Below are 144,179 nucleotides of genomic sequence, written 5' to 3'. Positions count from 1 at the left end.
ATTTCAATTCCATTTCTATTTTGATATTTCACAAAATCAACAACATTCCCCATTGCTCCATTCACTAAACCTTCTTCTACATTCAGATTACGCCTCAATATTACACGATAGTTTAAACATACATCTAAATTGTTTTCTAAGCCAGCAGTTTTTGATACCGACTTTTCCAGAGAATTCAATTTAGTCTGTAGTTTTTCTCAAAGAAGAATTGTTATTCCTTGACGCTCAATTTTTTCAATAGCTTCAATGTGAACTATTTCTTGATTTTCTAATTTCATAAACTCTCTATTAAATGTAAAGCACTCTTCCAAGGTAGGCATTAAGCAAACTACAGACTCTTTTCTTTCATTTTCTTGTACATTACTTCTGCTGCTGTGTTTTCATTTTTAAACGAGTTCTTTAGTAGACGACTTTGAAAAGATTCTTTACCATGTTTGCTTACAACACCAATTCTTACATCTTTTAGAATATTTGCATAATCTTCATCTCTTGCTTGTAGCATATTCTGAGTGAGTTCTTTATATTCAAAATTTAACCACAGATTCACATTTCCAATACTTCCCAGAGATTTCTTTGTGTCTTCATGTAGAAGAGTTTTAAACACTGGTTCTCCTTTTACAGGGGTTAGTTGTAGCAGATCTCCAAATACAATTAAATGTTTTCCTCCAAAGAGAACGTCGTAATCTGTTTTTAATACCTGTTGCAATCTTAAGTGTACAAAATCAAGCATTAAGTTTGAGACCATGCTCACCTCATCAATAATTAATAGTTTCATTTTCTTCAGCACTCTTGACACTTCATGAGAAGCTTCTCCAGACAACTTCTGATATTGTAATTTATTATCATGCTTAACTGGTAACATCAGTAATCTATGCAAAGTAACTCCTTTAACATTGTGTGCAGCTAATCCAGTTGGAGCTGTTACCACAGAACATAAATGTGAACCAGTAGTTTTTGGAAGATAACTGGTCAAAACTTTAATTAAAAAACTTTTACCTGTCCCAGCTTGACCACTTATGTACATCAGAAGAGGTTTAAAAGATGAACACACACATTCTTTTTTTCATGCAACAAACCACGTTCTATCTGTTCTCTCACTTGTACATATATTTCTTTCTCTTCAACATTTATGTGTTCTTCTAACTTTTCCAATGTAATATTCTCCTAGTGTGCTTGTTGCATTGCAATTTCGACTTCATGCATGGCAATCGCTGCTTCATTTTCCAGTATTGGTTGTCCAAGAGGATCTTGACTACATTGACCCCTACTTTGACTGTCTTGAGAACTTTCATTAGCTATTTCAGCTGTAATAGACTTTTCCAGTTCAACTTCATCATTCAACATTTTTAAATATGTAGGGAAAATTGTGCATGCAATGCTATCTTTACGTGCATTAAAAGAATCTTCGTAGCAGTCAAAGTCTCCAAGTAAATCACTTTCGCTACGCCATGGTTTAAAGAGTTGGAGAAGTGCTAAATAGTAAAATTCTCGCTTATCTGGAGTTTCACAACTGAGTTTCTTGTGGTTTATAAGATTACCCTTTGCATGTTTTACTAAACGACCATGACATCCAACTACTGCATATTTTCCTTCTTTTAAATTCAGTTTAACATTTCTTTTGAAGCTGTAATGTTGAAGTACTTCATACAGACATAGCTGTTCCATATGTTGACTCCTTTTCGGATAGTATGTGTCCAACCTATTCGTTTTAAGAATGTCTGTACTGTCTGGTTCATTTGCGCTAAGTATTCAATTCCTTCAAATGATTTCAACACTCTATTCCATGAGCAGGCAAGACCTAAACTTACCCAAATAATTCCTCATGACTTTGAATATAAACTTGAAGAGCACAAGCGGTTTGAACATTCATAGGATCCAATTTCTCGGCGGGAAATCATTTTCAAAGTAAAGGTGTACAATTTTTTGCTGTGGATTTTCTCTTGAGGCAATTTCTTCCCACATTTGTTTCATCTCTGTTTTTTCTGATTTTGTTATGTACGATGCAACATAACGTGCAACAGCAATTGAGTTATCTGCAACATACTGGATGTCCATGTTCGCATTCCACATTTTTAAAAGAAAGAAAAAAAAAAATTTACTCTTCCTTTACAAATGACTGGACGTGGAAAACCAACCCGACATTTGGTGTAAAATTTTCCTTTAGACTTCTATTTTCTTCTGAAGTACTTTCCACAATGGTGACTTTGGAAACGTAAAACTTGCTGTCTCAACCTTCTATCTCCTTCTTCTCTCGGAATGTCACATGTCACATACTGTTCGATGAAAGACAATACTGTTTCATCAGAATCAGTTCCAAATTTAGGTGTATCCTTGACCCATAGTAGCATATGTATATGAGGTGCACCTCTTGCTTGGTACTCCTTTCTCCAAAAGAAATCGGTAACTTCTCCAAGAGGTGGATTCCTTTTATTGCAGATAAAAGACATCATAGCTTGAAACCTATGATTAAAATATCTGCACACATTTACAGGATCCAATGAACACAGTTCATCAGGAGTCTTTATTTCAACATTTTTTATATTGGAATTCACTTCTCTTAGAAATTCAAGCAAATCTTCCCATGAATACTCTGCACAGCTAAGTGTGACAAACCATGTTGGTGTACCTAAGTTCTGTAACATACACTTGAGTTCTCCATGACGGCGATACCAATACTCATTTGTTCCACGTTGACATGCCATCAAATTGATTAAGTGTGCTTCTAAATTTTCATCTGTTTCTTGAGCTTTCTCCAGAAATTATTTCGCAGAAAGAAGTGATTGATGAACTCCAGTTTTAAGTATGTGGTTTACTGCATATGACAGAGAAGATAGATCACTTTCAAACAAAAGGTGAAATATGAATGGAATGCACTGTTGAAATCTAGGATCTTCAGAATATAATCTTGTTGACCGATATTCTGAAGCTGGAATCTGTACAGGTCAGTCATCATATCGTCCACCTTCTCCAGTAGGAAACAGCTGTGGGAAACAACGAGCATCCAAGCTCTTCTCCCATACACTCATTGGAGTTCCCTGTGCTTTTTTCATTTGAAATAACTCAATTCTGCTTCCTATTACTTCTTTTGAATACAAAGGACATATTGTGTAATGTTCATAAATCCCTTCAGTCCTTGACTTGTCCACTTTCTTTATTTGACCACTTGAAATTTCACATTTATCTTCTAAACTTATCACCTTTTCATCCACATTTACAGTTTTGTAAAAATAAGGTAGCCTTTTCAAATTTATTAACATCCACAAATTCTTGCCATATTTTCCGACTCTTTGTTGGTACGCCATTTACTAGAATGACTACTGCCTCATTTTCCTCTTTCTCTCCAGCAATAGTTTCAATTTTTTTCTTAAAATTCAAAGGTAAGTACACCACTCTTCCTTTCAGCCCTCTTTGCAAGTCTGTTGGTGGCAGTTTACCTGTTTTAGGCTCCATTCGAATTATAGTTTGAAAAGGATGAACAGATTGAATTAGAACCGACTCATATGTATTCAATTCTGCCAGTTCCTCCGGAATAGCTACTAATTCTAAGTTGTTATGTACTGCTCTAGCAGGCATTTTGTTCTCTTCTAATTTGTTGTAACAATATTTACATATACGTTGATCATTACCTAACTCAAATCGACCTTCCACCAACAAGTAAGTTACAAATTCTTCCCACTTACCATTGTTCTCCTTTTCACTTTTCAAATACACATCAACATTCCTAGTTTGACTTTTATAATGAGTACGTCGACAACGTACACAAACATAGTTTGGTATTTCAGAGCACACTACATTAAACTTTCCAATTTCTTCTTCAAACTGATCAGTGCTAATCACTTTCCCATCTCCTTCAACATCTGTAATTGTCAAACTTTTACTTTCTATGGACTGCTCTTGTGAACCAAAATATCGCATTTCAATATCATCACACTTTTTTTTTTATGAACATCTGATAAAGAACCATTTAAAAGACCTGTATTCAGTTCACTTAAACATACTGCAGGACTTTTTACATAGTACAGTTTCCTTACAAACTTCCGCATTTCTGAATGGTGTACTGCTAACATCCTCAAGTGATGAAAAACACTTCTACACACTTTTCTTGAAAGACAAGCCAGAGAATGCCCATGCTTTTCAGTATATTTTCTTACATTACATGGATCTAGTCCTTGTAACAACTTAATCTAATGTTTAATACTTTTCTGTGTATATTCTCGTAGCAAATTTCGCATTATATCAATAGATTCCTGTTGAAGACTACAAATACTGCTACAACCCCACTTATACACAGGAGCTTGTGTACGTTTTCCTTGCACTTCTTCACCTATTAACTCTTCTGCACTTTTACCAACCATTTACTCTTTTGGAAGGGGACAACCATCCTAAACTTCGTAGCAACGACCTCCAGTATCAACTGCAAATGGTAAACTATTTTCCTGGAAGTAACTTTCCTAATTAAGAAAAGGCTCACTAGTAATGTTTCCAATGTCCACTAAAGATTTTGCAAAAGTTGGTTCTGTTCACAAGTCTTTTTCTTCTACTTTTCTCTTTCAACACTTTGATTTTGATTATTTTATCCAACACTTTGATCCTCTTCAAAATCACAATGAATACCTTCTGTTTTAAAGTGAAAGCAGTATCCACTATACTTTCGAAACGCTGCTTATGTTTGAATTGCAGCTGTTTCTTTTTATATTTGCAGCATGTTTTCATTAAGTTCTGAATCACACAAGTTCGAAAAAGTCTCTGACGAATTTCTTGAAATTGTTTTTGTCTCCGGGTAACAGATACTGTTTCTCTTTCATGTTTTCTTTTCCTGGTATTTGAAATTGAAGTCTCCTTCTCCTTACTTGAAAAATTCTTCTTTTTCTTTTGTGTGATGTTATTTTCATTAAATGTTCGTAATATTTTTTTCAGAAATTATCTAGTGTTTTTTACCAGAATAAACTGTTTGTGTAGTACTCTCATTTTTTTCTAATTGAAAATGTTTCCTTTTCTTCAAATATATATTTTTTTCTCTTGTCTTTGTTTTCAGTTCTTCTAGGCATTTTCAAATTTTAATCCAAACGAAATAATTTTCTGAAAAAAGAAAAAATAGATTCAATTATTTTTTACATCCGTTCAATATAATAAAATAATAACATACAATTAAATAAATTCTACTGATGGCTTCCAGAGGCAGTGCTGCAATGTGATGGAGCAGGGCAGGGGAGCAGTAGGATGGCGGGTAGTGCCATAGAACATACAGCAAGTATTTATTTAACTATTTACATACACCTTTACAATTTACATGTAACTGCACTACCTTGTACTTTTCACCTCTCCACCGCACCCCACCACCCCACAGCACTCCCTCTGCAACCCACCGTAGACAACTTTATAGATAGTATTTTTAAAAATTGTAATCTATGTACTTAGGATGATATTATCAACCAAACGGCACACAGAAAAATTACCATTATTAGCCTAACAATTTTATCTACAACTTCGCAAACATAACACTGCACCCAAAGCTTTAAGTGGGGGGGGGGCTCTGTGGGGGTCTGAGCACCGGCAGTTTATTTTTGGGGGCCTCCAAACGGATCTCTATGGGACTCTATTTTCGGGCCTCGCAAAAGTAGTCAGTTGTTTTTTATTTTTTTATTGGACTGTAGTGAGACAGTGAGAGCATGCACATTGATCACTACTGAGAAGTGGAAACATCATGCCGGGTGAGTCGCGTTGTAGGAGAAAAGAAATCCTTTAAAGAGAGCCATTTTCTCTCACGATTTCCCTTCTCTTTTTGCAGCGCAGGAGCAACATCATTGTGGCGTGATTAGCAGTGAGACCACCGCCCATTGCCCCGGACTCCCTGAGACAGCTTCCCAATCGCACACACAGAGCCGCACCCGAGTACTTCACAGGTCTTCAAAAGACCATTTGCTTGTAAATGATGCTCTGTTCTTTTTCACCCCTTTTTAGAGCCCCTACATCCCCATTGCTGAAAGAATTAGCCTCCCCCAAAATTCGTCTGGTTGCGCCTTTGGAGACGACCACACACAGCCAACTCCAGCACAACCCTGCTCTCACCTTTCACAGTGTCTTGTTGTAGTACCACGAAAACACACACTTTGCCTGGCTAACTTAGGGGCATATTATCAAGAACGGCGTTAAAATTATCGCCGCTTTAGCGGCAGGAAACTGCCTCTAAAGCGGCGATAATGAGCTTGATAATATGCCCTTGTGAATTCCCATAGAAGCCCAGCTTCACACCAGAACCTGGGCTGCTATTGGAATTCACAAGGGCATATTATCAAATCCATTATCGCCGCGCCAGCGGCAGTTTCCTGCCGCTAAAGTGGCAATAATTTTAACACCGTTCTTGATAATATGCCCGTTATGTTTCTAAATTAACGTCTTACACTGAAAAGCTGCTTTACATTTCTTTCGCTGGATCAACCTTTGTTTAAAACACCACCAGAGAAGGGTGGTGAACTATGGTCCTCAAAGAGCAACTCAAAGCTTTCTTGTTCTTTATCAGAAACATCTGCCTGTCAATGATAATCGCAAGCCTTTTCGGCCCCTTAGTAGGCTGGGTGGATGAGTATAATACGCGGTATTTAGGATCGGGGGCGGAGGGTGCACGGAAATAAGGACGGTTAGTTGAATAAAATGCGAGTGGATGGATGGCCAGATGGATGAATGGATAGCTAGATGGATGGATGTTTGGATGTATGAATGAATGGAAGAATGAATGGATGCATGGACCAGTACTTAGCATAGACGGGTGGGCTGATAGATGCTTAGGATTGGTTCTGGGACAGATATATGTATGGATATATGGGCGTATAACTGGATGTATGGCACAGTGTTTACCATAGGCGAGTGGGCTGATAGATGCTTAGGATAAGTGCAGGGACAGATGTATCTATGTATGTAGGTAGGAATGTATGGATCAATTGAAAGAGGGTTGGATGGCGCAGTGCGTAGGATGGATGGATGCAGGGCTTTAAGTGGGCCGGGTCTGAGCACGGGCAGTTATTTTCAGGAGGCCTTGAAACGGGTCTCTATCGGGCTCTATTTTCGGCCCTCGCAAAGGTAGTCAGTTTTCTTTTTTTTTTATTGGACTGCAGTGAGAGCATGCACATCGATGTGCGCAAGCTCATTTTGCTCACTACTGAGAGGTGGAGTTATCACGCTAGCTGAGCCACTTTGTAGGAGGAAGGGAAATCCTTTAAAGAGCGTGTTTTCCGAACGTAGGATAATTGGAGGGGATTTTCTTAAGCACACAATACTAGTTATCTTGATGTAGACCATGCCCCTACATGGATAGCCCACACCCCTTTAACAGGTTTGCCCTGCCCCTTTTAGAGCACCCCCAGTTTATTTCCCACTTAAAGCCCTGACTGCACTATAGTAACAAAGAAATGGTCCAAACTTCCATTTAAATGTACAATGCCACCAAATTTCATAATTTGCCATCAACACTGGCAGCCTTCTACCACAGTTCAAGATTGTCTATCAGCACGAAGATTTGTTATCCACAGAAATGTTGTGTGATTTGCGTAGCTGTCTGCTGAAACACTCATCACCAAAAGGTATTAAAACATGCAAATTTGCGAGTAAAACATATACCATACCATAAAGCGGTTCATAAATGGACCCAGTGCCACTACACCACCCTCATCCCCATTCTTGCTTAACCTTACGAAATCAAAGAAAGAGCCCCAGCAAACCTGGTAGAGCCACTATACCAATACAGGGACTTAATTTCAACAAGTGTCTGCCGGAACACTCAGCAACAAAAGGTATTAAAACATGCAAATTTCCAGAAAAAACATATACAATGCCATAGAGCGCTTTATAAATGAACCCAGTGGTACCACATCACCTTTACTAGCTACACATGTGCACATTACAAATGTCTGTGTTATAATCAGCAACATACCCACCTCTCCCACCCCTACCCCTGCCCTTGCTTAACCTTACAAAATCAAACAACGAGCCCCAACACTCCAGTTAGTGCCACTATAGCCATACATAGATTTAATTTCAACAGGTGTCTGCAAGAACGCTCATCAGCAAAAGGTATTGAAACCTGCAATTTTGCAAGTAAAACATACACCATACCATAAGGCGGTTTATATAGTCCCAGTACCACTACACCACCTCCACACCCGCTCTACTTTAACTTTACGCAATAAAACAAAGAGCCCCAGCAAACCTGGAAGCGCCACTATAGCCATACAGAGGCTTAATTTCAACAGATGTCTCCCGAAACACTTATCAGCAAAACGTATTAAAACATGCAAATTTGCGTATAAAACATATACCATGCCATAGGGCGCTTTATAAATGGTCCCAGTGGTACTACATCACCTTTAGTAGCTAGACATCTGCACGTTACTAAAGTCTGTGTTTTAGTCACCAACATGCAGACCACCCCCGCCCCCGCCCTTGCTTAACCTTACGAAATCAAACAGAAACCCCCACCATTCCCAGTAGAGCCACTATACCCATACAGGGGCTTAATTTTAACAGGTGTCTTCTGGAACGCCTATCAGCAAAAAGTATTCAAACATGCAAATTGGCGGGTAAAACATAAACCATCCCATAGCACGGTTTATAAATGGGCCCAGTGGCACAACACCACCTTTACTAGCTAGACATCTGTATGTTAATAAAGTAATTTAAACACTCTGTAGAGCGTATAGCAGAGGATGGGGAGAGTACACAAAGTTCTAATTCCCAAACTTTTGATATACCGTGCCTTTACTGTATGTATATTAAGGACATTAAATGGAATGAAAAAATTGACGAGAGTCTCAAAAGGGATAGTGAAGCTGAGCACCGGTAAAAACCGGACCACTTAAACACCTGGGGCCATATGTAGGTAAATTACATTTACCGATTCTTAAATACCGATTCGGTATTTATGAATCGGTAAATGTAATGTAGGTAAAAGAATACCGAATCGGTAAGTGTCGGTATTTTAGAATCGGTATTTACCGATTCGGTAATGGCAACTGGCTTCCCATTCATTCCTATGGGCCTGGAGGCATTATCATGGGTGGCAGGGTGTCACATTGACACCCTGTTGCACCCCTGATTCGTCCATGTGTGCACATGTGGCGCACATACATGCCCTAAGGGCATGTATGTCTGCCACATTGCACACTTCAAAGTGCACAAAAATGCTTTTTTACACCTATTCGTCATTTACCACCAACTTTTAGTTGGTGGTAAATAACGAATCCCCACACCCACGACACACTCCCCCTACATCTCATTTCAGGATTCGGTATTTACCGAATCGGTAAAATTACCGATTCGGTAATTTTACCGATTCGGTAAATTACCGAATCCTGAAATGATCCCCCTACATAGCAAAAGCCTAAATACCGGTCGGTAACGGTATATTTACCGAAAATCGGCCGTTACCGACCGGTATTAGGCTACCTACATATGGCCCCTAGTTACATTCAGCACAGGGACACAGTGTGCCTGACAATTAGTATCACTTATAATCACATGTAGTTTACTAATCTCAAGAAAGTCATACAGAAAATATACCGAACATTTTCATTTCTTTTTTATCTCTCACACATTTATAAAACATCTCTTCTAAAGAAACACTCCCCAACCACTTCTATTTCATAAAAACAGACAATCATTAATACATTTACTACCATATATTTTAGTATATCTACTTTTTTATTATTCACTAGTCACAAACTACTAAAACTATTAACTATACCCAAATGCAAACCAGAAACCATGTTCATATTATATCTCAACCTATGATCAAATGATTCAAACTATGCGTACATATAAAAGGAATGTATCACTTTTACTATCTTCATCTCTTCTCCATGTAATCTCCAAACACTGGAGACGTCCTCACAGTACAACAACCTACCTATACTTATATTCAAATCTACCTCTCACTGTCAAAAATGAGACCACAACCTGTCCACATAACATTTCTGGGTTTGGTTTTATCGCTTTTAACTTAATAACACATACATCTCCTACCCCCCCTTCCCCACTACTTCCACAAAAAGTATAATTTGCAAACGTGGGAAATTTTGTTTATCTCGCCTCAATACATTAGCAAACCCAAATTAACGCTATACCTCATTTTCAAAACCATACAGTCCTTTAAAGATGACAAACTACATTTCTTCTTTGTGAAAAATTCCTAAACATATATAAAGTACTTATTTAACAACAGGTCAAACTTTATGCATATTTTATAACCAATATGAAACACCACACGTTACTAACAGTATATTATGTTGAAATAAAAAATACTTTCAAACTTAAAAATATCACCTCAAATAATTAATCACTACTACAGAACACATAACACACCTTGTTCATTTCTACCTCACCTGTGTAGTTGGTATGCAGATTTTAAATGTCACACACGCATGCAATTCTTTCTTTGCCACACAGTACATATAATGCACCGCTTTCATCAAGAATGGAACCAGTAATGGCACAATTTCTCTGTCGCTCCACATATAAATACATGTAAAGAACAAATCAGAATACTTCAGTCCTTCATCGACATTCCAAAACTTATCTCCATTGGTTATTTTTTAATTTTCCATATGAAAAGCTACTTAATATTCCGCGCCACATACAGGTCAGAAGTTCAACCTATTTTATCACCACACTTTCAGGAACATTCTACGACACCTGCAGGTTAAAAGTTCATGAGTTTTTTTAAACGTAACGTTTTTTTTCAGCATATTCTCGAACATTTAACAGCACCTGCGGGTTGAAAGTTCACCATTGTTTTAAGTTGCAAATTTACCTTCCAAATGCAAGTAGCACGTCTGGTTGAGCTGAGCACATTTCATACTATCGTATGGACTCCACGTTTAGACTGCACTTTATTAACCAATAACAAACATGCTTTTTTCACGCAACTAATATGCACCCTAGTTTTTAGTACCCAATGCTTCTTATTTTCCAATCAATTATCGTTTTCTGTGGGGCATTTTTCACCATCTTTAAACATATCTCTTACTCTACGAAGGAATTGCATGAGCTACAGACATCTTTCCATACCTTCCAGTCATACCTTCAAAATGCTAGTGTGGATGGTAGGACATAGCTAGGTTTTCTGGTGCAAGAGGTATGCAGAACAGAGACGTATTGACTTAGACCTAGGTTTCCAAAATGTGGACATTAAATGGTTTGCACAGAGAGGATTGAAGTGGCACCAATTGTTGCCTTTTGTTAAAACCTGTTTGCATCTCCAACACCCTGACCTCATTGCAGTGTGCATTGTGGTGGAAACGACCTAGGCACATTGACTGGGGTAAGTTTGGAAATGCTAATGAAGGACACCTTTCGACAATTGATGTTGCTTTTGCCTCAAACTGTATTTGTATATTCCAATATATGCCAAAGACAGAAGTGGAAATGGTGAAACCAATTTTGTCCTCAGATTGAAAAATCTAGGAAGAATGTCAACAAAGCTGTGTCTGCATACTTCAGAGACCATAGAATGGGGTCGATCTACAACAACAACATACGTTTTGATATGGCTGATAGCTACAGAAGTGATGGAGTACACTTCACAGAGCAGGGAAATCGAGTTTTTCTGAATAACCTTAAACTGTGCAGCCGCACTTAACTAATAAACACAAGGGCTCTTTTTAGAACCGCCTTATAACTGACAACTTAGGCCGGCTATTTTAGGGCCAGGTAACGGCAACTCCCGCACCCTCGCCAAAATGTTTTCTTCACACAGCTGTGGTGCAGCGGCCACTCCATCTGACTTTGGAGCACAGAGCTCTCGCTTTGATCACCTACTCTAGCAACAGATCAGCATAGCACAATGTGACTCAGAGCAATAGCTCACTTAATTTCCACGCCGTCCCCCAGCGCCTGCAGACCCAAACGAGTTAGAAGTTTGCAATTTACAAATACCACATTGATTGGAAAGGGCAGAATTGAACTTCACACTCCCTCTGTAGCACCCCCCAATCACCCTACAGACGTCACACTGTTTAAAACAAAAGTTCCTCCTAACACGTTTGCACACATGCTGACACTACTTGGACAGGTGTGCCGCAGCGGCCAGAAAACATGAGTTCAGAGCACAGGGCTCACGGTTTAATCCCCTGCTCCGGCAGCAGCTCAGCTCAGCACCATGTGACTCTGAGCAATAGCTCACTTAATAGCTCACATAATTTCCAAGCTGGCCTCCAGGGCCTTCAGACCCATAGGAGTGAGTAGTTTGCGCTTTACAAATACCGTATTGATTTACCTTCGCACTCCCTGTATAACACCACCTAAGCACCATATACAAGTTACTGTGTTCCAAACAAAACTTCCTCCTACTACGTATAAAATATTACTGACACTACTTGGACAGGTGTGGCACAGCGCCCAGAGCACATGACTTCACAGCATAGGACACACAGTTTGGGCTCACGGTTTCATCCCCGAGTCCGGCAGCAGCTCAGCTTAGCAGCAGGAGACACTAGACAATACCTCACATATTTTCCGTACACCAGCACTTTCAGGCCAGTAGAGGTCCGTAGTTATCCTTGTAGGTATAAACACATGCTGACACTACTTCCACAGGTGTGGTGCAACGGAGAGGGCACCTGACTTCACAACATAAGACACACAGTTTGGGCTCACGCTTTAATCCCCGAGTCCCGCAGCAGCTCACCTTAGCAGCATCAGACTCTACGCAATACCTCACTTAATTTCCGTACCCAGCACTTTCAGACCGGTAGGTATGAGTAGTTCGCTTCGCACTCCCTCTATAGCACACTCTAAACACCCCACAGAGGTTACACAGTGCTCCTACCCTCCTCTTTCCTACTTTTTTCGCCCTTTTTTCCCCTTACTCGCTTCGACAGAATCACAAAATGGCGGCCAACACTTCCTAGCTGCAACCGCTCGCAGCGCTCCCAACCAATAAGCAGCAAGCTTGTGCTCGTAACGCCTCAGCCAATCAGATGACAGAATTCCCAAATATCGATATCTGTAATTTTTGATATCTCTCAAAAACTACTGAACGGATTTACACCAAATAAACAAAAGCAGGCTTTATAGACCAAGGCCCTTCTCCCTGCCAAATTTGGGGTAATTCCGTTCACCTGTTCGACCTGTAGCCTTGTCTAAAGATTCCTATGGAGATTAACATGGAGAAAACACGTTGTGGGACCCCCTTTTTTCTTGGCCCCCCTTGACGAATCACCCCCAAACTTCCAAAATAGGAGCTGATATGAACAAAGAATTAGTTTGGGAAATTTCAGGAAGATTCATCAAAGGACGCCAAAGTTAAAGGCAAAACAAAAAATGCTCTTCCTATGGAAACTTGGTCCTAACTATAACTACCTACTGGTGACCACCAGTAGGTAATATATATATATATATATATATATATATATATATATATATGTATGTATGTATATATATATATATATATATATATATTACCTACTGACGGTCGCCAGTAGGTAGTTATAGTTAGGACCACGTTTCCATAGGAAAACCTCAACATTCTATTTTGAATAACTTTGGCGCCGGTCGACGAATCCTCGTGAATTTCTCAAAATAGGTGGGGCGCTACGCTCCGCTCCTACCCTGAAAGTCTCGGGGGGATTCGTCAAGCGGGGGCTGAGATAAAAGGGGGGTCCCAAAACGCGTTTTTCCCATGCATTTTTCCATAGGACCTTTAGAACGAGCTACAGCCCGAACGGCTGAACAGAATTACTAGAAATTTGGCAGAGAGGTAGTCCCTAGGTCAAGGAAGTGCCTTTTGTAGGTTTGGTGTAAATCTGTTCAGTAGATTCTGAGAAAATAGCCTTTAAATCAATATATATATCTGAGCCCGCTTACGGTACGCTTACCGTACGCTTACCGTACGCTTACCGTAAGCTTACGGTGGCGTGCGCGAGCGCGATTCTGATTGGCTCTTAGATCTTAGTAAACATTCGAATCGGCCGAAACCAGGAAGCGGCGTCCGCCATTTTGTCTCTCGCACTGAGTGTTGTTTATCAAACATGATGGCCAAAAACATGTTACGGGGCTGTTTTGACAACTCCCTCCCACATAGTCATGTTGAGGGAGTCCCCAAACATCCCCCAAGAGCAAAAACGGTTTTATTTTTTTTTCGGCAATTTCGCGGGGTACGCTTACCGTACGCTTACCGTACGCTTACCGTAAGCTTACCGTACGCTTACGGTAAAAAAATAAAAATAAAAAAAACACTATCCACACTTACCCCACCCCCTGTGCTTTTGGTGGCCGCAGGCCACCAAATGTGCAGGGCTTATTAATAGAGAAAAAAAACGTAATTTTGGCAACATGAAATTATAAAATCGAAATAAAAAAAACACTATCCACATTGACCTCACCCCCTGTGCTTTTGGTGGCCGAAGGCCACCAAATGTACAGGGCTTATTAAAGTTGATAAAAACCGTGCACGGAACGAACTGCGTTAAGTGGGCGCGCACGCCACAAATGGCGTAAAGTAACTTAGCATTTAAAAAACCGTACAAATTCACTGAAAAAACCATAGGTTTCACACACGTTATAGTTAGGAAATAGCATTTGAAAAACCTTGCTAATTCACTGAAAAAACCATAGGTTTCACACATGTTATAGTTAGCTGGACATTTTACTGATAAAAAACCAATGAAATTCCCCCGTTATAGTTACTGTAGGCAACTATAACTCACGCGACCGTAATCCTCTGCTGATGACATATGTGTCTTTATGAAAAAAAAATATTTTTAATATATGTATAGCTAAAATTTAATGGAAGAAGATATGGGCAAATAAGTGTCTAAATACAGTATTAGCATCAGCAGAGGATTGCGGTCGCGTGAGTTATAGTTGCCTACAGTAACTATAACGGGGGAATTTCATTGGTTTTTTATCAGTAAAATGTCCAGCTAACTATAACATGTGTGAAACCTATGGTTTTTTCAGTGAATATATATATATATATATATATATATTCACTGAAAAAACCATAGGTTTCACATACGTTATAGTTAGGAATTAGCATTTAAAAAACCTTAGAAATTCAATGAAAAAACCAAAGGTTTCACACATGTTATAGTTAGCTGGACAATTCACTCGTAAAAAACCAATGAAATTTCCCCGTTATAGTTAGTTCAGCTAACTATAACTCGCGCGCCCGCAATGCACTACTGATGACGTCACATATTACATCACTCATGACATGGTCACTGACATCACTCATGACATCACAAATGACATCTCAAATGACATCACTGATGACATCACTGATGACATCATCCAGTGAATGTGTGTTTTTCTGAAAATTAAATAGGTTTTATATAAGTATATCTCAAGCTCGATGGAAGATTAAATGGGTATATAAGTGTCTAAATGGATGATTTTTTTTGAAAAATGTATTGTGTAACTGATTGTTAAAATGTATCATAGTGAATCCATGGCTTAGTGAGTAATGTTTAAATATGTAAATATCTGTATCAGTCTCTCACTTTGTGTATAAGTGGCTGCATGGGTTGGTGAGTAGCTACATGGGAGTCAATGTAGGTTATTAGTTGGTTTTTTGAGTATCAGTCTGAGTGTCTGCATGGTTCGGTGGGGGGTATTACGTAGTGCATAGGTGCATGAATGAGTGACTCACTGTATGTGTTGAAGACAGCATGTGTGCATGACTATATGGGTGGATGAGTATGTGTAAAGGTGTGTTAGTGAGTGAAAGACTGTCTCAATAGTGTCTCCATGAGTAACTACATATGTTTTTAACTGTTATATGTGTCTTTTGGTGTATATAACTGAGTATATGTGAGAGTAAGAGATTGAAAGAGTTCCTGTATGAATAAGTATGTGTTTCTATAAGTGATTGTTTAAAAGACTAAGTATGTGTAAGTTTCTGTAGAAGTAGGTGTGGTGGTGTGTGTATAACTGTATATGCAAGTAAATGGATGTTTGATTCTTTATTAGCATGAGTGACTTTGTGTGTGAGTAACTCTATGGATGAGTGGCGTTGTGTAACAGGATGTACAGGTGTATGAATACATATGATGAGTGACTACATGTATGAGTGACTGTATAGGACTGTTGGTGAATGAGTGGATGTGTATGTGGTTCTTAGAATTACTGAATAGGTTGTTGTAACTGATATTGATATGTTCATTACTTCGAACATTTTAGTTTCATTTTTTTAAATGTGTGTATTAAAGGTTATATTAGGGGAAGAAGAGGTCTGCTACTATTTCACAAGGATGATGTCATCAGTGATGTCATCAGTGATGTCATTTGAGATGTCATCAGTGATGTCATGAGTGATGTCAGTGACCATGTCATGAGTGATGTAATATGTGACGTCATCAGTAGTGCATTGCGGGCGCGCGAGTTATAGTTAGCTGAACTAACTATAACGGGGAAATTTCATTGGTTTTTTACGAGTGAATTGTCCAGCTAACTATAACATGTGTGAAACCTTTGGTTTTTTCATTGAATTTCTAAGGTTTTTTAAATGCTAATTCCTAACTATAACGTGTGTGAAACCTATGGTTTTTTCAGTGAATTTGCAAGGTTTTTTTAAATGCTAATCCCTAACTATAACATGTGTGAAACCCATGGTTTTTTCAGTGAATTTTCAAGGTTTTTAAAATGCTAATTTCTAACTATAACGTGTGTGATACCCATGTTTTTTTCAGTGAATTTGTACGGTTTTTTAAATGCAAATTTTTTTTTGTCATTTTTTGTAACCCTTTGTATAAAATAATATATGTACTATATCCTGCATTATGGAAAGGTTTTTTTTTTTTATTTATGCATTTTTTTCCGTGCGCGTACGGTAAGCTGACGGTACACGCTTCGTACGTCATAAGTACGGTGCGCGTACGTGAGTGACGTACGCGTACACCCGGAAGCAACGTCGCGGGTACGCAGGGGCGTGTAATGCGCATGCGCGATACGCAATACGTGCGTGACGTACGCGTACACCCGGAAGCAACGTCGCGGGTACGCAGGGGCGTGTAATGCGCATGCGCGATACGCAATACGTGCGTGACGTACGCGTACACCCGGAAGCAACGTCGCGGTTACGCAGGGGCGTGTAATGCGCATGCGCGAGTGTGACATACGCGCTGCGTAAGCGCACCGTAAGCGTCACGTGCGCGCACGGCAGGTCATGTGACTTACAAAGAACACTTTTTATTGGTTGAAATTACTTTCACTTCCAGAAACTTCCCACACCACACCCATTCCCCTCATTACTGCTTGAAAGAACACTTTTCATTGGTTGAAACTACTTTCAGTTCCAGATTCTTCCCACACCACACCCATTCCCCTCATTTCTGCTTGTGATTCTCTAGGATCAGGAGCTGGATTGACATTGGGATACAATGGCAGAACAGCAGACCTCTTCTGAGAGTGAGGCCAGCAGCACCACCATGATCCAGAGAAGGAGGAAACAAAAGACTTCTTTTGTATGGGAGTATTTCACTTTTCCAGAGGGGGAGAAAAAGGTGAATGCTCCATTGGTCACTTGCAAACTTTGTGGTCGTGTTTTATCAAGAGGAAATCCAAGGAGGAAATACTCCTTTGGAAATCACTCTATGAAGAGACACCTCCAGGACAGACACCCAAGGACCTTTGCTCGACATGCTGAAGAAAACCCTTCAGTAAGTCACCAGAGCCCAGCCTCAGATGCTCAGCCGAGTACATCATCGGCAGCTCAGCTGAGCCCTTCCTCTGATGTGGGAGCATCACCTTCTTCTTTTCCTGTGGACATCAACCCTCGATTTGGGAGGGTTGAAATGAGGTGTACAAGATGTGGTGGTCTTATTGTTTTTGGGGAGATCAGTCTTCCCCTTATTAACAATAAGATAGACCAGCATGTTTGTAGACGCTCATAATACTCCCATTCTTTCTTTCCTCCATCCCTGTATGAACCCAACGGCTCTTATAAGAGCCAACCTTACCTCTCAACTTTTTTTTATTTTTTCTTTGAAACTTTTTTTTTATTTTTTTTTACCGTACGCGTACGGTAAGCGTATTTTTTTTTTTTTTTTTTTTTAAAACACTAAAAATCAATTACCACATCTCAAGATCCTTGAGAAATTAATAACTATTTTTTTTAAATCTTTTAGAGATAAAGTGGACCAGACCACAAAGTATGCAAGTGACCAATTGAGCATTCACCTTTTTCTCCCCCTCTGGAAAAGAAAAATACATTATGAATCCACTTTTCAGATTCTGAAAACAGCACATGTCCAAACTGCTTTTTCAGACCACCACCATGTGTAACCTGGGTGGCTGCCTACATTCCAGCAAGGGCAACCAGCCTTAGTGATGCTGAATGTATTTGCATTACTGGCTGAAACCTCAAACCCCACTCGCTTGTAAATACTGTGCATGATTCCACATGGTAAGCAGCTGGGTGTGTGCTAAGAGTCTGCTTCTGCACCAAAAAACGGCTCCCCCTTTCCATCTAATGCAACTGTGAAATCACCAGAGCAATACGCAATAAATCTCTGCCTATAATTCCTCTTTGCACACAGAGTCATGTTTTCACATTAGTCACAAAACGAAATTTCTTTGCCAATTTGAAAGCACACTTACTGCTCATTTTTTTGGCAAGTGATAATCACTTTTACAGACTGACACATTATGAATCCACTTTTCAGATTCTTAAAAAACCACATGTCCAAACTGCTTTTTCAGACCACCACCATGTGTATCATGGGTGACTGCCTACATACCAGCAAGGGCAACCAGCCTTAGTGATGCTGAATGTATTTGCATTACAGACTGAAACCTCAAACCCCACTCGCTTGTAAATACTGTGCATGATTCCACATGGTAAGCAGCTGGGTGTGTGCTAAGAGTCTGCTTCTGCACCAAAAAATGGCTCCCCCTTTTTCCTACTAATGCAACTATGAAATCACCAGAGCAGTACACAATAAATCTCTGCCTGTAATTCCTATATGCACACAGAGTCATGTTTTCACATTACTCACAAAACGAAATTTCTTTCCCAATTTGAAAGCACACTTACTGCTCTTTTTTTTGTCAAGTGACAATCACTTTTACAGACTGACACATTATGAATCCACTTTTCAGATTCTTAAAAAAGCACATGTCCAAACTGCTTTTTCAGACCACCACCATGTGTATCCTGGGTGACTGCCTACATACCAGCAAGGGCAACCAGCCTTAGTGATGCTGAATGTATTTGCATTACAGACTGAAACCTCAAACCCCACTCGCTTGTAAATACTGTGCATGATTCCACATGGAAAGCAGCTGGGTGTGTGCTAAGAGTCTGCTTCTGCACCAAAAAATGACTCCCCCTTTTTACTACTAATGAAACTATGAAATCACCAGAGCAGTACACAATAAATCTCTGCCTGTAATTCCTATATGCACACAGAGTCCTATTTTCACATTAGTCACAAAACGAAATTTCTTTGCCAATTTGAAAGCACACTTACTGCTTTTTTCTTTGACAAGTGATAATCACTTTTACAGACTGACACATTATGAATCCACTTTTCAGATTTTTTTAAAAGCACATGTCCAAACTGCTTTTTCAGACCACCACCATGTGTAACCTGGGTGACTGCCTACATTCCAGCAAGGGCAACCAGCCTTAGTGATGCTGAATGTATTTGCATTACTGACTGAAACCTCAAACCCCACTCGCTTGTAAATACTGTGCATGATTCAACATGGTAAGCAGCTGGGTGTGTGCTAAGAGTCTGCTTCTGCACCAAAAAATGGCTCCCCCTTTCCATGTAATGCAACTGTGAAATCACCAGAGCAATACGCAATAAATCTCTGCCTATAATTCCTCTTTGCACACAGAGTCATGTTTTCACATTAGTCACAAAACGAAATTTCTTTGCCAATTTGAAAGCACACTTACTGCTCTTTTTTTTGACAAGTGATAATCACTTTTACAGACTGACACATTATGAATCCACTTTTCAGATTTTTTTAATTGCACATGTCCAAACTGCTTTTTCAGACCACCACCATGTGTAACCTGGGTGACTGCCTACATTCCAGCAAGGGCAACCAGCCTTAGTGATGCTGAATGTATTTGCATTACTGACTGAAACCTCAAACCCCACTCGCTTGTAAATACTGTGCATGATTCAACATGGTAAGCAGCTGGGTGTGTGCTAAGAGTCTGCTTCTGCACCAAAAAATGGCTCCCCCTTTTTCCTACTAATCCAACTATGAAATCACCAGAGTAGTACACAATAAATCTCTGCCTGTAATTCCTATATGCACACAGAGTCATGTTTTCACATTACTCACAAAACGAAATTTCTTTCCCAATTTGAAAGCACACTTACTGCTCTTTTTTTTGTCAAGTGACAATCACTTTTACAGACTGACACATTATGAATCCACTTTTCAGATTCTTAAAAAAGCACATGTCCAAACTGCTTTTTCAGACCACCACCATGTGTATCCTGGGTGACTGCCTACACTCCAGCAAGGGCAAACAGCCTTAGTGATGCTGAATGTATTTGCATTACAGACTGAAACCTCAAGCCCCACTCGCTTGTAAATACTGTGCATGATTCCACATGGAAAGCAGCTGGGTGTGTGCTAAGAGTCTGCTTCTGCACCATAAAATGACTCCCCCTTTTTACTACTAATGCAACAATGAAATCACCAGAGCAGTACACAATAAATCTCTGCCTGTAATTCCTATATGCACACAGAGTCATATTTTCACATTAGTCACAAAACGAAATTTCTTTGCCAATTTGAAAGCACACTTACTGCTTTTTTCTTTGACAAGTGATAATCACTTTTACAGACTGACACATTATGAATCCACTTTTCAGGTTTTTTTAATTGCACATGTCCAAACTGCTTTTTCAGACCACCACCATGTGTAACCTGGGTGGCTGCCTACATTCCAGCAAGGGCAACCAGCCTTAGTGATGCTGAATGTATTTGCATTACTGAGTCCAACCTCAAACCCTTAAACTATTCTTTTTTTATACCAGTACACCTTAATTTATCGTGAAAACATAGTCCATATTATTTTACATGTTCCTCACATTTAAATTTCTCCCAAAACAGAAAATGATAAACACAACTTCAACAAAAGGAATTCCATTTCTATTATTCATTTCTTAATTTACCATATACATCCCCTCTCAAACTCTAAACTCACCTTTAAAATTAGTTAGCTGTGAAAGAAATGTGGCACTCAAACAGCAGATTATCAGAGCCAGGATCTCTTTTCTTTACACCTCTCACCTATTCTCTTTCTATTGGTTGAAAACCAACCCTTTTCCAAAAGTACCCTTCCCCCAACTTGACTTCTGCCTAGTACCCTTCCCCCAACTTGACTTCTGCCTGCTACCATAGCAACAGCTCATGGAACACTGCTGTGTGGAGTTAGGTCAGAAGTTCGCCATACAATGTTTCAATTCCACAGAGCAAGAGTGCTTGACTTTTCAAACCTAACAGCAAATCCAAAGTACTGTTCTTTGGTAACACATTTTTCTGTACCAATACAAAACATGCTTCTATTAATTTACACATGCAGCCTAGTTTTTATTCTAGAATGGTATGAAACAGCCAATCAGTTCTTTTTTTTATGAAAAAAATATGTATGCCTCCATTTCCAAACTGTCTTTCATTTCATTTTCCCATTCTACTGAATTACACCTCCTGAGTGCATCCAGATCTCCTTGGAAGATGTTCACAGTGTGGATTGTAGGGCACAGCTATGTCTTCTGGAGTGAAAAGTATGCAGAGAAAACAGGTATGGTGAGAGACCTTGCTTTGCCAAATGTAGACATTAAATGGATTGGTCAGAGAGGGTTAAAGTGGCACCAATTGATGCCATTGGTGAAATCCTTCATGCAAATCCAACACCCTGACCTCATAATAGTGCACTGTGGTGGCAATGACCTAGGCACTTTGACTGGGGTAGGTCTGGAAATGCTTATGAAGGACACCTTTGCACAACTGTTTTCACTTTTCCCTAAAACTGCCTTTGTGTTTTCTAACATATGCCAAAGGCAAAAATGGAACTGGTCCAATCATTTCTGTCCGCAGATTGACAAAGCAAGAAAGCACGTCAACAAATCTGTTTCTGCTTTCCTCCGTGACTATGGTATGGGTTCCATTTACCACAACAACTTGCGTTACGACATGCAAGACATTTATAGAGGAGATGGTGTACACTTCAATGATGAAGGGAACAGAGTCTTCCTCTTGAACCTTAGACTCTGCATCGGTACTTACTTGTAGGTACCACTAAAAAATCACTTCATAAACACAACGGCTCTTTTTAGAGCCCCCTAATATCTAAACACTTAAATCTGAATTTTATTTCTCTTTTTATTTTTTTTTTCTACCGTACGCGTACGGTAAGCTTACCGTAAGCTTACCGTACGCGTACCCCGCGATTTTTTTTTAAAAAATAATAAATGTTTTCTTTGAACTTTTCTGTCCTTCTTTGACCCCCTTACAAATGTTAGGGGGTCTGTATCTCTCCACCTTGCCCCCTTTTCAAGATATCACTCTTTTTTTTCTGAGTGAAAAACACGAAATGGCGGCCGCCGCTTCCTGGTTTCGACCGATTCGAATGTTTACTAAGATCTAAGGGCCAATCAGAATCGCGCTCGCGCACGCCACCGTACGCGTACGGTAAGCGCACCGTAAGCGCACGGTAAGCTGCCACAGATATATATATTGATTAAAAGGCTATTTTCTCAGATTCTACTGAACAGATTTACACCAAACCTACAAAAGGCACTTCCTTGACCTAGGGACTACCTCTCTGCCAAATTTCAAGTAATTCTGTTCAGCCGTTCGGGCTGTAGCCCTGTCTAAAGGTCCTATGGAAAAATGCATGGGAAAAACGCGTTTTGGGACCCCCCTTTTATCTCAGCCCCCGCTTGACGAATCCCCCCGAGACTTTCAAGGAAGGAGCGGAGCGTAGCGCCCCACCTATTTTGAAAAATTCGCGAGGATTCGTCCACCGGCGCCAAAGTTATTCAAAATAGAATGTTGCGGATTTCCTATGGAAACGTGGTCCTAACTATAACTACCTACTGGCGACCGCCAGTAGGTAATATATATATATATATATACAACCACGCCAGACTAGTTTGATTATGTTTGATGTACCAATCTTAGAGGACATGTGGTCATTGCAAAATGAAGACGGAGATGAAAGACATGGAGAAGATGAGCTTCCAATAGAAATAATTAATCTGACGTTGAAAGAAGATCATAACCCTTTTCATCCAAGGTCCTGTTTTAGACCTCAGATGATGAGTGATAACCTTGATATCTTCTCGGAGAATGTGATAATGGATCCTAAGAGATTGTATCAAAATATGGGGAATAAAAAAAAGAAGAGCAGACTCCAAAGAGGTCCAAATCCATTGAGTGATAAGTAAGATCCAAAAAGAGCAAGATGTACTAGTGAAACCCTCTGATAAGGGAGGACATGTTGCTTTATGGGGACGTGATCTATATAAAAATGAAGCATTGAGCCAACTAAACAATAGGGAATGCTACAAAAGAATAGAGATATCAGATTATGAAAAAGTAAAGGAACAATTCTTTGAAAGATTGAATGAGTGGTGATATCAAGAACTTTTGAGCAGGGATGAATACAGATTTGTAAAACGAGAGAATCCGATTATTCCAGTGATCTTCATGATACAGAAGGTTCATAAGAACATTATCAATCCACCAGGGGGACCCATAATTTAATTGTGCAATAGCTTATTTGAGAATGTTTCCACATATATTGATTATTTTTTTAATCCAATTGTGAGAACACTTCCTTTCCATATAAGAGATTCATCAGACTTTTTAAAGCATATATATGATGTGAGGTGGGATCAAAACATGATATCATTTACTCTTGATATTGCCACATTGTATACCAGTATATGACGTGTTGATGGATTAAGGACAACAGAGCATTTTTTTAAACAATACCAATGATATTTGTCAGCCAAAACAGAATGCTTATTGAAATGTTGGAGTGGTGCCTAACCAAAAACAATTTTATGTTTGGAAACAAATTGTTCCAGCAGGCGCAAGGACGGCCATGGGAACCTGCTTCCCCCCCTGTTATGCGAACTTACATCTTGGCTGGTGGGAGGAGCAGGTGCTCGGAGGGCCCCAGCTGGAACATTGGAAAACAAATGTTTTAGTTTGGTTAAGGTTCATAGATGATATTTTCGTGCTGCGGCAGGGTACGGAAGCAAGTATAGATTTGTTCATCAATGACCCTAATAGAAATTATCTTAATCTAACGTTTGTGGGGAATTACAGCAAAACACCCATAGATTTTTTGGGATGTGTAAATACTGGTAAGGGGTGTTAAACTAGAAACAACGATTTTCCGTAAACCTACAGCAGGAAATACAATTCTGCATGCAGATAGTTCTCAACCAACACATCTCAGCCAAAGTATATCTTTCAGTGAGTTCTATAGAGCAAGAAGAACATGCAGTACACAGCATGAGTACAAGGAGCTGGAAAAAAAATGACTAGTAGATTCATCTAAAGGGGATATTCCACAGTAATTCTTCAGAAAACATCAGAAAAAAGTTTTTAAAAATGAGCAGAAAGAAAGTGTTGTTTGAACTGTCAAAATCTGAGAAAAAAATGAAAAATAGAGTCGAGACAAACACATTGAGGGTTATAACAACCTACAATACAAAGCATGGAGAAGTGAGATCAATTTTTAGAAAGCATTGGCTCCTTATTAGTGGAGACCCCATTGTAGGCCCCTAAGTGAAAAAATATCCAGAAATCACATTTAGAAAATCAAAATCCTCGAGAGTCCATGTAGTCAGGAGTGAATATCAAGAAAATGTGGGTAACCAAACTTGGTTACACCAAAGAGAGGGACTTAGAAAATGTCTAAAATGCAAGGCGTGTCAACAAGGGGAAAAGCTTACAGAGTTGAGAACAGTTTTAATAAAACTATAAAAATAAAAGGTTGTCTAAATTGCAAATCGAGTTTTGTTGTATACATCCTAAAATGCCCCTGAGAGAAAGTATATATAGGAAGCATAACATTACCAGCCCATAAAAGAATTCTACAGCATAGGAGGGCAATAATCAATAAAGACAGAAGTTATCCTGTAGCCAGGCACTTTGAGAAAAATCACCAAAGTGACCCAAACTTGATGCGCTATAGGTGTATAGCAGAGATTCCAAGAAAAAAGAGGGGTGGTAACAGAGAAAAAGAACTGCGAAAACTGGAAACTTATGTCATCCTTGAATTTGATAGCAAAGAGCCTAATGTATTGAATATCGATGAAGATCTATTTGCATGCCTGTATTAATAACTGCTGTAGAGTTTGCAAATTCAAGAAAGACATTTTTATCAAGATTTTTAGGAGAAGGACAATGGAAAAATAGCACTTTATTATTATGCACTTTAAATACTTTATATATGCACTAGCATCAGCACTAGCACTTTAAAAAATAATGAGATATAAAAAAATAAATAGCACTAAGCACTTTATATGTAGAAGGCGGACATATAGAGGTATATATAGAAATCTATATGTAGAAAGGCAGCTAAGGAACAGTATGCATTGATGCATTTTACTTTTAAAAGGGATCTTTTCTTTTTACTGGTATATATATTAATCTGTTGTTTTTTAATTCCTCGAATATTTTGGAATTGTTGGTTTCAATTGTAATGAGGAAATGATGCATAAGCATTAGTAAATGACGGAGAAGTGTGTAGTACAAAAACCTGTCCCAAAATAGCGCCCTTATTTACCTAAAAGCAATGCCTTGGGTTGCAATGGGAATTAATATATATACCACACATTTGCAAAGTATGGTGGGTGTATAGGACAGAAGAGGTCCTCCCCATCTTCCTGCTCATGTCCACACATTTACTGAGATGCAATACGGTGGGGAGCCAAGTCCAACTCCACTAAAAGGTTTTCTACCAATGCCATTGTGTGCCAGCCAGAGCCACCATATGTTTGGAAACGTGCAAGGACATCTCCACTCCTGATCACCTTCTCGAAGGCCATGCACCAGTTCATCACCTGTGTCATATTTCAAATGTTGGGTATGCGGTTTCCCAATTCAGGAACTATAAACCTTGCTGCATTAACATGAGTCCTTTCAAGGCTATTTCTTGCTTATGTCTAGAGAGCTCCAAATCACAAAATACATTCAGTGTAGGAGTATGTGGTGCTAGAAGGATGTCTTTCTCAGAATTGTGGCCAATTCAGTGCCAACAAGTTCTTGATTTTGACACATTGCCAAACGGTGTGAAAGAAATGATGGTTCTGCTTGTTGCACCATTGGCCAGTCTGATCAAGTAGTATTCACAAGTGATGAAACCTGATTTGAATATAATAAGCACAGTGTTAAGCCGTAAGCTCAATTAACCAAAGGCTAGCCTGAATTGCGACTTCTCTCCAGTCTACCAAGTTCCTCAAGTTGTCTTCCCATTTCTGTATCGTATTTTCTAGAATGGCAGGTGTGCTGTTCATCAGCGAGATGCCAGCTTTGGAGGCGACCTCCATTGGAAATGCCTCGGTCACTCTCCAGCCCTTAGTACATGAAACCCATACATGAAATTAAGGCATCCGAATCAATGTAAATGTCAGTTACATGTATATCTGAGCTGGGCAAACAGCTGCTGCCTTCCTGCACTGTGAAGGGCCCCAGCTTAGAGATGCTGATTAGATGCCTTTGTCTAATTTCCACCAGACCTGGAATATCTCGTGGTCCCTCGCTGAATCACAAAGGACTTTCTTCTCCAGTCCCCACCAGCACAGCAATTTGGTCCCAGCCCTCCACATTCTCAGGAAGGAATCTGGTATGTCAGTTTCACGACGGCCGCTTTTCTCAGTAGGGTTTGTCAATAGGTTTTGTTGCCCATTGCTAGTCTATAAACACTGACCAAGGGTTTCTCCACCTTCACAAATGCCCCTGACAATCAGCAGTGGCTCCTCCACTAAAGCTTCTGAGCAATGCAACAAAGGAAACTAAGATGTTAATAACAGGATGTTATTATCATTGTATTTTTCTCTACAAAGCCTGGTTGGGCGGGCAGGGTTTCTGTCACAGTGCATGAGGAGGAGTGGTATATGCACTTTTAGTGTGTGAGGTGGTTTGGCCTGCTGTTTTAGGCTGGCCAAACAGTCATGCGCACTTAGCATGTTCTCCACCAGACTGTAACGCACAGCCTGGATGGAGGTCATGCACAGGCTTGCAGTCCTTGTCTGAGCATCTGAACCAGGGGTTCAGACCAACCACAACACTGCTGTCATGGTGACAGCAGCATCGTAATTGACTTAGGGGAGCCAGGGCGCTTCCTGCTTCCGGGAGCGAGGAAGAGGAGAGGACGATGAAAAGCGTGCAGCATGAACAGGTAAGTGATCTTTAGTTTTATTTTTCATCTTCCTCCCACTGCCCGTTCTGCAGCAGCCACCACTACCGACATTAACCATCACCATTTGAGATGCCCACTAGTAGTTTCTTCTTGGCAGACGGAATATGCTTTCTCTGTACAATGAAATCCATTACGCCATTTCCTCCACAACCAGGTTCTCAGTTCAGTCTCAGTCTTTTGAAGGTACACTTTAGGGACCTGACAGTGTCGCGAATCTTGCAAACCTTAGGGAAAGATATCATTTTGAATACTGCTGCACTCACAAGTAGGAAGAAGGGCAGCTTCTGCCTGTATTTGATATGATTCCTGAAATTATCAAATAATGTTTGCAGATCATACTCCAGGAATTCTGTCTAATTCATGGTTTCTCCTTTCCGAGATATTGGAACTTCTTTCTGCCTATGCTACTACACGGAGCAAAACACTTATGTAACTATGAACAGGAAATACAAACTTTGAGACTCCTCTTGTAATTTCACCCCCGGTCAATCTGCAAACAATTTTAAAATCAATCACAAGGCATGGAAATTCTTTTTTGTGCAGATTCGTTAATTAGAGCTAATATTATGGGCAAGTGAAACAGAATTATTTTAACGTGGTGCAGATATGCAGCTGAGACATAATTAGACTCACAAGCCTAGTTACAAGCCAGTGCTATATGTGGTAGGGCTCTACAAATAAGGTGGCAATGGAGATGGAAGCAGGGTAACACAGAATTAGCAGTACAGATTGAGTTGGGCAGTGGAGGGAGAACAGTTGGGCTCACAAGGAAAGGGCTGTCATATGTTAACTTTTTGTACCGTGAAATATTGACTGACATAAAAGTTGTGTTCTATGTATTATTTCCAAAAATATCGCCTCATGGGGTGTAGATTTTCTGCTATTGACTCCAATCCAGAAATTGTTTTGCAAACCAAAATAAGTAAACAATATTGGTGTGAGATGGTATTCTGGCAACGATGATGTGGTCCCATCCCAGAGGGGGGCTAGTTGGAGAAGCAGATCTGAAGGAGGGATTTCTTCATTGTATGTCCATTAACCCAATGATTGGACTATGAATAGGTGTTGCTTGTAGAGAGCGGTATTCAACTGTTAGATTTGGGGGTCTCTAGTTGGCATAGGTAGGTACCTGTGACAAATAGGGACCCTTGCGTCTAGTCAGGGTAAGGGGGTACACTCCTAAAATAACCCCTGCTCACCCCCTTGGTAGCTTGGCACGAGCTGACAGGCTTATCTCAGAGGCAGTGTGTAAAGCATTTGTGAACACATACAGTAATCAAGTGACAACACTACAGATGGACACCACACAAGTTTTATATAAAAAATAAGTATTCTTTATATAGACTTATCACAAGACCATAAACGACAAAAATCCACAATACTGTTACTTTAAAATGGTAGAATTTAGCTTAGTTCTCTTAAGATGGTAAATGTGACACTCAGAGTTCAATGTACCTCAGATGCGACACGCAGGGCAATGAAAGTGTTGCAAAGTCGGTGATGCGTTGAAGATCCGGTGCAAATAAACAAAGATGGCGCTTCCTTCTTGATGCAACACGCTTCCCGGTGATGCGGCGGCATCTGCCGCGACGTCAATCCTCTTCTCCGGCGATGCAAGATGCTTTACACGATGCGAGCAGCGACAGGCCCTGCAACACGCTTCCCAGTGATGCGGCAGCGTCTGCTGCGACGTCGATCCTCTCCCCTGGCGATGCGAATTGCTTCCACAACGATGCAAGCCATGACAGGCCCTGCAACACTCTTCCCGGTGATGTGGCGGCGTCTGCTGCGACGTCGATCCTCTTCTCCGGCGATGAGCCGCGACAGGCCCTGCGACAAGCTTCTCGGAGATGCGGTGGCGTCTGATGCGACGTCGATCCTCGTCTCCTGCGATGAGCCGCGACAGGCCCTGCGACACGCTTTCCAGTGATGCGGCGGCATCTGCTGCGACGTCGATCCTCTTCTCCTGGCGATGCGAGGCACTTCGGTGGACCTGCGTTGACTCAAAGATTCTTCTGCGACACGCTTCCCGGAGATGCGGCGGCGTCTTCTGCCACGACGATCCTCTTCTCCGGCGATGCGAGGTGCTCTGTGTTGTGAAGCGGCAGCGGCAGTTCGGCGACACACTTCTGGTTCTTGAGTCACACTTCCAGCTCCTTGCGACACGCAAGTCCTCAAAAAGTCCAGCACAACTGCAGGCACTTCAAGAGAACTCTTGGGGAGCTGGTGGGTGAAGTCTGTTGTCCCTGAGACTTCAGCAGGAGACAAGCTCTTTTCCAAGCCCTTGGAGATCCTTCACAAGTTGAATAAAAATGCACACAAAGTCCTTTCTCTGGCAGTCAGGCAACCACTGCAGGCCAATCCCCCAAGCAGCACTTCGGCTTAGGGATAGTCTCTCCTCAGTTTCTTCTGGTTCCACTCCTCAGCAAAGGTTTCTTCTTGTTTCCCAAAGTGATCTAAAGTTCTGGAGTTTGGGTCCCCCTTTTATACTCATATTCTCTTTGTTCTCAGAAGGCAGAGAGGCCTTTGCCTAGTCCAAACCAGTTCTGGTCAGTCCTGGAGCACTCTGTTTACATGACTCCTTCTTTCCTTTCACAGTGCAGGGCAGAGACATCAGACGCATCACAGGAGGTGGAGCCAGCATTGTGGAGGGAAGGCACGGCCCTATTCAGGTCCCAGGTGCAACTCCTCCCACCCATCTAGATGCAGATCTCTCTATTCAGCCCTTTGCTGACTCACCCTGTCTCCTGGAATTCCCCAGCCCCTGTCACTCAAACTCCAGACAAGGAATACACAGCCTAGCAGAGGCAGGTTTGGTTGGTTAGACAAGAAAATACCTACTTTCTAAAAGTGGTATTTTCAAACACAGAATGTTAAAACCAACTTCACTAAAATATGTATTAGGCATACTAAATTTGAATTTCTACCATGTTCCCTGAGTCAGTTAGGATTATAAGATGTAATAATCAAACTGCCCATTCTGGCCTATGGAGAACAGGTAGCCTTGCAATAGTGAAAAACGAAAATGACTGTAATTCACTATTAGAACATGCCACACACACCACGGCATGTCCTACCTTATACTTACAATGCACCCTGCCCTCGGGTCTACCATAGGGGAGTCTGATATGAAGAAAAGGGAAGGTTTAGGGACTGGCAAGTGGGTGCACTTGCCCAGTCAGCATGACAGTACCAGACTGCACGCAGGCTCTGCAATGACAAGCCTTAGACACACTTTTACAGGCTGCTTCTGTGGGTGGCACAACCAGTGCTGCAAGGCCACCAGCAGCATTTGGATTACCAGTCCTGGGCACTCCTGGTGCACTGTACTAGGGTCTGACAGGTAAACCAAACCAGCCAATCACGGAATCACTAATCCATCATCAATTTACAATAGGGAGAGAATATGCACTTTAGAAATGATCTGCAGTGGTAAAGTGCCCAGAGTCATAAAACAGCCAACAACAGGTCAGAAAAAATACAGGAGGAAGGCAAAAAGTTTAGGGATGACCCTGCAAAAAGGGCCAAGTCCAACATCAACAATTTATGGAAAATAGAGTGGTAATGGGGCCTGGCGAATGCGTAAGACGATGGACTTCCCGAAACTTGACATGCTGCAAGAGAATGGTTGACATTTCACTTTTTCATTCCTGAATTTCCTGATTTCCATTCTAGCAATGCTGTTACTGCCTGTTGTCGGTGTTCGACAGGGGTCTCAATAGTGGTCTTGAGGTGTAGATGAGTGTTAGAATTTACTACCTAATAGAAGATACAGGTGACCTTGGCTATATTGCTGAAAAGCAGATGGAGCTAGCACAGTTTTCTGAGGGTCGTGTCTTGCTTGGAAAGATCTCCAAAGAGGTAGACCCTTGCATGGAAGACACATGGAGTTAAGTACATTTTGGTGATGCGAGCCAGTGGGGAGTTGCCCATATCGAGGTGGAAGAGAACAAGGGCCTTAACACTGAGCGAAAGTTGGAAGGACTTCGGACATCAGAGGAGACCAAGTAGGTGCCAGGCAGTCTTTGTTTTGTGCACACAGTGAGTCTTGAGGATGAATTTGGTGCCAACATGGAAGGTCTGGCATTTGGAGTAGTCAAAACACTTGGGAAGTAAGCTGTCAGGATTCCACTCAGGAAAATAGGCTTGTACCTGTTGCAGTTTTGCCTTATTAGCAACTAGCACAGATTCCATTTTGGGCCGAATATTGACCTAAATATACAAAATGTTGTGGAATTTTGTTAGAACAATAATATATTAAAAAATGTTTGTGTGTCGTTGGAGTAAATAGTCACTATGCCAAATACTAGGGCTGAAGTAATGCCTAAGTAATGAAAATGATACCAACAGTGACTCACAAAAGTTTTGTTCATCCACAGGAAGTAGGTGTTGATCCCAGGCAGTTTGTGAGGCTTCCTCACCTCACAAATCCCCCGTGGAGCAACCGCATTTTCTGGTTTGTAAAAGTAGGTTTGAGTTGAGGCACCCAAATATTTGGCAGGGTGACTAGTTGTGAATAAAAGTCCTGAAGAATGCCTAGAAGCTCCTTGTAGGGTCACAAGCCAGGCAAAAACATGTTGCCCACTCTCCAGTTGGTTCAAAGCACACTCCCCTCTGGGTTTTAACCTATCCATTGGGGCTCCAGAATAAAATAGTTGTTCTGGTCACCAAGAGGTAGTTTTATTCTCCCTTACACTCCCTTTGCACTCTCCATACCTCACCCTTACCCTTGACTCTCATAGGGCCTCTATACACTAAAAACACTCCAAAGAGTTCCTTCCATATTCAAGAGAGTTGCAGCCTACACATGGAACCATTGGTTCTGGTGTGAGGAGCATCTCGATGATAAAGCATGCCACCTAAGGGTGGGTGAAGGTTACATCCTAAATCAAGAGATGTGCCAACATTACAGCCAAGCCCCCCTAGAGATTGTTCTTAGATGATTAGTTTATAGATCACGTGTATTGTTTTGTGCTTTAGATTGTGTTTCCAAGAGCTGTACACCATTGGTCATTTTGAACACTCCCTTTAGACTTTCTTTGTGATTCAGGTGGGGTAGCCTTGCCAGTGCTTTGCTGTCTGTAAAGCCCTGAAGGTTCAGTGGTAGTCCTGAGCAGTCAGGAGGCAGTGTTATATTGATATACAGTGTTCACTTTTATAGTGAAAGTGACCAGATCTCGACAAATGGTCACTACGTTGCCCAATTTATGCAGGCCCTTCATCAGTGTCATACACTTGCCTACTCTCACATGTCAGATCAGGGTTTTCTGCTGAGACCCTACTGTGGTAGATCTGGATACACTACTAAGCTGCAAGCTGTGACCTACTTCATATTTTAGAAGCAGGATCCTACAAACACTTAGCCCAGCTTGAAAAGTTTGTCTCCTCCCCAAAAGAACTCCTTGTCTCTGTGCTACCTGAACAAACCTAAAATCACACAAGCCGCGTAATAAAAACTGTCAGTCAGGTGTACTTGATGCAAGGAAACTAAAGGGGCACCCACAAATAACAAAAAGAGAATATACCTGTTGTATAAAGACAAACACACGATTAAATTAAGCAAGAAATCAGCAGTTTCATGGTTGAAACTGTACATTTTGGTGATTTGCTTGAATTGCCAAACGACTTCAGGGAAAAAAGGTGACCCACTTAAAGGGCGATAGATAGCTCCTATGAACAACCTGCTGCTCTTTTCAATAAAACCGACTGAAGAAGACGCTGCATTGTCATAAGCATCACTAAAAAGATGATCGTAAGTGAAGTAAATGAGCCACGTTTGAGGTAGGCGTTGTTCCTGAACATGATTGTCCTTGGCGACCATTCCTAAAATTAGAAGATAACTGACGAATGAGTAACTACATTTTAGGGACCAAAATGCCAACGCGTCCTTACAAATTTTATGGGAATACTTTTTAACATGTTTTGATAAATTGCACTGTTATGAATTGTAATTGACGACAGAAAAGACTGGATTTGATTAACCGTGCACAAATTACCCATACCCCTCTGCGGCACATGGAAGGAGACTGTTAGAGAGAACACGAGGCAGGTTTTGAGATCCAGCATCCTGCAGAGGATTGTTGGCAGATCCTAAATGTCACCCAGCAAGGAACTGGGATCCGGACCAAGGTAATGTTCTTTATCCGAAGCACCACCAGCTGAGCAAGGAATGCGCGCCCTAGCCCCGGGGAATCCCGGAACCAGAAAGGAGGGAACACACTAATCCTAAAACAAATACATTAATTGGCCCTTGCTTGTCTTTTGGAAGCCTAGCAGAAATAAATTAAAAGAATTAAGCACCATAAAGATTTCGTTAGGACTTTTTACATTTTATCTTGATATATATTTTTCATTTTTATTGTAGTATTTCTGGACTATTCCAGAATTCTAATGGTACGCCAGGAGTACTGTAAGTGTGACACCTACTCATAACAAAAACTTAGTGAGTCTGACCAGTAGAAATTAAGCACAGTCTAAGTACACCATCATAAAGGCAGAACACTCACATTTGGTACGAAACCATTTGAAAGTACTGCATTGTTCCTTTGCATGAAGGCCAGTTGAAATATGTTGCACAACATTAAATTGAAAGCAAGCGGAATAAGGGACAGTGGCCAATTTTGGGTCACTACAGCGGCATCTGGTTCCATTAAAAAACTAACTTTTTATAGATATTTTCTAAAAAACATTTGTTTTAAAGGAACTTTGTTTCAACATTGCCGGAAAGCTGTTATAAATAGCCACATTAAGTAAAACGCACAATTCCACTGACTCAAAAATGCGAAGCGAGTGGGCATTGTGGTGAAGAGGAAGATGAAATCAGGACTTTGGACTGGGAATGACGTAAAGGCTTGTTGAGTTGCGTAAAAAAGTAAGATGGAAATCTGTGTAGCAATACTGGATTCTCCATACATATGCAGAGCAAAGTAGGTCTAATGAAAACATGGCAGTCGGTCCAGGGTGTGAGATTCATGTAGGTCTGTTTGGGTGGAACCTAATGTATTTTATTTTATTATTTTGTTTGAGGATTTTGTAAGGCACTAGTAACCATCTTATGGTGGCCCCAGAGGACTTTTGGGTCAGTGTACATGCAGGATGGCACATTTCAATATGGTACATATGCACAATCCCAGAGAGTGGGAAGCAGGTGATTAACGGGCAGGAAAGGAGAGTGTCGGAAATTACCCACTGTCAAACCGGTCCCCAACCGGACAACAGAAACTTGAAAAGAGCAAAAGCCAGGCTTAGGGCCTTATTGTGAGTCTGGCGGTCCACGGTCTGCCAGACTCATGTTGGCAGTCTACCGACAGCCCTATTGCGGCTAGTGCGGCGGGCTGCCCTGGGACCGCTGCAACCGCCAAGGACCCACTATTCCCTGTTGGTTGCTCAGCGGTTTTGAGGCCGCAGTATGCTTGGTGGGGTCGCTGCAGCCCCGCCAAGCATATTATGAGTTTCTTTACCCCCTCACTTTTCATGGTGGTGCAACCGCCTTGAAAATAGTGGCAGTGAGGAAACAAAGGAGGCCCTACAGGGCCGCCTGGTGCCTCACTCCTTGTGGATTCTCACTGGGTGCACGTGTGCTTGCACACCAGTACCTGCACGGCATGAACTACAGCAGTCTATGCCATGCAGGTACTGCCTTTGATGTTCCCATTGCAGGGCCTATTTCATAGGCACCACCCTAGGAATGCCAAGAACCTCCCGCTGGACCAGGAGAAAACTCTGGGTCTGACAGGCAGTCCCTACACAGGTTTGGCAGTGCAGGAGCACGCGGGCCCGCTAACGCACAACCAAACTCATATATTAATTGGCAGTCCCTCAAATACAATGATAGAGATTCATGATACACCAAATTGTCCCTAATTGAGGGTTTTTTCTGCAAGGGGCCACAATACTAAGGAAGCCATTTTAATGCAACAGCTCTATAATGCTTTAAGCAAGTCAATGAGAGGCGTGTGTCCGGGGTGTAAACTAGGCAAGGCCATCAATGGCTGCCAGGAGTCCCTGCCCTTCCCCCAAGTCGACCACTGGATTCTGAAGTGACTAAGAAATGTTTACAATGGGACGCACCATGGCTATGGAAAACCCCTTTAATTCAAAATCTGAAAAACATTATAGGGATCCGAGATGCTCAAAGATATGCAGGGCAATTTTCATCTCTCTAGCAGAGTCTTTTCATGAGTAGACCACAGGCTTTTTTATATTTGCTATCATTTTAGGTCTATAGTGCTGCTCTGTCCCACGAGGCTCTCAAATAGATATCTCAGAAAGGGGTGGAGACAGTTAAGCTCCCAGTCCGCTTGAAGAGACGCTCTAAAATTGTTTATTCAAGGCTATTTCGAAAGGGCAAAGTGTTTATGTTTAGCTGGGATTATTCCACATGTTTGTGACTCCGTGTTCTGCATAAGGAGTGTGTATGTTTGCTATCTTGAGTGCATGATGTTAACAATAAATGTCACCATGCACTGTTTTACCGTTAGTTTTGGTTTCTAGGTTTATCCAGTGGTTACTGTCAAAGCATACATCTTGCTTACTTGTTATGTTATTTGTGACCTTAAGTGTGCCGATGCCATAATATTGATGGGACACAATTTCTAAGACAAAATAGCACAAATAAAATATCGAAATCTGGGTTCACTGGTGCAAATACTATGCAGTGGGTATGACAGAGGCAGCAAATGTGTCCACACAGCAATGATTCATATTAATTTCACTGTACCTTGATATAGGATCCTTTCTAACAGGCTGTGTATTAGAATGCCCAATGTAAGAGATGATGTGTTGTATTGCCGCAGGAGTTCACTGAGGATTCACAAAGACTGCATATGCCGTTGTTATGTATACAGGCTGGTGCGCCACTTGTTGATTTGTTTGAAAAAATGTACAAAATTAAAAAAAAAATGTAATTAAAATTGTACAGAATGTAGTGGTTAGATGTTGTTTTTATAGGGCATAAGAGTAGTGATTTAAAAAATACATATATATTTTATTTAACAAAATGTGTGTGTTGTGTTTAGATGGGATAAGTTTGGTGTTTTTTGTGGAAAATGTGTAATAATTATTTTTAATTTCAGAAATTAAAAAAAAAAATCAAATCTTTGAGGAGGTGTTATGTTTGTGTTTATAATTATTAATGTTATCAAAAATAATTAAAACATTTTGGGAGGATTTGCATTATTTAATAAACATATTTTTAAGTCAAATATTACATTAAAAAACATTAAGGGGCTAATTCCGTTTTAAGCCGCAAAACGAACCGACTGACACGGACCCGGAATGGAGACCAACCGACACGGACTGGCGCCGTATGACCCGGGCAGTACGATGCAACGCATGTGAATTACAACCGACACGTACGGAATACAAGCCATACGACCGAGCCGTAGGTAAAACAGTGATTTGCCCGGAAAACCGACGCGAGTTGCACCGACCGACACGTACCCGGAATGAACCCGACCGACACGTACCCGCGATGTCCGATCCGCGCAGTACGATGCAATGCATGTAAACCCAGACCGACTCGCGCGGTGCCCAAGCCGTATGACCGACACGCACAGAAAACAGGGACCTCAAGCAATAGAGATCTCTGCGACCGACGCGTGTGAAACACAGAAGAAAGTCAGCGTAAACGAGCCGGAGAATCCCGCACGAGCCACCATCAGCGTCTGTCTCGGTCAGAAGAACGTCTCCTTCATGCCTAGAAAAACCAGAGGATAAAATACAAAAAAAGAACCAAACAAGCAATGACAAAGTCAATAAATATCCCCCCCAAAAAATGGAACAAAGACACACCCACAACTCCACCTATATAACGGACATCAATCACTACTATGATCCTTTGCAAATAGGAGACAACAGCCAGCAGAAAACACCATCACACAGCAATCACAGACACAATCACAACTCACCCATCACACAACTTATACACCATTAGCACCTCACCAAAAGCACACACACATACAGCTAGCAAAACCAACACTAACCCACCCTCACTTGTACCCTCACACTCACATCACGCACCACCACCACCCATCACCATGTCCCCAAAGAAGAATCCAAAGTTCACAGATGATGAGTTAGAAATGCTGGTAGACGAGATCATCAGAGTAGAGCCACATTTGTTTGGTACATTGGTCCAAAGGACCCCCATGTCACAGAAAACAAAGATGTGGGCGAGGATTGTGGACAAGGTGAACGCACAAACACCAATGTTGCGCACAAAGGACAATATCCAGAACAGGTAGTATGACGTGCGCAGGAAGGTCAAGAAACTCATCGGGAAAGATCACGCCTTGATTCAGTGCACCGGCGGTGGCCCTCTTGCCAAACCAGTCTACTTCAGGACCTGGGAGGAGAAGGTGTGGGACATCCTACCACCAGAGAGCATCCATGATCTAGCGGACATACCAGAGCCTGGTGAGTACACAAACAACATACTCAATGTTGTGTGGCAAGGGGACAGTGAAACCATGCACCGTTAGCAAAGCCACAGTAACCAATAGATAATCATTCCAAGATGTGTATGCTAGTCAGACAAACACAATACCTGCCATCTCATAGTGACTTGGAACTGTGTCATGACATGTATCAACCTACAAACAAATAGAGCAAGGCAGTGGCACAAGGCCAAATAAACACTGTCAGACAGTTTGCCACCACAAACACACTACCTCACAGTGCAGCTGACTGACAGGAAGGAATAGTGGGTATGCAGGTGAAGTGAGTGTATCCAAAAGCATGATGGGGTTTGTAGTCACAGATAATGCTCCCCCTACAAATTGGCCCATCAAGACCTCTCTGAACCATGCCCACATCACAGGGAGTGGAGAATGACTGACAAGATGTCTGACACTGGGTCCTGCTGTGGGGAGCACAAGGCCCTGGTAGGGCTTGTGCGCCAATCAGAAGCAGGACTACCACTGACTGGCATCCTGAAAGACAACTTGCACGCCCTCCAATGGAAGCACATTTCATGGTGGGATGTCTGGCCGGGTGGGAAGGAGGACTGACATCTCTGACCATACTTACCAGCATGTGGAGACACACACACCCCTCAACACCAACTCCACACAACTCACCGGGTAGAAAGCATTGACTGACACCGTAGTGAAATATCACCCAAAGATACACCATACTGGGTGCTGCTGTGTGAAGCACAGGAGCTCTCTTTGGACTTGTAGCCAAACAAACACAAGGACTTCACAGTCAGCCATCTTGCCATTGCTGTCACACCCCCTCACAGGGAAGCAGAGTCAAGAGGAAGGAAGTATGGGCATGCTGGGAAGGGGGGTGTTGCCAAGTGCATGATGGGAGTTCCAGTCGCAGACAATCCCCACCCACCCACATGGCCCATCATGCTCACACTGAACCATGCTCGCCTCACAGGGAGTGGGAATGGACTGACAAGATGTCTGACACTGGGCTCTGTTGTGGGGAGCACAAGGCCATGCTGGGAACTGGGCACCAACAAACACCAGGACTGCACAGTCAGCCATCTTGCCATTGCTGTCACACCACCTCACAGGGAAGCAGAGTCAAGAGGAAGGAAGTATGGGCATGCTAGGAAGGGGGGTGTAGCCAAGAGCATAATAGGAGTTGCAGTCACAGACAATCTCCACCCACCCACATGGCCCATCAAGCTCACACTGAACCATGCTTGCCTCACAGGGAGTGGGAATGGACTGACAAGATGTCTGACACTGGGCTCTGTTGTGAGGAGCACAAGGTCCTGCTGGGAACTGGGCACCAACAAACACCAGGACTGCACAGTCAGCCATCTTGCCATTGCTGTCACACCCCCTCACAGGGAAGCAGTGTCAAGAGGAAGGAGGTATGGGCATGCTGGGAAGGGGGGGTGTAGCCAAGAGCATGATGGGAGTTGCAGTCACAGACAATCCCCACCCACCCACATGGCCCATCAAGCTCACACTGAACCATGCCTGCCTCACAGGGAGTAGTAATGGACTGACAAGATGTCTGACACTGGGCCTGAGAAATGATGAGGCTGACAATCACACATATGCACTGGCCAAACAAAACCCGTTGCACACACAGCCATTGCAAACATATGTTCAAACTTATTGTCTGGGGATGCAGTTTCCAGGAGTGCCCCCTGTCCGGTCTGGGGAGGTGTGTCTTGCAGATGACAAGTGTGGAGAGCCATATATGGTACATTGCACAAAACACACAGGAACTCACATATACATCATTGACAGGGGACATCCGACATCAGAGTGAATGGAATGGACACATCAATATAGCCAACATCATAGCACACTCGGTGCTGTTGTGAGCTGCATTCCACTCCTACATCGTGCTGAAACATATGCATACTTCACACAACACACCACTCACTGACATGGACACTGTAGACTCAAGGTCTAACCTGGACTGCATTGGAGGAACATGCTACTCACAGCAGCCAAACTGCAACACACACACCACCGGCCCTCACTGTCATGAGCCTTGAAAAGCCAGAGTGCCACCTTGCCCAATCCATGTCACCATGGAGAACATTGACAAGTCAAATCACATATGCACGTACAAAACTCAGCACCAGACTGGATCATCACTTGTATGAAATGAGATGGGAACTAGGAACACTGTTAAAAAACACTTCCTCCAAAGAGATCACAGGCATACCGGACTGTGACCATGTCATACCAATACACCAATGTGGCACACAAAGACTAGCAAAATCTGCTACCACACATGCCGCAATAGGACAACATATTCCTCACTGAAATAGCACGTATGTCCTTGTTAAAGCTCACATGTGTGCAGGGATGACACACCTGTGTCAGCAACGTAATGGCCCTTGAGTAGTAATGGTCATGTACAGACAAACCTATACATGAGCTGGGCATGCAGACACTTCGACATGCATATTGAAATGTTTCATTTTGGGTGGTCAATGTGCAACAACAATATCAATCTCTGCCTGTGACAACCCTGGACAAAGCAGTGTACAGGCAGGCATCTGGACGTAGAGTAGAAAATTTCATGTTTGTGAACCTTTGATGCCTGTAGAAACCTAACTTACATTGTGTGCCTCTTCCAAACACAGGTGGTGCTGGGGACACAGCACCAAATGAAGAGGAGTCCCGGTCCCTGACTCTGGTGGACCCTCAGGGCTCTGGTGTGAATCTGTCTCTGTCCTCTTCGGATGACGACGAACAACCTGGCACCTCCAGTGTGAGTCATTATGCAGCACCAGCAGCATCAACATCTGCACCCCCTGTACCCACGCCTCCAGCATCTGGAAACAGACAGGGCACCCCCGCCCAGGGCACCCCCGCCAACACGGACAGACCAGACCAAGGCCATAGAACACCGACAGCATAGGGACACAGGACCCCCAGGAAGCTACAGACAACTCCACCAGCAACACCACCCAAGGGGTCCCAGTGTCAACTGTGTGTGCCGCCGCTGGTCCTGCCCGTGTGGATAGGGGTGCTGGGAGGGGTGGGAGGCAGAGGGCGCGCCTTGCAGAGGGGTCTGGACTGCATGATGTCCCCCAACTGGCACTCATCATAGATGCGTACCAGGATAGCACCAGAGAATTTGGCCAGGTAGTGGGGATCCTCAAGGACATTCAACAGGAGCAGGCTGTCCACCATGCCCGCATGGAGGCAAAGTGGGATGCACTTACTGCGGAGCATCGAGACATACTCCAATGCCTCCGCCAGATCAGCACAAACATGTCTACACCTCCCTCTGTGGCCACAACATCTGTTGCCACACCATCTGCCAGTGACACAGGGAGGGAAGAGGACTCTGGCGGAGAGTACCCTGCACCGCAGACGCCTGCACCTGAGGATCCCCCCCACAAGGAGAAGAGGGGTCGTCCGAAGAAGGACATGTGAGGCGCAGATGTCCCTGAACATCCCCCAGGGCCTCTAAACCTGTTCTGGACAATGTTCTTTGTGCGCAACCCGTTCACCTTGTCGTACCTGACGCAACTCGCCTACATGACATGGAGGGTTCATGTTGGTCCAATGTAGCAGATGACTGTGGACTTTACTCTGGACATTTCAGCTGCCAACACTTCCAACTCTACTGTGAACTTTGGATTCAAAACCCAATGTACAGCACCCACCATCCTGTGCACTATCCTCACACATGTTTGTAAATAAACTCACCAGTACACCATACGTGCCTCTGTTGTGATTCCAACTTGTCATGTGTCATGGAGATGTTGATCTGCTAAACAACACAGTGCATGCCAAATACTACAACAATGTGACCACCGTTATGTGAGTCATGGTGATGTGACACATGTGAGGGAGACACACCACTATGGCACCACAACACATACTCACCATGTCCATGTAACTCATCCCACACAATGATGTTTGTAGGAGAGTAGGATCTACTTCACATGGGTACCCCCACGTTTTGCTGGTGTTTCACTGTTTTTCGACCTTAGTCAGGCTGTGGCCCTGCTAATCAGGCCCACAGCCTAGCTGCTTCCTCTCTGAAATGGTTTCCATGTACATTAGGTACATTTCTAATTGGATTCTGGAGTGCCTTATAAGCCCCTAGTATATGGTATACTATGTACCTAGGGCATAGGTACCTCAGAGGCCTACCAGGGGCTGAAGCATGTATTATGCCACCCCTGGGAAGCACTCCAAAATGGTACCACAGGTTTACTACTGCAGCCTGGGTGAGGGTGTGCTTGCACCCCTTACATTGGTATAGGCTACCTGTATCCACATATATATACAGACACATATAAACCTATAAGCAACTCCTATGGCAGGCCTTGACAATCCTGAAGGCAGAGTGCTTGGTTTTGTGTGAGAGGGTGCCCAAGCATGAGCTGAGCCCCTCTGCAGCTTTCGTAAATACTTCCTTATGGCTGTTCTGTGATACAGCCATACCATATACTCTTAAGTGCATTATAACCTTGCGGTAAATGCTCACTTTGGAATGGCTGCATCAAAATATGTTGTGTTTGGTGTCAAACATCTTGGAATACTACCCCCCCCCCCCAGTTGTGGCAGCGGGGGTAGCATTCCACCCTTCTTGAGGGAGAGACATGTTCACACTGGTCAAACCCGGTAGGACTTTCCTGAGCCCTGGCATCACAAAATGGATGCCTCTGCCACAGACACGGGTCTGGCCTCTTGCTGCTGACCGAAACTCCGGCAGGGGAGGCCTGGACAATAGGTTTCCTGTTGAAGAGAGGTGTAACCACCTCCCCAGACAGGCAGATGTGTATTGGGGCTGGGCGGGAGCACTCTCTGGTGCTTTGAAGCCCTGCACTGGGGGCACGTTTGCTGTCCCTGTGCATAGTCCAGTTCAAACCGGTTGCAGGGGCTGCCTGCCCCTGCTCTGGCATGAAACTGGACAAAGGAAATGGGTGTAACCACCCCTCTTTCCAAACCCTCCCATAGGTGGGCCCCTAGAGTATGTCCAACCCCCAAACTTAGTATAAGTATGGGAACCCAGTCCTTGTGACTTTAGATTACCCTGGACGAAACTCTGCAACATAAATCCTGGACCTTCGACTTTCTATCCTGACTAGAAGACTGAAGAAATCTCCCTTGGGGTCAAGGTGTGACTCCCCTGCTTGGCAGGCACCAAAGAAGCAACTGAGCGGTCTGCATCACTGAAGCTACCGCCAGACGCCGAAGTCTTTGCATCACCAGAGGTGAATTTCCAGACTTCCCCGAGACTACCCTGAGTTCACAGCAAAGCTGAGGCCCATGGCTATTGTGGGTGACGTGCAACTGTGACCCCTGGAAACCGTGATCTTTTGCAGCAACAGCCTCTTCCTGGGCTTCCTCGAAGTTGTGCTTTTGGCTCCCAGTTGCCCCAGCCTTGAGCACCTCCTGCACCGCAGATTGCTGGCCTCCACTTCATGAGTGACCCGTGGGCCAGTTTCAAGCGCGACTGCTCGAAGCTCCTTCGCGATCACTAGCCCATTGGCTAATAGGTCCCCACGAAGGCAACTCCTCTTCTACTTGGGCTTTCCTGGTTGCTCCAGACGTGCCCTGACTTACCCTCACTGGGTGAGTCCCTCAGACCTTGCTGGTCTGCAGCGCAGACCTTTATCTGAATTCCAGTGACTTGCCGTTGCCAAGGCTTGTGGGGTCCAATCTGGTCGCTGACACAGCAGCACTCGAGAGACTTTGTGGGACAGCTCAAATCCAGCTCGTGGACTTCATCGACACCTCCTGGACCTCGTGGCTGAAGAGTCAAGACACCCATCAACTCACCTGAAGCACCCGACATCTGTGGGCATTGGTCTATCCTGCCCTCGGTCACTGGCTAGTGACCCAGACTCTGTCCCTTCTGCTTTCAGGTTCCTTCCATCCTAGATCCAAGCTTGGATCTCTTTGGACACTTCTCCTCTTCACGGCAGCAGCAGTTCTTTGCAGGCTTCCATTGCAATCGACAACGCGACCCGACACCAAAAGACACCTATGCAGCCGGCTTCCCCGGGTGAGGTAACTCGAGTACTCCGGTGCTCCCGTGGGTGCTAGCCCTAGAACTTCTTAAGTCCAAAAGGGTTTGGTCCTGACTCGATTCTAAGTGTCCCTAATCTTTAAATTTCCAACCGCGACATTGCTCATAGAAGATAACGGGAACCCGCGATTGTGTTCACACACTGCATACAGTCCCCGTGGGTCCCCTGTGTCACTACCTTGGGTGGTTCCTTGGGGTCCCAGTGATTCTACAGGCTCTAGGCCTTGTGTCTAGTTCAGTCGTGGTTCTTATACCACTTTATTGGTATATGGTTTGGTACGCCCCTAGGGCCCAAACGTGTATTTGTGCTATTACTGATGATTGCTCCCTTGTAACTTAAGTACTTCGAACTCCAGTCTCATAAAGAGACTAGAGGGGCGTGTTTTAACCTATATACATATATTTTAAATATATACCTGGTGTGGTTGTCCATTCATTTGATAATTCAAGAGATTATAGACTGGTAAAACAAGCTGCTTTACATTCCTTCAAGACTTAGCCTGAAGGCTGCTCTCCATAGCTACCACTAGTGTTGGATTCTGGGTGTTGGGGGTCAGTGTTGACCAAACAACAGGCAAAGTACCCTGGGAAGGACAGACACAAGACACAGTCAAAAGCCCAGCAGAGCAGGAGAGAAATGCAATACACATGCACAAAACATGTCACAAGAAACCTACACAGAAACAAGTTAGCAGTTCTACACCATTGTGGAGTACAGACCATCTGAATGGACACATCAGGTGCGCGTTTTATTTCTTCACAGGACCTTCCACGTTCGGTTATACTCATTACCGTTCCGGGATAGGACAGCGTGTACACTCGTATCAGGGAGTTGTACCAAAAGCTGATATAGCGTGATTGAAGCTTGTCGTTTACTATTTGGTCTACATTTCTACTCGAAACTACGATTCATTTCAAGATTCATGGTCTTCTTTAGTCGAACGTGATTTTGGTTTGACTGGACGATTTGCTCATGGTCACCTACAAGTACCAACAGAGATGGTTGTTATACATTAATCGCCTTGAAAAAGTCTTAGTAAAAGACAAAACACGTGTCAACTAGATCGTGTGCTGGGATTTCTGTTTTAACAATAAAGATGCCAATCAACTGAAATTGAAGAAGTTTGGATTCTTTGACAATGGAGACGATTGATTGATGGAGCTGATCTTTCCCACTTGTACTGAAGAGTACATGTAACTTTGGATGCAGTGATCAACCTACATTAATGTTGGACTGAAAATATATTATACAAGGGTGTGCTGTTCAGGCTCTTTCTGATTTTCAATGTATGTATGTTTTTTAATATGCTGGCGACGTCTCTAGGTAGTAGATGTCAATACTTGCCTTGAGCACCCCGATTTAACTGTGAACAATTTAAACTATACGCCGAAAGATAAATTGTTCGAACTAATAATTTTGTGTTATATTCTGGTGTGCAGTAATTCCTTTACAAGGAACACTCCTACCTATTAGTTGTCAAAGCATAGCACAGGTTCATTACACATCAGCAACATGTTTCTTACACAATAGTTGCAAGGTAATTGTACGTTACAGTGGACACACAGTAACAAAGTGTCGGAGAATTGAAGTCCAGGGGTGTGTGGCACATCACTTGATAGGAATTGACAACTCCCACACTGGTGTTGGATTCTGGGTGTTGGGGGTCAGTGTTGACCAAACAACAGGCAAAGTACCCTGGGAAGGACAGACACAAGACACAGTCAAAAGCACAGCAGAACAGGAGAGAAATGCAATACACATGCACAAGAAACCCACACAGAAACAAGTTAGCAGTTCTACACCATTGTGGAGTACAGATCACCTGAATGGACACAACACTGCATGCATCCAGTCGAGTGGCACACAGACACACTCAAACAGCAACAGAGCAGCCACAACACATTTCAGGCTAACTCCATACATTGACATAACAAAACTGTAAACTCACATTCAGGTGAAGAAGTTGTTGAGGAGCTGTGTGCAGACGTCACCCTCATCATCATCATCACTGGCATCGTGTCCCAGGCCTGGATCCTCCACAGGTGGCAGAGGTTGGTCATCGTCATCCTGGATGAGAGGCAACTTCTTCCGCACTGCCATGTTGTGTAGCATGCAGCATACAAGGATAATTTTGCACACCTTTGCAGGCTCATATGGGAGGGCCCCTCCGGTCTTGTCCATGCAGCAAAAGCGGCTTTTCAGGAGACCAAATGTCCGCTCAATAACCCTCCTGCTCCGACCATGTGCCTCATTGTAGCACATCTCGGCTGGTGGCACAGGGTTCCTGAGGGGTATCCGCATCCACGGCATGTTGGGGTATCCGGAGTCACCTACACACAAACAATTGAACAATTAGCAGACTTTTGAAGGAGGGCGGAATACAACATTGCCAAACACACACACTGGTAAACAGTCAGTACACACCGACAAGCCAGGCACGCTGGTCTGGCATCTGTGACATCAGCGTTGCAATGCGGCTACTCCTCATGATGTAGGCATCGTGCGCAGAACCGGGGAAACGTGCACACACATCTGTGATACACATGTCTGCAAAACATACCACCAGAGCATTGATGGAGTGGAAATGTTTCCTGTTATGGTATGCCTGCTCATGTGCCTGTGGTGGTATCAGGGCCACATGTGTACCATCAATAGATCCGATGACGTTCGGCATCCTCCCCAGCGTATGAAAGTCATTCTTAATTTCAGTGAGTTGACCTGGGCTAGGAAACTTGATGTACAGGTCAAGGAAATGCAACATCCCCTCCAAGACATTGCGTAGCACACGACTAAACATAGTTTGTGACATACCACCAGCAGTTGCCACAGTGTACTGGAAGGTACCAGTAGCAAAGAAGTGCAGGGCTGCCATCAAGTTCACCTCTGGGGTCAGTGCTGTAGGGTATGTCTAGCCAGATAGCAGATGTGGCGCCAACTGCTCCGCCAACTCCTCAATCAGTGGCCTAGTGAAGCGGTACCGTCGGATGCAGTCGCGTTCCTGCATGATTTCAAGGTCTGGGAACGGTCTATGGTCAGCTGGTGCCCTGCAGAACAGAGATGCACAAAGGAAGATTGTCGGTTCATCCACCCATGTGGCTATGACCAAGCAAAATATCACATGATAAATCATGACAATACACAACGTACTGAGGTGTGTGCTGTTGGGCATGGACACATATGTCACCTACCTGGCCATCACCTCACATCTCAAGTCCACATACTTCCCATGTAATGCAATGGCCAATCATTTGGCTGTGTCACCCTACCTATGTACTGCTGTGACATTACAAACACACACCACAGTGACAAGTGGGGCCTGATGTCTCCCAGGCATCACAGATCTTTGACATGCAGATACCCAGGGTCCCTGTATTGCCATATGGACACTGGCATGACATGGCGTATCATGTACACGCCACAAGGCAACCGTGAGTCCCACAGGTTGTGGCCACTGTTGTCTCTGCAGGTCCTACATGTACGTCTCTTAGACACACACACATGATCAATGTTGATGCACAAACCACATGGATGTGGTGACTGTCTCCCATTGGGCACATTTGATGAGCCGCATCTGAGACACAACATGCACACAGACTGTGGGTGTACATCAGAATTGTGGCTACAGGTCTCACTGTGATGTATATGCCATCACCCCCAGGACTCATGGTGTATGTGGCATGTCCTAAACATATCCAACCTGCAACTGTGTCCATGACTCATGCCCATAACTGAACAGTTGCACATCACAGTGGTAATGTGCACAACACACAAAGGATTCTGTCCCCATGAACACGTGCACAGCCTGGGAGTGGATGCACAAAAGTGCCACACAGCAAACCAAATGCTGACCCCCCAAACACACAGGGAATGCAGCCTTACATGCCATGGGACACTGTGTGGCCAATGCTGTAGTGTGGTAGGTGTGCACCTGAGTCCCTGGCAAGTAATTGTGTATTGAAGCCGTCAAATAGTCACACCAATGAGGCCCGACGTGGGTGACAATGCGTACGCATTGCACAGTTCATGACCGAGCTGTGCGTACGCTTTGCCATTGACTGCAATGAGGCCCGATCGGGTGACAATGCGTACGCATTGCACAGTTCATGAACGAGCCGTGCGTACGCTTTGCCATTGACTGCAATGAGGCCCGACGCGGGTGACAATGCGTACGGATTGCACAGTTCATGAACGAGCCGTGCGTACGCTTTGCCATTGACTGCAATGAGGCCCGACGCGGGTGACAATGCGTACGGATTGCACAGTTCATGAACGAGCCGTGCGTACGCTTTGCTATTGACTGCAATGAGGTCTGACGTGGGTGACAATGCGTACGCAGTGCACAGTTCAGGAATGAGCCGTGCGTACGCTTTTCCATTGACTGCAATGAGGCCCGACGCGGGTGACAATGCGTACGCATTGCACAGTTCATGAACGAGCCGTGCGTACGCTGTGCCATTGACTGCAATGAGGTCCGACGTGGGTGACAATGCGTACGCATTGCACAGTTCATGAACGAGCCGTGCGTACGCTTTGCCATTGACTGCAATGAGGCCCGACGTGGGTGACAATGCGTACGCATTGCACAGTTCATGACCGAGCCGTGCGTACGCTTTGCCATTGACTGTAAAGAGGCCCGACGCGGGTGAGAACGCGTACGCATTGCACAGTTCATGACCGAGCCGTACTTACGCTTTGCCATTGACTACAATGAGGTCCGACTTGGGTGACAATGCGTACACATTGCACAGGTCATGACCGAGCCGTGCATATGCTTTGCCATTGTCTGCAATGAGGTCCGACGCGGGTTGAAAAGCGTACGCATTGCACAGCTCATGACCGAGCCGTGCGTACCCTTTGCCAATGACTGCAATGAGGTCCGACGTGGGTGGCAAAGCGTATGCATTGCACAGTTCATGACCGAGCCGTGCATACGCTTTGTCATTGACTGCAATGAGGTCCGATCCGGGTGACAATGCATAAGCATTGCACAGTTCATGACCAAGCCATGCATACGCTTTGCCATTGACTGCAATGAGGACCGACGTGGGTGACTATCATGCATACGCATCGGGCAGGCATGGTTTGAGACTAGCGTACGCCTTAGCCATTGAATCGTATGGAGGCGGGTGCATGTGTATTTTCAAACAAGGCGTTGTACAGTCAGCTGACCCATTGGCTCTGGACTGTCATGGAGACGGATGCAGATTCAAAACTTGTACGAGTCGTGCGCTGGAAATTCAGTTGGATGCCTACAACAATGTTGCAATTACGAGGGTTTTATGAGGGTGAAGATTTGAACGATGCGGAAGACGTGTACGAGTCGTACATTTCCATGGATTGGCCAGATTCATAGAATGCAACCGTGTTGGACCTATCACCTGGAACACATGGCACAGAGTCTGCCTCTGCAGCACAGATATAAGGCTGGCTGGCCCCCAGGGAGCTCACTTGCCTGCACTACATGCTACTGGACCACATCCCTGCTACCACTGCTGCTGTCTTTGCATCCTCTGGCTACTGCTATGGCACGTACTCTGGAGAGGGCCCCAGCCTTCACTGAGGAGGAGAACCAGGCCCTGCTGGACGGGCTCCTTCCACAATACAGCAAGCTGTATGGGAAACCAGGGGAGCAGGTGAGTGTGCAGTCCACTGCCTTCCTAATTGTGCATGTTGTCTGACTAGCAGTACTAGCAGTGTATACACCAGTGGCAAGCATACTCACTGAGTACTTTCATCCCCCAAAGTGTGTAGGTACATGTAATGAACAGGTGTTCTGTAGCTAAAGTGCATTTGTGCAAGCTTCAACTTCCCAGGCATTGTTAACATGTCAGACATGCAGGGCATTTGTCCTTTTACATGGGTGCACTACCTGTGTAACTCATTTTCCTGTGTGATGATGACATGTATATCCAACTGTGTACCGCACAAATATGGGGCATGTATGTTAATGGACTTTTAACTTTGTCATCCTCACAGGTTGATGCCCACCAGAAGCAGGAGATATGGCTGACCATCGCCCGGGCAGTTTGATCGGTGGGGGTCTACAAGCGCCGGATCCGCAACTGACAGAAGAGGTGGCAGGACCTTCGGGGCTGGACCCGGAGGATCGCAAGGGTCCAGCTGAAGCTGTCGCCTCCTCGCAGGAGGGGCCGACACCGGACCCTGACCCCCCACATTCTCCGGATACTGGCAGTGGTCTTCCCGGACCTGGATGGGCAGGTGAAGGCCAGACAGCAGCAAGGAGGGGGTAAGTCCATGCCTAATCTGTGTATTATGTCTGACATGCTAATTGCAGTCCTTTGGCCTGGTCACACTTCCACATTACGTAGGTCTTGTAGTCCAATACTCATGTCCCTCAACTGTGTGATGCACAACCAAACTCATATATTAATTTGCAGTCCCTCAAATGCAATGATAGAGATTCATGATACACCAAATTGTCCCTAATTGAGGGTTTTTTCTGAAAGGGGCCACAATACTAAGGAAGCCATTTTAATGCAACAGCTCTATAATGCTTTAAGCAAGTCAATGAGAGGCGTGTGTCCGGGGTGTAAACTAGGCAAGGCCATCAATGGCTGCCAGGATTCCGTGCCCTTCCCCCAAGTCGACCACTGGATTCTGAAGTGACTAAGACATGTTTACAATAGGAGGCACAATGGCTATGGAAAACCCCTTTAATTCAAAATCTGAAAAACATTAAAGGGATCCGAGATGCTCAAAGATATGCAGGGCAATTTTCATCTCTCTAGCAGAATCTTTTCATGAGTAGACCACAGGCTTTTTTATATTTGCTATCATTTTAGGTCCATTTTCCATAGTCTTGCTCTGGCCCACGAGGCTCTCAAATAGATATCACAGAAAGGGGTGGAGACAGTTAAGCTCCCAGTCCGCTTGAATAGATGCTCTAAAAGTGTTTATTCAAGGTTATTTCGAAAGGGCAAAGTGTTTATGTTTAGCTGGGATTCTTCCACATGTTTTGGACTCCGTGTTCTGCAGAGGGAGTGTGTATGTTTGCTATCTTTAGTGCATGATGTTAACAATAAATGTCACCATGCACTGTTTTACCGTTAGTGTTGGTTTCTAGGTTTATCCAGTGGTTACTGTCAAAGCATCCATCTTGCTTACTTGTAATGTTATTTGTGACCTTAACCCCTCCCCTGCTCATGACGGAGCCATTCCGTCATGAGCCACGGTTGCCGTGTGCTCATGACGGAGTGGTTCCATCATGCCGTGGCCGTTGGCGGCCGCTCCGCCCACGCGGCGCTAATTCCCCGCCTGTGCGGGTGATTAGCGCCGTGGGCGGAGTCATGATGGAACCACTCCGTCATGAGCACAGCTCAACCGTGGCTCATGACGGAGTGGCTCCGTCATGAGCACAGCGCCACCGCGCTGCCCCCCCCACCCCCCCAGCGCTGCGGCGGAATTCCCGCCGCAGCGAAGGGGTTAAGTGTGCCGATGCCATATATTGATGAGACACAATTTCGAAGACAAAATATCAAAAAGAAAATATCGAAATCTGGGTTCCCTTGTGCAAATACTATGCAGTGGGTATGACAGAGGCAGCAAATGTGTCCACATAGGAATGATTCATATTCATTTCACTGTACCTTGATATAGGATCCTTTCTAACAGGCTGTGTATTAGAATGCCCAATGTAAGAGATGATGTGTTGTACTGCCGCAGGAGTTCAGTGAGGATTTACAAACACTGCATATGCCGTTATTATGGATACAGGCTTGTGCGCCACTTTTTGATTTTTTTGAAAAATTTGACAAAATTGAAAAAAAACATTTTAATAAAAATTGTACAAAATGTAGTGGTTAAATGTTTGTTTTATAGGGCATAAGAGTAGTGATTTAAAAAATATAGATATTTTATTTAACAAAATGTGTGTGTTGTGTTTAGATGGGATAAGTTTGGTGTTTTGTGCGGGAAATGTGTAATAATTATTTTTAATTTCAGAAATTAAAAAAAAAAAATCTTTGAGGAGGTGTTATGTTTATGTTTATAATTTAAATGTTATCAGAAATAATTTAAAAATTTGGGGGGGATTTTTATTATTTAATAAACATTCTTTTAAGTCAAATATTACATTTAAAAACATTAAGGGGCCGATTCTGATTCTGGCCGCAAAACGAACCGACTGACACAGACCCGGAACGGAGACCGACCAACACGGACCGGCGCAGTACGATGCAACGCGTGTGAATCACAACCGACACATACTGAATACAAGCTGTACAACTGAGCCGTAGGGAAAACAGTGATTCGCCCGTAAAACCGACGCAAGGTGCACCGACCGACACGTACCCGGAATTAACCCGACCGACACGTACCAGCGATGTCTGATCCGCGCAGTACGATGCAATGCGTGTAAACCCAGACCGACTCGCACGGAGCCCAAGCCGCATGACCGAAACGCACAGAAAACAGGGGCTCAAGCAATAGAGATCTCAGCGACCGACGCGTATGAAACACAGAAGAAAGTCAGCGTGAACGAGCCGGAGAAGCCCGCACGAGCCAACATCAGCATCCGTCTCGGTCAGAACAACGTCTCCTTCATGCCTAGAAAAACCAAAGGAACACATACAAAAAAGGACCAAACAAGCAATGATAAAGTCAATAAATATCCCCCCAAAAAGCCTGGAACAAAGACACACCCACAACTCCACCTATATAAAGGACATCAATCACTACCATGATCCTTTGCAAATAGGAGACAACAGCCTGCAGAAAACACCATCACACAGCAACCACAGACACACTCACAACTCACCCATCACACAACATACACACCATTAACACCTCACCAAAAGCACACACACATACAGCTAGCAAAACCAACACTAACCCACCCTCACTTGCACCCTCACACACACATCACTCACCACCACCACCCATCACCATGCCACCAAAAAAGAATCCAAAGTTCACAGATGATGAATTAGAAGTGCTGGTAGACGAGATCATCAGAGTAGAGCCACATTTGTTTGGTACATTGGTCCAAAGGGCCCCCATGTCACAGAAAACCAAGATGTGGGCGAGGATTGTGGACAAGGTGAACGCATAAGCACCGACGATATCCAGAACAGGTGGTATGACGTGCGCAGGAGGGTCAAGAAACTCTTTGAGAAAGATCACGCCTTGAGTCAGCGCACCGGCGGTGGCCCTCCTGCTAAACCAGTCTATTTCAGGACCTGGGAGGAGAAGGTGCGGGACATCCTACCACCAGAGAGCGTCCATGGTCTAGCAGACATACCAGAGCCTGGTGAGTACACAAAAAACATACTCAATATTGTGTGGTAAGGGGACAGTGAAACCATGCACCGTTAGCAAAGCCACAGTAACCAATAGATCAGCGGCGTCACTAGGGTTGGTGTCACCCAGTGCGGTAACTCATGGTGTCACCCCAGGACAGAGTGCCACGCTCCCACGGACAAGGGGGGCATCTGTGGGGTGGGGAGGGGGCATGTCCGTCAGATCTGCCGTCACTCCAGGGCCGGCTTTAGCACTGGTGGCGCCCTGTGCGACAGTGTTTGTTGGCGCCCCCCCGTAGACGCCCTCAATACTACCCTTTAACAGTTCCCCCTCAAGTCTCCATAAACACTCTCTCTGTGCTTCCTATACCAGACAATCAATCACATGTGTGTTAAATAGGTTATAGGAAATGTTACATAAGCCAGAAGACTACAAGGTGAGTCACATGTCACCCATACTGGTAGACAGTATAGTTTAAGAGTGCTTAGGCTGGAAAAGCACAGACTCAGAATTTAAAACATAACCCCATGGTCGGGGGTTACATTTAATAATAAGTTTTTTTTAAAACCAAAATGAATCCTTTTTAAAACATTATAATAATGAAAGCCCGAGGAAAAAATCATAATTCTTTAATCTATACCGTGCAGTTTGCATGCATCTCTTTGATGACAGTTATTAGCTCACTGTTCCATGTTAGGATTTTAGTAGTAACAAAAGGATCTCTCTGACAAAAGCACTAACCTATTTAAAATATATGCACTTTGTGATCTGCATGGTTCTTTGCAGCAGGCATCTTAAACCTATGTGCTAACATAAAATGAGTTAAATCTTCCACTAGACAAAACTCTTTCTCTTTCCAGGAAGATCATTAATTACTGTGTTATCTTGGCATGTTTATTTTTGAATGAAAATTGCGAAGGCCAGCAATGCAGCAGCAGGTGCTTTTAACACCATAAAATACTTCCAAACAGGCTCCCCCTCGAAAAGTCAGCACCCGGTGCGGTGGCACCGGTCGCACCGCCCTAGAGCTAGCCCTGCGTCACTCTGTACTGTGTCTGCGGGGTGCCTCGTGTCCCACCGTGAATTCGTGGCACAGACCTTTCACCTTCCCTCCTTGTCACACCTGTGCCCTTGCCCGGGGACCTCATTTACTGTACTTGTGGTGCCGCCCTTTTACCTCTCTCCACCAGTATTTTCTCAGCCCCCCCCCCATGGCCCCCAGTTACTCCGCATGGTCTGAGAGCACACAGTGCAGATGCTGGCGCTGTGCATACTGTGATGAATCGATCTTCTGCAGGCATCCCAAACACAAGGGGAGACAAAAAGAAAGTGCTCCCTTCCCTTCTAAAAGGTATATTTTACAATAAAAACACAGCAGGGTATATGGATTTTGGTAGCCGCAAAAATATAATAGTTACAGAACGTAGAACATGATGCGTAATTGTGATAAGAGGGTTGAAGCTGCGCATCTGCCTCAGTTGCAGAGTCAATAATCAATACGTGTTTACGGATCTATGAATGGGGAGGGGTGCCCCCACCTGTGTGTAATGCGAAAGCCCGGTGCGCTCTGCGGGCTGCCTCTAGCCGGACACCAGTTCCCATGCTCGACGTCAGCAATCACATTATGCACAGGAGAGTTGCACCTGAAGCCCTCCGTGAACCCGCGTGGAGCAGTGAGATGCTTAATTTGAGGAGGGCTGCACTCCCTTCACCTGCCAACAAAGCAGCAATATTTCACCAGCGCTTCTCCCTTTGGGAACCGCGAGAGCTGTGGCCTCCGCCCTCCCTGTGCCCCATACCTCCGCACTCCCCTACGGTGTCACCCCATGTGATGGTGTCACCCCATGTGATGGTGTCACCCGGTGCGGTCCGCACCCCCCACACCGCCCTAGTGACGCCACTGCAATAGAGAATAATCCCAAGATGTGTATGCTAGTCAGACAAACACAATACCTGCCATCTCATAGTGACTTGGAATTGTGTCATGACATGCACCAACCTACAAACAAATAGAGCAAGGCAGTGGCACAAAGCCAAATAAACACTGTCAGACAGTTTGCCACCACAAACACACTACCTCACAGTGCAGCTGACTGACAGGAAGGAATAGTGAGTATGCAGGTGAAGTGAGTGTATCCAAAAGCATGATGGGGTTTTTAGTCACAGATAATGCTCCCAACTCCAAATTGGCCCATCAAGACCTCTCTGAACCATGCCCACATCACAGGGAGTGGAAAATGACTGACAAGATGTCTGACACTGGGTCCTGCTGTGTGGAGCACAAGGCCCTGGTAGGGCTTGTGCGCCAATCAGAAGCAGGACACCACTGACTGACATCCTGAAAGACAACTTGCACGCCCTTCAATGGAAGCACGTTTCATGGTGGGATGTCTGGCCGGGTGGGAAGGAGGACTGACAGCTCTGACTGTTTACCAGCATGTGGAGACACACACACCTCTCGATACAAACTCCACACAACTCACCGGGTAGAATGCATTGACTCACACCGTAGTAAAATATCACCCAATGATACACCGTACTGGGTGCTGCTGTGGGTGCTGCTGTGTGAAGCACAGGGGCTCTCTTTTAGCAAAAGAATCACAAGGACTTCACTGTCAGCCATCTTGCCATTGCTGTCACACCCCCTCACAGGGAAGCAGAGTCAAGAGGAAGGAAGTATGGAAATGCTGGGAAGGGGGTGTAGCCAAGAGCATGATGGGAGTTGCAGTCACAGACAATCCCCACCCACCCACATGGTCCATCAAGCTCACACTGAACCATGCTCGCCTCACAGGGAGTGGGAATGGACTGACAAGATGTCTGACACTGGGTTCTGTTGTGGGGAGCACAAGGCCCTGCTGGGAACTGGGCACCAACAAACACCAGGACTGAACAGTCAGCCATCTTGCCATTGCTGTCACACCCCTTCACAGGGAAGCAGAGTTAAGAGGAAGGAAGTATGGGCATGCTGGGAAGGGGGGTGTATCCAAGAGCATGATGGGAGTTGCAGTCACAGACAATCCCCACCCACCCACATGGCCCATCAAGCTCACACTGAACCATGCCCGCCTCACAGGGAGTGGGAATGGAATGACAAGATGTCTGACACTGGGCCAGAGAAATGATGTGGCTGACAATCACACGTATGCATTGGCCAAACAAAACCCAGTCGCACACACAGCCATTGCACCATATGTTCAAACTCATTGTCTGGGGATGTAGTTTCCAGTGGTGCCCCCTGTCCGGTCTGGGGAGTTGTGTCTTGCAGATGACAAGTGTGGAGAGCCATATATGGTACATTGCACAAAACACACAGGAACTTACATATACATCATTGACAGGGGACATCTGACAGTGAATGGAATAGACACACCAATATAGCCGACACCATAGCATGGTCTCATTCACACTCGGTGCTGTTGTGAGCTCCATTCCACTCCTACATCGTGCTGAAACATATGCATCCTTCACACAACACACCATTCACTGACATGGACACTGTAGACACATGGTCTAACCTGGACTACATTGGAGGAAACATGCTACTCACAGCAGCCAAACTGCAACACACACACCACCGACCCTCACTGTCATGAGCCTTGAAAAGCCAGAGTGCTACCATGCCCAATCCATGTCACCATGGAGAACATTGACAAGTCAAATCACATATGCACGTGCAAAACTCAGCACCAGACTCATTAACGATGGTGACATCATCACTTGTATGAAATGAGATGGAAACTAGGAACACTGTTAAAAAACACTTCCTCCAAAGAGATCACAGGCATACCGGACTGTGACCATGTCGTACCAATACACCAATGTGGCACACAAAGACTAGCAAAATCTGCTACCACACATGCCGCAATAGTACAACATATCCTCAGTGGAATAGCATGTATGTCCTTGTTAAAGTTCACATGTGTACAGGGATGACACACCTGTGTCAGCAACGTAATGACCCTTGAGTAGTAATGGTCATGTACAGACAAATCAAAACATTAGCTGGGCATGCAGACACTTCGACATGCACATTGAAATGTTTCATTTTGGCTGGGCAATGTGCAACAACAATATCAATCTCTGTCCGTGACAACCCTGGACAAAGCATTGTACATGCAGGCATCCGGACGTACAGTAGAAAATGTCATGTTTGTGAACCATTGATGCCTGTAGAAACCTAACTTACATTGTGTGTCTCTTCCAAACACAGGTGGTGCTGGGGACACAGCACCAAATGAAGAGGAGTTCCGGTCCCAGACTCTGGTGGACCCTCAGGTCTCTAGTTTGAACCTGTCTCTGTCCTCTTCGGATGACGATGAGCAACCTGGCATCTCCGGTGTGAGTCATCATGCAGCACCAGCAGCACCAACATCTGCACCCCCTGTACCCACACCTCCAGCATCTGGACACCGACAGGGCGCCCCTGCCAACACGGATAGACCAAGGACAATCAACACCCACAGCACAGGGACACAGGACCCCCCGGAAGCTACAGCCAACACCACCAGCAACACCACCCAAGGGGTCCCAGTGTCACCTGTGCGTGCCGCCGCTGGTCCTGCCCATGTGGATAGGGGTGCTGGGAGGGGTGGGAGGCAGAGGGCGCGGACTGCATGATGACCCCCAACTGGCAAGCATCATAGATGCGTACTAGGATAGCACCGGAGGATTTGGCCAGGTAGTGGGGATCCTCAAGGACATTCAACAGGAGCAGGCTGCCCACCAGGCCCGCATGGAGGCAAAGTGGGATGCACTTACTGCGGTGCATCGGGACATACTCCAATGCCTCCACCAGATCACCACAAACATGTCCACACCTCCCTGTGTGGCCGCAAAATCTGTTACCACACCATCTGCCAGTGCCACAGGGAGGGAGGAGGACTCTGGCGGAGAGTCCCCTGAACCGCAGACACCTGCACCTGAGGATCCCCCACCACAAGAAGAAGAGGGGTTGTCCGAAGAAGGACATGTGAGGCACAGATGTCCCTGCACATCCCCCAGGGCCTCTAAACCTGTTCTGGACAATATTTTTTGTGCGCAACCCGTTTACCTTGTCGTACCTGACACAACTCGCCTACATGACATAGAGGGTTCATGTTGGTCCAATGTAGCAGATGACTGTGGACTTTACTCTGGACATTTCAGCTGCCAACACTTCCAACTCTACTGTGAATTTTGGATTCAAAACCCAATGTGCAGCACCCACCATCCTGTGCACTATCCTCACACATTTTTGTAAATAAACTCACCAGTACACCATACTTGCCTCTGTTGTGATTCCAACTTGTCATGTGTCATGGAGATGTTGATCTGCTAAACAACACAGTGCATGCCAAATACTACAACAATGTGACCACCGTTATGTGAGTCATGGTGATGTGACACATGTGAGGGAGACACACCACTATGGCACCACAACACATACTCACCATGTCCATGTAACTCATCCCACACAATGATGTTGACCTGAAATACATTGGTATGCACAGACACAACGCCTATCCACAGTCAGTGGTAACAAGTCCACAGGTGAGGTAAGCAAATGTCACTCAGATGTGGGAAGACAGACAACGCACCTAAAAAAGCATAGCACAGGTTCATTACACATCAGCAACATGTTTATTACATAATAGTTGCAAGGTAATTGTACGTTAGTGTGGACACACAGTAACAAAGTGTCGGAGAATTGAAGTCCAGGGGTGTGTGGCACATCACTTGATGGGAATTGACAACTCCCACACTGGTGTTGGATTCTGGGTGTTGGGGGTCAGTGTTGAGCACACAACAGGCAAAGTACCCTGGGAAGGACAGACACAAGAGACAGTCAAAAGCACAGCAGAACAGGAGAGAATTGCAATACACATGCACAAAACTTGTCACAAGAAACCTACACAGAAACAAGTTAGCAGTTCTACACCATTGTGGAGTACAGACTACCTGAATGGACACATCACTGCACACATCCAGTCAAGTGCACATCGACACACTCAAACAGCAACAGAGCAGCCACAACACATTTCAGGCTAACTCATTGTCATAACAACCCTGTAAACTCACATTCAGGTGAAGAAGTTGTTGATGAGCTGTGTGCGGACGTCGCCCTCATCATCATCATCATCATCATCAGTGGCATTGTGTCCCAGGCCTGGATCCTCCACAGGAGGCCGAGTTCGGTCATCGTCATCCTGGATGAGAGGCAACTTCTTCCGCACTGCCATGTTGTGTAGCATGCAGCATACAAGGTTAATTTTGCACACCTTTGCAGGCTCATATGGGAGGGCCCCTCCGGTCTTGTCCAGGAAGCGCAAGCGGCTGTTAAGGAGACCAAATGTCTGCTCAATAAACCTCCTGCTCCGACCATGTGCCTCATTGTAGCGCATCCCGGCTGGTGTCACAGGGTTCCTGAAGGGTGTCAGAAACCATGGCATGTTGGGGTATCCTGAGTCACCTACACACAAACAATTGAACAATTAGCAGAGTTTTGAAGGAGGGTGGAATACAACATTGCCAAACACACACAATGGTAAACAGTCAGTACACACCGTAAAGCCAGGCACGCTGGTCTGGCATCTGTGACATCAGCATTGCAATGCGACTACTCCTCATGATGTAGGCATCGTGCGCATAACCGGGGAAACGTGCACACACATGTGTGATACACATGTCTGAAAGACATACCACCAGAGCATTGATGGAGTGGAAATGTTTCCTGTTATGTTATGCCTGCTCATGTGCCTGTGGTGGTATCAGGGCCACATGTGTACCATCAATAGATCCGATGACGTTCAGCATCCTCCCCAGTGTATAAAAGTCATTCTTGATTTCAGTGAGTTGACCTGGGCTAGGAAACTTGATGTACAGGTCAAGGACATGCAACATCCCCTCCAAGACATCGCGTAGCACACGACTAAACATAGTTTGCGACATACCACCAGCAGTAGCCACAGTGTACTGGAAGGTACCAGTAGCAAAGAAGTGCAGGGCTGCCATCAAGTTCACCTCTGGGGTCAGTGCTGTAGGGTATGTCCGGCCAGATAGCAGATGTGGCGCCAACTGCTCCTCCAACTCCTCAATCAGTGGCCTGGTGAAGCGGTACCGTCGGATGCAGTCGCGTTCCTGCATGGTTTCAAGGTCTGGGAACGGTCTATGGACAGCTGGTGCCCTGCAGAAAAGAGATGCACAAAGGAAGATTGTCGGTTCATCCACCCATGTGGCTATGACCAAGCAAAATATCACATGATACATCATGACAATGCACAATGTACTGAGGTGTGTGCTGTTGGGCATGGACACATATGTCACCTACATGCCATCACCTCACATCTCAAGTCAACATGTCCACATAATTCCGATGTAGTGCAATGGCCAATCATTTGGCTGTGTCACCCTACCTATGTACTGCTGTGACATTACAAACACACACCACAGTAACAAGTGAGGCTTGATGTCTCCCAGGCATCACAGATCTTTGACATGCAGATACCCAGGGTCCCTGTATTGCCACATGGACACTGGCATGACATGGCGTATCATGTACACGCCACAAGGCAACCGTGAGTCCCACAGGTAGGGGCCACTGTTGTCTCTGCAGGCCCTACATGTACGTCTCTTAGTCACACACACAACATCAATGTGGATGCAAATAACCACATGGATGTGGTGACTGTCTCCCATTGGGCACATTTGATCAGCTGGAAAATTTAAAGACCAAAACAGACTCAATCCCCCATACAATTACTAAATACAACAAGGAATCTGTCAGTCTGAAAACATGGGCACAGTCGCTAAAAAGGTAAGAATAAGCGAAGAGTTTGAAAAAGGAGCCTCAGAGTGCTGTAGGATTTATTAGGATTTCCATCAAAAACCAGTGTTTGGTGAATATCATCATCTGGATATCCACACCTTCCCACCACTATGATTCACTCCATCTTGGAGTTTCATTCGTGGTTAGTTGATAACCGGAGCACATATTTGAGGCCCATGGAAGGGGAAGGAGAGAAGACAGCCAAGCCGCTAATAGGGGCAAGATGTGTGGTATATACCAAAATGATATATAAGTGGTGCAGTGCAGTAAGGTGAAATACTAAAAAAGGATAAGGAGGAAAAAAGAAAGTTTATTGAGAAATATTCCTGCCAATCCTTATCTAAAAATGGTGCAGAAACAGCTTCTAACAAATAGGCTGTTTAACAATAGGGTCGACATGTTTCAGCCTGCTTGCCTGGAGGGTCAAATGGCTTTCGTCAGGACCTTCATTATAATATCGCTACTGCAGCAAAAGTGAGTGAGAAAATCATAAATTGTGAAGCAATGTTAAAAAATACAACCTTATTATGGTGTATACCTTCTTCGTACTGTCAGTGTGTAAATGAACTTCTGCGGAAATACGAAAAAGAGAATCAAAGAGCAACAAAGTGAGTGAAACCATCGGACAAACTCTCACTTAGAACGCTGTGCCTTAATCTCAAGTGCTTACCTGATCAGCACGAGAAGTGAGCCTCACCTCACCCGGTAATGACTCAGGTTTGAAGGAGGCCCCGCCCTACAAAATTGAATAAAATGTGGGGTGAATGAGTACGATGAACCATGAGATACAATGGTTCAGAATCTAAAGATTGAGACATTCAACTGAATGTCCATTACATGCTCTGCTTTGAACGCTGAAGTGACTTCACCCAAGAAAACAAGACAATACCTAAGTTGATAAACTTTACAGACGCGCAAATGTTCTGACACCGATGGAACACAGAGCACAATTACGCCACGTCTGTTAGAAAGTTTTAGAGTTACAGAGTTTCAAAGTTTTGAAGTTTGAACCGCTTACCTCTCCGTCGGTACCTCGATGTAGAGTCTGAGCCGATTGGGAGGTAACCGGCATCACAGGTGAGTGGTGTTAAAAAACATACGCTTAGGTTAAGCGAGGACCTGATTCGTCAACGTGGGACCAATGGGTTGCTGTGTTTGGTTTGTAATGGCCTCTGATAGGGCCATGGAAAGCCCGAGGTCTCGAGGGACTTCGAGAATAACTACAGAATGGCGTCAGCGTGTCAGGAAGATGTAGTTCCGATAGCGTCATGGAAAGCCCGAGGTCGCGCGGGACTTCGAGAATGACTACAGAATGACGTCAGAGTGTCAGGAAGGGGTAGTTCCGTATATGTGTGCATACGGGCGATGAACTTTATCAGTCAGCTTGACGCGAACATACTGCCATATGATAGATGTACTGGATCTAGCGATTAGTTCAAGTCATAGATCTCAATGCGGTTAATATTGATCACCATGCCATGGGATTAATCATATGTAACCCATGAGTATCGCATGCGCTGTAAATGCATCATGTACTTATCTTTGTAAGGGGCAGATAGTCTGAAAACTTAATCACTATCTCAGGATGAACCTTGATCAGTGGAGAGTTATAATGAGATCCACGGAATATCATCGTTCAATCCTTTTTGAAAAGTACCAATTTTGAACACCCAGCGTTGTTCTTTTAAAAACAAAAAGCGAGATGTATCACTTACATGTGACGGGATAAAGGGTTTCTCTAAGACTGTCCACCAAAAATCGTTGGCTTGGTGCTTTACTTCATAGAAGTGACGTGTCAGTCTCGTATTAGTCTTATTGCAGCGAAAGGTGCTTTTGTGTTCTAGCATTCGCAGTCTGACTTTGCGAGTGGTCATCCCTATATACCGGAGTTTACAGGGGCATTCGATCATATAGATTAGATTGTCACTATTGCAGTTGGTAAAAGATCTTTGTTCCCATGGTGTGTTCGTGCCTATGTCTAGTGTTGTAGAATGGCTAGTCTGTGGGCATATTGAGCACGTCCCGCATGGGTGGTGACCTTGTACTGCAGGTAGGTCCCATAGAGTGCCAATGGGACGTGGTCTTATTTCGAGGGGTCGTGTATGAACCAATTTGTCTCTAAGGTTGCTTCCTCGTTTGAGAGAGAACAAAGGCAGTGATATTTTCTCTTTGCATGAGTTCAAAAGGCGCCAATGCTTTTTCACACTCTTCTGAATTCCATTAGTAAAGTGCTAAAGGTATGGACGAAGGTGAGCCGCTCTAGTGGTGGTTTAGCAATAGGTGGCTCAATTAAAGCTTCTCTGTTGTTGTTTGAAGCACGTTTGAACGCCTTCTTGATCAGAGATCTCGGATATTGTTTAACAATAAGTTGTTCAGTGAGATTCTTTGCATGCACCTGATATTTGTCAGATGTGGAACAGTTGCGTCTTACACGCAAAAACTGTCCGTAAGGAAGATTGTCTCTCAAGGATTTTGGATGTTGACTATCATATCTCAGGAGAGAGTTACGGGACATTGGTTTCTTATACAGTTCGCTCTCAAGGCCGGTTGGAGTGCTGAAGATAGAGAGATCTAGAAAGGCTAATCTCTCTTTATGAGCTTCCACTGTAAACCTCAGGAAGTTGTTTCTGGTGTTCAACCAATCTAAGAAAGGTGACACTGATGACAAATCACCACGCCAGATTACCAAGATGTCGTCAATATAGCGCTTCCATAGTCGGATTGAGTCACTGAAGGGGTTGTCATCATTGAGCACATGTGTTTGTTCGAATGAATGCACATAGAGATTGGCTAAGCTTGGAGCAAAAATACTCCCCATGCTGGTCCCGGAGACCTGCAGGTATATGGTGTCTTCAAATTTGAAATTTTTTTCTTTCATAGCCAAATGTGCAAGGGTCATGATGAAATGGACGGGAGTGATGGTATCCAGGTGTGTATTGTTCAGGATGGAGAAAATGGTTTCAAGGGTCTCATCCTGAGGAATAGAGGTATATAGTGATTCTACATCAAATGATACTAGAATGTCTCTATCGGGATCAAAATCAACTGTAGGCAAAAGACGTAGAATATCTTTCGTGTCCTGCAGGTAAGTAGGCATCTCTTTGACTAGAGGCCTTAAGAAGTGATCAACAAAGGTGGATAGAGGTTCTAGTAGTGACCCTTGTCCTGATATAATAGGTCTCCCTGGTGCCCACAGACTAGCCATTCTACAACACTAGACATAGGCACGAACACACCATGGGAACAAAGATCTTTTACCAACTGCAATAGTGACAATCTAATCTATATGATCGAATGCCCCTGTAAACTCCGGTATATAGGGATGACCACTCGCAAAGTCAGACTGCGAATGCTAGAACACAAAAGCACCTTTCGCTGCAATAAGACTAATACGAGACTGACACGTCACTTCTATGAGGTAAAGCACCAAGCCAACGATTTTTGGTGGACAGTCTTAGAGAAACCCTTTATCCCATCACATGTAAGTGATACATCTCGCTTTTTGTTTTTAAAAGAACAACGCTGGGTGTTCAAAATTGGTACTTTTCAAAAAGGATTGAACGATGATATTCCGTGGATCTCATTATAACTCTCCACTGATCAAGGTTCATCCTGAGATAGTGATTAAGTTTTCAGACTATCTGCCCCTTACAAAGATAAGTACATGATGCATTTACAGCGCATGCGATACTCATGGGTTACATATGATTAATCCCATGGCATGGTGATCAATATTAACCGCATTGAGATCTATGACTTGAACTAATCGCTAGATCCAGTACATCTATCATATGGCAGTATGTTCGCGTCAAGCTGACTGATAAAGTTCATCGCCCGTATGCACACATATACGGAACTACACCTTCCTGACACTCTGACGTCATTCTGTAGTCATTCTCGAAGTCCCGCGCGACCTCGGGCTTTCCATGACGCTATCGGAACTACATCTTCCTGACACGCTGACGCCATTCTGTAGTTATTCTCGAAGTCCCTCGAGACCTCGGGCTTTCCATGGCCCTATCAGAGGCCATTACAAACCAAACACAGCAACCCATTGGTCCCACGTTGACGAATCAGGTCCTCGCTTAACCTAAGCGTATGTTTTTTAACACCACTCACCTGTGATGCCGGTTACCTCCCAATCGGCTCAGACTCTACATCGAGGTACCGACGGAGAGGTAAGCGGTTCAAACTTCAAAACTTTGAAACTCTGTAACTCTAAAACTTTCTAACAGACGTGGCGTAATTGTGCTCTGTGTTCCATCGGTGTCAGAACATTTGCGCGTCTGTAAAGTTTATCAACTTAGGTATTGTCTTGTTTTCTTGGGTGAAGTCACTTCAGCGTTCAAAGCAGAGCATGTAATGGACATTCAGTTGAATGTCTCAATCTTTAGATTCTGAACCATTGTATCTCATGGTTCATCGTACTCATTCACCCCACATTTTATTCAATTTTGTAGGGCGGGGCCTCCTTCAAACCTGAGTCATTACCGGGTGAGGTGAGGCTCACTTCTCGAGCTGATCAGGTAAGCACTTGAGATTAAGGCACAGCGTTCTAAGTGAGAGTTTGTCCGATGGTTTCACTCACTTTGTTGCTCTTTGATTCTCTTTTTCGTATTTCCGCAGAAGTTCATTTACACACTGACAGTACGAAGAAGGTATACACCATAATAAGGTTGTATTTTTTAACATTGCTTCACAATTTATGATTTTCTCACTCACTTTTGCTGCAGTAGCGATATTATAATGAAGGTCCTGACGAAAGCCATTTGACCCTCCAGGCAAGCAGGCTGAAACATGTCGACCCTATTGTTAAACAGCCTATTTGTTAGAAGCTGTTTCTGCACCATTTTTAGATAAGGATTGGCAGGAATATTTCTCAATAAACTTTCTTTTTTCCTCCTTATCCTTTTTTAGTATTTCACCTTACTGCACTGCACCACTTATATATCATTTTGGTATATACCACACATCTTGCCCCTATTAGCGGCTTGGCTGTCTTCTCTCCTTCCCCTTCCATGGGCCTCAAATATGTGCTCCGGTTATCAACTAACCACGAATGAAACTCCAAGATGGAGTGAATCATAGTGGTGGGAAGGTGTGGATATCCAGATGATGATATTCACCAAACACTGGTTTTTGATGGAAATCCTAATAAATCCTACAGCACTCTGAGGCTCCTTTTTCAAACTCTTCGCTTATTCTTACCTTTTTAGCGACTGTGCCCATGTTTTCAGACTGACAGATTCCTTGTTGTATTTAGTAATTGTATGGGGGATTGAGTCTGTTTTGGTCTTTAAATTTTCCCTCGGACCCTCCCCCCCTCTTTTGTTATCATTACAGTGCAGCTGATGGCTGCGGGTCCTGTTTTAACCCATACTTGATGGTCTGTTGAACTGACCTTTGACAGTTCACCACCATACAAGTACTAGCACTGTTTGTTCTGCTGGTGACTTCCTCTTCTTAAGAAGACATATACCTCACTCTCTGCACTATGGCAGAATTAAGTGGTTTAGCCTACGATGACTCTACTCTCCAATCCATATTGGATAGTACACCCAGTATATTGGATACTACATTTACTTTGCCCGGCACCAATATTGATGATTGGAGCAAGATAATTACATTAAAGAAATCACATACACGGACAACAATACACGGTGCAATCATGGCTGAATACTTACGAGGCAACTGTGCCCCCACAGGCCTAATAGTTACCAACGCACCTCGCCTATTTTTGCAAGATAAAAGATTTCTAAAAGATTGGTCCCTTATAGCGTGGCGCTGCACGCGCGATTGGCTCATTTTGATCATCAGCACATCTAAACGCATTGCAGACACCATCCTCTTAGATATACAGGCTTTAGAAGCCCAAATCAAAGTCACCGTCACTGCCACAATTTTCAAAAAGAACCAAGATGAAGCCAATAAAAGCAATAAAGAACTAAAAGACGCAATACTGGTCTCCAAAATAGAAAAATTTAAAAAAGACCTTGCTAAATTTAAACACGAGGTGATATATCCCTATACCAGCGATTCATACGTAGCACCCGAGTTCAATAACAAAGGGCGCAGATATGGGTCTAATTACTCAGGGAGCAGTTCGGATGATGACAACTACGAAAATGACAATGGGGGTCCACAACCTAATAGACCACAATACAGGGGTCGAGGTAATAGAAGGAACTGGAGAGGACAATATACACCTAATTTCCAACAATGGTGGCCTCCGACACCGTGGGGATATCCCCCACCACCCCAGGCTTTCCAGCCTTTCCAATCAAATCAATTTTCAGTACACCAGCAGGACCCTAATTTCCAGCCTTTTTTAGGCTCGGGCCGAGGGAGGCCCAGGGCAAAAAGAAGAGGCCAGCAACCACAGGTACATTGGAACCCATCAATGCCCCAACAAATGAACACACGCAGCCAAACCAAGAGGGGACAACCACAACCAGGAACGAGTACCGAGACGATCTAGTACTGAACCTGAGTAACAAGATCCTGACACCTGATGAGACATTGATACTCAACAAAGGCCTGGGATTTGTGACCACCACTCATGGAGATGATTTTGAAATACGATGTGATCTGGCGAAATTTTTTCGCAAAATAAGGCTACACTATTTCTTTAAGAATAAAGAGACGACCCAAGTAACATCGAGTGAACTCAACACCGGCCTGAAAAATAAATCCACCTTTAATCCACCTTTACATGAGGTACCCCCACAGGTGTTAACCTTTGAACAAGCGGTAACCGAAGAAATCACCACCTTATGTAAGAACAAAACAAGATCAGACCACTTCTGCAATCTACCAAAGAAAGAACGCTTGGCTTTGAAAGCCCTTATGGAAGACCGAACCATTGTAATAAAGCCAGCCGACAAAGGCGGAGCAGTGGTCATCCAAGACACTGAAATATATCGCCAAGAGTGCCTCAGACAACTGGCGGATAGAAGATTTTACAAACCTCTCCAACAAGATCCCACCAAGAGGATTCAGAAAATTATCACTGAAGCTGTGGAGGAAGCATCATCTAATGGATGGATTACCTCACAGGAAGCATCATTTCTCAATACCCCTCATCCTGTGATGCCTTATTTTTACACTCTTCCTAAAGTCCATAAAATCCAACGGCCCCCACCAGGGAGACCTATTATATCAGGACAAGGGTCACTACTAGAACCTCTATCCACCTTTGTTGATCACTTCTTAAGGCCTCTAGTCAAAGAGATGCCTACTTACCTGCAGGACACGAAAGATATTCTACGTCTTTTGCCTACAGTTGATTTTGATCCCGATAGAGACATTCTAGTATCATTTGATGTAGAATCACTATATACCTCTATTCCTCAGGATGAGACCCTTGAAACCATTTTCTCCATCCTGAACAATACACACCTGGATACCATCACTCCCGTCCATTTCATCATGACCCTTGCACATTTGGCTATGAAAGAAAAAAATTTCAAATTTGAAGACACCATATACCTGCAGGTCTCCGGGACCAGCATGGGGAGTATTTTTGCTCCAAGCTTAGCCAATCTCTATGTGCATTCATTCGAACAAACACATGTGCTCAATGATGACAACCCCTTCAGTGACTCAATCCGACTATGGAAGCGCTATATTGACGACATCTTGGTAATCTGGCGTGGTGATTTGTCATCAGTGTCACCTTTCTTAGATTGGTTGAACACCAGAAACAACTTCCTGAGGTTTACAGTGGAAGCTCATAAAGAGAGATTAGCCTTTCTAGATCTCTCCATCTTCAGCACTCCAACCGGCCTTGAGAGCGAACTGTATAAGAAACCAATGTCCCGTAACTCTCTCCTGAGATATGATAGTCAACATCCAAAATCCTTGAGAGACAATCTTCCTTACGGACAGTTTTTGCGTGTAAGACGCAACTGTTCCACATCTGACAAATATCAGGTGCATGCAAAGAATCTCACTGAACAACTTATTGTTAAACAATATCCGAGATCTCTGATCAAGAAGGCGTTCAAACGTGCTTCAAACAACAACAGAGAAGCTTTAATTGAGCCACCTATTGCTAAACCACCACTAGAGCGGCTCACCTTCGTCCATACCTTTAGCACTCTTACTAATGGAATTCAGAAGAGTGTGAAAAAGCATTGGCGCCTTTTGAACTCATGCAAAGAGAAAATATCACTGCCTTTGTTCTCTCTCAAACGAGGAAGCAACCTGAGAGACAAATTGGTTCATACACGACCCCTCGAAATAAGACCACGTCCCATTGGCACTCTATGGGACCTACCTGCAGTACAAGGTCACCACCCATGCGGGACGTGCTCAATATGCCCACAGACTAGCCATTCTACAACACTAGACATAGGCACGAACACACCATGGGAACAAAGATCTTTTACCAACTGCAATAGTGACAATCTAATCTATATGATCGAATGCCCCTGTAAACTCTGGTATATAGGGATGACCACTCGCAAAGTCAGACTGCGAATGCTAGAACACAAAAGCACCTTTCGCTGCAATAAGACTAATACGAGACTGACACGTCACTTCTATGAGGTAAAGCACCAAGCCAACGATTTTTGGTGGACAGTCTTAGAGAAACCCTTTATCCCATCACATGTAAGTGATACATCTCGCTTTTTGTTTTTAAAAGAACAACGCTGGGTGTTCAAAATTGGTACTTTTCAAAAAGGATTGAACGATGATATTCCGTGGATCTCATTATAACTCTCCACTGATCAAGGTTCATCCTGAGATAGTGATTAAGTTTTCAGACTATCTGCCCCTTACAAAGATAAGTACATGATGCATTTACAGCGCATGCGATACTCATGGGTTACATATGATTAATCCCATGGCATGGTGATCAATATTAACCGCATTGAGATCTATGACTTGAACTAATCGCTAGATCCAGTACATCTATCATATGGCAGTATGTTCGCGTCAAGCTGACTGATAAAGTTCATCGCCCGTATGCACACATATACGGAACTACACCTTCCTGACACTCTGACGTCATTCTGTAGTCATTCTCGAAGTCCCGCGCGACCTCGGGCTTTCCATGACGCTATCGGAACTACATCTTCCTGACACGCTGACGCCATTCTGTAGTTATTCTCGAAGTCCCTCGAGACCTCGGGCTTTCCATGGCCCTATCAGAGGCCATTACAAACCAAACACAGCAACCCATTGGTCCCACGTTGACGAATCAGGTCCTCGCTTAACCTAAGCGTATGTTTTTTAACACCACTCACCTGTGATGCCGGTTACCTCCCAATCGGCTCAGACTCTACATCGAGGTACCGACGGAGAGGTAAGCGGTTCAAACTTCAAAACTTTGAAACTCTGTAACTCTAAAACTTTCTAACAGACGTGGCGTAATTGTGCTCTGTGTTCCATCGGTGTCAGAACATTTGCGCGTCTGTAAAGTTTATCAACTTAGGTATTGTCTTGTTTTCTTGGGTGAAGTCACTTCAGCGTTCAAAGCAGAGCATGTAATGGACATTCAGTTGAATGTCTCAATCTTTAGATTCTGAACCATTGTATCTCATGGTTCATCGTACTCATTCACCCCACATTTTATTCAATTTTGTAGGGCGGGGCCTCCTTCAAACCTGAGTCATTGCCGGGTGAGGTGAGGCTCACTTCTCGTGCTGATCAGGTAAGCACTTGAGATTAAGGCACAGCGTTCTAAGTGAGAGTTTGTCCGATGGTTTCACTCACTTTGTTGCTCTTTGATTCTCTTTTTCGTATTTCCGCAGAAGTTCATTTACACACTGACAGTACGAAGAAGGTATACACCATAATAAGGTTGTATTTTTTAACATTGCTTCACAATTTATGATTTTCTCACTCACTTTTGCTGCAGTAGCGATATTATAATGAAGGTCCTGACGAAAGCCATTTGACCCTCCAGGCAAGCAGGCTGAAACATGTCGACCCTATTGTTAAACAGCCTATTTGTTAGAAGCTGTTTCTGCACCATTTTTAGATAAGGATTGGCAGGAATATTTCTCAATAAACTTTCTTTTTTCCTCCTTATCCTTTTTTAGTATTTCACCTTACTGCACTGCACCACTTATATATCATTTTGGTATATACCACACATCTTGCCCCTATTAGCGGCTTGGCTGTCTTCTCTCCTTCCCCTTCCATGGGCCTCAAATATGTGCTCCGGTTATCAACTAACCACGAATGAAACTCCAAGATGGAGTGAATCATAGTGGTGGGAAGGTGTGGATATCCAGATGATGATATTCACCAAACACTGGTTTTTGATGGAAATCCTAATAAATCCTACAGCACTCTGAGGCTCCTTTTTCAAACTCTTCGCTTATTCTTACCTTTTTAGCGACTGTGCCCATGTTTTCAGACTGACAGATTCCTTGTTGTATTTACACATTTGATCAGCCACATCTGAGACACAGCATGCACACAGACTGTGGGTGTACTTCAGAATTGTGGCTACAGGTCTGACTGTGACGCACATGCCATCACCCCCAGGACTCAGGGTGTATGTGACATGTCCTAAACATATCCAACCTGCAACTGTGTCCATGACTCATGCCCATAACTGTACAGTTGCACATCACAGTGGTAATGTGCACAACACACAAAGGTTCTGCTCCATGAACACGTGCACAGCCTGAGAGTGGCTGTACAAAAGTGCCACACAACAAACCAAATGATGCCCCCCCAAATACACAGGGAATGCAGCCTTACATGCCATGGGACACTGTGTGGCCAATGCGGTAGTGTGGTAGGTGTGCACCTGAGTCCCTGGCAAGTAATTGTGTGTTGAAAGCTGTCAAATAGTCACACCAATGAGGCCAGACGCGGGTGACAATGCGTACGCATTGCACAGTTTGTGACCGAGCCGTGCGTACGCTTTGCCATTGACTGCAATGAGGCCCGACGCGGGTGACAATGCGTACGCATTGCACAGTTCATAACCGAGCCGTGCGTACGCTTTGCCATTGACTGCAATGAGGCCTGACGCGGGTGGCAATGCGTACGCATTGCACAGTTCATGAACGGGCCATGCGTACGCTTTGCCGTTGACTGCAATGAGGCCCGACGCGGGTGACAATGCGTACACATTGCAGAGCTCATGAACAAGCCGTGCGTACGATTTGCAATTGACTGCAATGAGGTCCGACGCGGGTGACAATGTGTACGCATTGCACAGTTCATGAACAAGCCGTGCGTACGCTGTGCCATTGACTGCAATAAGGCCCGACGTGGGTGACAATGCGTACGCATTGCACAGTTCATGACTGAGCCATGCCTACGCTTTGCCATTGACTGCAATGAGGTCCGACGCAGGTGACAATACGTACGCATTGCACAGTTCATGACCGAGCCGTGCGTACGCTTTGCCATTGAATGCAATGAGGTCCGACGCGGGTGACAATACGTACGCATTGCACAGTTCATGACCGAGCCGTGCGTACGCTTTGCCATTGAATGCAATGAGGTCCAACGCGGGTGACAATACGTACGCATTGCACAGTTCATGACCGAGCCGTGCGTACGCTTTGCCATTGAATGCAATGAGGTCCAACGCGGGTGACAATACGTACGCATTGCACAGTTCATGACCGAGCCATGCATACGCTTTGCCATTGATTGCAAAGAGGCCCGACGCGGGTGACTATCATGCATACGCATCGGGCAGGCATGGTCCGAGACCGGCGAACGCCTGGGCCATTGAATCGTATGGAGGCGGGTGCATGTGTATTTTCAAGCAACACGTTGTACAGTCAGTTGACCGAGCTGGGCGCACCCATTGGCTCTGGACTGTCATGGAGACAGATGCAGATTCAAAACTTGTACAAGTCGTGCGTTGGAAATTCAGTTGGATGCCTACAACAATGTTGTAATTACTAGGGTTTTATGAAGGTGAAGATTTGTACGATGCGTACATTTCCATGGATTGGCCAGATTCATAGAATGCAACCGTGTTGGACCTATCACTTGGGACACATGGTACAGAGTCTGCCTCTGCAGCACAGATATAAGGCTGGCTGGCCCCCAGGCAGCTCACTTGCCTGCACTACATGCTACTGTACCACATCCCTGCTACTACTGCTGCTGTCTCTGCATCCGCTGGCTCCTGCTATGGCGCGTACTCTGGAGAGGGCCCCAGCCTTCACTGAGGAGGAGAACCAGGCCCTGCTGGATGGGCTCCTTCCATAGTACAGCAACTGTATGGGAATCCAGGGGAGCAGGTGAGTGTGCAGTCCACTGCCTTCCTAATTGTGCATGTTGTCTGACTAGCAGTACTAGCAGTGTGTACACCAGTGGCAAGCATACTCACTGAGTACTTTCATCCCCCAAAGTGTGTAGGTACATGTAATGAACAGGTGTTCTGCAGCTAAAGTGCATTTGTGCTAGCTTCAACTTCCCAGGCATTGTTAACATGTCAGAAATGCAGGGCATTTGTCATTTTCCATGGGTGCACTACCTGTGTAACTCATTTTCCTTTGTGATGATGACATGTATATCCAACTGTGTGCAGCACAAATATGGGGCATGTGTGTTAATGGACTTTTAACTTTGTCATCCTCACAGGTTGATGCCCACCAGAAGCAGGAGATATGACTGACCATCGCCCGGGAGTTTGATCGGTGGGGGTCTACAAGCGCCGGATCCACAACTGCCAGAAGAGGTGGCAGGACCTTCGGGGCTGGACCCGGAGGATAGCAAGGGTCCAGCTGAAGCTGTTGCATCCTCACAGGAGGGGCGGACACCGGACCCTGGCCCCCCACATGCTCCGGATACTGGCGGTGGTCTTCCCGGACCTGGATGGGCAGGTGAAGGCCAGACAGCAGCAAGGAGGGGGTAAATCCATGCCTAATCTGTGTACTATGTCTGACATGCTAATTGCAGTCTTTTGGCCTGGTCACACTTCCACATTACATAGGTCTTGTAGTCCAATACTCATGTGATGCACCCTCCTCATCTGATCCACAGGTGTAGACCCTACAGTCTGTTGTTTGTGTCACTAGGGCACTGTGACCCTGCATTCAGCTATGCTTCAGCTTCCGGACAGCATCTGTTACTGTGACTCTGTTGTGTGTTTCATGGGTGGGTCAGATATCAGGCATTGTTTACACAATGCCTGATATCTGACATGTGATCTGTGTGTGCCCTTGATATGTGTTACAATTCCTGGTCTGACTCGCAACATGTGGCTGGGGTATTTCAAACAAACAAAAGCAGGAGGGGACTCCAATTTGTTTGCCTCAGGAGTGTGTATATCAAGTGTGTCACACTTGCTTAGCCACCTGACTACTGTCCAGGGCTAAACACTGTTTCACGTAGACCTGGGCAGTTATGCCTACTGAAGGGCATTTAGAAACACTCTGCAATCCCACTCCTGTGTATCAACTTACAGGTTATGCTTAGTGACATGTGCCTCCAGGTGTCTGCCTCTGTATCATTGTGGTGTGGCTACCTTTTCTGTACAACTGGGGTGTTCATGAGTTTGAGGGTCAGCAGGACATCTGAGATGTGAATATGAGAGACAAGACCTGTGTGACATATAGGTGTGTGATCACTTGACACTGCACAATGTTGTATGCAAATGTGCACTCCAGGCAGCTGTGTTACATGCACAGCAGACTGTGATGTGCTAATGTACAGGGAGTTGTGTTCGCAGAGACTCAAATGTCTGATTTGTATGATGTGGGGTCTTCTGGGTCCGGGATATATTGTTTGCAGGGGATGGGCAAGTGCACTTGTCATCTGCAGAGTTTGCTTTACCCCTGAACTATGGTTGTGATACAGTGCATACTGTTGTTGTCTGGATGCCCTGCCCCTGTGACAGGAGACAGTGCTGACTGACTTTCCAAGCATGCCAGTGCCATGGCATTTAACTTGCTATGAATGATCCTGCATTGTGTTCAAGTGTGCTCCATGCACCCCATTGTGGCATTGACTATCATGACATGCGAACATCATAGTGTGTGTTGCTGGCATGCATCACAAGCATGTGAAATGAGACTCTGCCCATCCCTTCATCCTGACACCTGTACTGAGTCAGTGGCAAGAGATGTGATGTGTGTATAGTGACATACTCCTACATGTTCACTTGCATGTCCAACAAATGTGTGGGTGGTGCATGTCGGCACATTGGGGTATTAGTATCCAACATGCAACAGACATATGGGTGCAAGTCCAGGAGGAACATGAGTGTCATGGTTGATGGTGAGACTGACAATTGGCTTTTTCTAAACAGTGTGAGCACTTTGAGCAGTGTTCACCTGATGATGCTAGGGCTTGCCCTGTGATGTGATGTACTCACTGTGGTGTGTGCAGTCCGTGCAGGTGACTGATGGTGTTCTCTTTTTTCCTAATTCTATTCAGATACATCCACGGCCACAGGATGGGACAGCTCCATGGACCAGGATGAGCCGCAGAGCCTGACTGGGACAGAAGGCGAGGAGTCGGAGGGACCCAGTGGAACGGAGGGCGAGTGGAGCCACACTGAGGAGTCCTCAGCACCATCCACCCCAGCTGAGGGCCACAGAAGCTCGGAGGATGACTCACTTGTGGAGGTGGGTGTCAGCAGCCACCAAACCCCAACAAGTGAGGCTGTCCCCTCCACCGCCACCACCATCACCACCCTCTCATCGGCTCCCATCCCAGAGGTCCGTGGAGGCTCCCGTGTTTGAGAGCACTCCGGGCATAACTACGCGAACAGACCGGAGCTCGCTTAACCGGAGCTCGTCTACCTGTCCCGCTAACCTGCGGAATTGTGCATACCGTGAGTAGCTCTCTTTGAGCACTTTATTTAATACATTATGTTGGAGACACCATTGAATCACAGCGGTATTGACACGCGCTTACTTTAACAGATTGTCGTTGATGTTGATTTACAGCTCGTCATATTGAGTGAGTGATACTTCAGTTTTTATTAGCGTTAATAGCATGGGGAACGGTATTAATTATGACTTACTGTTCACACGAGTGTTTAGATACCGCCCACCGAGGTGACGCTTATATCGGTTGATTAAACCCCTGCATTAATAACGCGACCCGCAGTTTAGCTGCATTTCTAACTTGCACAATTTCACCACCACGTTTGATTTATTATTATTTTTATTAAGACCCACGGACTGCGATAGTGTTTGTCACCTGGGCTACTGACATGGATACACTTTGTTCACTTTGTAAGTTAACAACGCACAATCGCAATACACAGTAGTATCGCATTGACAGCATTTTTTCTTTAATTTGTAGAGCTACCCCCTGAGGAAGGGCTGCAGTAATAGCCCGAAATGCATTGGGGATATATAATGTGGACGGCATCATCGATTTAATACATTGGAATATTTGAAGATATGGAGAATCTTTTTGCAAATTGAATAAACCTCGATGATAATATGTTGAATAAACTTTAATTTGGATCTTGATGGATTACACGAGTCAAACTTTGAACATTGAACTAGACCACTGAGTCTCATTTACGCTGTGAACTAAGGAGCCTGCCCCCAAGTTGGGGACGCATTGTAATAGTCGTTGTAGTACTTAGCGCTGTAACGGAACAGACAGCGCCACCTTAGTAGCACGCGACAGCCCATAAACTTTCGGATCTACATCTATTACTTTCAAGCTGTGCGAGTCCCACCATTATCTTTGTCTCCACCCTGATGGCAGCAGTGTCCCTCCTCCAACAGTCCCACACCCCTCCTACCCCTGCACCCCCCACGATTCCTAGCACCCTACCTGTCCCAAGCACACACAAACCTGAACATTCTCACAAACCCACAGACACAGGCAGCACACAGACACCCAAACCAAGGTCTAGACGTGTACACAAGCAAGCGCAGGGGACTGATACACCACTCACAGGGGATGGTTTGCAGACACACACACAGTCATCCACAACCACTCCGCAGTCCTCCGATACCTCTCCCTCCCAGCCCCCTTCCCTTGCCTCACCTGCAACCCCATCTCCACAGAAGCTCTTCTGACCTTGGCCTCTTCCCCACCGACCCAGCAGATCCATCTTACAAGGGGAAGAGGAAGTCCCCACACACAGAGGGGCGTGCCCCTCACACCCGGACACCCTCCCCCAGGTGCAGTCAGACTGAGACCCCCACCCGCAAGTCCCCCAGAGCCAGAAGAGCAAGACCTCACCCCCGCCCCGCAGCTCCACGACGAAGTCTCCGTCCTCCATCCCCCAGGCCACCACTCCACAGGTTCCCCCGCCACACCCTGCCCCAGGTTCCCCCACCCACAGATACACCATCCCCAAAATGCTGAGGCGCTCCCCCCTACCACTTGCTCTTCCACCCACGGTCAGACAGCTTGTGCCACTGATGTGGGGACCGTGTCCCCCCTCTGTCCTGCCGACCTCACCTGAACCCCATTCCGCTCCCATTGAGTTAGGCACTGCAGTGGAGTCCACGACCACCCCGTCTGACTTGGGCACTGCAGTTAGGACCCAGTCCACTCCATCTGACCTGCCCACTGCAGTTGTGCCGGCACCCACCCCATCTGACTTGTGCCCCACAGTTGTGACTGCACCCACTACTTCAGTCAGCTCCACTGCAGTTGCCAGTGACTCTCCTGCATCCACCACCCCTTCACTGCCTCCTTCTGCTGCGCCCTGATCCAGGGGATGTCCCTTGTCCTTACCAGGCAAGCAACATGTGACATTTGTCACTCAAGTTACCTTCTTGTCATTTGGATATGACTGGCCATTGGCCTTTGTTTTTAAAGGACTTTGCATTTTTCATTTGCTGAATAAAGCTTTTTTCTTTATCCTTGTCAATTTGATTTAGCTGTACATTATGTTGATGATGTGTAGCATGACCTTGCAGTTGTAAAGCTGGATTTCAAAGGTTGAATACTGAGATGTTGATGTGAGGTACTCCATGTGGTCCATGAAATATGTATCCTATTCTGGTCGTTATCCATATCATCCTTTGCAGCTAACTGGGTGTGTCATGATTTACAATTTGTGGACATCTCTGTAAACATTTAATTTGCATGGTCACATCTGTGGCTTGCACACATGCACATATGATGTGCTTCCCATTGTCCAATTTGTCTATTTCCTTGACTGTGGGCGCATCTCCACTGGACATGTAAGTGAGGGAATCATTGGTGTAGGAGCAACTGGGTCCTCTGTGCAACTTGCTGAACATATGTATTGAGTATGTGCAGATGACTTAAGGGACACTGCCGTACTGAGGCTGTTGTGACCAGAGCCTTCATTGTGTGGTAACTGATAGATGACTGACCAAGTGTTCTGCAGACATGACTGAGACCTGCTGGGGCTATGTTTGGCACAGCTGAGATTCCACAGGAGTTGAGTCCCCTCAAATAAGTGTGTTGTTCTGTGACATTGCCTGGGCCCATGTTGTGTGTTGTGTGGGCATGTGTGTGTGTGTCCACATCCCTTTTCATACACAGGCAGTGTTCCCTTGATATGTTCCTGTTGCTGATGCTTGCTGAGTGGTACTGTGTTCATCCCACAACTTTGCCATGGGCTACCAGATGTGTGGGTGCATGACACACTACTGTTAATTGGTGTTTCATCATTGGGATTTGTCTGTTCTGAGTGGTGATGATGTGGTCAGACGCAGATGGGACACAGTCAGGGGTCCCCAAGGCACTTGTTTGTTCGCAATATCATGTAGTTGTCCCTAGGTGGTACCTTTCAGTGATTGAGATATGTGTATGTGTGTGTGACTGCTCCCACTTGTCCGGTTCAGGGCTGCAATGTTTGCAGGTGTCAGCATGTGTGCCTTGTGGTTCTCCTTGGCTTCTGCATTGTCCTGGGACTGTGGCAGGTATTTGGAAGGTTACGTGAGCTTTGACGTCATGGCCATGTACCGCATACTGTGCAGTATGTCTGTCATTCACCAGGGTTGTAAACTATCCTTGTGTGATGAGTCTGTGCACCTTAGTTCCTCCCAACATTACTGTGTTTGTCATGGGTGCATGTGCAATGTCACCTGTCCATGTGGGCTTCACAGATGCACATTGGTGCAGTTCAGGGTGTGTGGTGTTGAAGGTGGACTGATGTAAATGTTTGCATGGATGGGACCCTAGCTTCCGTTTGTCCATGGATGATGGGCCATGCTGAGTGATTTGTGTTTGTGTATGTGTGGTGTATGTTTGTGGCACAGGACACATGTCTGGGTTTCACAGTTTGTACGACATCTATATTTGTCAGCACAGTGGACGTGTCATGCATGCTTGTGTCACCCCAATGTCTGGTCCCTGGGGGTAGTGCTGTTGTCTGTCAGTCTCTTGCTGTGTTAGTTGCTGTTCATTCCAGCTTGTGTCACATGTGTCCGTTGTGCTCCCTCTCATCTCACAATGCCTGATTGCCCACTAAGGGGGAACCATTGATGGTTTACTTTTGTATGGCACTGTGTCCACATCTGTCTCACTGTGGTTCAGCCCCCCTCATATGTTGTGTAGTTGCCTGGGGATACTGAGACACACATACACACATGGTGTGTCAGATGTGCAGTGTGAGGTTGCCTGTTTGTGTTTGTGCATCTGCACCAGTGCATTGGTATTGCTGTTGTGGGCCATTGTCTGGATGTTGTTTTTGTGATTTACCCTGCTGTCCCTGTGAGTCATATCACATCATTCTGCACATTCATCCTGGTTGTTAGGTCCCATTGCTGGCATGGATAGTGAGTTTGTGACCTGACACCTACAGTCTACACAGGTTGTTTTGATTTGTGTGTCTATTTTCGAGATGTGTGTATGCTTTGTGATGGTCACTTCTGTTTTTGTGTCATTGTACACTGTAAGCATTGTCAGCCCCCATGGGTGGTGCTTGTCTGCACATGGCCGAGAGTATGTTAGGTTTTCACAGCACTGTTAGCCTCACCACATCTCTGTGGGTATGGGACACAACCACTACTTTGCCCCAAAAGTGTTTCATGTGTTAGGACCAGAAATCATACATGCTGTTTGGCATTTGCAGCTTTGACCATGATGACACTTACCTTTTGGTCACTGTGATGAGGGGGGTTTTGGACCTCATCACCACAATGCTCAACATTTGCTGCAGTTTGGAAGCACACACTTAACTTTTGTTATACACAGTGAGGGGGTGTTATTTTTACATTGACACAGTGCTAGTGATGCTTGCCTTGTGTAGGCCACACTCAGTTTTTGGTCACACATGTGATAGTAGTTACATTGTATGTTCGATGTCATAATCACTGTTGTGGGCATTTGTCACAGACTACACACTGTTGTCATGATGTGAGGGGGGATGTATTTTGCTGACATACCTAATGTTGGTGTATGATGGATGTGTGGCGCATCACCCATCCTATGCGTGGGCGTGGCATTAGTGATGGGCAACAAGAGGTCTATGGGTGGGGGTGGCAGTTGTGATGGGCAACAGGTCCACTATGGGTGGGGGTGGCAGTAGTGATGGGCAACATAAGCCCTATGGGTGGGGGGGGCAGTAGTGATGGGCAACATAAGCCCTATGAGTGGGGGTGGCAGTAGTGATGGGCAACAGGTTCCCTATGGGTGGGGGTGGCAGGAGTGCAGGGAAATATAAGCCCTATGAGTGGGGGTGGCAGTAGTGCTGGGCAACATACGCCCTATGAGTGGGGGTGGCAGTAGTGATGGACAACAGGTCCCCTATGGGTGGGGGTGGCAGGAGTGATGGGCAACAGGTCCCCTATGGGTGGGGGTGGCAGGAGTGATGGGCAACAGGTCCCCTATGGGTGGGGGTGGCAGTAGTGATGGGCAACATAAGCCCTATGAGTGGACGTGGCAGTTGTGATGGTAAACAGGTCCCCTATGGGTGGGCGTGGCAGGAGTGATGGGCAACAGGTCCCCAATGGGTGGGGGTGGCAGTAGTGATGGGCAACAGGTCCCCTATGGGTAGGGGTGGCAGTAGTGATGGGCAACATAAGCCAGATAAGTGGGGGTGGCAGTAGTGCTGGGCAACAGGTCCCCTATGGGTGGGGGTGGCAGGAGTGCTGGGACACATAAGTCCTATGAGTGGGGGTGGCAGTAGTGATGGGCAACATAGGCCCTATGGGTGGGGCTGGCAGGGGTGCTGGGCAACAGATCCCCTATGGGTAGGGGTGGCAGGAGTGCTGGGCAACATAAGCCCTATGAGTGGGGATGGCAGTACTGATGGGCAACATAAGTCCTATGAGTGGGGGTGGCAGGAGTGATGGGCAACATAAGCCCTATGGGTGGGGCTGGCAGTAGTGATGGACAACATGTCCCCTATGGGTGGGGGTGGCAGGAGTGCTGGGCAACATAAGCCCTATGAGTGGGGGTGGCAGTAGTGATGGGCAACATTATCCCTATGGGTGGGGGTGGCAGGAGTGCTGGGCAACAGGTCCCCTATGGGTGGGGGTGGCAGGACTGCTGGGCAACATAAGTCCTATGAGTGGGGGTGGCAGTAGTGATGGGCAACATAAGACCTATGAGTGGGGGTGGCAGTAATGATGGGCAACAGGTCCCCTATGGGTGGGGGTGGCAGTAGTCATGGGAAACAGGTCCCCTAGGGGTGGGGGTGGCAGGAGTGATGGGCAACATAAGCCCTATGAGTGGGGGTGGCAGTAATGATGGGCAACATAGGCCCTATGGGTGGGGGTGGCAGGAGTGCTGGGCAGCAGGTCCCCTATGAGTGGGGGTGGTAGTAGTGATGGGCAACATAGGCCCTATGGGTGGGGGTGGGAGGAGTGCTGGGAAGCAGGTCCCATATGGGTGGGGGTGGCAGGAGTGCTGAGCAACAGGTCCCCTATGTGTGGGGGTGGCAGTAGTGATGGGCAACATAGGGCCTATGAGTGGGGGTGGTAGTGGTGCTGGCCATGCAGCCCCTTTGGTGGCCTGTTGCTAGTGGCCAGGATATGGATCCCCTGTGTGTGTGACATTTTGCAGGTACATGTCGTTTGTTTGTGTGGTGGGTGTCTGACTTACCGTCTGCGCCGTCCACGTCGGTTCCTGATCCGGTCATAGATGTACAGTACTGGTATGACCTGCGCGATGGGATTCATGATGTGTTCATCTCGTACACGCTGCTTGTTGCTCCGTCTCGAACCCATTGCAAGCTGATCCGTCTCGTAGCCGTGGATTGAGTTCCGGCGCGAATCATACCTGATATGCTGCTTTTCCGGATGCTGTGACGTGCCGTACGTGGCGAGCCGTCCGGCGTGTAGGAAGTACGCATCGTACTTGTCCGGCCGGAAACTGCTATGGATACTGCTTCCGGGCGACTCGGATTGGCGTTCGGAGTTACGGCTCGGACGGAGAATGAAGCTTGAATCACAGCCTACGTATCGGTTGGATTTTAGCCAGTTATGCGCATCGTACTTCATCAACATGACGGACCAGCTCCGGGTACGGGTCGGTCGCAAGGTAAGGCTACGAACAGCTCTCGGGGAGCTGTCCGACCCGGATCGGAATCGACCCCAAAATGTTGTATTTTTTATTATATTATATTGTCAAAATAAAATATTTTTTTTTATAAATAATTAACTAAATTTAGCATGAATAGTTTCTTGGTATGTTTTTAGAAGTGGAAATAGTATAGTATACATGTGTACTGTGTAGAATGTTTTATGTGTTAATGTAGTTTGCAGGTGGAATATTACATTATATGAGTTTATTGTCCAGCACCTTCCATGTATTAATGGTGTTTGAAGTTGTAATAATACATTATATATGTCTAGTCACCGGCACCTTCTCTATGTTATTGTAGTTTGGAGTGTGAATAGTATATTATATTTGTTTAGTGCCCAGCACCTTCCCTGTTTTTATGTAATTTGGAGTGAGAATAGTATATTTCATATGTTTATTGTCCAGCACCTTCCCTGTGTTGATATAGTTTGGAGTAGCAATAGTAAATGATATATGTTGTTTTCCAGCACCTTCCCTGTTTTAATGTAGCATGGAGAAGGAATAGTTAATTATATATGTTTAGTGTCCAGAACATTTTTTCAGTTAATGTAGTTTGAAGTGGGTATATTAAATTATATATGTTTACTGCCCAGCACCTTCTATGTTTGAATGTGGTTTGGAGTGGAAATAGGATATTTTATATGTGGAGTGTCCAGCACTCTCCCTGAGTTAATATAGTTTGGAGTGGGAATAGAAATTATATATGTATACTTTCCAGCACCTTCCCTTATTTAATGTAGTTTGGAGAAGGAATATTACATTATATATGTTTACTGTCCAGCACCTTCCCTGAGTTATTTTAGTTTGGAGTGGGAATAGTATGTTTTATCTGTTTTTTGTCCAGCACTTTCCCTAAGTTACTATCGCTTGGAGTTGATATATAATTTTTTATGTTTAGTGAGCAGTGCTTTTTCTGAGCTAATGTAGTTTGAAATGAGAATAGTAAAATATATATTTTTTATTTTGGAGCAAGATTATGAAAATAATGTATGTTTAAGTGGTAGTAATATGTAATATTTGTTAATTACAATTTCAATTTACAACAGCTATTAAATAACATAGAATGTAAATAAATAACAATATTTATATATTTTTATTTCTTTATTTTTAATGAAAGATTCAAGCAAAGAAATGTTGTGATTTTTATTTTATTTACAATCTTTCATTAATATTGTTATAACGCAAAATAATATTATATTTTTTTATATTTGTATATGTCACATATTTGGTAAATATTTAAACATGAAAAATACAATTTTTAAGTATCATAAGTATGAAACAATTTTAGGTTTTATATAATGTAAAAGTTGGAAAATATGTATATTTTGAACAAACATAAGATGCAGTTATTCACTGTTTTGTATGCATTCATTTAATAGATATTTATTTTGCAACAGTCATACAATTTCTTTCATATTGTCAATATATGTTACATAACTATATACAATTTACATTATTAATAATATATATTTTGTTAAAAAATGTTCGTTGTTTAAAAAAAAAGTTATTCACATAATTGACACTAAATATTATTATATTTTGTATAATATTATTTAATTTGTATCAAAAAATAATATTTTCAAGTTAAAAACACATTTCGTAAAAAATGTTATTTTTAACATTAATACAATTTTTCCCATTTTTGGCAAGCAGTAAAAACATTGTTCTTATAATAATAACTTATTACAATATTTTTCATGTATAATAAAAAATATTTGTGTTGTAATAATTATTATTATGCATTATACAATCTTTAACACAATACTAAAAATATTTTTTACATTAGTGATATTTATTAGTATTTTTGAAGGTTTTTTATTTAACATTTCTAATTAACATTGTAGTTAATGTGGAAAAGTATTTTTTTTAGTTCAATTAGGCGGCCATATTTTTTAACTAAGTTCTATTTTCTAGACTATCGGTGTTGTTTTTGGATCTTTTCTGAAGGGAGAATCTCGCAGTTGGAAGCTGTGTCGCATCGGTTAAGGTACGTTTATTTTAATTACTTTTAGACTTAATTTAGGATAGGGCACAGGTAGTTAGGTAGTTTATAGCGTATATAAGGTTTGTATTTTATGTTTTTTGTGAGGTTTCATTTGTAGTTTAGCGTATGTGTAATGCTGTTAGTGCGTTGGTAGTTTAGTGTTATATTTTAGTTTATATATTTAATTACCTTTAGAGTACTGTGTTAACTAATTATTAGTATGTTTATGTGTGTTTAGAAAAAATATTACTGCATGCTTGTGCGGGAGGGATTGTGTTTTTTTCCCACAGGTTTTCTACGTTTCTGAATTTGCGTTGGGAGAAGGATGTCATCTGTTTTTTCTTAAAGGAAATGTGTATTAGTTTCAAGTAAACTGATATTTATTTTACATTTGCCTTCTTTTTCTGGTTTTCTTAGAGCGTTTCTTTTTTAAATTTATTTTTCGGGTTTTTTATGGTTCTACACTACGGATATTTGGACGGTGGAGTTTTTTTTTACACAGTTGTATTTTTCCATTCCGTTTTGGTGTTTTAACTATGTTTTGGAATATCTATACATTTAGATTTTTTTGGGCTGTCTAGATGATATTCTTCAGCTACAAAAATGTAAGTTTAAAAAAATTATTTACAGTGAGAGGAAAATATTATTTATATAATTGTTATTGATATTTTTTAACACATAAAATATATTTATTATGTCAAATATTTTTATTTAAAGGGCAAAATTATTTGACATTATATTTATATTTTAGATGTTAGAAAAAAGAAATGTTTAGTTCGGAGCTTAGTTTTCAATTCAGATTTTTCTATGTTTATGTGTTAATGTTTTAACCCCTTCAGTGCCACGCCCTTTCCCCGCCCTGTGCCGGCCGTTACATTAGCGGGCGGGGTTTATGACGAGCTGGACTCGTCATGGGCACAGCGCAACCGCGGCCCATGACGAGTCCAGCTCGTCATGGGCACTGAAGAGGTTAAAGTAGGGATTTTGTTATTGTTTCTAAATATTCTAGCCCTTTAGTGTTTGGGTAGAATCTTACTTTACATTGTAAATACTTGTACATTGTTTTAGTTTGTATAGTTACTTTTGGACATAGCTGTGTTACAGATTGTCTAGTCTTAGTTGTTGGTAGCTCTGTTCTTTTTGGATTGATTCTAGTAATTTATGTAGGGTTGGTTGGGTATGACCTGTTGTGGCTTGGAAAGCATTATGTGATCCTTTGACAGCGTTATTAGTTTTTGTTTCTTTGTTTAGGGTACTGTGGTATACATTCCACCATGGAATGTGAAATTTTGGCTGTCTTTTGTGTCCAGTTCCGTGTAGCCTTCCCACCCAGGTATAGTCTAATAGGGGACTTAGTTTATGTTAATTTGTTGGTAATAGGGGTTTTCTATTAATACATTATAGTGTTCAGCTACTTTAGTTATTGGGACGTAGGCTAGTGCAATTAGCTTTTTTATTTCATATGCAAAATAACTGTTTGTTACATATTCTACACTAACGGTAGATTTTTGAAGATGTCTCCATATGCATTGATTAAAGTGGTAATAGCAACCTTGTATTGCTGTGTCAGGGCAATTTATCAGGATGGCCTGTATCACTGACTGTTCAAAGTCTATGATAGTTTTTTGTGGGTAGTAGTTATCAGTTTCTTGCTTTACTTTTGTTAGGAGTCCTACATAGGTAGTCGTTTATTTGTTTGGTAACTGGGCATATATAAAGGGGATGTTGCTATTGTGATACTGTCCATGGATTGTGTATAATTGGTAAAATGGTTTGGGATGTATTTTAAATGTCCCATTCATCATCCATGTGTCACAATTTTGTATTTTGAGTAGGTTTGTGGGAGTTGCAAATATTATAATCCTTTTTTCATTGGATATATTATCATAAAGAAGGAATTGTTCTTCATTATGAGTTATAGTGAGTTCAGGTGGTATTTGAACTTCACTGAACATTTTGGGGGCAGGTGGGGTGTTACTAGTTGATTTTTTTTGTTCAGGCTATTAATCTTTTTAAAGTTGGGATGGAGGGTAATTGGCCAGTTAAGTGTTCTGGAACTCAGGGTAGGATGTCCTTTAGTATTTGAGTTGTAGGTTTTTGAGAGCTAGTGCTAGCTTCCTTAAGAGTTTCTAAAACATCTCTTACTTCTATTTCTGCTATATTAGGGGGGTGGTTATGTTCTTTAACATTTAATACAGTAGTTTATTTTGTTGTAGCCCTCCCATAACATGCATTTGCATAATATTTGCTGCATTTCCAATTAACTTTGTCTCCTGTTAGTTTTTCTTCGGTGTAGACATATCCCATATAGCATAATAAAAGTTTTCCTTTTTGTGAAGTAATGAACTTTGCACCTTCAGTCATTTTGATATTTTAACTGTTATGAGAAATATATATAAAATTTTTTACATATATCATAAATGCTTTTATTGTATTGCAGATTTCTAAAAACAAAATTATACTTACGTGTGTTAATCTGTAGAAGTTTTTTCGATGTTCTGATGTTTTCTGTTGGTGTCTGGATTTAGTGTTTTGTTTTATTTTCTGTAGAAAAATATATAACTTTGATTAATTTGTTTAACAGCATTTTCTCTATTTTGGGGTTTGTGTGGTTAGTCAGGCTTTTGCTTTAGAATTAATAGTTGTTGGATAAGTATAAATGTAATTTATACTTACTTTTTTTGAAGAAGCTTTTTTGATGTCTGTAGCTAGTTGAGTGTTGTTTGGAGATTCTGCAGAGGAGATATTAAGTTATAACATTAGTTTTATATTTTACTTACTTTGTAAAGTTGAAATCCGACTTTTCAATTTGGCAGTGCTAAGTTGTAGAAGCAATCTGGCAGAGGTTTTCCTTATTCTTGTATTTGCTGTTGTAGTATAAAATAATTTTGATTTTTTTTTTAGTTTATATAGTGTTTGTCTAATTTTTCTTTAAACCCTATTGGGTTATTTAAGTTGTAGGTGCTTTTCTTTGGCTGTTACTAATGTTTTAAAAATATTGTGGCAGTTGTTTCCTTATTTTGGAGACGCTAATTAATGTTCAGTTAACCGTTTTTATTATTTGTTTATTTAAAAAAATACTAGTATATAATTTGTAATTTATATTGTATTTAAGGTATGATATAAATTAATTATTTTATATATTCAGTTTGTAAAGAGGAAATAATTTGGTGGTGTTACTTATGTCAAAGTTTTTTTAATTATAACTTTTTTAATTGTAATTGTATATATATCTTATATTGTGTGTGTTTGTGATATTTTTTATATTTTATTTTTTCTGTATTTTGTTATTTGGATACTTTTTATGGTGTCAATATTTTGGTATTGATGATAATTTTGTGGTCTATATGTTTGGTTTCGATGTTTGTGATTTTTTGTATCTTTATTTATATTATTGATTTCGATATTAGTTATATCGATGTTTGTTTCTGACGGTATTTATGTTTCAATATTTGTGTATTTTTTTAATAAGTATAGCATGTCGATATTAATGTTATTGATATTTGTGTCTCAATAATTGTGTATGTCAATATTATCAGTGTCGATATTCTGTCAGTGATTCTTCTAATTCACCTCTGGTCAATAGACCTTTCTAGTTGCCTGAGAGGAAAAGCGGTCAATGACAATTTTAAATCTCAAAGTACAGTGTGTCATTAGGATCACACAATAAAAGTCTGAGTCAGTAACTTGGTGTTAAATGTTTTATTACAAACACAAAGCCAGACTAAAAGAAATCAATCTCAAGAACGTACTGTAAAAGTATAAAATTATCAAAGGAAGACCAAAGCGTCTTAAAATATTGACCCTCAACAGCAAAGAACATCGGATCTCAATAGCGGCGACACAATAAATAAGGAAAAGGATTTGATGACTCATCGAATGGTTTTGATCCTTCTTCCCATACATGGAAAAGATTTGCAATAGCTACTAAACGCTACAATAAACTAAGAGTATAGAAAAAACAATAAATCAAGGAAGCAAGAAAGGTGTCAGCATCAGAACCTCTGTAGACATTCTATAGTAAAGAATTATGTATAGCATGAAGCCACGCAATCAGAGATGTCAAGAGCGATCTGTACCTCTCCAAGTATAAAGGTAATATGACTAAAACTAATGTGGGTTCACTAATTAAAATGCACAAAAAACATTTGAGACAACAGGACCTCATACACATCATAATATATTTTCGAGTTCTCAGGAAAGAACTTGGTGCATTGAACACTACTCCCATAGTCCATTCATCCCTTCCAAAGCGTCACTTGGTTCTTCCTGTCGTCTGATAGTACCAACTGGTAACACTCCCTTTGTTTTTCATTAAAATCATTCGACCTTGCCAGCTCTTCCTCACCTCGCTATCTCCGAAATGCAATGTGATTTTCACTAACTAAAGAATGCCTTATGTCTGTACCTGCCGAGGAGAACAACATGCATAAAAACAACTTTAACGTTAAGGTTAAATGTCAAGCGTAATGTCCACAATCACGCTAACTCAACATTTCTCTTAAAAAATATATTTGTTCTACAACCTACATATAATTCAATAAATGGAATCTTTAACAATGAATCAAGCATATTGTGCGGTACTCTTATATGTGACACAATAACTATGGGCCTGATTAGAATGGCGGGTGGACTCGTGTTCGCCCTCCAGCCTAACGGAGAAGGGGACCGCCCGAATAAGGGGTCGATTCCGATCTCGGCCAGAAAACGTACTATCCGACACGGACCCGCCAATATTTCCGACTGAGCCGTACCCACGCCTTCCGAATAGCTGAGTACGATGCGATGCCTGAATTATCCGAAGGATTCGTCCGGAAATATAATCCTACGGACTATTCGGCAGGCAAGGAGCCTCTGACATGCAAGATTAGACATAGTCAAGCATCAACCCTAAGCAACTGAAACATACGCGAACGATGCCACATAGCCAAGCATAAACACAAAACGCCAGAGTCGGATGCGAACGATGCCACATACCCAAGCATAAAAATAGGCAAGCATCAACACGAGCCCACCGACTCAGACGCGACCGCGCCACATACCCAAGCACAAACATATGCAAGCATCAACACGAGCCCACCGACTCGGACGCGACCGTGCCACATACCCAAGCACATATCACCATGCCCCTAAGGAAGAATCCACAGTTCCTAGATGCTGAGTTGGAAGTGTTGGTCGATGAAATCATCCGAGTTGAGCCACAGTTATTTGGCAGCATGGCCCAACAGACCTCACAGGCCCAAAAAACCAAATTGTGGGACCGTATTGTCAGCAAGGTGAATGCCCATTCACCTACCTTGCGCACAATGGAGGATATCCGTAACCGGTATTATGACGTCCGCAGGGAGGTGAAGAAGCTCATTGGCAGAGAACATGCCCTGAGTAACAAGACTGGTGGTGGACCCCACAAACCAGTGCATTTCCAAACCTGGGAGGTGTAGGTGCGGGACCTGCTCCCACAGGAGTCCATTACAGAATTAACTGGAATTCCTGAACCTCGTGAGTACATGTACAAGTAGTCTAAAATTTGCTTGAATACACATCCACAGACATCTCAGCAAGATATCTTGGATGTAACTTTGTTACCACTGTCATGTAAGCCTGGAATATGCTGGTTCATTTGTCAGGGGTGGGAGGAGGAGTGGGAGCAATGACTACAGCCACCAGCACACATTAGTCACACAACAAAACACCTATCACTATGCCGTCCCTGAGAGTGAATGTCAATGCCCTGTCAAGATGGCAACACAGGCACACATGTACTAAATTTCCAACTTATCCTGCCATCTTGAGGCCTACTCACACAACTACAGACCATACCTCAAATGCACATGACACAAACTGACAGGTCAAGATCAGTCACATGTGCCCACAATGTGTAGGCCATGAATGCCAGAAATGTGTTTGGCGGACAGGACACACTGAAACCAGCTATCACACCACATAACACAAAACACACACAGATGAACACACATCTGGGACAATTCATGCAGACAGTAGATGTGAGGTGTAATGCTAGATGGCTGACACTTAGGTATTTGCCACATGCACACGCCATACTTCTGTCCAGCATCGTAATTCAACATCAGTCAGCGGTGTCTGCATCCTTGAAAACTAACACCCTCCCTCTCATTTATACTATGACAAGGATGAGTGATTTGGTCTGTTCACAAATGTAAAGTGGTCTAGAAGTCAACACAGCCTAACTCAAGCACCAAACACACTGCACCTCATAGACATGACCATGAAAATGCTAAAGGACATCCCTGTATCACCAATCAGTCCATGTAGAACAAGTAGACTGTACATGAAGTGATCATGTGCCAAAGTATGTCTCAACAAAATGTACCACAGCAAGATATAACCATGTGTGTAAAATGATGAGAAATAACTACAGAGACATGTCTCATCACATTGCATATGTTCACAAACAATGCATAAACAACACATGCATTACAATAACCCTGTTGTGACACAGCACAACAGCACAATGTTCAACATCACACAAGTTTGCTGTATGCTCTGCGCAGGAGTACAAACTCATACTATTAACATTCACAATACCATTGTTGTCAATATCATGGTATGTGAGATCATCCCACTATCACATGATACAACAACTCACGTTTGGAAGTCACCTACTGCATATCAATGTAATGTCCGTTGTCCCAAGGAATGATATGCAACAATGTATGTGTAAGAAGTAACGCCTTTCCACAACATCTGATGTGACACATGTGATGTCATCAATTGTTCTCCACAACACATACATCCAAGCAAACACTACAAATGCTGGAACATATACAGGAGAGTGACTTTGCATGTAATCTCAGCAATGTAAGAGTGACAAAGATTCACCATGCCAAGCACAAATGCACAACTCCTGAAAAACATAATATTTGTCACAGTCGGTTTGTCGTTGTGAAAACACAGATGTGTGCTACAACAAATCACGTTGCTCATGCACAATGTGACAATTGACTATAAATACTAACAGATAAGGATAATAATACATGCACATTGATGCACAGCGCTGGCCATGTTCAGCAAAGCACAGCTCTCAAAAATAACAATGTCCAATTAGCTAATGTCTCAGTGTCTGTGAAGCTTGATGAGTAGACACAAGAAGTGAACGCAACTTTAGCAACAACATCGACACATTTGTCTGTGTATGACACAAGAACTCCCAAAAATTTAATCTATAATATTGTGTCTCTCTACTACCTACAGGCACTCTGGAACAGGGGGCAGATTCTGGCGAAGAGTCTGAGTCCAGCAGCAGTTCCAGTACAAGCTCGGACACTGAGAGCTCCAGTGGGGATGACTCTCACACCTCCTCTGGTGATGGGAACGAACCTGGTACCTCAGGTGTGGGTCAGCATGCGGCACCAGTACGACCAGCAGCCCCCGCCACCATGCATGCTACCTCCTTAAACAGCCAGACACCCAGGATACTCACTGACACACCCAGCCAACAAACCACTGGTAGCACACCCAGACAGCCAATTCTGGATGTGGCAGAAGATACCAGCCCTGACAACGATGGAGGACAGAAGCTGCCAGTGCGGGCAACGCCAGGCAATGTCCGTGCGGGTAGGGCATGGTAGTGGTGTGAGGGTGCGTGGTGGGAGGCCACGTCACACAGCTGGTGTCGTAGACGAAGCTGACCCTCAGTTACAATACATTTTCGATGTGTACCAGAAATGCACCGGAGACTTTGGCCAGGTTGTGGGGATCCTCAGGGACATGAACCAGCATCAGGCTGTACATTTCGACCGGATGGAGGACCATGTGGACCGTGTGGAGCAACACATGGACAGTGTGGACCAAAAAATGGACCGTGTGGAGCAACACATGGACCGTGTGGAGCAACACATGGACCGTGTGGAGCGACACATGGACCGTGTGGAGCAACACATGGACCGCATGGGAACCAATTGGTCGAAACTTGACGATTTGACTGGGGTGCATAGGGACATACTCACATGCCTACGCCAGTTAACAGCCAACATCACCCCACCTCCCCGTGTGTACTCCACACCTGTTGCCTCAACATCGGCAACTGCCACAGGGAGGGATGAGGAGTGTGGCGAGTAGTCCCCTGTACCGCAGCAGCCTGATACTGAGGGTCCCCCCCCCCCAAGAAGAGGAGGGGCCGTCCAAGGAAGGATGGGAAGTGAGAGACCTATGGACCTGACACTCCCCCCCGGAACCAATGAAAAGCTTGCGACATCCTCCATTGTGTGCAAATCATTCACTTTGTTGACAGTCCCTGGACTCTCCCACATGGGATGGAGCACTTGATTTGGGAGATTTGCCAAATTCACTGTGGACTTTGCTCGGAAGATTTTCATCAGACAGCACTTCCAAATCCCCTATGAATTGTGGTATTCAAATTAGGGAATGCTATCACCTTTCACTGTAAGATTATATTCACATGCACCTTGATAAAATATTATTCACATCATCCATGTGTCATCTGTGACTTATACACTGTATCCACTCATGAAATCAAGTTCATTATCACCTGACACTGTCTCCCAATGAGGTGCCTGAGGTCTATGGTAGGGAATCCTCTCGTACTTAAGTATGCAGGGCAGAATAGGGTGTTGGTGAAGGATGTTTGGCCACTAGCTGCACATCACAACATGTAATCCAAAACAACACCACCTATAGTGTCACCTCAGCTCAACATATCATACAGTAGCTACACAATGATTCTACAAAACACTAGGCAGTCCCAACAACATCTCTGAGTCAAGGTAGAAACACACACCTTCACGCTCACTCACCCATGCTTGTCTGCAAAATCATGCATCAGAGTGTGTGTAAACGCAAACATTGACGTTTCAGAAAGAAGAATCTCTGACTGTTGTCCTACAATGCAGTATACGAGATAGCTACTGCAGCAGAAAACTTGAATCTCAAAAATATGATTTACAACGAAAACTAGATGGAACCATAGGTGACATGTGTTTACATCCTCAGCATGAAAGCATCCACCCTGACATATGCTGACATATTAATCAAGCCAGTGAAGAACTCTGTGGCAACACGGGTCAACTGCTCACATCAGAAAGTAGGATTACTGCTTGCAGCATATGCATCGCAAAGCACTGGGCCGTAGATTTTTGCACTGTGTGTCAATGTAATGCTAGGATTCCACTCATGTGTTAAAAAGCGCTGCATGTCATGGCTAAACTATCTGTGCTGACTAGATCTTCCATTCCAAGGAGTCTCATTGCAATGACTTGTGGCGCTGCACTTCTACAGTGCCCAAATGATCTCATGTGGACACAAAGGCATTGTGCACAACAATCAGAGAGAGATTGTGTGCTAAAATGTCACACACAAAGCTATGATGTAAGCTTATCTCCGGTCACTGCTGAATAATAATGCATAATCCAATGGACCAGCTCACAATTCATCCACCGTCTCATGAAGAAACAACACATGACACATACCAGAGATAGACACGCAAGCTCTCCACAACACACATAGCACATGCAATATTGAAATATTGCACACACTGATGTATAAATCAACCATTGAACCGCACAAACAAAGAACAATGTATAATGAATTGAACACCATGGCCAGCAAACATGATATGAACAATAGTAGCATTTGCCAATAAAGACAATGCAAACATCAATGTGTGTAACGGGTTTATTACACAGGCAGTAGCTTGGCTCACCACAAAAGCTAACTGAGTATAGTCCCAAGTGTCAAAATAGACAAACTGATTGAAAAATATGACCAAGATGAATTGTCAGTCAGATAGTACTGGTACAAAGTGTGAATCCAACATGGATCAGCATTGTGGTAACACACACAACAGCCAAAGGAGCCTGTGAAGGAGAGACATAGGACAGCCTTAAATACAACGTGCCATGAAGATATATACAATGATTAAATCAGTAGTGTCCATTGTAAATTATGAGCACAAGCTAGGAGTAGTCTCAAAACTGTAGTGGGGAGAATCATAACTACACATACCATGGACTAATAACAATGAGCATCAAGTTAGCATAGCCACACACGGATCACAACTGATTGTCCTACACACACACCACACTTAGGGAAAGCGTCATGAGCCATCTTTGCATACTTACACTCAAGTAAAAAAGTTATTAATGAGCTGTCTCCTGACATCCACCTCCTCTTCCTCATCCTCACTGGCAAAGTGCCCCAGGTCAGGATACTCCCATGATGGTGGTCATTGATCCATGTCATCCTGGATGATTGGTAGCCTATTCCTCACAGCCTTGTTGTGAAGCATGCAGCACACAATAATTATTTTGCACACCTTCTCAGGGGAATATTGCAGTGCACCTCCAGTACGATCCAGGACGTGGAATCTGGTCTTCAGCAGGCCAAATGTGCGTTCAATCACACGCCTGGTCTGACCATGTGTCATGTTGTAACGGCGATCAGCTGGTGTGACCGGGTTCCAGAGTGGTGTCAGCAACCAGGGCTGGTTGGGGTATCTAGAGTCCCCTACATTTAACAAATATAAATGGGCATCAGAGCAAAAACAGGCTACAACATGACATTAAATTAACACACAACTGACACTGATAACATGGCTTACCAACAAGCCAGGCACCCTTATTCCTGAGCTGGGACATCATCTGGGGGATCCAACTCATCCTCATGATATAGGCGTCGTGTGCGGATCCTGGAAAACGTGAACATACATGTGAGATGGTTTGGTCCGCCCGACATACCACAAGCGCATTGATGTAATGATAGTGTTTACGGTTGCGGTATACCTGCTCATGGGGTCGTGGTGCCACCAAACCCACATGTGTACCATCAATCGAACCAATCACATGTGGCATGTGTCCCAGTGCATAAAACTCCTCCTTAAAGGCCCGGAACTTTGGTGGCGTGGGAAAATATATACATACTGGTTGAGGTACCTCAACATGGCCTCACACACATCCCGGAGCACTCGATTGAACATTGTCTGGGACATCCCACCAGCATCAGCCACAGTAAACTGGAACGTACCAGTTGCAAAAAAATGCAGTGCCACCATCACCTTCACCCTGAGGGTCAGGGTAGAGGGATATGTGCGGCCAGGCAGCAAGTGTGGTATCAACAGGTCTGCCAATTCCACAATCAATGCCCTCGTAAAGCGGTACCCCCTCATGCTCTCAAGCTCCACCATGGTAGCAAAATCCGGGAAGGGTCTGTGGACATTTGGTGCCCTGCGGAACACATGAGAAATTATGTACACATATCCCTCCCTATTCAAACATCAACTGATAACGAGTCAACTGATTGCGTTTCACTTACAATGATGACACAGTGAAGTCAGATGTCTGTGGTAGATATAATCCCTGACTTGCGGCAATGTGAGCATGAACAGTTAGACAATTACGCCCTGGATTTCATAAACATACCGTGTAGTACTGTGACTACTCAATGTTGTCTGTCACTCTGCATGTGACCTATTGTAACATACACAACACACACAAAACCAAGTCCAAAGCAGATATCTCAAGTACAACTAGCACATGATATCAATGTGCACTGACATGGTCAAGGTACTAATGCCTAGCAACAACACAGCATACAGACAGCGTGTCACAATGCACAACACCATCATGGTGCTGACATTTTCCGGATATGATGTATGACCTACATTTCCTATCACAGTGACAGAACAGTGATGATGTGTATCACTAATTTATATGACATACAGACATGCTATTCAATTACACATGGACACTACAGCAACTCACATGTCAAATGCAATATGTGAAAATTGTTCTTTAATGTGACAAGTGTCAGCAGTGAGACCTTGCGTCACACAAGACTCACACACTGTGGACACAGTAAAAATGAGTTTACACTCTGTAGTGTGATCATGATCACTTGATACTGGGAATACGTGTGGATGATTACTGTGTTAACATAATGATCCTCTGGGACAATGAGCAGGCATAGGACGGTAAATTGGGAAGTGAACACTCACACCCATCATGTTCCTCACTAGCACTGCTACAGTTGCCTTGTGAGCTTGGGTCACAATGTGAGTGATCTTCTCTGTGTTCTCTGTACCTTATGACATGTGCTTTACTCCATCAACACATGGCATGCTGCATGCCATCATCCATACACACATTGCCTGAGTAGATGAGTGTGCATTGCTTCTACGCGTGTGCAAAATCATGACCGAGCCGGAGGGACAGATAGAATCCTGGATGCAATGCATTTTCAGGCATGTGATTTAGCAAGAGACGCGACTGACAAATCCCGACCGAGCCGGAGGGACAGATTGCATCATGGATGCTATGCAGTTCGAGGCATGTGATTTAGCAAGAGACACGACTGACACATCTCAACCGAGCCGGCGGGACAGATTGCATCGTGGATGCTATGCAGCTCGAGGCATGTGATTTAGCAAGAGACATGACTGACACATCCCGACCGAGCCGGACGGACAGATTGCATCGTGGATGCTATGCAGTTCGAGGCATGTGATTTAGCAAGAGACGCGACTGACACATCCCGACCGAGCCGGAAGGACAGATTCCATTGTGGATGCTATGCAGTTCGAGGCGTGTGATTTTTCAAAAGACGTGACTGACACATCCCAACCAAGCTGGACGGACAGATTGCATTGTGGATGCTATGCAGTTCGAGGCGTGTGATTTTTCAAAAGACACGACTGACACATCCCGAACGAGCCGGACGGACAGATTGCCAGTTGGTCGTCATAGTGACAGACGCGCATTTTGCATCATGCACGATTCGCGTAGGGTACAATTCGAATCCGTTTGCACACAAATGTATCAAAATCTAAACTGTCATGATGCAGAGTTTTTGAACGTGGCGGTAGGCCTGTCCGAGGCGTACTATTTCATGGACTGGGCAAATTCATAGAATGCAAACAAGTCGGACCTATCCTTTTGGACGCATGGAATCGTTTCTGCCTCAGCAGCACAGATATAAGGCTGTCTCTTGCCCTGAGTGCTCACTTGCCTGCACTGAATGATCAATAAGGACATCTCTGCTACCACTGCTGCTGTCTCTGTATCCTCTGGCTCCAAGAATGGCACATACTGTGGGGAGGGCCCCAGTATTCACAGAGGAGGAGAACCAGGCCCTGCTGGACAGCCTCCTACCACAGTACAGCAAGCTGTATGGGAAACCAGGGTAGCAGGTGAGTGTGCAGTCCACAGCCTCTCTCATTGTACATCTTGTCTGATTACCAGTAATGATATTGTGTAACGCTGGGGCTAGCATGTTCACTCAGTGGTTGTCACCCCCAAGATGTGTAGGTACCTGCAGTGAACAGGTACTGTGCTGTGATAGTTTTTTTGGAGATGGTCATACTACCCCGGGAAGGTTTCCATTTTGGTGATGCAGGACAAGTGTCTATCCCCATTGTTTCACTACCTCTGTTCATCATATGTCCTTGTTTAAATAACACGTTTATCCAACTGTGTGATGCACAAACATGTAGCATGTGTGTTCATGGCCCTTTGACTTTGTTATCCTCACAGGTTGATGCCCATCAAAAACAGGAGATATGGCTGACCATTGCCCGGGCGGTTAGATCTGTGGGGGTCCACAGGTGTCGGATCCGCAACTGCCAGAAGAGGTGGCAAGACCTACGTGGCTGGAACAGGCGCATAGCAAGAGTCCAGCTGAAGCTGTCACCTCCTCGCAGGAGGGGCAGACGCCAGACCCTTACCCCCCACATGCACCCGATTTTGGCAGTGGTCTTCCCTGAACTGGATGGGCAGTTAAAGGCCAGGCAGCAGCAAGGAAGGGGTACGTACATGCCTTTTCTGTGAACTGTGTCCAACCTGATCTTTGTTTTGCTTCAGCCTGGTTATGATACCCCAGTCCATGTGTCGGTTTGAACTAGAATCATGTTCATTCATTTATTTATGGGCCTTCCTCATCTGAGACACAGGTGTGTCCCTTTCAGTCAGTCACATGTCTCATAGTTGGTGGGGGTGGCCTGCTGTTGTGTAAGGTTGGTGCTGTTGGTCCGCTTCTGCTACCGTCAGAGTGTATTTCCCTTCATGAGTATGTGTATTTAGTGACATGTATCTCCACATGGACATATCCATGACATGCACTCTGTGTGGCACATGTATACGTGTCCTAGTTGATGCTCTGCCTCGCCATATGTGTCTGGTGTGTTTCACAGACACACATGCAGCAGATGGGACAATGGTGCGGGCACTGAAGTATGCCCATCATTTCTGTTACACATGCATGGGCACATGCCTAATGTTCAGGCAACTCCCATGTTTCACATGGACTAGGTCAGGAATGCCTACTCTGGACTTGGTGTACACTCTGTTATCCTAATCATGTGTGCAAAAATGATTTGGATGTATTGTGCAATGTGCAATCAGGTGTCTGCCTCTGTATCATTGTGGAGTGTCTTAGCTTTTCAGTCAACTGTGCTCTCTAATATTTAGTGGTGGGCAGCCATCTGACATGTGCCTGTTGGATCTTCACAATGGGGTCAGACTTAGGTGTCTAATCACTTGACTGTGCCTTATGGTGTATACAAATTTCTTGTGCAGGCAGCTATACTACATTGTCATCAGACTGAAATGTGATCATGTTGACAGACTTGTGCTAGCTGACACTGTACTGTGGCCTTTGCATGATGTGGGTTCATCAGTAGCATTGACATGTCGGTGGATTTGGGGCAACATGAGCACTTGACCGTTGCAGGGCTTATATTCTACACAAATTCTTTATTTGAGAAAGGTGCTTACATTTGGTTTTGTGAAGCACTGCCCCAGTGACAACAGGCAGCAGGAAAACCTGACCAAGAGTGCACTGTAGCATGTGCTTTCATTTCCAACAGTGTATCCCACAGTGATGTAAGTTGTCCTGCATGCACTCAATTGTGGAATTTTCCAGCAATACCTGGGCACATCATGGTGTGTGGTGAAGGAAGCACATCCATATAGTTGAGATTTACTTTGGGCATCCCTTATCCTGACATATGGACAAAGTCATTGGCAGGAGATGGTATATGTGTGTACTGATCACAATTCCTGCAATCAAGACAACTGTCTATGTGGTGCATGTGTGCACATATGGGTAGTGTCTGGCTACATGCACCAGGCTGTGGTCTCCATGGACATGTGGGATATGAGGGCCTTGGTTTACTGGCAGACTGACATGTGTTTCACAGAAAGGTGTCAGCACTTTTGAGAATCTAAAGCAAATGATTCACAGACGTGCGCAGTAATGTCCTGTATTGACTGGGATGTGTGATGTCAAACGTGTGACTGATGTTTAACTGTTTACCCAGTTTATTTGCAGTTACAGCTACGGACACTGGAGGGGACAGTTCCACGGACCATGATGAGCAGCAGAGCCTGACAGGGTCCGCTTCCGAGGATTTTGAGGGACCCAGTGGCACGGAGGGTGAGGGGAGCCACACTGAGGAGACCTTGGCTACGTCCACCTCGGCTGAGGAACATGCCAGCTTCAGTGATGACTCCCTTGTGGATGCGGGTGCCAGCAGACCCACGGCAACATCTGTTAAGTCTTGCCCCAGCACCACCACCATCTCCACCCTCCCATCTGCTCCCATCCCAGATGTCTGTGGAGGCTCCCGTGTAAGGGAGCATTTCTACTTCATGCCAGGCACCGCACCCCCTGCCCCCGTATCCCCTGCTGCCCTGAATGTGGAGTCTGTGTACTTACTTTCACAGATCCATGTAGGGCAGACATCAATGCTGAGTGTTCTCCATTCTCACACCAGTCTGTTGACCCAACTGGTGTCCTACATGGAGGGCATCTCAGCCAACATGTCTGCCCTACATCGGACCATTCAGTCCATGGCCTCCATACAGATGGCAGCAGTGTCCCTACTCCAACAGGCCCTCACCCCTGCTACCTCTGCCACATCCACAGTCCCCACTCCCCTGCCTGTCCAACAGACACACACACCCGCACATGCACGCACCACATCATCTACTAGCCTCACACAGACACGCAAGCCAAAGACAAGATCCCCAAGCATGCACACCCTGGGGACTGATGACACACACACAGGGGATGGGTCACAGACACACATACAGGCATCCACAAGCACTACGCAAACCTCAGATGCCTCTCCCTCCAATGCACATTCCCTTACCTCACCTACTACCCCCACTGCCAAGCAGCTCTTCCTATGTGACCTTGGCCTCTTCCCCACAGACCCATCAGAACCAACTTACAAGGGGAAGAGGAGGTCAGCACAGTCGGAGGGGACTTCCCTTGCTAAGCGCACACCCTCCCCCAGGCGCAAGGACACTGAGCTCACCACCGGCAAGTCTCCCCGGACCAGGAAGGGGAAGACACCACCCAAAGGTCACACTTCCATCTCACACTCTCCAGCCAGCAGCCCCCCAGACACACACACACAGGTCCCACAGCCATTCCCTGCACCCGGTTCACCCACACACCCATACCACAACCCAGGATGCTTAGGCCATTACCTCCTTCCACGTGCACTTCCAACCCACCTCACATGCCCAGCCTGTTCCTGCCACTGGTGTGGAGGACGTGTCTCCCCCCTCTGTCCTGCCCATAGAATCCGAACCCCAGTTCACTCCTCTTGATGTTGGCACTGCAGTAGGAGGCACACACACCCCGTCTGACTTGGGCACTGCAGTTGATAGCCCATCCACAACATCTGACATGCACACTGCAGTGGTGCAGGAAAACACCACATCTGAGTTGTGCCCAGCAGTGGTGATGGCGCCCACTGTCTCAGACCCCTCCACTGCAGTTGCTGGCGTCACTCCTGCACCCTCCACAACTCCCATGCCCCATTCTCCTGTCCCCTAATCCTGTCCCTGCGGTGCCTGGCCTGCCACTATGTGTGCCCCTCCAAGGCGTGAGATGCCCCTGGTCCATAGCAGTGCAGGTAATAATTGTGTGACAAGTTGTCACATGTCACCCTGATGGACCAGTTTGATGGACTGGACATTGACCTTTTTTCTTCGTGGCATGGACACTTATATTTCTTTGAGAGCTGAATAAAGCCTATTTTTGTTAATCAGTGTTGTTGCATCTAATGTACATGATGTTAATGATGTAAATAATGAACTTGCTGTTGTGATGGTGTCTGTGTTTGTGCATCTGCACCACTGCACTGTAATGTCTTTTCCTTGCTATTGACAGTATGTATTTTGGAGGTTTTAACCTGTGTCCCTGCGTCTCCTGGCTCATCAGCATGCACAGTCATCATTTTTGGTGTCTCCCATTGATGCCATGGTATGGAACTTGGTCACCTAACAGCTACAGTCTCCACAGGATTCCTCAGTATGTGTGTCTGTTGTTGGGGATATGTGTGTATGCATCATGCTGGTCATTTTGCACATTATCAGACTATACACCAGAGTCTTTGTCAGGAATCATGTCCATTGCCTGTCTGCACATGGCAGAGGGTGTTCTTGTGATACACGGCAATATTTGCCTCAACAATGCTATTTTAGTATGTGACACGACAATTACATTGCCACTGCATTGCTTCTGCAATTTGGACTGGGAATCATGTATGCTGTTTTGGAGCTGCTGCTATTTTCAAGTACACATTCAGCTTTTGCTCACTGTGGTGATGGGTGTTTTAGAACCCATTACCACATTGATCATGAGATGCTGGATTTTTGAATAACACAATCACCTTTTGCTCACTTTGGTGATGGGTGGGTTACAACCCATTACTACAATGATCATTAGATGCAGGGGAACTGAACAGCACAATGACCGTTTGGTCACTGTAGTGAGGGAGGGGGGGGGGGGGGTAGACCCCATTATGACAATGGCCATGAAATGCAGGATATTAGTGACACACATAGAAATATGCGGAACAGGTATGTTGTGAGTCACATTGCATGATCACTGCCACAATCTGTGTTGTGTGCATTTTTTACATGCAAACATGCAATGTAGGTAAGATGGTAGGGGTGGTGGTTTGCTGGGTCACCCGATGTGTGTGTATCCAGCCACATATGACTGGTGATGGGCATTTAGATGGGCATCCACCCCCCTATGGGTGGACACTACTGGGAGTGATAGACATCCACCTCCCTATGGGGTGGGCAATAGTGGGAGTGATAGGCATCCACCCCCCTATGGGATGGACACTACTGTGGGTTATGGGCATCCACCCCCCTATGGGGTGGACACTACTGGGAGTGATAGGCACCCACCCCCTATGGAGTGGACACTACTGGGAGTGATAGGCAACCACCCCCCTATGGGGTGGACACTACAGTTGGTTATGGGCATCCACCCCCCCCATGGGGTGGACACTACTGGGAGTGATAGGCATCCACCCCCCTATGAGGTGGACACTACTGTGGGTTATGGGCATCCACCTCCCTATGGGGTGGACACTACTGGGAGTGATAGGCATCCACCCCCTATGGGGTGGACACTACTGGGAGTGATAGGCAGCCACCCCCTATGGGGTGGACACTACTGTGGGTTATGAGCATCCACCCCCCTATGGGGTGGACACTACTGGGAGTGATAGGCATCCACCCCACATGGGGTGGACAATAGTGGGAGTGATAGGCATCCACCCCCCTATGGGGTGGACACTACTGTGGGTTATGAGCATCCACCCCCCTAATATCCAAAGCAGTATTCGCCTTCACAGGCTCTGACATAGCCAGTGACAAAGCCAAAGAGGCATTCGGACAGTCACTCACAGAACCACTCACTCATACACCACCTCAGATACCCACTGACACACTCCCACTTAGAGACCCACACACATACTCGTACACCCACTAACTGTCCCACACAGGTGCTCACACATCTACTGTGAAACATTACAGGTTACAGTTATGGAATTGGTTTTAGAAAAAAATTCAAAATTCACTGAAATTCCCTGAAAAAAACAAAGGTTACAGGGATGTTAAAGTTAGGCTCCCATTTCACCTGTACAAAACCAATAAAATGCAGCAGTTATAGTGTGAATATTTTTTACCACAGAAACTGGCACGGAAATGTGCTTTCTGAAATAACAAGACACACATCTGAACATGCAGGAATTGAGTCAGGAGTGACACAATTTATTCAAACAATCAAACAATAATAGTCAAAGACACATCATTAATCAAAAATAACACCATGCAATCTAGCAAGTAACAAGGGTCTAAGACACATCGTAGATCATGAGCAAAAACATGCAATCTAGTAAATTTAAAATGTCGACAATGCAAAGAAAGAGAGAGAGAGAAATTGAATATCAAAGTACAATGAAGCATTATAACCGTTATCAAAAATGCTAAACAAAACAGTTAACTGGGAGCACTTCACTATGAAAAACCACTGTGTGAGGTGATCAATGAATAAGTTAGCGAGTAGCCCTTTTATACACCTTTAATGAGGAACTCTGGACCACAAGATCTAACTTTAGCAGGTGTTTGACCCCAGAACATAACAAAAGCTGAACATTTTATTGAAAACAATTTGCGTCACTTCTCGGAAGCTTTTAAGGTGGAAGCTCCTTATAAGGCCATTGTTTATTTTAATTGTCAAAAAAGGAAGGGTTTAGCCCAAAGGATTAGAGGGTACGTAGGGCTAGTTATACTATATAAGAAAAAAGTTTTACCTATGCCTCTGGTGACTTCAACACTTATTCATATGAAGTAAGATAAACGAAAATTAATACGTTTATCTAAGCAATGATTTATGCATTTTATTTATTTTATTTTTTAAATTAATATCTTTGATCACAAAAGGAACACATAATGAACTACACGAAATACCACATTGATATTTACACAATAAAAGTGAACAACGGGAAACATGTGTTTTGACATACAATTATAAATAAACTCATAATAATCAAACATTGAAACAATCAAGTCAAATGTCACAAAAAACAATCATTATATACACAATACGAAATACAAAGTTGTCAAACAAAATGATAGATTGGACAACTAACACCCTTATATTTGGAATCAATCAAATCCCCTAAATATCAGGGACACAAGGGGGTATATTTGTGATATTTAACCCAGAAGTTAGATTCCTTTGTCTGCCTTGTAATTATTTAACCAAGGAGTTGAATTCCTTTATCTGCCGACGCGTTTCGAGTGCCGGTTAAATCAATTGCCGCACTCTCATCAGGGCTGGATTAATCTTTCTCACGAACAGACTAATTGTGACAAAAAGGGGGGGGGGGATGGGAAAAAACAGAATTTAAATTTTTATTAAAAAAGGCGCTTCCCAAAGCCCTAATTATTTTTCTCTCTGCCCAAGTTGGTGGTCACATACCTGCATTGTGCCGGTTAAATGTGACCATAAGCAATGTCTGACACGCAGTGGTTGCCAAACTGGTTTTCAATATTGCGGGACCAAGACGATTTTTAAACAACCGCAGATCTTTAATTCTGCAAGAGAAATGTTACACGCAAAATCGCGGTGTCTGTTTGAATGAGTTTGAAACGTGACAACTAAGCACAAGTTATCTACTCACTCGAGAAGGGGGGCCAAAGACGTGGTCCCACAGAGAAAGTGTTGTAGCAAATAACGATCCTTCACTCTCTTTAAAAGTAGTTTGTGACTGCAAGAGCAAGAAAATGTAAGAATTTGTAAAAATCGTTTTTTGGCTAAACACACTTGAATTCAAGTGCAAACTCTATTTTGCTCACCTAAAGAAGCTTCAAGCTCAAGATTTCAGGCTCAAGGTTTCAAATGGGGATCTGTCTCCATTGTTGCTGGCAGCTCGCCGAGCTGATTAGCACGTCATGTGATGGTGCATCAGTGTCACATGATGCATTCCTGACCAATCACAGGAGGAGATGATCCAATTACATTTGTGTTGACTTATGGGAGAAGTAGTTTGTTGAAGTCATGTGTTTCAATCCAGTTGCCCAATGTCAAAATTTTCAATATCACAGGTCGGTGATGTTTTCTAACATATCGATATTGATCCCATTTATACTTTATTAGAGAGATACAAGTCCAGAAGCTGACGACAGCACCATATATTTGATTACAGCTCATGAGTCTTCTAGGCTCTGTTTAGCTCGCTCATGCAGTTGAGGCCCTGATTGAAGCTATCAAATTTCATAATTAAATATGCCTCTTTCCGCAATAGAGCGGTCTCAATACATGTCGATTTTGAGTCAATCCATGCAAGAACTGTCCAACGCAGTTCATTTTCGCTGTGTTCAACAGCTAAAAAATGTTCTACCATAGGCGCTTGTTCTGCTTGGGTTTTCGGATCAGATAGAACCCGCTCATCAGAGCCTCTCTAACCCAGCCAGAACGTTACCCTCTCCCTAGGGCCTATTCACAACAAGTAACCACAGATATATACCACCTAAGGACAGGGAATTCCTACTATATATATATATATATATATATCTAGACCTCTTATAATACAAGTGGCGGCCTCGCGATCCCAGACGGACCCAGGACTTCCTACCCAGATGGCAGCCTCAGCCTCGCGGTCCCAGACGGACCCAGGACTTCCTACCCAAACGGCAGCCTCAGCCTTGCGGTCCCAGACGGACCCAGGGCTTCCTACCCAGACGGCAGCCTCAGCCTCGCGGTCCCAGACGGACCCAGGACTTCCTACCCAGACGGCAGCCTCAGCCTCGCGGTCCCAGACGGGCCCAGGACTTCCTACCCAGACGGCAGCCTCAGCCTCGCGGTCCCAGACGGACCCAGGACTTCCTACCCAGACGGCAGCCTCAGCCTCGCGGTCCCAGACGGACCCAGGACTTCCTACCCAGACGGCAGCCTCAGCCTCGCGGTCCCAGACGGACCCAGGACTTCCTACCCAGACGGCAGCCTCAACCTCGCGGTCCCAGACGGACCCAGGACTTCCTACCCAGACGGCAGCCTCAGCCTCGCCGTCCCAGACGGACCCAGGACTTCCTACCCAGACGGCAGCCTCAGCCTCGCGGTCCCAGACGGACCCAGGACTTCCTACCCAGACGGCAGCCTCAGCCTCGCGTTCCCAGACGGACCCAGAACTTCCTACCCAGACGGCAGCCTCAGTACAAGTTCATCCTATGATTACCATAACATACAACAAGGGAATCAGTTTTACTATTTATCAGATCACACAAGAACTGCCAGTTTGAGCACAACCTGTTCTCTGGTTCGAGGGGCTCCTCTCTCCCTTATTCAGTTACCACTTACCTGATCAGGGTTAACATCTGTTCATGTCAAGTCACAGCTGACTAGAAGAATAGGCTACCCTCTTATACAAGAACACGCAGCACATGTTGATTCACTACAAACTGGGTACTTTATTACTCATTACATACGCAATCACATAACATTACTATGTAACACATAACCTGCAAAGAAAAGTGAAAGATTAGGTTGTACACTCTAATAAGAAAGGGGTCGACATCACCTTAGTCGTGTGTAGCCTGCACTCAATGGTCATCTAGGTTCCCTTCTCGTCTGTGCCTCGGCTCGCCTGGAAGTCACACCTCCGCAGTCACGGATCTGTTCCCTTCTCCTTTCTCCGAGTCACTGGGACCTCTTCCTCCTCGGCTACTCTCTCCTCTCTGGCTATTCTGCTAGAAGAGTATCCGTCTCTCGGTTTTTCTCCGCCTTCAAGTTTGTCATCTGTCTTCCCTGGAATAAGTAGTAGCTTTACTGCTAACGGCTAGATGCCGCCTACGGACTGAAGTAAGTGCCCCGTATCTGCCTCAGACTTTCACTAATATAGAGGTGCATTTCCTCATGGAAAATTCCGGCCCGTAACCTGCCGCCCACCAAATTCTTGTACCTCCCCGTACCAAGGACACGTTCCCAGCCGGCCGGCCTGATGTAGTGTCTTCGGCATGAAGAAAAATACAATCCTTCGATAAGGGCTGGCCTGAACCGGTTCTCTCCAAGCGAATAACACCTCATAACTAAAACATCACCCTTAACCTAGAAGCATCTCAAGCTGCTGGAGCAGAAAGAAAGATGGAGTCTCTCCCGTTTGAGGCCTACCAGGCCTGAATTCAGCACGGCTCCATGAAATACCCTCACTACAGGACAGGTTATCCCTAATACTAACGAATCTATCCCCTAGGATATGTGTGCAAGCCCTGATCGGTGGGGAAGAACACAGGATCATGTCGAAGTGCCTAGTAAATAGGCTCCATTCACTACTCTAACCCTTAGACTTGGATGGTAAGAGACTGAAGTCACACTAATCACCCGTCAACACAATAGGGCCGGGAAAATCGAGCAGTACATTTCACCCTTGACTTCAGTCTATTATACATTCATTAAACAGAACTAACATCTGTGGAAGAATAATATGAAACAAAACTAACTGATCTATGTCTAGTACCAAATGTGCAGAATTGAAGTAGTGAAGGAATACACTGAATAAAGCAACAGATAGAAATCAAAACAGCGATGGTAATCAGAATACCTCCTAATATTTGACGTAACAGATACAAATCAGGTAACCAATTAAAGAGCCAGTCAAACCAGCCCTGGTCAATGTGTTTTCTAACTTCTTCTGTCAAGTCATGTAGCTTATCAATGTGAGTGCGAATGGATTGTGTATGATCAGACAAGTTAAAACAACAAAGACCCTCAAAATCAGAACAATCGTGTCCATGTTTAAGCAAAAGATAATCAATGGCCGCTCGATTTTGCAAGATGGCTCTGCGTTCACCCTGGGCGTCTAACAGCATGTCAGACAGGACTGTAGAAGTATGATTAATGGATTTTACCATCCAGCAGGCCATTTTCCCAATAGATTTGGCATTATAAACCGCCAAAGCAGGAACACCAATAATTGAAATAGCCAGGCTAAGGTATTCAGACTTGGAATATAAATGCAAAGACGAGTCACAATCCTCCTGTAACATCACTGTATCTCGAATCACACGAGAATTGGCATTCGGATGTGACGAGAACATCAGTAAACTGAGTCTCGTAATGGCACAAGGGCCTCCAGAAATATTTGCGGGGACATATGGCCAGGAAGTATTACCACATGAGAAAAGCCATCCGGCAGGTAGTAACATCGTGCGATAATGACTGGGGGTAACTACCAAACTCTTGCAAGTCATATTGTTCTGGACAGAAGCACATGTTTTCGGTGTCCTTTGAAAGCACAAAGTTCGCTCATGAAGGGTAAAGGAAGTAGCACTTTTCAATTTTAGACGCAGACATTCAGAAATTGCACCAGGATTACACGTAAGGAAAAAACACAAATCTCCTTGTGTGATATTATAGGTAACTATTTGGGACTGGATGGGGGGTATCTGGTCTGGTAGTTCAGTACATAAGGGGCAATACGCATGGGTGGCAAAATCGCCCAGAAGAACATTGGGGCGAGCCTTTGAAATGTTGAAAATATGAGTCAAAGTTTCTAGCGAAGCAGGGACAGCAACCAGACAGGTCGCCAAGATGTCGTGTACAGATCTCATCGGCGTCAAACAGAAGTGAGGGGCATCAGTCACCCTTTTCGCCAGTGAGGTCCAAAAGTTCGATGACGAATCCCACGCAGCGAGGGAACGCGACACTCGGGTGCGTAACTCATCCCGGGTTGACGGGATCCATCCTCTCTCGTCGAACCAACCCAAAAATAGTCCGACGACGACACATCCTGCAGCAACAGTCCAAAGAATGATCTGAAAGAGGATCAAATACAGGCATTATTCATTCTCGTAAGTAACATTTGTCAGCCGGGACCGCTTCCCAGCTATCTTTCCCTGGTCTCATAACTAAAATGGTATTGTCATGACCGGTGGCGATGACCTCTGCTTGTTCAGGGGGATTCTTAGGCGACTGCACCCAAACCCTGGCCCCAGGGTTATCTGTGGAGCCAAAACCTTTCTGGCCTCGTACAGTTAGCAAAGTTGGGGCAGTGCCTTTTACCATCACACCACTGAAGACAGGCATTATGAGTAATTGAGCCACTCGGTCAGTTTGATGTATCAGTAAGTCAGCCTCACTGCTATTCAGCAGGAGCACCTTAATCTCTCCCTGATAATCACTGTCAATGATCCCTCCAAGCACCTGAATGCCTTTTACAGCCAGCCCCGATCTAGGGGCAATTAATCCAAAATTCCCGGGTGGTATATGAACACCAACACCGGTCGCGATGATGACCCGATCTTTACCTTTTATAACGGTGTCATCCATGGCATGCAAGTCTAAACCTGCCGACCCTGGGGTCGCTCTACATGGAGCCAAAGCTCCAGGAGTAATTTCCCAGTACATCACAGTCTCTCTGATTTCATTTGGCTGAGCATTAACATTCGGAGGAAACAAACGCATAAGTGGAGATTCAGCATTTAGAAAAGGACGATTATTCAAAATTAATAGCGCTTGGGGCAAAAAGTCTCGCCAATTCTTATACTTGTCATCTGTCAATTTACGCAGTTGCTCCTTCAGCAGACCATTCAATCTCTCCACAAGACCCGCGGCCTGCGGATAATATGGGATATGAAATACCCAGTCAATATTGTTTTCCACACAGAATTCCTGTACCAATCTTCCACGAAAATGGGATGCATTATCAGATTGAATTTGGAATGGCACACCATAATACATCATAATCAATTCCAATGTTTTAATGGTATTCAATTGGGTAGCTTGCTTACAGGGAAGGGCTACCAACAGGCCACTGTATGTATCAACAATAGTGCAAACATATTGACAATTCCTACTCATGGGAAGTGGACCGATGTAATCAATCTGCCAAATTTGAGCGGGCAGTTTCCCGCGATGTAAATGACCTTTAACAATTTGGGGCACTTTGCGCTGTCTGATATGCTGACAGATGGGACAATGTAAAATAACATTTTTGATTAAATCTAGGGGAATATAAATTCCTCGATCAGCAGCCCACCTGCTAGTGGCTTTCTCTCCAAAATGTCCTGCCTTCTGGTGGGCCCATTTCGCCAATCCCGCAATATCAGAATCTTGCCTGTCCACCACTGCCTCAGCAATTTTAGATTTCTCATCTGCAATGTTATGAAAAAATTTGTCAAGAGAATCTATCGGGGTGTGAGCATCCACATGGAAGATTGTAACAGTACTCTGTGGGAGCATCTCCCAAATCTCCTGCCATAATTCTTTTCCCCACAATTCTTTTGAATGCAATTTCCAATTATGGGAATGCCAAGTCGGTAACCAAACTGCCAGTCCATTGGCAGTAGACCAAGAATCGGTGAAAATATGACATGTGCCAGGTAACTCTTGTTTCAGAACTTGATAAACAGCATAAAGTTCAGCAAATTGACTGCTCTTACCTTCACCAGTTGTGCTCAGCAGTTTTTGTGTGATCGGATTATAGGACACCGCTTTCCAGTGCCGTTTCGTCCCTATGAACCTTGCTGAACCATCCGTAAACCAGACATGGTTTCTGTCCTCTGCGGACAAATCATCAAAAGGTCTACCCCACTTGACAGGAGACTCCTGTACTAAAGGTACGGAACATTCACTCTCAGTCTCAGTCGATGGCGCTCGCGCCACCTGCTCATGTAAAGATGCAACTCCTTTTTGTCCCACACGTGCCCTGTCTTGTATATACCATTTCCATTTAATCACACTCGCCTCTTGAGCATGTCCAATTCGGTGAGTTTTCGGCGAACTCATAACCCACTGCATGATAGGAATTTCAGGTCGCAAAACTATATCATGTCCCAAAGTCAGTTGCTCGGTATCCACCAGAGCCCAATAACATGCAAGTAACTGTTTCTCAAAAGGTGTATAACGCTCACCAGCATCAGGTAACTTTTTGGTCCAGAAACCCAACGGCACTCTACTCCTGCCTTGCTTCTGCCACAAACTCCAATTCGCATAAAGGCCCTGTACAGACACATTCAAATCCACCTCACCATCACGTACGGGCCATAAATCCAAAGCATGCTGAATTGCCTCTTTTGCTAGGTTGAACGCATCTTGCTGTGGTTTATCCCATTCAAATGCATTCTTTTTACGAGTGACACGGTACAAGGGGGCCAATATTTGACTCAAATGAGGAATATGCTGATGCCAAAAACCAAACAAACCAATGAAGCTTTGGGCTTCTTTCCTATTCCTCGGAACTGCAAAATCAAGGATTTTCTGTTTAACCTGAGGGATCACTTCACGGTGCCCTTCATGCCAATTAATACCCAAAAATTTTACAGCCTGGGACGGGCCTTGTAATTTATCCGGATTGATTTCCCAACCTTTCTCACGCAGGCACTCAATGACTCTGTCCAATTGGGTCTGAACTTCCTCTTGTGTTTCGCCTTGGATCAAAACATCATCAATATAATGACACATCTGAATTTGTGGATGAACCGGTACCTCAGCCAAATGCTCTGCCACCAGCCGGTGACATATCGTAGGACTATGCACATAGCCCTGAGGAAGACTTCTAAACGTCATCTGACGCCCATTCCATGTAAAACTGAACTGTTCCTGACACTCAGGGGCAATCGGAATCGAAAAGAAAGCATTAGCAATATCAATGGACGCATACCATGTACCTGGATGTTTTTGGATTCTTTCAATTAGAGTAATGACATCCGGTACTGCAACGGTCAAAGAGGGTGTGTGTTTGTTCAATTCTCGATAATCAACAGTCATACGCCAAGAATTATCACTCTTACTTACAGGCCAAACAGGATTATTCCAAGCAGAAGTAACTGGGGTTATAACACCTGCATCCACCAACTCCTGAATAGTGGTACTAATCTCCTCATGACCACCTGGAATACGATACTGCTTCTGACAAACCACTTTTGTCGCCTGAGGAACTTTTATGGGGGGCATTCTCAAACGACCAACCCGTATAGGCCTGGACGATATATAATGCGTAGTTCCAAATTGGTAACATCCATCATCTAAATGCAAAGTCATTCCTTTCAAAATATCAATTCCAATTATGAATTCTAAGAGTGGCACCACTAGTACAGAGTATTCTTTTCTAGGGATTCTACCTATTCTCATTTCAAGTAAAGTTTGAACGGCAGGAGTTTCCTTTCCACCCAATCCGGTAATTGTAAAAGGCTGACCTGTAAACTTCTTTGATTTTCCATGAATAAGAGTGGCCTCCGCTCCTGTATCTACCAATGCTCGGGCCCTTTGGATATTACGATGTCTCCAATAAATATCAATATCTACATAGGGTCTATTATCTCTGTGAGCCCATCTGTGTACTGGAGCTTGACCTATTTCCTAGTCATGCTTACTGCATTCTGTGTACCAGGATAAATCAGGATAAAGACTCTCACGTTTCTTAGGTATCGGTACCTCCTGTTCATATCCATTCCCAGTACGAAATGGATTTGTGTCTTCTGCATTGCACTGCTGGTTTCGATCGGCCAAACTATGACGATCCTCTCTCCTCCTCAACTCAGGGGATTGATCCCTATCATCTCTACGTCTGCTGTAAACATAATCATTTCTCCCCCTTTCTCTTTCCTCTTCTCTCTCTCTGTCTCTCTCACGACGGGGGGACATATCACGTACATAACGTCGATCATCACGACGAACAGAGCGCCCACGGCGGTCGTCATCACCGCTACCGTCAGAACCACCACGATCACACTCAGTCGTCCGAACACGCCGGGCACCCTCCTTCCGATCCAAGCCACGTTTGCGAAACAACTCCCACAAACGAGCAGTAGTCTCACCGTCAATGTCCTCCCTCCGCACACCATCGGCTAGAAGACCAGAAAAGATATCACGTCTAGTAAGTTTATTGTCACCAGGAGTACGAGTGTCAGGCCGGGACTGACGTTCAGGTTTAAACCACTCACCCAACTCACCGAGTTGGCGTACCGATTCCAGTACCGTAGATAACACGTTACCAGTCTGATTAATCAATAAAGTCATCATGACCTGCTTATAGGCAACAGGGGAAGAACGAATGATACGATTCCGCACAGAAGATGTCAACAAACCATCAAGCAACCTGTCAGCAGTACCCAGAAAAATTGCCGTTTTCATCACCTCCTCTTTGAGACGTTGTGCAGCGTCGCGCAAAGTATACCACGGTTTGTCATTCACAGGCCAATCAGACTCAGTAGGATACTTTTGATTACAACCCTCAGTCGCCAATTGAAGTAAAGAAATTTGACCACCACCATTATAGTTACGAAAATGATCCTGTACAGTAGAATCCGAACTCAAGGAACAAAACTTCAAACAATCGCCATTATCTAACATAATGCCAGCAGCGCCCAGTTCATAAAGGCGCACCATCCATGTGAGCAAGGTCTCACCAGCTCGCTGCCGAAATCGCTGCAAAATATCACTAATTTCTTGTTGAGTAAAGTCCTCTAAAGAGTCTAAAGAAACACCCTGCGGAGCAGCGGGAGACTGCTGCAACTTCCGACGAAAAACTGGATGCACTGAGACCGCGGGACGAGCATCACAAGGAGCTCGACCAGTACACGTAGAGGAACAATCAGTGGAAGAAGCATCGACCCCGCTCGAAGGACGAGCGCAATCACGGGGTGCACCCTCAGAGGCGCAAGAAGCAGACCTACAATCACGGCCGGAGCGAGAGGACTCGCGCTTGGCAGACTCCTCACCCGAGGAAGGAGAATCACTCGAGTTCCAGATATTACCATCCCATTCATCAGGATTCCAATCCAGTCCGGCTTTCGCCACGACCAGACGCACCTTTCGCGTCGAAACCCGACCACGCCGATTCTTGTATTTATAACGAGCAATTCGCACAGCCGCCCTCTCGGCAATAGTTTGGTACGTCTCAAGTTTGTCAGCAAGCAACTTATTTTGACACCGCAACAAAGTATGAGAATTCTGAATCTCAACAAAGTGCGCTTCCACATCCTTAAGAGATATCTGTAGCTTCAACAACCTCTCATGCAGAATCCTGTACGCAGACAGAACAATCCAACCTCTGCGCCCCAAAATGGGAATCTCCTCACCCTTCGAGACGGGTGCCTTCTGTAAACAAGTAATCACATTAGCCGGCTCCGCCAGCTCCAAAGAAGAATTCCAATTCTCACTCAAACCAGTAGAATCAGCCCACTCACGGGCTAAGGCTTCATAAGGCGTTGAATCCCATCCGGGAATATCAACGGGCAACTTAAAAGTAGATTTTGACTTTCTAGAAAACATCGTGAAAAAGAAAGAAGAAAAGAAAGAAAAAGAAAAGAAAGAAGAAGAAAAACTATACACACAATTATACCACAAATAATATACAAACAAAACCACGCACACGCCGAAAGCAAACACGAGACAACACGACGCACACAGGTTTCGAAAACGGTTCGTGACGCCAAATGTTCTGCTTGGGTTTTCGGATCAGATAGAACCCGCTCATCAGAGCCTCTCTAACCCAGCCAGAACGTTACCCTCTCCCTAGGGCCTATTCACAACAAGTAACCACAGATATATACCACCTAAGGACAGGGAATTCCTACTATATATATATATATATATATATATCTAGACCTCTTATAATACAAGTGGCGGCCTCGCGATCCCAGACGGACCCAGGACTTCCTACCCAGATGGCAGCCTCAGCCTCGCGGTCCCAGACGGACCCAGGACTTCCTACCCAAACGGCAGCCTCAGCCTCGCGGTCCCAGACGGACCCAGGGCTTCCTACCCAGACGGCAGCCTCAGCCTCGCGGTCCCAGACGGACCCAGGACTTCCTACCCAGACGGCAGCCTCAACCTCGCGGTCCCAGACGGACCCAGGACTTCCTACCCAGACGGCAGCCTCAGCCTCGCGGTCCCAGACGGACCCAGGACTTCCTACCCAGACGGCAGCCTCAGCCTCGCGGTCCCAGACGGACCCAGGACTTCCTACCCAGACGGCAGCCTCAGCCTCGCGGTCCCAGACGGACCCAGAACTTCCTACCCAGACGGCAGCCTCAGTACAAGTTCATCCTATGATTACCATAACATACAACAAGGGAATCAGTTTTACTATTTATCAGATCACACAAGAACTGCCAGTTTGAGCACAACCTGTTCTCTGGTTCGAGGGGCTCCTCTCTCCCTTATTCAGTTACCACTTACCTGATCAGGGTTAACATCTGTTCATGTCAAGTCACAGCTGACTAGAAGAATAGGCTACCCTCTTATACAAGAACACGCAGCACATGTTGATTCACTACAAACTGGGTACTTTATTACTCATTACATACGCAATCACATAACATTACTATGTAACACATAACCTGCAAAGAAAAGTGAAAGATTAGGTTGTACACTCTAATAAGAAAGGGGTCGACATCACCTTAGTCGTGTGTAGCCTGCACTCAATGGTCATCTAGGTTCCCTTCTCGTCTGTGCCTCGGCTCGCCTGGAAGTCACACCTCCGCAGTCACGGATCTGTTCCCTTCTCCCTTCTCCGAGTCACTGGGACCTCTTCCTCCTCGGCTACTCTCTCCTCTCTGGCTATTCTGCTAGAAGAGTATCTGTCTCTCGGTTTTTCTCCGCCTTCAAGTTTGTCATCTGTCTTCCCTGGAATAAGTAGTAGCTTTACTGCTAATGGCTAGATGCCGCCTACGGACTGAAGTAAGTGCCCCGTATCTGCCTCAGACTTTCACTAATATAGAGGTGCATTTCCTCATGGAAAATTCCGGCCCGTAACCTGCCGCCCACCAAATTCTTGTACCTCCCCGTACCAAGGACACGTTCCCAGCCGGCCGGCCTGATGTAGTGTCTTCGGCATGAAGAAAAATACAATCCTTCGATAAGGGCTGGCCTGAACCGGTTCTCTCCAAGCGAATAACACCTCATAACTAAAACATCACCCTTAACCTAGAAGCATCTCAAGCTGCCGGAGCAGAAAGAAAGATGGAGTCTCTCCCGTTTGAGGCCTACCAGGCCTGAATTCAGCACGGCTCCATGAAATACCCTCACTACAGGACAGGTTATCCCTAATACTAACGAATCTATCCCCTAGGATATGTGTGCAAGCCCTGATCTATGGGGAAGAACACAGGATCATGTCGAAGTGCCTAGTAAATAGGCTCCATTCACTACTCTAACCCTTAGACTTGGATGGTAAGAGACTGAAGTCACACTAATCACCCGTCAACACAATAGGGCCGGGAAAATCGAGCAGTACAGCGCTGTAAGGACTTTTCTCCTAATTCGAGATTTGTGCTGTATAATTCTCACATTAACCTGTTGGCTTGTCTTTCCAATGTACAATTTATTGCAAGAGCATACCACTTCATAAACAACGTTCCTAGTCTAACAATTTGTAAAACTTTCATGTCTCCATTTTACTCCATTGTGTTCAAATAAACTTCCTTCTATAGTAGCTGAGCAGGACACGCAGTTCCCACACTTATGGTGCCCACAAATGGGTTTTAGATTCCACTTGGTAATCAAGTCGCTCTTTGGTTTAGGGATGTAACTGTCTGCTCTTATTATCTGCTGGCCAATGCTGGGATTCTTACGCATGGCGAAAATGGGTTTAGCTAAGGTATGTTCCAAACTTTCAAGCAAATGCCAGTTCCTTAAGATGATTTGTCTAAATTTGTTAGTATGGGCCTCATATGTTGTAACACATACGAGTTTGTCCATTTCTGTCTTTTCCTTTTTCTGTAACAAATTTTCCCTAGGGGTGAACCTTGCTCTTTTTATGGAATGCTTAAGAAGTTTCTTAGGGTAACCCCTCTTTTCCATTTCTTTACAGAATGACATTGCATGGTCCTCAAACTCTGCCAGATCTGTACAATTTCTCCTAATACGCAACAGCTACCCATAGGGGAGATTCTCCTTTAGGCACTGTGGATGCAAACTTGTATAGTGAAGTATAGTATTCCTATCTGTCTCTTTTTTGTAAAGGCTGGTTGTCAGTTTTTGGTTATGGGGACATACTGCAACATCAAGGAAAGTCATCCTTGTTTTACTGGACTCAATGGAAAATTTGATATCATTATGTCTTGAATTCAACCAGTCAAAAAAATGATTCAACTCGGTCTGGCTGCCCTGCCACAGGAGCCAGACGTCGTCAATATACCTCAGCCATTGATGCATATTGTTTTTAAATGGATTGTTGTTGTGTATAAATCTCTCTTCGTACTGGGCCATATACAGAACCGCCATATCCGGCGCATAGGGACAACCCATAGCTGTACCCTTGATCTGTATAAAAAAATCACCCTCAAACTTAAAATAATTGTTTCGAAGGGATATTTCAGCCAATGTCATGATGAATGATGTGGGAACCCTGTGTGGTCTCTCCCTCAAGTCCAAGTAAAGTTCCATCACTTGGAGTGCCTCATCTTGGGGGATTTGGGTATACAGGGATGTGACATCCAATGTCACCATCATCTGTATGTCATCATCAAATGTTATTCCCTCCACTCTTGTGATGAAGTCTGTTGTATCTCTGAGATAAGATTTAACACTGGGCAAGAATGGTTTAAGAAAAAAATCGATGTATTTAGAGACTGGCTCCAAAACAGACTCACAGCCTGAAACTAACTTGTGCTTAGTTGTCACGTTTCAAACTCATTCAAACAGACAACGCGATTTTGCGTGTAACATTTCTCTTGCAGAATTAAAGATCTGCGGTTGTTTAAAAATCTTCGTGGTCCCGCAATATTGAAAACCAGTTTGGCAACCACTGCTTGTCATACATTGCTTATGGTTACATTTAACCGGCACAATGCAGGTATGTGACCACCAACTTGGGCAGAGAGAAAAATAATTAGGGCTTTGGGAAGCGCCTTTTTTAATAAAAATTTAAATTCTGTTTTTTTCCCATTCCCCCCCCCTTTTGTCACAATTAGTCTGTTCGTGAGAAAGATTAATCCAGCCCTGATGAGAGTGCGGCAATTGATTTAACCGGCACTCGAAACGCGTCGGCAGATAAAGGAATTCAACTCCTTGGTTAAATAATTACAAGGCAGACAAAGGAATCTAACTTCTGGGTTAAATATCACAAATATACCCCCTTGTGTCCCTGATATTTAGGGGATTTGATTGATTCCAAATATAAGGGTGTTAGTTGTCCAATCTATCATTTAGTTTGACAACTTTGTATTTCGTATTGTGTATATAATGATTGTTTTTTGTGACATTTCACTTGATTGTTTCAATGTTTGATTATTATGAGTTTATTTATAATTGTATGTCAAAACACATGTTTCACGTTGTGTAAATATCAATGTGGTATTTCGTGTAGTTCATTATGTGTTCCTTTTGTGATCAAAGATATTAATTTAAAAAATAAAATAAATAAAAGGCATAAATCATTGCTTAGATAAACGTATTCATTTTCGTTTATCTTACTTCATATGAATAAGTGTTGAAGTCACCAGAGGCATAGGTAAAACTTTTTTCTTATATTGTTTATTTTAAGCCATGTTGCTATCTTAGTTTCCGAAGCTAACAAAACCTTAGGTGAGAAGCTGCGGAAAGTCCCAGTTGGCCCTCACCCCTACTCTTAGCCCATCTTAATCTTCTAGATGCTCAATCAATCAATAAATACATTTATAGAGCGCGCTACTCACCCCTGAGGGTCTCAAGGCGCTGAGGGGAGGGGGGGGTGCTGCTACTGCTCAAAAAGCCAGGTCCTGAGGTGTTTCCTGAAGGTGAGATGGTCCTGGGTCAGTCATAGGTGGGTGGGTAGGGAGTTCCCGCGTCTTGGCAGCCAGGTAAGAGAATGATCTTCCTCTGGAGGTTGTTCTGCGAATCCGTGGTACGCTGACGAGGGCGAGGCTGGCGGAGCGGAGCTGGCAGGTTGGAGTGTGGAACGTGAGGCAGCTGTTGAGGTATTCAGGGCCCGTGTTGTGGAGCGCTTTGTGTGCGTGGGTGAGGAGCCTGAAGGTGATCCTTTTGCTGACGGGAAGCCAGTGCAGTTCTCTCAGGTGGGCAGATATGTGGCTGTGGCGAGGGATGTCGAGGACGAGTCATGCGGATGCGTTCTGTATGCGCTGGAGCCTTTTCTGAAGTTTGGCTGTGGTTCCTGCGTAGAGGGCGTTCCCGTAGTCCAGTCGGCTGGTGACGAGGGCCTGGGTAACCGTCTTACTGGTTTCGGTAGGGATCCACCGGAAGATCTTTCGGAGCATGCGCAGGGTATTGAAGCATGAGGATGAGATGCCGTTGACTTGCTTGGTCATCGTGAGGGAGGAGTCCAGGATGAATCCCAGGTTGCGTGCATGGTTCGTGGGTGTCGGCGCGGTGCCCAGTGCTGTGGGCCATCAGGAGTCGTCCCAGGCGGATGGGGATGTTCCGAGGATGAGGACCTCCGTCTTGTCTGAGTTCAGTTTGAGGCGGCTGAGTTTCATCCATTCCGCGACATTTTTCATTCCTTCCTGTAGGTTGGATTTGGCGGTGGCTGGGTCTTTGGTGAGGGAGAGTATCAGCTGGGTGTCGTCGGCGTATGAGATGATGTTGAGGTTGTGTTTTTGTGCGATGGCGGCGAGGGGGCTCATGTAGATATTGAAGAGGGTTGGGCTGAGCGAAGAGCCTTGGGGTACGCCGCAGATGATCTCGGTGGCCGCTGAGCGGAAGGGAGGAAGTTGGACTCTCTGGGTTCTTTCGGAGAGGAACGAGGTGATCCAGTGCAGGGCATTACCTTGGATCCTGGCGTTGTGGAGGCGGGTTATTAGGGTGCGATGGCAAACTGTATCAAAGGCGGCTGAGAGGTCTAGGAGGATGAAAGCGGTTGTTTCCCCGTTGTCAAGCAGGGTCCTGATGTCGTCAGTGACTGCGATAAGGGTGGTCTAGGTGCTGTGGTTGGCTCGAAATCTGGACTGGGATGGGTCGAGGGAGCCATTTGCCTCGAGGAACGCTGTCAGCTGTTTATTGACGGTCTTCTCGATGACTTTAGCAGGGAAGGGAAGAAGAGAGATGGAGCGTAAGTTCTTGATGTCTTTAGGGTCCGCCGTGGGTTTCTTCAGTATGGCGTTAATCTCAGCGTTCTTCCAGCTCTCTGGGAAGGTGGCGGATGTGAGGGAGTTGTTTATGATGTTCCGGAGGTGGGGTGCGATGATGGAGTCGGCTTTGTTGAAGATGTGGTGAGGGCATGGGTCGGAAGGAGAGCCGGAGTGGATGGTGTTCATAACGTGGGTGGTGTCTTCAGTTGCTGAGGGTGGTTGTTGGGGGCGTTGGTTCTGTGGTTGGGGGTGGAGTCTGAGTCTGAGCGCCGAAGCTGTTGTGTATGTAGGCGATCTTGCGGTGAAAGAACGTGGCGAGGGAGTTGCAGAGGTCTTGTGACGGTGTGATGTCGTTTCTGTTGGCGCTGGGGTTGGAGAGCTCTTTAACGATGCTGAAGAGTTCCTTGCTGTTGTGTATGTTGTTGTCCTGCCGCTCCTTGAACGATGTCTTTTTGGTGGTGCGGATCAGCTGGTGGTGTTTGTGAGTGGCGTTTTTGAGGGCTGTAAGGTTTTCTGTTGTCTGTTCATGGCACCAGGTTTTCTCGAGGGTTCGGCATGATTTCTTCGATTCTTTGAGGTCGTTGGTGAACCATGTGGCTTTCCTGTTGCCAGGCTTGCCTGGAGGGTTCTTTAGTGGTGCAAGGGTGCCGGCGCAGTTGATGATCCACTGTGTGAGGTTGCAGGCTGAGTCATTGGTGTCCGTGGTGTTGATTGGTGGGTTCTGGCTCAGTGATGTGGTTAGCTGGTCTGTGGTGACTTTGCTCCTGCATCTGCGGGGGATCTGTTGCGGGTGGTGGTGGGATGTGGTCTTCTTGTAGGTGAAATGGATGCAGCTGTGGTCGGTCCAGTGTAGTCCGGTGGAGTGGCTGAAGGTAACGTGGTCGCTGGCAGAGAAGATGGGGTCGAGCGTGTGGCCGGCGTAGTGGGTGGGGGTGTTCACCAGTTGCTTGAGTCCGAGGTTGGCGAGGTCGTCTAGCAGGGTGGTGGTGTTGTTGTCATTGTTGTTCTTCAGGTGGAAGTTCAGGTCCCCTAGGAGGATGTAGTCTGATGAGGCGAGGGCATGTGGGCTGATGAGGTCGGCGATGGCTTCGCTGAATTGAGTGCGTGGGCCCGGGGGTCTGTAGATGAGGGTTCCTCTGAGGGTGGTCTTGGGGTCGGTGCGGATCTGGAAGTCTAGGTGTTCGGCAGTGGTGAGGTGTACTGCTCGATCTTTCCGGTCTTATTGTGTTGAAGGGTGATTTAGGTGACTTCAGTCTCTTTCCATTCAAGTCTAAGGGTTAGAGTAGTGTATAGAGCCTATTTATTAGGCACTTCGACATGATCCTGTGTTCTTCCCCATAGATCAGGGTTTGCATATATATATCCTAGGGGATAGATTCGTTAGCATTAGGGGTAATCTGTTCTGTAGTGAGGGTATTTCATGGAGCCGTGCTGAATTCAGGCCTGGTAGGCCTTAAACGGGAGAGACTCCATCTTTCCTCCTGCTCTGGCAGCTCGGGATGTTTCTAGGTCATAGGCAGTGTTTTAGTTAGGAGGTGTTATTCGCTTGGAGAGAACCGGTTCAGGCCGGCCCTTATCGAAGGATTGTATTTTTCTTCATGCCGAAGACACTACATCAGGCCGGCCGGCTGGGAACGTGTCCTTGGCACGGGGAGGTACAAGAATTTGGTGGGCGGCAGGTTACGGGCTGGAATTTTCCATGAGGAAATGCACGTCTATATTAGTAAAAGTTTGAGGCAGATACTGGCACTTGCTTCTTGTCCATGGGCGGCACCTGGCCGTTAGTAGTAAAGCTGCTACTTATTCCAGGGAAGACAGATGACAAACTTGGAGGTGGAGAAAAACCGAGAGATAGATATTCCAAAGAGAAGAGAGTAGCCGATGAGGAAGAGGTCCCAGTGACTCGGAGAGGGAGACGGGAGTAAACCCGTGATTGCGGAGGTGTGACTTCCAGGCGAAGCCGAGGCACAGACGAGAAGGGAACCTAGATGACCATTGAGTGCAGGCTACATACGACCAAGGTGATGTCAACCCCTTACTATTAGAGTGTACAACTTAATCTTTCACTTTTCTTTGCAGGCTATGTGATACGTATTATGTTCCGTGAGTGTGCATGTAATAACTAAATAAAGTATCCAGTTTGTAGTAAAGCAATATGTGCTACGTGTTCTTGTGTAAGAGGGTAACCTATTCTTCTAGTCAGCTGTGACTTAACATGAACAGATGTTAATCCTGATCAGGTAGGTGGTAACTGAATAAGGGAGAAAAGAGCCCTTCGAACTGGGGAACAAGTTGTGCTCAACTAGCTGTCTTTGTGTGATCTGATATATAGTAACACTGATGTCGTGGTAATTATAGGATGAACTCGTGCTAAGGCTGCCGTCTGGGCAGGAAGTCCTGGGTCCATTTGGGACCGCGAGGCTGTGACTGCCGTCTGGGCAGGAAGTCTGTGGCTGCCGTCTGGGCAGGAAGTCCTGGGTCCGTTTGGGACCGCGAGGCTGTGACTTGTCTAAAGCTGCCGTCTGGGCAGGAAGTCCTGGGTCCGTTTGGGACCGCGAGGCTGTGGCTGCCGTCTGGGCAGGAAGTCCTGGGTCCGTTTGGGACCGCGAGGCTGTGGCTGCCGTCTGGGCAGGAAGTCCTGGGTCCGTTTGGGACCGCGAGGCTGTGGCTGCCGTCTGGGCAGGAAGTCCTGGGTCCATTTGGGACCGCGAGGCTGTGGCTGCCGTCTGGGCAGGAAGTCCTGGGTCCATTTGGGACCGCGAGGCTGTGACTGCCGTCTGGGCAGGAAGTCTGTGGCTGCCGTCTGGGCAGGAAGTCCTGGGTCCATTTGGGACCGCGAGGCTGTGACTTGTAGGTCTTGGTATATATAGTAGGAATTCCCTGTCCTTAGGTGGTACATATATGTGGTTATTTAGGTGTAAATAGGCCCTAGGGAGGGGGTAACGTTCTGGTTTGGGTTAGAGAGGCTCTGCTGAGCGGGTTCCGAAAACCCAAGCAGAACATTTGGCGTCACGAACCGTTTACGAAACCTGTGTGCGTTGTGGTTGTCTTGTGTTTGCTTTCGGCGCGTGCGTGGTTTTGTTTGCATTTTATTTTTGTATATTTGTGTGTATAGTTTTTATTTTTCTTCCTTCTTTTCTTTCTCTTCTTTTCTTCTTTTTCCTTTTTCACGATGTTTTCTAGAAGGTCTAAATCTACTTTTAAGTTGCCCGTTGATATTCCCGGATGGGATTCAACGCCTTATGAAACCTTGGCCCGTGAGTGGGCTGATTCCACTGGTTTGAGTGAGAATTGGAATTCTTCTTTGGAGCTGGCAGAGCCGGCTGATGTGATTGCTTGTTTGCAGAAGGCACCCGTATCGAAGGGTGAGGGGATTCCCATTTTGGGGCGCAGAGGTTGGATTCTTTTGTCTGCATACAGGATTCTGCATGAGAGATTGTTGAAGTTACAGATATCTCTTAAAGATGTGGAAGCGCACTTTGTTGAGATTCAGAATTCTCATACTTTGTTGCGGTGTCAAAATAAGTTGCTTGCTGATAAACTTGAGACTTACCAAACTATTGCCGAACGGGCGGCTGTGCGAATTGCTCGTTATAAATACAAGAACAGGCGCGGTCGGGTTTCGACGCGAAAGGTGCGTCTGGTCGTGGCAACAGCTGGGCTGGATTGGAATCCTGATGAATGGGATGGTAATATCTGGAACTCGACGGATTCTTGTTCCTCGGGTGAGGAGTCTGCCAAGCGCGAGTCTTCTCGCTCCCGCCATGATTGTAAGTCTGCTTCTCGCACCTTTGATGGTGCACCCCGTGATTACGCTCGTTCTTCGAGTGGGATCAATGCTTCTTACACTGATTGTCCCTCTACGAGTACTGATCGGGCTCCTTGTGATGCTCGTCCCGCGGTTTCTGCGCATCCAGTTTTCCGTCGGAAGTTGCAGCAGTCTCCCAATGCTCTGCAGGGTATTTCTTTGGACTGTTTAGAAGACTTTACTCAGCAGGAAATTAGTGATATTTTGCAGCGATTTCGGCACCGAGCTGGTGAGTCCTTGCTCACATGGATGGTGCGCCTTTATGAACTGGGCGCTGCTGGTATTATGTTGGATACTGGCGATTGTTTAAAGTTCTGTTCCTTGAGTTTGGATTCTACTGTGCAGGATCATTTTCGTAACTATAATGGTGTTGGTCAGATTTCTTTACTCCAATTGGCGACTGAGGGTTGTAATCTAAAATATCCTACTGAATCTGACTGGCCTGTGAATGACAAGCCGTGGTATACTTTGCGTGATGCTGCTCAACGTCTCAAAGAGGAGGTGATGAAAACGGCAATTTTTCTGGGTACTGCTGACAGGTTGCTTGATGGTTCATTGACATCTTCTGTGCGGAACCGTATCATAATCAGACTGGTAACGTATTATCTACGGTTTTGGAATCGGTGCGCCAACTCGGTGAGTTGGGTGAGTGGTTTAAACCTGAACGGCAGTCCCGGCCTGACACTCGTACTCCTGGTGAAAATAAACTTACTAGACGTGATATTTTTTCTGGTCTTCTGGCTGATGGTGTGCGGAGGGAGGATATTGATGGTGAGACTACCGCTCGTTTGTGGGAGTTGTTTCGCAAACGTGGCTTGGATCGAAAGGAGGATGCCCGGCGTGTTCGGACCACTGAGTGTGATCGTGGTGGTTCTGACGGTAGCGGTGATGACGACCGCCGTGGGCGCTCTGTTCGTCGTGATGATCGACGTTCTGCACGTGATGTGTCCCCCCGTCGAGAGAGAGACAGGGAGAGAGAGGGGGAAAGAGAAAGGGGGAGAACTGACTATGTTTACAGCAGACGTAGAGATGATAGGGATCAATCCCCTGAGTTGAGGAGGAGAGAGGATCGTCACAGTTTGGTCGATCGTAACCCGCAGTACAATGCAGAAGATACGAATCCGTTCCGTACTGGGAATGGATATGAACAGGAGGTACCGATACCTAAGAAACGTGAGAGTCTTTATCCTGATCTATCCTGGTACACAGAATGCAGTAAGAATGACTAGGAAATAGGTCAAGCTCCGGTACACAGATGGGCTCACAGAGATAATAGACCCTATGTAGATATTGATATTTATTGGAGACATCGTAATATCCAAAGGGCCCGAGCATTGGTAGATACAGGAGCGGAGGCCACTCTTATTCATGGAAAATCAAAGAAGTTTACAGGTCAGCCTTTTACTATTACCGGATTAGGTGGAAAAGAAACCCCTGCAGTTCAAACTTTGCTTGAAATGAGAATAGGTAGAATTCCTAGAAAAGAGTATTCTGTACTAGTAGTGCCACTTCTAGAATTCATAATTGGGATTGATATTTTGAGAGGAATGACTTTGCATCTAGATGACGGATGTTACCAATTTGGAACAACGCATTATATATCGTCCAGACCTATACGGGTTGGTCGTTTAAGAATGCCCCCCATACAAGTTCCCCATTGGGCTCTGGTGGATACCGAGCAATTGACTTTGGAACATGATATAGTTCTGCGTCCGGAAATTCCTATCATGCAGTGGGTCCTGAGTTCGCCGAAAACTCACCGAATTGGACACGCTCAAGAGGCGAGTGTGATTAAATGGAAATGGTACATACAAGACAGGGCACGTGTGGGCCCGAAAGGAATTGCTTCTTTACATGAGCAGGTGGCGCGAGCGCCATCGACTGAGACTGAGAGTGAATGTTCCGTACCTTTAGCACAGGAGTCTCCTGTCAAGTGGGGTAAGCCTTTTGATGATTTGTCCGCAGCGGAAAGAAACCATGTTTGGTTCACTGATGGTTCAGCGAGGTTTATAGGGATGACACGGCACTGGAAGGCGGTGTCCTATAATCCGATCACACAGAAATTGTTGAGCACAACTGGTGAAGGTAAAAGTAGCCAATTTGCCGAGCTTTACGCTGTTTACCAAGTTTTGAAACAAGAGTTACCTGGTACATGTCATATTTTCACTGATTCTTGGTCTACTGCCAATGGACTGGCTGTTTGGTTGCCAACTTGGCATTCCCATAATTGGAAGTTACATTCCAAAGAATTATGGGGAAAAGAGTTATGGCAAGAAATTTGGGAGATGCTCCCACAGAGTACTGTTACAATCTTCCATGTGGACGCTCACACCCCGATAGATTCTCTTGACAAATTTTTTCATAACATTGCAGATGAGAAGTCTAAAATTGCTGAGGCAGTGGTGGACAGGCAAGATTCTGATATTGCGGGATTGGCGAAATGGGCACACCAGAAGGCAGGACATTTTGGAGAGAAGGCCACTAGCAGGTGGGCTGCTGATCGAGGAATTTATATTCCCTTAGATTTAATCAAAAATGTTATTTTACACTGCCCCGTTTGTCAGCATATCAGACGGCGTAAGGTGCCCCAAATTGTTAAAGGTCATTTACATCGCGGCAAATTGCCCGCTCAAATTTGGCAGATCGATTACATTGGTCCACTTCCCATGAGTAGGAATTGTCAATATGTTTGCACTATTGTTGATACATACAGTGGCCTGCTGGTAGCCCTTCCCTGTAAGCAAGCTACCCAATTGAATACCATTAAAACATTAGAATGAATTATGATGTACTATGGTGTGCCATTCCAAATTCAATCTGATAATGCATCCCATTTTCGTGGAAGATTGGTACAGGAGTTCTGTGCGGAAAACAATATTGAATGGATATTCCATATCCCCTACTACCCACAGGCCTCGGGCCTGGTGGAGAGATTGAATGGCCTGCTAAAGGACCAGCTGCATAAGTTAACGGATGACAAGTATAAAAATTGGCGAGACTTTTTGCCCCAAGCACTATTGATTTTGAACAATCGTCCTTTTTTAAATGCTGAATCTCCACTCATGCGTTTGTTTCCCCCGAATGCTGAGGCTATGCCTAATGAAATCAGAGACACCGTGATGTATTGGGAAATTACTCCCGGAGCTTTGGCTCCATGTAGAGCGACCCCAGGGTCGGCAGGTTTAGACTTGCATGCTATGGATGACATTGTTATAAAAAGTAGAGATCGAGTCATCATAGAGACAGGTGTTGGTGTTCAGATACCACCTGGAAATTTCGGATTGATCGCCCCTAGATCGGGGCTGGCTGTAAAAGGCATTCAGGTGCTTGGAGGAATTATCGACAGTGATTATCAGGGAGAGATTAAGGTGCTCCTGCTGAATAGCAGTGAGATTGACTTACTGATACATCGCACTGACCAAGTGGCTCAATTACTCATAATGCCTGTTTTCAGTGGTGTATTAATGAAAGGCACTGCTCCAACGTTGCTAACTGTACGTGGCCAGAAAGGTTTTGGCTCCACGGATAATCCTGGGGCCAGAGTTTGGGTGCAGTCGCCTAAGAATCCCCCTGAACAAGCAGAGGTCATTGCCACCGGTCAGGATAATACCATTTTGGTTATGAGACCAGGGAAAGATAGCTGGGAAGCGGTCCCGGCTGATAAATGTTATTTACGAGAATGATTAATGCCTGTATTTGGTTCTCTTTCAGATCATTCTTTGGATTGTTGCTGCAGGATGTGTCGGAGCCGGACTGTTTTCGGACTGGTACGACGAGAAAGGAGGGATCCTATCAACCCGGGATGAACTGGGAACCCGAGTGTTGCGTTCCTTCGCTGCATGGGATTCATCATCGAACTTTTGGACCGCACTTGCCAAAAGGGTGACTGACGCCCCTCACTTCTGTTTGACACCGATGAGATCTGTCCATGACATTCTGGCGACCTGCCTGGTTGCTGTCCCCGCCTCATTGGAAACTTTAACTCATATTTTTAATGTCTCGAAGGCCCGTCCCAATATTCTCCTGGGTGATTTTGCTACCCATGTATATTGCCCCCTATGTATTGAATTGCCGAACGAGCAAACCCCCATCCAGTCCCAAATACTTACTTATAATATCACACAAGGTGATTTGTGCTTCTTTCTTACGTGTAATCCTAGTGCGATCTCTGAATGTCTACGCCTCAAACTAAAAGGCGCCACTTCATTTACCGCTCACGAACGGACTTTGTGCTTTCAAAGGACACCGACCACATGTGTTTCAGTTCAGAACAATATGACTTGTAATAGTTTGGTAGTTACCCCCAGTCACTATCGCGCGATGTTACTACCTGCCGGATGGCTTTTCTCATGTGGTAATACTTCCTGGCCATTTGTCCCTGCAAACATTTCCAGAGGCCCTTGTGCCATTACGAGACTCAGTTTGTTGATGTTTGCATCGCACCCGAATGCCAACTCTCGTGTGCTTCGAGATACTGTAATGTTACAGGAGGATTGTGACCCATCTTTGCATTTATATTCCAAGTCTGAATACCTTAGCTTAGCTGTTTCAATTATTGGTGTTCCTGCTTTGGCGGTTTATAATGCCAAATTTATTGGGAAAATGGCCTGCTGGATGGTGAAATCTATTAATCATACTTCTACAATTTTGTCTGACATGCTATTAGACGCCCAGGGTGAACGTAGGGCCATTTTGCAAAATAGAGCAGCCATTGATTATCTTTTGCTTAAACATGGACATGATTGCTCGGACTTCGAAGGTCTCTGTTGTTTTAACTTGTCTGACCATACACAATCCATTCGTGCTCACATCGACAAGTTGCGTGACTTAACAGAAGAAGTTAGAAAACACATTGACCAGGGCTGGTTTGACTGGCTCTTTAATTGGTTACCTGATATACACGCGCTACGCCAAATATTAGGTGGTATTTTGATTGCTGTTGCTGTTTTGATTTCTATCTGTTGCTTTATTCAGTGTATTCCTTCATTATTTCAATTCTGCACACTTGGTACTAGACATAGATCAGTTAGCTTTGTTTCATATTATTCTTCCACAGATGTTAGCTCCATTTAATGAATGTATAATAGACTGAAGTCAAGGGTGAAATGTACTGCTCGATCTTTCCGGTCTTATTGTGTTGAAGGGTGATTTAGGTGACTTCAGTCTCTTTCCATTCAAGTCTAAGGGTTAGAGTAGTGTATAGAGCCTATTTATTAGGCACTTCGACATGATCCTGTGTTCTTCCCCATAGATCAGGGTTTGCATATATATATCCTAGGGGATAGATTCGTTAGCATTAGGGGTAATCTGTTCTGTAGTGAGGGTATTTCATGGAGCCGTGCTGAATTCAGGCCTGGTAGGCCTTAAACGGGAGAGACTCCATCTTTCCTCCTGCTCTGGCAGCTCGGGATGTTTCTAGGTCATAGGCAGTGTTTTAGTTAGGAGGTGTTATTCGCTTGGAGAGAACCGGTTCAGGCCGGCCCTTATCGAAGGATTGTATTTTTCTTCATGCCGAAGACACTACATCAGGCCGGCCGGCTGGGAACGTGTCCTTGGCACGGGGAGGTACAAGAATTTGGTGGGCGGCAGGTTACGGGCTGGAATTTTCCATGAGGAAATGCACGTCTATATTAGTAAAAGTTTGAGGCAGATACTGGCACTTGCTTCTTGTCCATGGGCGGCACCTGGCCGTTAGTAGTAAAGCTGCTACTTATTCCAGGGAAGACAGATGACAAACTTGGAGGTGGAGAAAAACCGAGAGATAGATATTCCAAAGAGAAGAGAGTAGCCGATGAGGAAGAGGTCCCAGTGACTCGGAGAGGGAGACGGGAGTAAACCCGTGATTGCGGAGGTGTGACTTCCAGGCGAAGCCGAGGCGCAGACGAGAAGGGAACCTAGATGACCATTGAGTGCAGGCTACATACGACCAAGGTGATGTCAACCCCTTACTATTAGAGTGTACAACTTAATCTTTCACTTTTCTTTGCAGGCTATGTGATACGTATTATGTTCCGTGAGTGTGCATGTAATAACTAAATAAAGTATCCAGTTTGTAGTAAAGCAATATGTGCTACGTGTTCTTGTGTAAGAGGGTAACCTATTCTTCTAGTCAGCTGTGACTTGACATGAACAGATGTTAATCCTGATCAGGTAGGTGGTAACTGAATAAGGGAGAAAGGAGCCCTTCGAACTGGGGAACAAGTTGTGCTCAACTAGCTGTCTTTGTGTGATCTGATATATAGTAACACTGATGTCGTGGTAATTATAGGATGAACTCGTGCTAAGGCTGCCGTCTGGGCAGGAAGTCCTGGGTCCATTTGGGACCGCGAGGCTGTGACTGCCGTCTGGGCAGGAAGTCTGTGGCTGCCGTCTGGGCAGGAAGTCCTGGGTCCGTTTGGGACCGCGAGGCTGTGACTTGTCTAAAGCTGCCGTCTGGGCAGGAAGTCCTGGGTCCGTTTGGGACCGCGAGGCTGTGGCTGCCGTCTGGGCAGGAAGTCCTGGGTCCGTTTGGGACCGCGAGGCTGTGGCTGCCGTCTGGGCAGGAAGTCCTGGGTCCGTTTGGGACCGCGAGGCTGTGGCTGCCGTCTGGGCAGGAAGTCCTGGGTCCATTTGGGACCGCGAGGCTGTGGCTGCCGTCTGGGCAGGAAGTCCTGGGTCCATTTGGGACCGCGAGGCTGTGACTGCCGTCTGGGCAGGAAGTCTGTGGCTGCCGTCTGGGCAGGAAGTCCTGGGTCCATTTGGGACCGCGAGGCTGTGACTTGTAGGTCTTGGTATATATAGTAGGAATTCCCTGTCCTTAGGTGGTACATATATGTGGTTATTTAGGTGTAAATAGGCCCTAGGGAGGGGGTACCGTTCTGGTTTGGGTTAGAGAGGCTCTGCTGAGCGGGTTCCGAAAACCCAAGCAGAACATGAGGGTGTCTTCGGAGTTGGTCGAGATGCTGATGGTGCTCCTGTGGATGATGGCGATTCCTCCTCCGGTTTGGTTGACGCGGTCCTTTCGGATGATCTTGTAGCCGTACGGGATGGCTTTGGCGATGTCGGGGGCTGAGGAGGCGTTCATCCAGGTTTCCGTGAGGAAGGCGACGTCTGGCGCTGTTGTGTCGAGGAGGTCCCATAGTTCGACCGCGTGCTTGTGGACAGAGCGGGTGTTGAGCAGGATGCACTTGAGGTGGTTGTTGTTGCCTGGTCCGGATGGTGGCGTGAAGTTTCGGACGCAGGTGAATTTGCAGCCTAGGCAGCAAAAGGGTCCGTGGGTGCGTTTCGGGGTGGCTCGGTGGCAGGCAGGTGGTCGTCCAGTGTTGAGTGCGTTGAGGGCGGCGGTGTTGTATCTCAGTCAGGTTTCCTGGCTTCGGCGGGGGCCAGGGGTTCTGGTGCAGGGCGCGGTCCAGGCGCGGACGGGCTTGCCAAGGCCAGCGGCGTGCCCGCAGCGCGGCCGCTGCTCGGCCTCCATATGAGGGGCTGTGGGAGGGAGGAGTAGCTGGGAGGTGGGAGTGGGGCAGCCAAAGGGTTACCAGGGGGGCGGGGCCACAAGGGACGCAGCGGCGGGAAGTGCGAGGGAGCAGGTGGGTGACACAGAAGGCAAAAGGGGGCGGGGGGAGAGGGCACAAAGGGCACAAAGTGAAAAACGACAACAACAGTAAAACACAGTAAAACAAAATTGGCAACAAGTAAAAGGCGGAATCAGAGTCACGGAGACACAAGAAATAAACAAACACAGGCAATGCAAGGCCGACCTCGGTGGGGAGAGGCGGTCAGATCACAGCGGGTAGTGGCAGCGGGACAGCCACACAGGAGGACCGCGTGGCGGCTGGGGGGGCAACCTACCTGGTGACAGGGTCAAGGGTCGCTCCCTTCACCACCGCGCGGCCTCCATATGAGGGGCTGTGGGAGGGAGGAGCAGCTGGGAGGCGGGAGTGGGGCAGCCAATGGGATACCAGGGGGGCAGGGCCGAAAGGGACGCAGCGACGGGAAGCGCGAGGGAGCGTGTGGGTGACACAGAAGGCAAAAAGGGGCAGGGGGGAGAGGGCATAAAGGGCACAAAGTGAAAAACGACAACAACAGTAAAACAAAAGTGGCAACAAGTAAAAGGCGGAATCAGAGTCACGGAGACACAAGAAATAAACAAGCACAGGCAATGCAAGGCCGACCTCGGTGGGGAGAGGCGGTCAGATCACAGCGGGTAGCGGCAGCGGGACAGCGGCACAGGAGGACCGTGTGGCGGCTGGGGGGGCGACCTACCTGGTGACAGGGTCAAGGGTCGCTCCCTTCACCACCGTGTGGCCTCCATATGAGGGGCTGTGGGAGGGAGGAGCAGCTGGGAGGTGAGAGTGGGGCGGCCAATGGGATACCAGGGGGGCGGGGCCGCAAGGGACGCAGCGGCAGGAAGTTCGAGGGAGTGGGTGGGTGACACAGAAGGCAAAAGGGGGCAGGGGGGAGAGGGCACAAAGGGCACAAAGTGAAAAACGACAAAAACAGTAAAACAAAGTAAAACAAAAGTGGCAACAAGTAAAAGGCGGAATCTGAGTCATGGAGACACAAGAAATGAACAAGCACAGGCAATGCAAGGTGGGGAGAGGCGGTCAGATCACAGCGGGTAGCGGCAGCGGGACAGCGGCACAGGAGAACCGTGTGGCGGCTGGGGGGTGACCTACCTGGTGACAGATGCATCCTGTTATTGTTACATCTTCTTGATGTTCATAAAGATGTACATGCAGAGGACAGGGGCTCGGAGACTTGTTCATCAGAACCACAGTGGCCTGAGGTTATTTGCCTTCATAAGAGAGATACATCTGAGGAGTTCATGAGGCCTACTGCCTCTGTGGACGCTCAAGGCAGTGTGGACAATTTTTGCCCAACCCTGTCTGTGGGGTGGCAGGGACATTTGAGACTCTCATGCTTCAGATGTGGACTGAATGGGCCTGGGGCACTATATGGTAAAACTAGACCCTGCTTCAATAGTTACCCGAACTAACTATAACTCACGCCCCCACAATGTACTGCTTGTGACCTGACATATTACATCACTCATGACATAGTCAGTGACATCACTCATGACATATCAAATGGCATCACTGATGACATCATTCACAGAATCACTCACATACCCACTCACACACCTATAGAACCTCTCATACAGCCACTACGACACAACCACTCGACTACCTATTCACACACTCCTACAAGTAGTCACACAACTTCTCACTCATCCATAGAGCTACCCACACATCCAGTGACTCATACAGCCACTCACACACCCATTAACTCAATCATATTGCCACTCAGATACCCACTCCCTCACTAATACAGCCACTCATACATCCAGTCATACAGACATACAGACACTTACACAGCCACTCATACCCCCTTACAGCAACTCACACACCCACTCACTTTCCCATACAGAAACTCACACTGCCCCACACTTACCCATATGGGTACTCACACACCCACACACTCACCCATGCAGCCACTAACACTGCCACTCACTCACTAATACAGCTAGTCACACACCCACTCACTTACCCATACAGTCACTGACACACCCATTCACACATCATACACCTACTCACACACCCACTACTCACCCTTACAGCTGCTCAAACATTCACTATCTGATAGAGCCCTCATACCCACGCACTTACCTACACACACACTAAAGCAGCTACTCACTCACCCATACAGCACTCACACCGCCACTCACACTGATACAGACAGTCACACAGCCACTCTAATGAAATATGTTAGAAACAGTATGATTAATTACTAGTATGGAAAGAATAGTAATTTGATTTATGCTGTAGCTTAGTCTATATAATTCTCAGAAACATTTACAAAATGCATACTCACTGGATGATGTCAACAGTGATGTCATTTGAGATATCATCAGTGATGTCTCTGACAATGTCATGAGTGATGTAATATTTCAGGTCATTGCGGTAGCTCAGGTAACTATTACTGCTGAATTTTACCGGTTTAGGAGTGAAATGAGAGCCTATCTATAGAGTCACAGTAACGTCTGTTTTTCCCCAATGAATATATATATATATATATTCACTTAAAAAAACCATAGGTTTCACACGTTATAGTTAGGTGGATATTTCACTCGTAAAAAACCAATGAAATTCCCCCGTTATAGTTACTTCAGATAACTATAACTCGCGCGCCCGCAATCCTCTGCTCATGACGTCACATATTACATCACTCATGACATGGTCAGTGGCATCACTCTTGACATCACTGATGACATCATCCTTGTGATAGAGTGGCGGTCGCGCGAGTTATAGTTATCCGAAGTAACTATAACGGGGGAATTTCATTGGTTTTTTACGAGTGAAATATCCACCTAACTATAACATGTGTGAAACCTATGGTTTTTTAAGTGAATTTGCAAGGTTTTTTAAATGCTAAGTTATGTATGTATTATTTTTTTATATATTTATTTTACAATAAACTACGTATTAAATTTTTTTTATTTTTTTTTATGGTTTTTTACCGTGCGCGCACGGTGCGCGCAACCCCGCGATTTAAAAAAAAAATGTAAATGTTTTTTTCTGCCTTAGGGGTCCTTCAGGGACCCCCTGACAAAGGCTAGGGGTCAGGAACTCTCTACCCTGCCCCCTTTTCACGTTCGCCACCTCTCTTTTTCACTGTGCGCGCCTATAGATATTTATGTACTTTTAACTGCAATTTTCTCAGGAAATACTGAACAGATTGACTCCATATATGCAAAAGGCACATGCCTGACCTGAGGACTACCTCTTTGCCAAATTTCAAGTAATTCTGTTCAGCCGTTCGGGCTGTACCTTCGACTAAAGGTTCTATGGGAAAATGCATGGGGAAAACGCGTTTTGGGACCCCCCTTTTTTCTCAGCCCCCGCTTGACGAATCACCCCGAGAATTTCAGGGTAGGAGCTGAGCGGAGCGCCCCATTAGTTTTGAAAATTTCGAGAGGATTTGTCAACCAGCCCCCGGAGGGTGAATTTTTTTTATTTTTTTTATTTTTTTAAATCGCGCGCAAGTTGAAAAACCTTAAAAAAATATATATAATAATACATACATAACTTAGCATTTAAAAAACCGTACAAATTCACTTAAAAAACCATAGGTTTCACACACGTTATAGTTAGGAATTAGCATTTAAAAAACCTTGCAAATTCACTTAAAAAACCATAGGTTTCACACATGTTATAGTTAGGTGGACATTTCACTCGTAAAAAACCAATGAAATTCCCCTGTTATAGTTAGTTGAGATAACTATAACTCGCGCGACCGCCACTCTATCACAAGGATGATGTCATCAGTGATGTCATGAGTGATGCCACTGACCATGTCATGAGTGATGTAATATGTGACGTCATGAGCAGAGGATTGCGGGCGCGCGAGTTATAGTTATCTCAACTAACTATAACGGGGGAATTTCATTGTTTTTTTACGAGTGAAATGTCCACCTAACTATAACATGTGTGAAACCTATGGTTTTTTAAGTGAATACATAAATATATATTTATAGATGTGTGTGTGTGTGTTAGTGTGTGTGGAGTTAGGATGAGTAAATCTATACTTCTCTATATGCAACTTTTGACATTTTGTCTCTCGATATTCTGTTTCTGTGATATGCTGGCAGTCGGCAATCAGTAGTGCAACCTTTATGTCATATTTTCTCATTTTGAAGTTGTTGGATCAGCAGTATTATGGATGCGGGTAATCTGGAATTTTCACCTACATGTTTGTTTGTGAGCCTGTTATAATGGTTACATCTCCACCTGTTCATCAAGAGACCTAGCTCATTTGTGGGGGCAGGCAAGTAGATAGGTCTCAATCAGATTTTGGTTTGCTTTATTTGAGTATTTGGCCCTTCTGGCCTTTGCCTGACAAAAATACATGTTAAATATAAAAATGTTGAATTGTGAAAGTACCATACTGGTCCTGTATCACCAGCGTGCATGGGATTGCAGGCAAAGCTTACTGAGTTCAATATGTACATGGTATTTCTATAGCATCAGTAAATTGGTTGATGAGAAGGATGCGGCCAATGCAGCAAAAGCAAGGTAGGGAAAAATAGGGAAGAAGGGAAGGGTCCACCGAATTATGCATGTGCTTCCATAAGTGTCCCACCTACTGAAAATACTCACATTTCTGCAAAAATCCCCTAAAATTAAATTTATTAAGCTATGGGGGGTGCATCATCAGGCAAATGTCTCTTTTGCCTGGACTATTGTAAATCCTCACTCCATTCCTAATTGAAGGCTGAATGTTCACTTTGGACAGGGCTTTAATTCATCTGGGAAAGGCCAGAAAGCCCAGCCTTACGATATCTCCAATCTTCTGTAGCTCAGTCAGCCTCTCTTTAAGACTAGCTTTAAAGAATCCTCTTAACTTTCCCGGGTAGGTTACTTTTGGAAGTAAAATATCTGTCTTTTAGCCACTTCTTAGAACTGAACTCCCACCAGATACGTGCCTTTCCCTTTATAGCCTTTAATGCCTGATACCTTCATCACTCTGTGGTGGACAGCTTTTTTTAACCCAGTTACCATGCAAAGAAGATCATACGCTGACTAGTGGTGGCCGCCCCGAAACGGGGGTGGTGGAAGGGAATACAAATACACAAAACTTACCTGTCAACCCCACCAGCGCCACCTCTCCTCCGTCCTCACTCTCAGCACTTGCAGCACCAGAAGCATCCAGGCTCCCAGACACTCATTGCCAATCATAACGCTGCATGAGCAGTGTCGTGATTGGTCTGGGTGGCCTATTTGGCCACTCAGGCAGTGCCTGGGAGCCTGGGCATGTTCTCCACCAAGCTGTGCAACACAGCCAGGTGAAGAATATGCTAAATGAGCATGACGGTTTGGCCGGCCCAAGAGGGTCGGCCAAACCGTCATGCGCACTTAGAGAGTCCAAACCACTCCTACTTCCTCTGATGGCAGGGTGTGACAGAAAAGTCGCACAGAAAAATAAAATGATAATAACATCTTGTTATTATCATTTTATTTAAAAACAATTGCACTGCTCAACAAGCAGTCAGGCGATGCTCCTCTACCTTAGCGGAGGAGCTGCCACTGCCTGCATGGCCTCAGTGTGCCAGCGCTAACAGGGACATATTGTATTATCTACAATTTTTCTACTTTGGTATTGAATCAAACCATGATGGGTTTTTCAAAGAAGGAGACACGGCTGTGCCAGTCCGAGCCCCTGAAAGAGCTTCTTCCAGGTACAGTTATGCATTGAGGTCCAACCAGATTTACATTAAATGTTTAAGCCTGTGCCATTTCTTATGCTTCAGCAAATACACTAAGTTCTGTGCACCACCCCATCATGAATATGTCCATCTGGATTATCAACCTGATGCTTCATTCCCCATATATATCTTTATGGGTTGGTTGTTTCTTAGCTCTGTCGTGTAGTTCCTAGGAATCCGCAGGACCTGCATATATTGGATGACCTAAACTTGGGGCTTGGTGTCGATACCACTTCCGGACACCCCCAAAGGATATTTCAGCCATTAGATCAGCTAGCTCTACAGTGTCACTGCCATCGCCCTGTATCCTACAATGGTATAGGTCGTTTCTGGCAACCACTGAACATGACAACCCTGATTACTCATGGATCGTGGAAAACAGTACAGTACTTTTCGCTCAGTCACTCGTGCTTGCTTATTCTCAGAAAATACACAGGATGGCAATTAGGATGTTTCAATAAGTGTTTATTGGTCCAGCGTGAGTGGTGTGTAAAACATATTTGCTGCAACAATTAGGAGACAAAAGCATATGAACGAAATCTCAAGTACCAATGTAGTAAACAATAGATAAATTTCTACCATAGTGCTAAGAAGATGAACATATACAGTTCAGATTAAACAGTAGCAGTTGCATGCTCCTATAATGCGTCCTACTTAATCTGCCTAAATGTATCTAGTTGAGATATGTAGGTGTAGCATGTATATGTCTATTGAGATCTATATGTGTGTAGCCAAGAATCCTGTAGGGAAGAATCGTCCCCCTCACCTGATGGTAGAAAATTAAGGACCCCGTCTACACTTCGAGGATGACACCCACAAGGGATGTCAGACTGCTGGGTGTCGAAGACCTCGTGTCAGCTTGGAGGGAATTTGCCTCTAATTTTTAGGGGGGTATAAGTGTCTTATATACTAGAGTGGTCACTCCAGGGTTTCTTTTAGAATCGATATGTTTTGAAAACAATCATAAATGTTTTGAAAACTATCATCAATGTTTTTCCAAACAAATGCGATCATGCACTGCGGGCTGTTGGCCTAGGATGACAACAGTGGTGACCCTTACACAGAATAATTATGCAGTGCCTAAGGACATGTTAATGTACATCAGGTACAGGGATTAGGATAGAATACTAAGAGCCTGGTGTCGAAGAGACAGGAGCAAGCTACTAGGTTAAAGGTCACCTGTTTAGAGCCGTTATTGTTGTGTGGATGGGACAATGTATGTTTAGACAAACCTGGCTACCAGAATCGCTGCTTCAGTAATGAAATTGTAACATTGATTCCTGCATGTACTGAGCCCAGACCCTCGTGTGCAGCTAGAATCAAGCCTAATCCGCGATCCATGTTTGGTATAGCTCTATTCCCCATTCCTGAAACTTGAGCATACTGTGTGTTTTGCACATCTAATTTATAGGAGTACTTGAGTGGAAAGCTCTTTGGCACGGCAGAGGAGTTTTTCGATGCACTGACAGCTATCAGTATGTCTCTGTCTATCCTCATGCTAGAACAAGTGATTGCAGCAATGCAGCAGTTCATACTGTTGCCCTGGAGGCTTCATCAGCCAGTGATTTCCCTTCAACGTGTACTCCAACACGCTGATGACTCAAGGTGTGAATAACTTCAGCCTGTGGCAGGCATTCCTTCACTTGTTCCCATAATAATTTATGTTTAATTATGCAAACCTTGGAATCTCTAAACCCATTCTGGCCCCAAGAATGAAGATATTAATTATAGGACTGCACACACTAAAACAATTCCTGATCCGTATATTGTAGTGCTAGCATCAGGGCTTTCAGCTCTGCCAGCATAGTATAGTTATACTAGGATGGAACTTACCGTTTCGCATATGTCCCTTCACTATAGCACATGCTGCACTATCCTGTTGTTTACTTCCAATGGCAGGCTGAGCAAAACCATCAGTATAAACGATGTATTCATATTTTTCTAGGGGCAAGATTTGATTCGGGAGAGGGTATTCTTGTTCGTACTGCAGGAACACTTGTGTTTTCAATGTAGGATCATATTTGTAATCTACATCTGTTGCAGTGAGACAATTAGCCCATTGTATCCATCGTGGATGCTGTGCTTTTGCATTTGGAATGCTCACTTTGGTAACAGCTTCTAAAGTTGGTACCGGGGTTTCAACAATTATGCGTTTCCCCTTTGCTAGTGCCCCTTCTCTCACTACAGCAGTCTGTACTGCTGTCAGTATTTTTTCTGTGACCGTGAATCGCATTTCAGCATTTGTATATAAATGTGATTTGTATGAAATTGAGACGGTCTGACCTGACCTTAATTGAAAGTGATATATGTATACCCTGATAAACCCGGGACTACCCGAATCACCAAGTTGGTAGAATTCACACATGTGTGCAAATGTGTTGATGCTATCATGTCAGCCTGAACTGAACGGAGAGTATCTGTGTGTTCCTGTGTCTATGAAATCAGGTCTGATTAAGTCTTAGAAAGGCTTTACTCTTTGTGTGTAATCCAGAATGTATGTGCTGCCAAAATGTAGAAATACTAAAATGGATTACAAACCCTTCAGCGTCTTCAGAGGTTGGAGCAGTGCTCACTTTTCTAAAAAGGTTGGCTCACATGCTCTTGCCTTCACTTGATAGCTCATATCCCAAAAATAGGACATTGAGATCAGCAATTTTTGGTTTCTTGAAGTTAAATATGTAGCCCAAGTTGGCGAAACCCACAATTATGTTCTTCACCCAGCTCAAGTGTTCAAGTAATTCATCATCCGTCAGATAAATGTCATCTACATAGGACACTACCTCTTCGTCGCATGTTTGTATATATTCTGACACTCTTACAGAGAATAGCCCCAGGCTGTTCTTATACCCTGGGGCAAACAACAAAAATTTTGCTGAGTGCCGGGGGCAGAGAATGCTGTCAAATATCTGCTTTCTGGAGCTATATTTTGGCAGAAGAATCCAATGGAGTTATTTATTGTTGTTTTGTGTTTCTCCCGCACAATGTTATTTATTAATGCGGCACTGTGCATTTTGTACTGCAAATGTATGTGTGCATGTGTTCAAATGTCAATACTCCAAAACTAGATGATATGAGTTGTCAGGTTTCATTACGGGAAACAAAGGATTGTTCATTGGGGAGGTGCAAGTGTCATTCACTCCTTGGTATTCAAGTTGGTCTATGATTTCTTTGATCTGTCTTTTTGCATAGTTTTTAATAGGGTACTGTCTTTGAGTATTTGGAGTAGATGTTATTGGTATTTCTTGGTGAGTAGACTCCACGTCCCACCCGACATGGTTGCAGTATAATGCCGGATCTAGCACTAGTGCCCAATCCTGCGTGAATGAATTTCTTAAAGATTCTGGAACGAGTTCGGAGAAAGCAGGCAAAATGACACATTCCCCTTTTGGGCAATCCATCACAAACTCTGGCCACCAATCTTATTCTACTACCAGGATACCATATCCATATGTTAAGTTCTCCCTAAAAAGACCTCTAACTTTTCTTGAGATGTCCCCCTCTAATTGAAGTGTAATTTTGTACAGTCTAAGTGGGACACGAACTCTTGTATCAGGTGTTTCCACCTTGATATGTTCATTTAATGCTGCTGTCACCAGAAAATCCTTCAGGTTCTGACGAGCTATTGTTACCTTTGTCACGCTGTGTAGCATTGCCAGAGCCCATTCACAGTTCAGAAGCCTGGGCATGTCTAATTTTCAAGCCAGCAATTATCTTCTTTTTTATTTGAGGTTTTGCTTTAGGTTGTTCTTTCTGCCTGCTAATGTAATCTGAATTACGATGTTTCCCTTTTTGTCTTTGGTTGATCTTCTGTCTTTTGTTCTGATTGCCCGTCCCTCTCCAATTTTTTGATGATTCCTCAAAGGAACAAAAGGAGCGTGTATCAGTGTCCTGATACCTGTCAGGTTTCTTAATGTTATCACAATTCCTATGGTTACACTTCTTTTCAGAGGACTCCCGTTGGGGAGACCCACCCCTTGATCATGTATTCTTTTCTGGATTGTTAGTTTTAGATTGTTTGTTATCCCATTTCTTTTTAGAAGAAAAAGGTGCTTGCTTCAAGTTGTCCTTGTCCATTTGTGGTTTCCCTGGTTTGGCTCCCAAACTATTTCTAACTAATGCCATAGGTTTTTTCGATAATTTTTGGTAACTCTTGCTACTTATTTATAGGAGCTATTTTCCTTATGCGGTGTTGTATGGCCACTGCTTCTGCCTCCCCTTTGATGTGGACCGACTAGAGCATTTCTCGCAAGTTGGACTGTTAATGTTCGCATAACGAACTGGACATTGTGTCTGTATAGCCGTACTATGTCTTTGTATATTGTACCGACTTCATCCACTGGTCATGTATCTATCTCAGGATGTGGAGTGTATGTCGCTAAGACTAGCCAGGTCGCTCCTTCTAAACTAAGTGGACCAAGTCTTACGACAGATGTTGTGTGTGGGTGGGCGCCTGTTCTGCTTGGGTTTTCGGATCAGGTGGAACCCGCTCAACAGAGCCTTTCTAACCCAAACCAGAACGTTACCCCCTCCCTAGGGCCTTTTTACACCTAAATAACCACATATATATGTACCACCTAGGGACAGGGAATTCCTATTATATATATATATATATATATATATCAAGACCTCACAGCCTCGCGATCTCAGACAGACCCAGAACTTCCTACCCAGACGGCAGCCACAGTCTCGCGGTCTCAGACAGACCCAGAACCTCCTACCCAGACGGCAGCCACAGTCTCGCGGTCTCAGACAGACCCAGAACTTCCTACCCAGACGGCAGCCACAGTCTCGCGATCTCAGACAGATCCAGAACTTCCTACCCAGACGGCAGCCACAGTCTCGCGGTCTCAGACAGACCCAGAACTTCCTACCCAGACGGCAGCCACAGTCTCGCGGTCTCAGACAGACCCAGAACTTCCTACCCAGACGGCAGCCACAGTCTCGCGGTCTCAGACAGACCCAGAACTTCCTACCCAGACGGCAGCCTTAGCCTCGCGGTCTCAGACAGACCCAGAACCTCCTACCCAGACGGCAGCCACAGTCTCGCGGTCTCAGACAGACCCAGAACTTCCTACCCAGACGGCAGCCACAGTCTCGCGGTCTCAGACAGACTCAGAACTTCCTACCCAGACGGCAGCCACAGTCTCGCGGTCTCAGACAGACCCAGAACTTCCTACCCAGACGGCAGCCTTAGCCTCGCGGTCTCGAACGGACCCAGTACTTCCTACCCAGACGGCAGCCTTAGCACGAGCTCATCCTATTATCACCGTAGTACACGATAGGGGAATCGGGGTTACTATGTATCAGATCACACAAAGACTATTAGTTGAGCACAACCTGTTCTTTAGTTCGAGGGGCTCTTTTCTCCCTCATTCAGTTACCACTTACCTGATCAGGATTAACATCTGTTCATGTCAAGTTGAATCTGACTAGAAGAATAGGCTATCCTCCTATACAAGGATACACAACACATGCTGACTCACAACAAGCTAAATACTTTATTTAATTGCTACATGCACACTCACAGAATACATCATATATACAACCTGCAAGGAAAGTAAAAGGTTAAGTTATACACTTCAATAAAAAGGGGTCGACATCACCTTAGTCGTATGTAGCCTGTGCTCAATGGTCATCTAGGTTCCCTTCTCGTCTGTGCCTCGGCTTCGCCTGGAAGTCACACCTCCGCAGTCGCGGATCTACTCCCTTCTCCCTCTCCGAGTCACTGGAACCTCTTCCTCATCGGCTACTCTCTCCTCTTTAGATTCAAGTTCATCATCTGTCTTCCCTGAAATAAGTAGTAGCTTTTCTGCTAACGGCCAGGTGCCGCCTATGGACTAGAAGCAAGTGCCAATATCTAACTCAGACATTCACTAATATAGAGGTGCATTCTCTCATGGAAAATTCCAGCTCGAAACCTGCCGCCCACCAAATTCCTGTACCTCCCCGTGCCAAGGACACGTTCCCAGCCGGCCGGCCTGATGTAGTGTCTTCGGCAGGGGAAGAATACACTCCTTCGATAAGGGCCGGCCTGAACCGGTTCTCTCCGAGCGAATAACACCTCATAACTAAAATATCACCCTTCACCTAGAAATGTCCCAAGCTGCCGGGGCAGAAAGAAAGATAGAGTCTCTCCTGTCTGAGGCCTACCAGGCCTGAATTCAGCACGACTCCATGAAATACCCTCACTATAGGGCAGGTTATCCTTAATACTAACGAATCTATCCCCTAGGCTATGTATGTAAGCCCTGATCTATGGGGAGGAGCACAGGATCGTGTCAAAGTGTCTAATAAATAGGCTCTATTCACTACTCTAATCCTTAGACTTGGATGGAAAGAGACTGAAGTCATATTAATCGCTCTACAACACAAGAAGGCCGGGAAAATCGAGCAGTACATTTCACCCTTGACTTCAGTCTATTATACATCCATTAAACAGAACTAACATCGGTGGAAGAATAATATGAAACAAAACTAACTGATCTATGTCTAGTACCGAGTGTACAGAAGTGAAGCAGTGAAGGGATACACTGAATAAAGCAACAGATAGAAATCAAAACAGCGATAGCAATCAAAATGCCACCTAATGTGTGGCGTAACATATGCACGTCCGGTAACCAATTAAAGAGCCAGTCAAACCAGCCCTGATCAATGTGTTTTCTAACTTCATCCGTTAAGTCATGCAACTTATCTAGGTGTGCACGAATGGATTGTGTATGATCAGATAAGTTAAAACAGCAGAGGCCTTCAAATTCCGAGCAACCATGTCCATGTTTAAGCAAAAGATAATCAATGGCTGCTCTATTTTGCAAAATGGCCCTACGTTCACCCTGGGCGTCCAATAGCAAGTCAGACAAGACTGTAGAAGTATGATTAATAGATTTCACCATCCAGCAAGCCATTTTCCCAATAGATTTGGCATTATAAACCGCCAAAGCAGGAACACCAATAATTGAAACAGCTAGGCTAAGATATTCAGACTTG

This window comes from Triturus cristatus, chromosome 4_1, assembly GCF_964204655.1.
Source record: "Triturus cristatus chromosome 4_1, aTriCri1.1, whole genome shotgun sequence".
NCBI classification, from domain to species: Eukaryota; Metazoa; Chordata; class Amphibia; order Caudata; family Salamandridae; genus Triturus; species Triturus cristatus.
The sequence above is the reverse complement of the archived record's forward strand: the minus strand, read 5'-3'. Positions refer to the sequence as shown.